This window comes from Corapipo altera, unplaced genomic scaffold, assembly GCF_003945725.1.
Source record: "Corapipo altera isolate COAL_440 unplaced genomic scaffold, ASM394572v1 268, whole genome shotgun sequence".
Lineage (NCBI taxonomy): Eukaryota > Metazoa > Chordata > Aves > Passeriformes > Pipridae > Corapipo > Corapipo altera.
Window position 1 is genome coordinate 7197427 of NW_020884901.1, and position 144179 is coordinate 7341605.

The following is a 144179-nucleotide window of genomic DNA, read 5'->3' on the forward strand; positions in this document are numbered from 1 at the left end:
CTTACAGGCATTAACCAGGTGTCCTTCTCCTCTAAGGCCTGGGGGTTGCATTTCCATTTGCTCTGCTGCTTCTGGCAGAGCTCTCTCCCAGCCACTGTCAGGTCCTTACATTGTTTTTTTCCACATTCCTCTCCAATATTTTATATTTACTTTCCACATTTTTGGTAATTGGTAACATTGCCTAAGCTTCAATATTTGTAGGCTTTGACTTTTAATTCCAAGTTTGTTCCCACACTTCTTTGTTAAGCCCTTTCTTTTTGGATTGTGTTCAATAGATAAGACTTTCACAGACAACACACCACTAATGTTGTGGTCATTGCTATTTGCCTTCAAATATTTACAGTATTTCTTCCATTTTTTTTCCCATTCCTCTTCAATGTTACTTGGTAATGATTTTGCATTTACCTTCATAAATAAAGTTCTTTTTTTTTTTAAGCATACCACTTAATTTTCCTTTTTTTTTTTTTTTTTTTTGTGCACAGGTAGAATTAGATTTGGATGAGAGTCAGAATTTCTATTTCTAAGAGAGCTCTTGTAATTTTGTTTCAAAGAAAATCTGGTTCCTGAAGATATGCCAGATTTCTGAAACTCTTCACAAAACGGCTTCACTAGAGCAAGTTTTTAAACTACCCAAGTGAATTGTTTGGAAAACATTGAAGATAAATTGACCTTGGAGGTGGACTGAAACATAAAAATTGTTGCTGTCATGAAAGTTGATCCACTTGGTCGTTAAAAATAATACCAAGAGTGATAGAGCTCTAAATTTTAAAATTTAGCATTAAAAAATGCTATTAAGAATGAAGGCTGTGGAGAAGGGGTAAATGTGACAGGACCCAGCCAGCCAGTCCTGCAGAAAGGTGAGATGCACTCAATATGGGCAAACAGAGCATTGTAACTAGTAATAAATATGTTTGCTCTCTCAAAAGCAATAATTTGCAACAGCTGAGAAAAATTACAAGCAAAAATTATTAGATGAGAAACCACAGGCAGAGAAAATGCTAATTGCAAATTAGTGATTCTGTAAGAGGAGTTTATTAGGTGGCCAAAACCCCAAACACCACAACTTCATATGAAATAAGAAGACAAAGTTGGCTGGAATCCAAGCCCTGCTCTGCTACAAAGGAAAAGAACAATGGGAAAAATATATCCACACATAAGAGTCACATATGGGAAATGGGAAACTTGCACCTTTGAAGAATTAGCTGAACTTGCTTTTGCTCTGCTGACTTCAGTTTCTGATATCTGTTCTTTCCTTACACAGGTGCAGCACTGCTGGCAGTCACCTCCACTGTCTGAAGGCATCCTGTCTACAGAGATGTCCCTGCTTTTCAGCTGAATGACTCTGAAGCTCTCCTAGTCTGAAGGGGTCAGGTACTAGGGAGCAGGGAAAAGCAATTAACCCCTGGAAAAGGAGATGTAAATGTGTTTTTTCCTGGTGAGAACAAGGTGGCCTCCCTTGAAAGCCCCTCTGAGTGCCATGGCCTTCCTTTGGGGTCCTGCAATGTTACCTTTGTAATGACTTGCTGAAAAGAAGTCTCCTTGGCTGACCTGGATCAGCTGAGACACTGGGGACCTTTTCCTACAAACAAACCCCAAAGCATAGCAGTTGTAGAACTGGGAGCTGTCTTTCACACAGCAGATGTGGGAAAAGCTCTCTGTGGCAAGCAACCAAAAATGACTGAAAGGAGGAGTTAAGGACCATTCATTCAGCTGCTCTGTGTGATGGACCATAGACCTATACCCCAGCTTTCAGGAAACAAGGGACTGTGTATTCAATACACTGCCATGCTCATTTGTGTCTCAGCATGGTCCTCTTGACTTCAAAACCATCAACCTGAGTGTGTAGAGCAGCTTGTTATCCTGGTGATCCTTCCACTCCCTGCCCAGCCAGCAGAGATCTGACTTTACAAGGTCTGGCTTTCAGGAGGGAACAGCAGCAGCACCTGGTCAGCAGCTCTGTGATGAGGCTCAGGACACACCACAGACCCTCAGCTCTGCCAAGGGAAGGCTGAGCCAGCTTTGGCAGCTGCTCCCAGCTCCATGTCTCAGTTTCCCTACCTGCAGTATGGAAAATACCACTGACCTCCAATGTAAAATGCTTGGAAAATGCTGCTTCCCAGGCCTGTGTCGCAGCACTTTCTAAGGCCATGCACAATTTAGGATTTTGTCTTCTCCCTACTGTTCCTTAGAGCTGGCAGCAGCATTTTGTGTTGTTTCTCATCACTCAGAGCTATTATTAACATCCTTCTGGAGACACGAATTATATCTACACATACCTCTGATAATTAGGCTAAAAATCCTACTAGTGCTGATGCAGCTCTTGAAGAATATATTAAGAGTAAATCCAGTGCCAAAAAGTTTTTTGAGACTCAATAATCACACCTGAGATCAGAATTAGAAAAGGCCAGACAGGCAAGTTTTGCTGCACAGAAGGTGAGCAGGGAAAGGTGGGAGTGAGAACTGTGTGGGGACTCAGCCTGGTTCCTTGTGTGGCTCTTGCCACACACGGATGCCCAAGCCCAGCCAGCCTGGCCCTGGCACAGGGGAGCTCCTCAGCAGGGCACTGGCTTTTCACTGCTGTGATCAGCCTGCTGGCACGGGCAGGACTGACCTGCTCACATCCAGATCTGCCTCTGTTGGGAAATAAAATCTGAGAGGAGTCACATCCCCTCCACAGCTCCCAAAGTCTGAGAGGAGTCACATCCCCTCCACACCATGACTTTTGGCCATCCTGAAACGTTTAGCTTTGCTTTGCTGACCTCCCAAATTCAGGGGCAGATGGTCAAGCCTTGTATGTTTGAGGGGGTGAGACTCAGGGTGTGAGTATATTGTATATTTGGGGGGGTGCAGCTGACTCTGCACCTCTCTTTTGCAGCATATCCCTCTGGCCTCTCCTCAAGTGTCTCAAAATATCTGTTCTTAGATCTGTTGAAAGAGCACCTGTGGGGTCAGAGTGGGATTGAGACAGTGGGACTGGGCTGCTGGAAAAGAGACATCCTCACCTAAGGACCCTCTGTCCCTTGCTCACAGGTCTGCATCCCTTTTCTTGCATCCTACCCACATGCACTGTGTCCATGCAGGTCCAAGCATTGGAGGAGAGGAACAGATCTGTGAGGAAAAATAGTTAGGGAGGAGAAATAATTAGGGAGAGAAGCACGGAAAGTGACTGTGGTGATTCCCCTTTGCTTGGCCACCCACCAAAGCCTCGTGGGGGGCTCATGAACTTCTCTGGTGAGTGATGCTGTGCTGGCTGAGTGCTCCCCTCTCCCTCCACAGCCCGGCTCTCCGGGACCTCACAGGCCAGAATCCTTGGAAGGGAGGTTATGTGGGGGAAAATGACATTTCCGAGTGAAGAGCAGCACTTCACTGCTTTTCAGCCCTTCTGCTGACGCCAGCTCACAGCCTGCAGCGGGCTCCAGAACACACCTAAAAATAAAGCAACACCTGGGCCCTCTGCTGCTGGAGGGAACAGCCAGGGTTTGCAGTCAGTGGCGTTTGTGGACACTCTGAGCACAGGGGGGGCAGGCAGAGGGTCAGCCCCAGGCCCTCTGCTTTGGCACTGATTGCAAACATGGGCAGGATCTCCTAGGGAGCACGTTTCCCTGCTGCTCCAGTGACACATTGTCATTCCAGTGAGGATCTTTGCCTTGATCATAATCATGCACAGACACAGGAGAGGAAAGTCATGTTAATGCACTGAGCCCTCTGCATGAAGAGCATGCCTGGGAGAAAAATGTCTTTTCTCAATGGCAGGGCATTTTTGGTGTCTTCTGGATGTGGCTTCTGTTGAAATAGTGTAACATGAACAGCAAAATAAAGTCAGACTACCCTTGTATGCAGGATGGGATCCACTTCTAATCCCCAGGTAGAGGGGAATGGCTGGGACATGTGCTCTATATTTGATTGATGCCTTAGACAAATGACACCTAAACTTGGTGTCCTGACTCTCAGGAGGGTTCCTGTGCTGTCATGATCTGTTTGGATGTCAGGACTCAGAGCAGGAAGCAGGTTGAAAACCACCTTTAGTGAGAACAACAACATTAGCAAGGATTTAGTGTTTGTGGGGATGAGTGACAGAGAAAGGGAGATCAGGGAGACTTCTCTGCACTAGAAAACTTCTGCATGGCAATAAAGGTGAGCATAATCTTGGGAGGAAGAAAGGGGAAAGAAAGGGAGAAGAGAAAGGGAGAAGAAAAGAAAAAGGGAGAAGAAAAATGGAGATCTATCTAGAGTCAATAGGATTTTTTTTCCCACCTACAGTGGAGCTCTGTGTACACCAAAGCAAACAAATGGTGCCCACAAAATTTAGACTGAGGAAATGAATTTCTTGGAATGCAAGATTCAACCAAGAAATGATATAGCAGGTTGTTCAGCTACATAGATACTTCTAGACAGAGAGCCTGTTTGAGGCTGTATTTTCACAAGTACGTGTGAAATCAGATTTCTGAGACCTCTGAGATATCATTTTGCCAAAACATCCAAGCAAAAGGGAATAAAATATTTTGTCTCAAAAGATCACAGGATAATGGGAAAAAGAGAAGCACAAAGGTTGTCTGATCTGCTACTGCAATTCTGATGAAAAATTCAGTACTGGGTGATTCAGAAGTAGGTTTAACATACCTGCTCATCAGCTCAGATCTAACACATCTAATTGTGCAGTTCTTCCCATGGGAGGTCATTTTTGCCTAACCCTGTCTGATAATTAGATTATGTTGTAGAGATTTAGTCATTATAAATTTCAACCTGTATAATGTTTTGTCTGGACACAGCTCTCCATGAGGTTGCAAACTCTTTGATTCCTCCTAAATTATTCATTTCAGTAATATCCTGTGACAATAAATTCCACAGGTTTGGTTCATCACGTACATGGAAGGTTTTCCCATGCTGCCTACACTATCCATATTTTGTCACCCTCATTTCCTTCTGCTGTGTGAGAGCCTGCCAGGGCTTTGGGGATGGATTTCTCAAAAAGGGAGTATTTTTATGGGCTGAGTTGATCACCTTCTTCATAGCACCACCCATCATTATGGGCTTCTCTTTCAGAGGAAGCATCCCAGGGAGAAGACTGCAGGGAGCTTTTTCTCTCTATATACCAGGTAGTAAATTTGTTTTTCATCATAGCTGGGAAATGGATGGAAAAGAAAAGGTGGAGAAGTGAAGAAGTTCAGCTACAAGGGGAATATGACTGGCACTGTGGAGGGCAGGGTGAAGGGATGGAGCTCATGTGCTCAGGTACATTGAGAAATCTGTCAGTCACACCGTGGTTTACAGGACAATATTTCACTTCATTTCAGCCAATATGCGGAATTGCTTCTAATAACAAGCTGTCAGAGGAGCAGGGGAACATGCAGGAAAACAGGCAAGAGGGAGAAACAAGAGGAGGAGAGAGGAAGGAAGCAGGAGAAGAGGGACAGGTTGGTGGTGAACCTTGGGCCAAACCAACCTCCCTGAGCAACGTGCACAGCAGTGGGCACGGAATCGCACAGGCACACCCCACCTCTGTCTGCCTGTTGGCAGGGAATTCCTGCCCATGGAGATCCTGCAGGGCTGGCACCCTGACACCTCAGAGCAAAGGTGGAAGAGCAGATGGTGCAGCCCTGTGGTGGCTCTGGGAAGGAATGACAGACACAAAGCACGGAAAAGCTTGGGGAGTTCTAGAGAACACAGCAAGGGCATTGTCATGGGTCCACCAGCAGCTGCCTCTGATAAGAGTTACTCCTTCAGATCTACTCAAGTTGGTTCCCCCTCCTGCCCACCCCCGACCTGACCCCCTTCCAGGGGCTCTGCACCCCTGTAGCAGCTTTTACTCTGCCTCTTTCCCAGTCTCCTTCCAGCCCAGTGCTTCAGGCTCAAACACTTCATCTGTGCTCCAGCTTTCCCCTCACCTTCCCTGGGGAAGTACCTCTGGATCTCAGCTGTGCCACACCATCCTCCATTCTCTCTGCTTCCCAGAGACCTCTCCCAGCTCCAGCACTGCAGATCCAGCCAGCATCCCTAGTGCCTCTGGACTTTCAAAGTAAATCCAGGCTCTACTCCCTGACTTGCCCCTATCAAATCCCCACTCTGGAACACACAGTGACTGCTTTCACCATTAGCTACCTCCCTGCTCCACACTTTCTTCTTCTCTTCATTTCCTCCTCCCCTCAGGATATTGATGCTGGATGAAGTTTCCCATTAAACCAGCCACTCTTGTAGAAAGGGAAGCTGACATGATTAATGCCATTCAGTGGGGAAGGCAGTGAGTGCAGCCAGGGAACAAGGAGAAAGGCACATTCCCATCAGCCAGTCATTAGCATTTGCCCCAAAGAGGCAGCAGGAACAGGATGGACACTATTTTTCCAACTCTGCCTTGTGCTGGATGCAAACTCTTCAGGGCCAGGAGGGAAGAGAAGCTTCCTTCTCTCTGTTTCGTTTTTCATTTAATCTGTACCCAAACAGTGCTGCCTTGGGCCCAGGCACAAGTGATCCTCCCAAGCCCGTCCTGGTGGCAGCTTGGAATACACAATCCAGGCTTCAGCTTGGGCTCAAGGGAGGTCAGATTTATTTCTGGTCTTTTTTCGTTTTAGCAGCTTTATGTTTTCTCTCTCTCCATCCTCTTACCTCTTTCTCTGCCATTTGCAGCAGGTCCTCTGTGAGTAGCTCTATTGACAAGCCCATTCCCTGTGATTTTCTTCACTAACCTGGAAAACCCCACGAGAAGGAATCACCTTCTGCTGACACCAAACTTCAATCCTCTGTGAGGCTCAGGAGAGAGGGGGTTGGAGAGCAGCCCCCAGAGACCACTCAGCTGAGTGAAGCTCCCCTTGTACACAATGGAGAAGAAAAAAAATCTCTCCATATGATTATTAAAAGCAGCATTTGGCTTATGTGGGCTGGAGGAGTCTGTTTCCCTCCAGAGTAGCCATCAGAGGAGGTGATGGTGATTAACTCTGGACCTTTGCAAAGTTCCCTCACCACCAGCACGCCGTGATCAAGATCCTACATCTTCCCATAATAGTTTGCTCTAATCTCCCTGACTATTTAAATAAGCAAATCAATGAATAAGTAACTAAGAAAAGGAAATCTACTTTTTTAAATTGGATTTGTTGCCTTCAGCTTCCAGCCATTGATTGTCCTTATACCTTTTCCAGATTAAAGAGTATTTCAGTACCCAGGATCTCCTCCCCATACAGGTCCCTGTAAATAACTCCATGAGTTTCCAAGTCACCCTTCCTTCCCCAGTTGGTGTTCTAAAAGTACTTTACAAATCACTAATGAAAAATATATAAAAAGAGCAGTTCTGGTACTGATGTCTGTATAAACCCTTAGAAATATTCTTGTTGGGGTTGGTTTGTTCTTCCAGGTTACTCAGTGTCTGTAAGACCTGCAGTTATCCAGTTTCAGATGTGTAAATGCTCTTAATCTCAAATAAAATTAACACCATAAAGTGCCAGGGGGCTGGGAATTACTTCAACAAAAGTTCAATCCATTATGTTCATCCACACTTTTATCAATCAAACCCGCAGTCTCAAAGAATAAAACTAATTCTGTTGGAAAAGATCTTTTTTTCTACAAAATCATGTTTGATTCTTTATCAATTGGCATCAGATTATGTGGTCCCATTATGTGGTCTAAGACAGGTTACCTATTGCAGAGCTACAACCTTCTGGCTTTTTTAAAAATAATATTATTATATAATGCTCACACAATTACCTCCCATGCTGGGAGGGTTATTAGAAACTGAAGTCAGCAGACCAAAAGGAAGTTCAGCTAATTCTTCAAAGGGTCTTGGTGTGACTTTTCCATTTCCCACCTTGATTTTTCCTGTGTAATTCTTATGTGTGGATATAGATTTTCCATTGCTCTTTTCCTTTGTAACAGAGCAGGGCTTGGATTTCAGCCAATGTTGTCCTCTAATTTCACATGAAATTGTGGTGTTTGGGGTTTTGGCCATCTAATAAACTCCTCTTACAGAATCATCAATTTGCAATCAGCATTTTCTCTGCCTGCAGTTTCTCTCCTAATCAATTTTGCTTGTAATTTTTCCCAACTTTTGCAAATTATTGCTTTTGAGACAGCAAATGTACTTATTACTAGTTACAATGCTCTGTTTGCCCATATTGAGTGTTTCTCAACTGTGCAAACATCTGATGAGTGAAGAATAGAGAAAATTGTCTAGAAAGTTCTTATAACACTTTTTTAAGGAAAAAGAAAGAAAAGAGAAAAAAACAAAGAAAAAAAAGAAGAGAAGCAAAGAAGCAATTGTTTAGTAAATGGATTTTGGGATTGGAAGGGAAAAGAATTTGAAGCAGTAATTTTATGCCTTTGTAAGAAAGTAAGAAAATAAACACTGACACCAAGCTGGCATAACTCACTTCCATGATGAATTCCATGACACTTCCACTAATACTCATGCTTTGGCTTCAATGGTGTGTGAGTTTGGGCTGTCACCCTACAAAAGCTGTAGTCACAGAACCATCCAGGTCAAAAGGAACCTCAGGATCTCACTGAATTCACCCTCTTCCTCAGAGCCAAGTGAACACTGAGTTCAGACCAGGTTGCTGAATTCAGAGCTGCTGTTTTGCCCAGTCAGGTGTTGTAAAAATCCCAGAACAGACATTCATGGATGGAAGGATGGGTGTGACTGGATAACCACAGAGCACAGGGCAGATGTCCTGCCTTGGCAATGATAGCAGAGCAGGTCCTGCCTTGGGGCACAGCCCAGGCAGCCTCTCCAGGTCCCTGAAAATTCCTTTTCCTACAATGACACAATGAACTCTGCTTAAGCAACGATCAGCTTCAATTCTAGAGAGTAATTTATCTTTATTCCACACGATGTTTCCTCTTACAGAAGAGTTACAAGAAGTGTCACAGATGACAGAAGCTCTTGGAAAAGTGCATTTTCAAAAGTTATTCCAACATTTTCACAGAGGTTTTGGAAGGCAGGCTTCACACAGGAGGAACTGTCACACCTTTCCCACTGCATGTTAACACAGTTTAGGTTGCATGTGAGCAGTGCCTGTGGAGAAACCCCTTCTGCTCCCTTGACCATAACTGAGCTTTGCTGAGGATCATTCCCAGCTTCACCTGGGCTCAGTTACTGTCTGAGGGGGTGGTGATCTTCCTCCACCAAAATGTTTGCCCTAATTTTGCTCCCTTAGTTAAAAGCTGTCTGTCCTGACTCTCTTTGTAGGCAATGGAGAGAAACGTGGACTTGCCACTGCCTATGCATCATTCCAGAGGAGACTAATTGTTTTAATTAGACTTTTTAATAAAATCAGAAGTGAGGCAGCTTGAATGTTTCTCCCTTGATCTAAGTGCATGCCAGAAGCCTGGTTTCTGTCTTAGCAATCACACTGAGCCTGTATTTTTCAGTTCCACTTGCCCCACTCCCTCCTATAGCGTTTCTCTCCATTGTGTGATTCAGCCACTGGGTTTCAGGCCTGCCAATTAAAAACATTATTTTCTCCCTGAACTTCTTGCTTGTTGACCTAGATCACTGATGAATTAATTTTTGATAGTTCCTGAAACACCTGCCCAGTCCATATGAGCACTTCCCATATGAGCTCAGTTGGTTGCTGCCAATAACCCTAGGGTCACAGGTTTGATGCCTGTATGGGCCATTCACTTAAGGGTAGGACTCGATGAGCCTTGTGGTTCCCTTCCAACTCAGAATATTCTGTGAAAGGAAAACCTCTCTGAAAGTAATTTGAGTTGGAGTCCAAGCTCTGGTCTCTGCTTTCATTCCTTTTCAGCTCCTCCACTTTCTTCTTCCTCTAAGCAGCGCTCCAAGTTGATATTCAGCCTACTTTGGTAAGAAGCTGAAGTTCCCTGCTGTGGAGACTGAAACTCAGTGACCATCCAGTGTGTTCCTCCTTTCTTATGCAAATTACCTTTGTCTGGAGCAGGAAGTGGCCTGACAGATACAGGAGTCAGACATGGAGATGAAAAGAGATCGTTATCAGATCTGTGCTCCTGACTTAGATAAATAAGCATTGGGCATAATTCGCCACTCATTAAAGTGTCTTCCTCAGGAGATGGCTGACAGTTCATTAAGTAAGATGAAATATTATTATTTAAACTCAGGACTGATCAGACTGGGTGGAAACTTAGTCTACTGTATTCATAATTTCATGCATTGACAAGCAAGTTCTTGAAAATATTCCTCTGAAGTGGCTGACCCACAGACAAATTAAGATCCTGCTGTAAATTAACTAACAGGGTAACTCATGTTTTTTAAGTGGCAGAGCTCTGTGCTTGGGTATTGCATTCCAAATATTCATGCCCACTCTCCAAGAGAGTTGGTACTGCAGCTCCCAGCTCAGCTTGTGCAGAGACCTCCACACCCAGTGTGTGTTCACCAAGCTAAGCTAGAGAAAGCCCCAAGCTCAGACATGTGGTTTTCCATTCCCTCCATCCCAGTCCTCATATCTTCCAGGCACTCCTCCCTTTCCTCCATCCCTCATTCTGCTTGTCTGGTCAGTGTGAGCTGCCCCACAGTTTGTCCTCCAAGGAGGACCCAACAGTTACTGGCAATGGCCACAGACTGCCAACTAAAACTTGCCATCCTTATTTATCTCACTTCATTTCACACCTCAAATTCAGCTTTTTAAGTTCCTCTCCACAGAGGTGCTGTGTCTGACACAGGGTCATTCATCTTCAGGACAAGTGTCTATTGATCATCTGTTATCCAATTTACAATAGGCATGTAATACAATCTGAACTCAGTGGGCTCCAGAGGGAATTCAGAGTGAGGCCAAGGAAAGCACCTTCTCCAAACCCTTCAGTGCAAACAGAACAAACACGGGCAGATGTTGCAGCTTTGCAGCAGAACTCTGAGCCTCAAGCACAGGAATGGTGTGAAAGAACAGGACCATTGCCAGAAAAAGACCCCTCAGTCCCATCCCTACCTGAGGGAGGTGTGAGCATCCCTGGCCATGCTTTAACAGTGAAAAAAAAGAGGAATTCATGCCCAAGAAACTTTCCAGTGAGAGTCCATTAATACCTCCGAAACCCTCCGTAATATGCAAGGGTTATGCTTTTTTTTTTGTCCACTCTGAACACAAAGAGCAAACATGTCCTTCCATGAGGAGTGACCTTTACATTGCACCGGGAGAATGAAAGGACAAGGCAAGAACAGAGGCAGGTCTGTGTGAAAGGGGAGCCACACAGAGCATGCATTGACTCTCCAGGTTGGTGCTGGGCTGGCCCAGAGCGGGTCCTTGTCTCCACAGACAGCAGAGCCCTCCAGGAAAGGTGCAGTGCCTTGAAAACAGAGGTGCACAGACAGCTCAGTGACAGCAGAAGAGCTGCCTGGGTACTTTTCTATAAGCCTATTATTCCTTGGAAAAGTCCATTTCTTTGAAATCTGAACTGTTTGCAGGAAAGGGTCAGTTTTAATAAATCCTTTTCTCTCTCTTTTTTTTAATTTTTTTCTTTTTTAAGATAAGTTGCATCCATTTTTAACTTCTCTCTTTTTTTTCTTCGCCCAGATTGAAACAAATTTTCTTACAGCATTTCCAATAATTAAAACTCAGCTAAAATACCAACGTGGCCAGAAAGGACAAAAGAAAACTCCACAGAAATGTTTTTACTGCCCTAACCCGAGAGTAGTTTTGCAAAAATTTAAGACTTTCAAGTTTTTGTCTGGATATTTTCCCTGGGACAAGAAGACCTGGTTTGTGCAGCTCGATGTCATGCTGCTTCTTGTAGTAATTTTGCAGGACATGTACACTGATGTTATGGGTAAAGTAACTCTATTTTGCACCTTCCTCTGATTTTCTTTTTTCTCTTTGATGTTCACTCCTACTAGAACGTTTTCCCTGGTGCCGTTCTCAGGTTGAATGAAGCCTGATTCACATCTCATGCCAATTACTCTGACATTGTCAGGACTAAGCCAGTTTACCCCACCTGAGCAATACGATTATTTAGCAGTAGTTTCACTCCTCTGCCTCCTCCTTCAAGATTTCTGCCATGGGTGAAGCCTTTGAATGAAAACTATCCCCTTTCTTCCCCCTCAGAAAAAAAAAAAAAGCAACTGCATTAACTCCTGTATTGGTTAAAAGGTGAAAAATATTAAACCATAGCTGAAAAAAAGTGGATTTCTTGTATTTTATTCATGATCATGAAGAAGTGAACCTGTATCCCTTCCAGGTCACATCCTGCTTTATATTTGAAATGCAGAATAGAGAAGATGATGCAGAACTTGTCAAACCACCTTCCTTGTAGCGAGGCCCCAAAAGTGGCAAAGACAATTAATTGACTCCATTGATAACACCCTCTCTCCAATCTGCTTATGGCCAGAAACGATCAGAGCTGAGAAAAAAAACCACAAAAAATGATGGAAATGATGGAAAAAACCCACAAAACAAAGGAGGGAGGCTCGGAGTGCCACTGGCTGGGTGTTTTACCTGCACCATCACTTGCCTTCAGCCACAGAGCCTCAGCTGCCCCTCTGTGCTCACAGGGACACCCCCTCTCCTTTCACATCTCCATCTCCTGATAGAAAAGGGGTGAGTTGGCCCCAAGATCCAGCAGCAGGAGGGTGGAACAGACTCCATCCAGAAAGGACCCGCACCCTAAACCCAGTTCTGTGCTCACCTGTCTGCACTGAGCACCCCCAGGGTCCTTCTTAAAGCTGCCCCTTTCCTTCTCAAATCACCCTCAGAGCATTCCCACTCCATCTCCCACCCTTCCAGCAATGCCTTTATCTCACAGCACACACCAACCCCGTTATCCCACCCACCTCTGCAGCAGCTGAAGCCCCTCCTGTCACAGTCCCCCGTGCTGTGGCCAGGCTGAGTGCAGACAAACCCAGCACACCCCAGCACATCATCAGTTCTCGGGGCAAACCCCCTTTAGCACAGTTTCCCACCCTGGCTGTGCTTTCCTGCATTGCCACTCAATTTATTGCTCCTGATACATGGAGGTAACTGCCCTGAGGACACTGAGAATAAATCTTTTTAAACTGATGCACTTGAGCCCCTGCACAGAGTTGCAGTGATGTGTCTGCAGGAGGAGCAGCCTGGAAAAGGGAACAACTGGCTGGAGGAGGGAGGGATCCTCTTAAGCTGCCTTTGCTTACAGAGAAATTGTGATGCAGGGCCACCCTTTCCTTCTGTCTTTATCTGTCTTGTTTACCTTTGGGCAACCACTGTGTTCATAAAAACATAAATAATTGGCATATGTTAGATACACATCCAACAAAAAATGACAATTAGGGGGAATGAGAGGGTGGATTAGAATTTTGTACCTATATCTGCTCTCATTCTGAATTCAGCAGCAGACTCAGGGGTCTGGCTTCAGTTGTGTTTGTGCGTTTGTTTGTTCACCTTTTCATGTGTTTTGTTTCATTTCAGCTAATAAATACAGACACAGATACGGATGATGTGAACCTTCCCGAATTTCAGGATATAACTTTGGCCTTTTGATCCAGAACTCACCTGAACTCAAACCCAAGTAAATGGATTTTTTTCCCTTGTAATAAGTATGCTAAAAAAGTAAAAAACCTCACCTCCTAACTCATGGTGCTGCTCTTCTATGTTTTTAAAATACAGGCTGTAAATACATCTGATTTGAGGCCTAATGTGTGACAAGATTCACACACAGTGATAATATCTTCTATTAAAGCAACGGATATTGTTAGAAAGAACTTCAGCACACCTCATTTTCTTTGAGACTCTCACCATTCCATGCACCATGTTTGGCATATCCACAACCTCAGGGGCTCTCAACCCCCAGTGGGTCCTACAGGCACAAATCCATTATCACAATATCCCAAACACGGGGAAAAAAATGTCAGGGGTAGCAGGGAAGGAGGTTTTTTTATTTGTCTTTCTGTTACAGACTTCAGATTGAATCTGACAGGCAATATCCAGATTAGCTGCTCAGCATGAAAACAAAGAAAGATTTTTTTTTCATTTTGATGAAAGCTGAGGTGTGTACTAATGTCTCAAGGGCTGAGAGTGTTTCAAACATCCATTACCATAAATTAGCCCTAAAATACTGGAAGCTGGCAGCCATCAGCTCTCTGATGTCCCTTCCCCAGTTTGCAAACCAAACACAGATGTGGACACTTCATGCTCCCCCCTGGCCTGTGTCATTTTGTACCAGGGGATGTCTTGGTGTGGTGTCTCGAGAGGAGGCTTTGTTTGTTTGTTTGCACATTGATCTGTGAGTGAGCAAGAGAAAACTCAAACACAGCCTTCTTATCAAGTGAGAAATTTGAAGTTTGGTGTTCTGAAACAACTATTTCTAGTGGGAGCCTCAGTGGTGTGGAGGAGAGGAAGATGTATCCACACCTGAAGATTAAACCCTGCAGTGGAAGGCATCCACTTTTCCTTGAGAATTTCCTTGAGAAATTCATGAGTCATTTGAGAAGCTTCAGACAAAAAATTTTCACCAGACACATCTGAGAAGCCTGCAAAGCTTTTTGGCCATCAGTGAGACTTGTCTGAGTCTCCTCTCTCCATCAGAGGCACGGTCACAGCCCAGCTTGTTGTGCAGGAGTAGAAACTGCTTCATGACAGGGAAATGCAGGCTCATTCCCACAAAAACTCTGAGTGCAGGTGGCATCAAAGAAGATCCAATACATCTCCTGGAATCCTTCATCCCAAACATATTTTGCTTTCTTTCAGAAGGTGGTTTGATAGCAATGATATGGTTTAGTTTCCATGATGGTATTTGATCAAAGGTTGATCTTTATGATCTTGAAAGTCTTTTCCAGCCTTAGTGGTCTGATGATCCTATGAGTCATCACCTGTGTGGAGGCAGTGGAGAACTCACAGTGTGGTGTTACACTCACCCACACAGAGGCACATGCACCAGCCAAACCTGGGATCCTTCTCCACTCACAGGTGTGAAGGTTGGATACAGAATCATAGAATGGTTTGGATGGGAAGGAACCTTAGAGATCATCCTGTTCCAACCCCCTGCCATGGGCAGGGGCACTTTACACCAGACCAGGCTGCTCCAAGCCCCATCCAACCTGGCCTTGGACACTTCCAGGGATGGGGCAGCCACAGCTTATTGGGCAACCTGTGCCAGGGCCTCCCCACCCTCACAGGGAAGGGTGTTCAATTTAAATACACATTGAGAGATGTGGCAGCACTTTCCACCCACATTATAGTCACTTTTTTCTGGTTTAAATGCTTTCTGAGAGGAGAGGGCAAACTCCAGCCTGTGGTGTCTAATGGTCCTGAGCAAAGGCTCTAACTCTGGGTGTGTTTGTGTGTTTACAGCCAGGCTGGAGAATCCTCCACACCATTAGGATCCATGCATTAAAATCCATGCCATCTTCTCCTCTAGCTGGGTACTCTCAGAGCTCTGCAATCCCTGTCACCCACCAGGATGTATTATATCTGTACTAACTAATTTCACAGCCCGTAAATTACAGGCATACCCTGCGTATCTCCATCTCATTAGAGAAGGTTAATTTAAGCAGACAATCAACAAAAATACAGAAAACTAGTTTGGAAAGAGGATTTTGCCGTGTCTCTGACAGACAATGAATTCACAACCCCAACATCTGCCACCACTAGAGAGAAAATGCTGGAGAAAAAAAAAAGAAAGAAAAAAAAAGAAACTCATTGCTATTTCCTCTGATGAATGGTGAATTTACAATTAGCATTTTAATTACTCAAGCCAGACTTTCAGCTGGTGTGATCATCACAAGAAATTCCATAAGCAACAAGTCATCTTGGTTTGACAACATGTGCTGGGGTAATGCATAACACACTTAACAGGGGTCGATCTAGGGAGACTGTTTCTCTTCTGGAAAAATCCTACAACATTAATTGCCCTCTAGTATTCATTTATAGTTTTACCTAGTTTTTATATAGTTTATATAATTTTACACTCTTGTCCCACCTTAGAAAAACCTGCAGCAAGACTGTTGTACCTGAGGCCTTTGGTAGAAGTGGTATGGATTTACCTTCAGGCAGATCCTACAGCAAATCCATCAACAGCACCCCACACGTATGAACGTGGATCACTTGCCTGAGGAAATCCTTAGGCAAATCCATCCCATATCATTACAGACACCTTTCTGTGTCCTTCACCTGGGCTAATCCTACAGCAAACCTGTCCTGGGGACTGATGGATGGGCTCCTCCCTGCAGAGGTCTGGTGATGATTGCTCAGCCACCTTGCTTGTTTGTCTAACAACAACAACAACAAAAGAGGAGCAGGGCATTGTTTTAAATTCCTGTGCAGTGTTGGGAAATGCTGTGTCCTCTGGGGAAGGAGGATGAGTTGGGATGTGGTTTGTCTTGCAGGTGGAGTTTGCAGCTTTGACTGTCCTCAACTTTGCCCTCTGTTTCTGCACCAGAGGAACATGTGTGGGGTTTGCACGGGACAGGCTCCTAAAGTAAGCTGGGATTTCAGGAAGCTGAGAGTGTCCTTGCTAATAGAGACAATGGCACAGACTGCTCCTCTAATTCCAGGCACTGGCTGGAAAAAAAATCACTTGTACACCTTGTGGTTTGCCTTGAGGAGAAAAGCCAGCAGGTGAAGACTTTGAACCCACAACTCGGTGGTGAGGATGCACAAACATATCAATGAATGGAGAACTGACAGAAACAAAGATCAATAAAATCTTTTAAGAACTCAGAAAGGTCTGAGATTTGGCTTTAAGACTCAAAATGGTTGATATGGAGATTTGGATTATTCTAATCCTTTGTTTTGAACAGATTTGGAAATGATCAAGATGAGGACTGGGCCCTTGTAACCATCACTCTTCATTTTGATTTTCTGCCCACTTTAATAATTTTTTCCTCCTATTTTATTTTGTTGCTCTTGTTTGTTTTTGTTTTTGTTTTTTTCCCTGGGAAGGCTTCCTTTTCTCTCATTTTTTTAAGTGATTTCTCAGCCTTATGAAGACGTTGGATGTCCACCATACAGCACCTTCTGTGGTGCAAATCATGGATGTGTATCCATCATCTGTGAAAACACAACCCTCTCTCCCCTGTAGTTGTACTAAAATATCAGAACCAAATCTTTTTACTTGGAGAAAAATTACATATGGGGCAACCATTTGTTCAGAGCAAAGAAAACCAAACCAACCAACCCAGCAGTGCTCATTTCATTAACTGGACAAATGAGAGGTTTGTAAGTTCTTGGCAGTCTGATGGATAAAGGTACCTTGTCAGAAGGTCCCTCCAGATTGAGTTGCAAACAAAAGAGAGGAAAAGCTTGGGAGGAAAAGCAGATTTGTGGTTTCAGAATGAGCAGATCTGACTGGGAGCTCTGGTTTCTGTGTTGCACTTACACAAGGAGCACATAGTGCTGCCCAGACAGTGATACTGGATAGACACTGGTCCTCTTTTCTTTTTCAAAGTGCTCTTGTCAAATAAATCCTTCACTGCAACTTAATCCTTCTTGCTTTCCACATCCTACTCCTGTATTCCCATCCGGAGTGAGGATGACTGGACTCACTTCCTTCTTGCATTATGTTATTTATGAATTTATGTTATTTTTCCCTCAAAGGTCTAAATATGGACTTGGAGAAGCTTCATCAGCACCAGGAGCAGAGCTTTGTAAATCCCACAGGGGTGTCCAGTGAAATGAGAAAAAAGAATGATAGAAATTACCTCTCCTTTTCTCTTTCTACCCCAGCAGCCTCACATCCCCCACATCCCCTTTTTCCCTTTCCTCCTTCCAATTCCTCCTCTTGCCCCATCCCTTCCAACCCACAACAGTCTGGTAGAGTTTCACCAGTGCAGGCAAGTGGAACACTTCACTTCCAATCCCTGAAAGAGGCCAGGGCACAGAGGAGTTTATTATATCATAAATTAGAACACCAAAAGCTAATACATTTTATACATTTGTCAGAGAGAGAGAGAGAGAGAGAGGAGAAAAAACCTTTGCTGCCAGGTTCCTCATAGCAAATCTGTCATGTTGGAGAGAGGCTGCTGGAATGGAAGTATTTAGAGACAGATAGAGCCCTGGTGCAGAATAGCAAAGCTTCCTGCTGGCTATCAGGAAGCTCCAGGGCTGTCACAGGAGCCAGGATAGAGTTCTCAAGCCAAACCTCACACAGCCCCACCATAAACACCTCATCCCTTCTTGTGGGGGGATAAAATAATGCCCAGCAGAGCTGGGACAGAGCTGTCTGTGGCTGCTCTGGGCTTTTAGAGTGCGTGTCTGAGGACTCAGGGGATGCTGCTGGTGTTTGTTTTGTAGATCTGAATTTACTGGTGCTGCATAATAGAAGAAAGGGGGAAAAGCACGTCCAGAGAAGGGAACAGAGATGGGGAAAGGTCTGGAGCACAAGACTGGTGAGGAGCAGCTGAGGGAGCTGGGAGGGCTCATCCTGGAGAAAAGGAGGCTCAGCAGGGACCTTGTTGCTCTCTACAGCTCCCTGAGAGGAGGTGGTAGCCGGGTGGGGGACGGTTTCTTCTCCCAAGTAACAAGTGACAGGACCAGAGGAAACAGCCTCAGGTTGAGCCAGGGGAAGTTTAGATTGGATATTAGGAAAAAATTCTCTCACTGAAAGGGTGATCAGGCATTGGAACAGGCTGCCCAGGGCAGTGGTGGAATCACCATCCCTGGAAGTGTTCAAAAGGAGTGTGGATGTGCATTTTGGGATATGGTGAACATGATGGTGTTAGCAGTTGGACTTCATGATCTTAGAGGTCTTTTCCAACCTTAATGATTGCATGATTTTGAGTCAAATCCCAGATAGGATAATACAGAGGAATTTTCTGAGAAATCTGTTCTACCTACCAGCTACCCAGCTCTTGGCTTTCTTGTTCTGTACTCATTCCAGGTGCATTGTCCCCTTTTAGCTGAGCTTTTCCCCAGTCCCACTGCACCTCCCATTCCCATCATGCTGCATTTCTGCTGCCTGAAGGGCAGATCCAGTGATGAGGGCCATCATATCTTTTCCTTCAAAACTCAAGGCAGGAAGGCATTTCCCAAGCATAATCTCCCTTGAAATAGTCAGCAAGTCAGACTTAATTAAGACAAAGAACAGCAAAACCCAATCATAATTAAAACTTAGAGTCGCCTGCACAGATGAGGAAGTAAAAGGAGCCAGTGCTGGAAGGAGCACCATGTCTGGAGCTGCCATTCCCCCACAGCCAGGCTCTCTAGCCATGAGGATGTAGCATGGAAGGTGGCAGTGGTGCTGCCTGACAACAGTTTAGCTGTGGGGAATTATCCACAAATGAGCTTCTCCAGGCTCCCCAGTCCCTCGTGCAGCTGCTGAACTGGTGAGTGAGAGGCAATAGCTGCTGCTTTGGTTATCTCAGCTTTCACCACCCCCAGCCCTCAGGACACAGATAGAGCAGAGCTGGGAGACTGCTGCTTTTGGGAACATTTCTGCAGGGGTAGAGATGCACTGGGACACAGCACTGATAGAAGGTTGGGTGGTAACAAAAACAGCTATGGAAATCCATCCCACCCACAATCCTGTCCTGACATCAGCTAGTAGCCAAGAGCACTATAGGAAGAAGGGATGTACACAACAATTCTTCCTCTAGATGCACTTCTAGCCCTTGGAAAACTATCTGGCAGCAGCTCCCTCAGTTGCTGGCACTTGTCAGTCATTCACAGATCCTTTTTCTTCGACTCCTGCCCCAGCTCCTTGTGCAGGAGTCACTGCATGCACATTCCCAGCTCCATGCTACTGCCAGCCAGATCCCTCAATCCCTTTCTCACAGAAGGATTTTGCTCTCTCCACCCTTCAAACTCCTTCCTTTGCTCCTCTCCCCCAGCCCCTTTGCTCCACTTAGGAGAAAGAATATTGGTAGTCCAAGAGTTTGGGGCAGACACCACAACACAGCTGAGGAGAGAAGCAGGACCAGTCTGTTGAGCTGTGCCTCAGCACGGCTCAAATCCATCTATCTCCAGAGATTTTCCTGGCTCCCAGGATTCTGCCCTGGCCTCCTAGCCAGGGTAGCTTATTCAGGCACTCACAGAAGCTGCCAGACAAAACACTCCAGATTAATTTCACTCTTTTCCTCTCTCTTTTTAGAAACTTTTAATTAGTCCCCAACTCGGCACCATTATTAGTATTTGTTATTAAGTATTAAAATCGCTCACCCCCAGCTCCTTCTCCCCCTGCTTCCCTCTTCCAGCCCTTTGTTTTAATTGTTATATTTTTTCATCAGTGATCAGCCAAGCTTCCCTAATGATCTAGACTCATTTAAAGGGTTTATAACTCTGGCACAAAACTCCAATAAAAAAGCGGCAGCCTCGCTGGGAACCTCCTGGGGCTCCTCAGCAGCCAGGAACACAAACTCATTTACCACTCGCCTGTTCCCCCCTTTTCTTAGTCGCCATCACCCCTTCTGTCAAAATATCTTCCTCTGTGTGCACAGAAAGCCTTCACTTTTCCTTTTCCACGTCTTTTCCCTCTTAATTCTTTTTCCCTAAGGATCAAGGCGGGAGAACTGGAAAAAGCCTTGATGAGGCACGTGGTGAAGTTAACAGCACATAGAGTAAACCCACTGTTCCTCCCAGTCATTTCCCTGCCTGTGCTGCATTCCTGTCCCCTCTCAAGAGGAAAAACATAAAGAGTCCTGGTGAGACTGAGGAAAGAAATGATCTGGCTGTATTTCTCCTTGAGTATATTTAGCAGTTACCCCTCTGGAGATCTTAAAAGCCTTTTCTTACAAATCTGCAAGTCAGCACTGCCTTTCCCTCATTGCTTTTCTCCCTTTGCAATAGGTGTAGATTTACACACCAGACAAAGGGTTGCTTGGCAAACTCTGCCTTGGCCCTGCTTCCCATCCAGTTCAGATGTTGCTTCCCAACCCGTCTTTAGCCAGCAGGAAATTCCTGGGGGTCCAAACAGGAACAAGCTGTTCTCCATGAATACAGATTATGACCTAGACTCGTGCTTAGGGTCTAATCTGACCTACTGGGCTTCCTGCCCATGGCCTTGGGCACTGGGCAATTAGCCAGTGTTAGGGGCAAGCCAGGAGGACACAACTTTCCTCTGCTGATCCCCCATACCAGGGTTTTTGGGGGAAACCTCACAGAAGTTATTCCCTCTCTGTATACACCCAAACCCCTTCTGAAATGTAGAGGAAGGAAGGGAACATGAATGGTACAAAGGAAATGAGTGGAGTGAGGCACATGGGGTGGATTTCTGTCACCTGCCTTTAGCCATCTGCCATGTGGGTGCTGGAATCTGAGCTGGTCACTCTGGGCTTCTCATTGCAAATGCCAAAGAAAATAAACACTTCTAACACCCTGGTTACCCCGCCCTTGTAACCCAGCAGGATTTTGACCCTTTTACACTGCAAACCCCAGTTCTTCCAGCTGATGTGTTTGCCAAAGCCATCCATTTCAAAATTATGGAGCAAACGGGGCCATTAAATGGCGTTGCTTTGAAGTCACTATTACTCCCAGAAATGTGCCTGACAACATCTCACCCCGCAATGCCCATCTGAGCCACAATTGTATTGATACAATCTACAAGCAGCCTTTTGTTCTCACTTGAAAGGAGCTCAGCTGAAAGGCCCATCAATGTGCTCAGTCATCTTCAAAAAGCCGGAATCATTTGGTGGGAATAAACAATTGCAGCTCTTCAGTTAGTCATTTTGAAAAGGACAGTTTCCCAAGGAACTTCAGCGCTGTTCTCCCTCCTGTGGCTGCTGGACTCCTGTGAGAGATGATTTCTGGAGCTGGCCAGGCTGCTTTGACACAGATTTCTCATCAGCAGTTTGATTTTTTGGGGACAGAGATAAATAGCAAAATAAAACAAAACCCCCCACATCACCATATTTCATGAAAGGTGGAAAAAGTCATGATATTTTGGGGTATTTAAGCAACAGTATTGGGTTTTCAGCTTGGGCTGAAAGTGCAGCACATTAAGTCGGGTCTGTGGAGGATGCCTGCAATCAGAGACCTGGTTGGGGATACAAAGCTGTCTTCTCCTTGTTTCCAGCTGCTACATTTAATTAAAAGAAAGCTAAACAATCCATTACATTAAATTACTTTCTGCACATTACTTTTCCACATAGACAACTGAAATGGTTGCCACAGGGATGTTATCTGACCACAGATCGGAAAGGAGATAACCATTCTCAAAATTATTCCAGTCTTGCTTGAAATATCACCCAGACAACCTGGTCAGGAGTCATTCCCAACTGTGGGAGGGAGTAGAGGAGCTGGTGGGGATTTATCAGGAATGTGAGGGGCAATAATGAACTGCAATCCCAGCCTCATCTTGTTTATTCCTGCATCATATCACATGATGATGAAGATGCCAAATCACTATAATACAGCATACAAAAGGACTTCTTTCGTGTTTCCTCTCCCCACTCTCTATGGCCTTTACCACTCAATGTGCAATTCATAAAATCATGCCACGAGACAGTCCCCACATCAGTTGCTTTCTGAGAGTTTCTACTCAATACCAAGCAGTCCATATATCTTGTTTCAGCTTCTAACTTAAATACTCCTTTGATATTAGAAGTCAAATATGCCAGGGGTATCTGGAAATATCACATGGAAGCAGAATTTGTAGGAGAACTTGTTCCTGTGGGCATTTTGTTTTCCTTCCAACTCTTGTTTGAAGAAGGATGAAAGAGATTGGGAGTCTTCCTCACTAACTCACTAACAGATTTTGCCTCCTGGAGAGGAGCTGCTGTTCTTCCCTAGGAACACAGCCCAAGTCCAGACTAGCAGGGAAGGGGTGGTGGGTGAAGCCCTGCTCTGACAGCTGCTGGGCACTGCTGCCAAGCCCCTGCCTCGCCACTCTGCCATTTTCACAAAATTCAGGTCTCAAAGCAGCTTCCAAAGCATGACCAGCTTGTGGCACAACCAGCCTGGACTGACTTCAGGAGGAGAAATGAACAAAACCAACATCCTGGCTCAACTCTGCTGCCTCTGCTAGAGCTCTGCCCCTATTTTCTGCACTCCACACCACTTTCCCTCTGAGAAAATTGTTGCCAAGTGGCTATTTTGAACATGGTTGAGTGCAGATTGTTAAAGGAGAGACAGGCTTCTGCTTCTGTCTTGCAGACTATTTTTGCTTTATTCCCCATCCCTGACAAAAAACATGCAGAGGGTAAGTATCTGTTTACTGTTTGTGTATAATGCATTATGGGATGAAATTGTCTCTTCTTCCCTCATTTACAGCGTTTGCACCTCATCCTGTGCTGACCTCCCAGCAGCAACACAGACCTTTATGACCACAGAGCTCCAGCACTATCATTCTCTCCCTTTGCTGGCCTTCCAGAAGTGCAGTGCCATTGGCTTTGGGTTTCAGTTCACAGCAGGAAATGTATTCACTGGTTGGAACCAGAGTGACAGGCTCACTCTGTCTCACATTTGCCCTATTTGAATCAACCTGTGAACTGCAGGACTGGATTTTCAGTTATCAACATCCTCTTAACCCAAGCAGCATCAGCCAAGTCCTTCAGTGTTCTCATCCAGACAAGCATCCTACTCAAATACCTTGTGAATTATCCCATCCACTCTCTGAGTTTGAGGTCACAGGGAGCACAAAACAGGAATCACAGATTATGCTGATGGTCGTGAGAGAGGAGGAGGGAGAGGAAATCTCAGGTTGTGTCTACACTTTGTCATGGTTGTAGTAAACACAAAGCTTTTGGTTTTACAAGAAAAAAACCACATTACCAATTAATCACCCACTGAGCAGCATCCTGCTTCCCTTCCCATCCTGCTTCCCTTTGCTCATGTCTTCAGACAAAGAAGTTATTCCTACAGTTTTATGGAAATGAGAGAAGCTTACACTGAGGACCTAAAGAACCAAGAACCAACCCAAAAGGCAGTGGGTCAACCCCATTAACAACTGACTGGTATTATATTTATTATATTTTCTCTCTGACTGTTTTTAATTCCCCCCTAGCAGCATAAGCTCTTCCATCTCAAAGCTTTCAACCTCTTCTTACATTTCCATGGACATTGTACTGGACTGTATTTGTATCTGCAGTTCCCCCTCAGCACTGGGCAAAGATGGAGTGAAAAGAATGATGTTTTTCGAGCCCTGCAGTCAGGTCCTCAGTGTTCTCAGCATCTGACTCTAGCCTGCAGAGGTGTGAATCAAAGTCTGGTTTCCCATGTGGTCATGCCAGATGGTTGGCTCAAAACCCATCATTTCTTTACAGCAAAACTCACTAGACACAGACAGTAACCATAAGATATATTGGAAACTCAAATCTTGTATAATTTAGACTGCCAACACCCATGCAAAAGATCCTTCACCCTACTACTTATGTCAGCTCTTCAAGAATGGTTTCTTTGCTGAATATGTCCTGAAAACCCTTCAAGGCGATGACAAAAATAAATCCTTACAGTTAGCCTGCATCTTCTCATTCTTAAAGATCTTACTGATACCTCTGAACTTTGATTGTCAAGTTGCATTCAAGGAATCATTTCACATGCCCCAAAAGGCAGCACCACTTCCAAGGAATGCTTGAAAGCAGCTGTGCAGGACAACAGATCACATGCTGTTATTATTTCATTGTCTGTGGCCCTGTTGCAGTGGGGTCTGGGATTTGTTGGGGGTAGAAGTCTCCAACTACATCACATTGTGCCTTCTACAAAAGAATTGGGAATTCTGCCCTGGTGGAACTATGAAGAGAGTTCTGGAGATAATATTATTCAGTAAAGCAAATAAAAATTTCGGAAGGAGACTGTGTTGAAAACAATCATATGCTTGGGAAGTCTGGCACTGTGTGTTTAGTGACCACAAGAGGTCAGGGCATCAGTTTTCCATTGCATCTTAAAAGCAACATCTCTAAGAGCCTGGAGCTAGGATACTATTTTAGGTAGGGCTGTTCAGTTAGGAAATTCCATCCTTAAACATTCCTTAACAGGGGTTACCGCAGGAGCAACAGTCTTTCTTTTTGTTGCTCTTGCTTCTATCAGAGTAATAGCCAGGTTTGTCTTTCTTCCTGTTCCTCAGATATACAGAAATATTATATTTTATACTAAAAGCCACAATCAACACCTGCACTTCCCTGGCACGAGACTCCCTCCCTTAGGAATAAACAATGCTGGTGACAAAGCTGTCTCAGGTGTGCAGAGTTTCCTCCTACAGAAGCTGTTAAGCATCATAAACCTCCGTTTTCTCCCTTCCAAATCCTGTTCTCCAGCATGAGTAAAGGTCAGTATATGAATATATGACATTTATATATATATATGACAAAATATATGAGTATATGACAGAAAATACGCTACACATTTCAACCACAAATTAAGACTATTTGTGCAAATGCAGTTCTCCGTCTATGAGGGGTCTGTGTCAGGGAGATAGAGGAAAAAGGAGCTATATAAAATAGCAATATATTCTTTATATATATATATTTATACAGCTATAGGAACTGCGTGCACACTTGCCCTCTGAGAACCACTTTCTGTAGCACCTCTTTTTATTAATGGACTTTTTCTAGAGAGTGCCCTGCCCAGGTAAAAACTGGACTTGACCCAGTTTGGTGTGTGAAAACAGACCCAGAGATTGCTGCCTGTGATCTTAGACGATGAATTTTTCATACACAGCCTGGTTTCATTGGAAAGTCCAGCCTTGGTCCTCATCTCTGGCTGCAGAACGTCCCCTTTAGCAGGTTCTGCTTTGTGAAATTGCATTTCTTTGTTTACTCTGCATGGTGCCAAGAAATGCCTTTTTTTCCCCCTTCTTTTTTCCTTTTCTTTATTTTTGAAGTGAAAGTTATTAAGCTACTTCCAGCATAATACCTCTAAATGCCGAGTCCGTGAGAGGGAATTTTAACTTGGTTAATCTGACACAAATGAAAAACTATTCAAGGCTTGAGATGACTGTAAAGTTTAGTGTCACGGCTTTTTTTCAGTAGGAAAAAAAAGGGTTTCCAGCAACATTTCATTTGAACAGTCGGAGTTATTTATTTCTTTTAAAGTAAAGTGTTGGGCATGTTTTAAAGACACAGTAACAACTGAACTAATGGTCCTGCTCAGTGCTGGGGGGCACCTGGGGCAGAGGGAAGAGCAGGAGGGATGTGGGGCACTGAGTAACTGCTCCCACTGTGTGAGCTGGAGGATTGCTCATGGCTGAAATGGAAATGTCACTCTCTTAAAAGTTAAATTTCAACTGCCATCATTTCTGTGACTGTTATCAGCAGAGGAAAATGGGAAGGAGAAGCTCACTGTGATACAGAGACCTCAACTGTCTGAGCCCATTCCTTTCCCTGCTCAAAACCATTACAACTAAAGTAAAGACATCTTGGGGATGTTCCTCGTCCTAAAACTTTTTCATTTTTTATTTGCATGTCTGGAGGCAAAAAGAACCAAGATCTGCCAGAGTTAAGCTCCACCAGTGCTCAGAGGGATGGTCCCAGGACAGTGGATAAGCTCCAGTGTCCGGGGAGAGAACAGATCAGATGTGAGGACCATTTTCAGAACCACGCTGTGATCTGGTGGAGTCTCAGCATCTTTTGCTCCTTGAAGGAGCGAGTGGGGTGTGTGTCTGTGTGTTGTTTTCACCTCTGAGCAGCAGCTGGGATAAATGGGCTGAGGCCTCCCTCTCCTTTTTGCTCCCGGAGTCATGTATCAGGTTTTCCACAGCTGAACTGAAACCCATGATTCATAATCAGCTTCGTTTGCGAAATGTTCTTCTAATTGATCAGATGGAGACCAATTTCAGTGGGGGAAACTGAACCCGGAGAAAATTAATTACCCATCAGGCTAAACCCATTTCCTTTGGCCCAAGTACAGCTTATTGTATGTTACTGAGAGATGACTGGCTGTCGAGAGAAAGGCAATGCTATAATTCTTTCTAGGACACGCTACATTGGAAGCAGATAAAGTGCTGCTGGCTGAGGGCACTGGCTATGCAGAGTGGGGAGGTGGCACAAGGAAAGGGGTAAAGGGACAGTAAATACATGGCAAAAGGCTCAGAGGGAGTAGAGATAACAGAAAGTAGAAAATATACCGATTTTAAAATCCCAGAGGCTCCCAGGGATTAGTCACTACAGAGTTTGCCTTTGGGGACAAGAGGCTTTAACATTCACTGTGCCTATTTGGTGCTCATTTTACACCTGTGAGATATGGAGGGATGTCACAGACCCTGGGCAGAAGGCACAGGCCGAGGGAAATTGTTTTGCTGTGATGCTCAGGTAATGAGGGTAGTGAACTTAGCAAGGCTCCACAGCCTCGGGGCAGGAAGGCTCAGACTAAATGCTGTAACTGAGCAGAAAGCACCGGGGAGTAAAAGGAGGCTCCTTTTCCTCCTTTAGGCTGAAGAGGTGCAAAAGATCCAGGGGCTCACAGGTGGCTCCCCAGGAAGGTGAAGGAGTGTTGCTCACTGGTGCAATGTAGCCCCTCCCTGCATGGAAACTGCTGCTCTCACGGCTGACTGACATCCCCTTCCCTTCCAAGGGCTCCTGACATCATGATACCAAACTCAAAGCCCTCCAAGACAGGAGGTGTTACAGATTTTTTAATTAAAGTCAATTGGGCAATGAAAGTGGCAGGAGTATGTTCCCACTCTACGAATGGATAAATTAAAGCTCACAGCAAAGACGGCAGCCACGGAGCCTGTGAGGAGAGCAGATTTTAGATGGAAATCCTAATGACTGCCATCTTTAAGCTAATGACATCCTACCCACACAGCCCTGCCAGCTTCTGGGGTAGCAAAATAACCGCAGAGGGAACATGGATCTCCTTCCTTTTAGATTGGGGATTCAACAGTGAAAAACATTAGTGTTACAGGATACTCAGACTGCAATCCCCTGACAGTAAGAGCCAGCTACTCTCCAGCTGCTCCAGGTTAATAGAAATACTTCCTTGGCCAGACCCCAGCACAAAACAAAATAGGATTTACAGCCAGAGTAAAGCTAATCAAAGAAAAAGGACAAAGGTTTATCAGCAGCCAGAACTTTTCAGAAGCAAAGAAGTTAGTGATGTCTGGGTCAACAATGTTCTCCTGCTTCAGAGAGCTCTCAATGCAGATTGCTTGGGGAATTCCTTACCTTGATGGAAAGTTTTAACCCTTTGACTTTTGAAAGGACAGGATTTAGATTCAGGTGTATTTATTGGAAAACCTCAAATTCAAACCAAATAATCTCTCTGTTGTTGCCAGCCTTTTATCAGGGTCTGTGTGGTCTGTGCTCAGTGTAAATGCAGTGCACTTAAGAAACAAGGGTTGAGTAGAATGACCTCTTCAAATGCAGATGTCAGGCTTCTTTAAAGCCCTGGGGTTCAAGGATCACAAAGCTGGGTTAAGGCTCCTAGCCTGCTTTCCTCCTCTATCCACCTTTTCTTGGTCCAAGAAAGAGGATGGCATAACTGAGACTCACGCTCAGTGTGTTTCTCAGAGGAAAATACAGTTCTACAGTAATTCCTAATTACTATGGAATTCTCTTCTTAAGACAGGATGTTCCTTCTCACATACACGGCATCAGAGACCTCTGTTCCCAAAATCTGGAGTGCTCCAGGGCTCCATTTCCCTGGCAGGTCAGCTGGGAGCAGGCAATCAGCTGCTGTGGAAGAGGGAGGGAAGCCTCTTTGGGAGCAGTGAGGAGCTGTGGAAATCATCACGTAGCAGAGAAAATTGAAAAAAAGTGCCCACAGAATTAATAATATTGAGATAACAGCTATTCTATTTAGGACCTGTGACACAGCCAAGGTGTAATAAAACTGGGAATCAGAATGGATGGAAGCTGATCCATTCAGGTTTATGGCTACTGTTAGTTTCTGATAGATCCTGATAGTTTACTAAGTGAACACCACACCACCTGTCTCTTAAACCAGATTTCAAATCTCTTGCAGCAAGAATACTTTTATTAACCCTCTTAGTGTGTTTGACTTGATTCTTCTCCTCCTGGGGGTACAACAGGAAGAGTCAGAGCTCTCTGAAATGAACCATCAGTTTTGAAGGGACAAATTCTGTTCACATCATGGCTGTAAGCCCATATTTTTACAGGGAATTTTGTGTGTCTAAGCAAATACAAAAACACTCAAGAGAATTTTAGGGATTTATGTCAGTTTATCATGGTACCACCCATCAGCTGAGCTACTCTAGCAGAGGTTGTGTCCACATTTATCCCTAAGCTCTTGGTCAAATTGTAAAACCATATTACTTGGCTCCAGCTTGCTTTTTCTCTTTTTCTCTGCCCCTCCCTGCTTCTATTTTTCAATAGGAAAAGAAAAATACGAAAAAAAATTAAAACATTTTAAAGGACGAAAGCTGTTTTCTAAGTACTCGTTAATTTTAACATCCAGAAAAGACTGATGAAAGATCAACATGCACTTATTGAACAGAAATTCGGGAGAGCAGTGTGAGGTGAACAGTGACTCTCCTGGAGAACGGTGCTGGTCCAAGTGCAGCTCACCTGACCATTCATTCAGTGCCCACTGAGGGGGAAAGGAGATGAGAGATTACTCCATTATAGTCTGGAATGTATAATTCATGCAATGCCAATGAAATAATGATAAATGATTGAATTGCTCACAAAGACCATTCTTCACACTTTAGCCCATTTTAAAAAATCCTTTTTTCCTCTCCTCTAAACTTTTTCCTAATGACTCTCCTCCTTGCCTTTGCTTACCTTGCAGACACTTGGCAGAGATGCTCTAAAGAAGCAGAAAAAGAGTTGTGTGAGAAGCCTGGAGATGTGGAGAAGTTGAGGATATTAGGAGGAGTTTATTTTCTGTGAGGATGGGGAGGCCCTGGCACAGGTTGCCCAGAGAAGCTGTGGCTGCCCCATCCCTGGAAGTGTCCAAGGCCAGGTTGGATAGGGCTTGGAGCAACCTGGGACAGTGGAAGGACTCCCTTCCCATGGCAGGGGTGGAATGAGATGGTCTTTAGGGTCCCTTCCAACCCAAACCAGTCTGTGGTTCTGTGATTGTAAATATCCCTCATTCTTTTTGTCCATTATGAATGTACATGTGCAAATAAGTATGCATGAACCAGCTGACTTTATAACATCCCTTTACCATCTGATCTAAGACAACTTTTGGTCATGGTCTTGTCAAGAGATTTGTCTGCACTTTAATTTCCTCCTCTCTCCAGTGGACAAGATGAGTAGGATTAAGGAAGGATAGCACTATATTTTAGATCACTGCTTGGTTTCTCTGGTCAGTTGTTTGGCCTCTGTGAGATGACAGGAGAAACATAAGGCTCTTGCATATGCACTGCAAGAAAAACAAACCACGGCACTGTGAATCCTCAGACTGGATGGGAAAGATTCCCATCTTGCTCCTGGAAATTCACCTGCTGCTGATTCACCGGGTCCTGCGTGGGCAACAGGTGTTGTCTATCCTTGGGAAAGGCCAGCAGCAGATGAGCAACTGCTGGAAGCAGGATTTGGTTAAGAAACTGCACCTTGAAGAGCCCCAACTCTGCTGCAGATTGATGGGGAGTGGTGGGAGTATCCGTCATCCCTCGCCCCGAGCTGCTGCAGCGAGGTAATCGAAAACCTGAGGAGAAACTTGTAAAGATCACAGCACACAGATGGATGGACGGACAGCCAGATACATCATCAGCAAAACTAACAGCTTCAAATTACGTTTCTGTTTGTGACCTCGTTTTCCAAAGTCCTGAGTGCTCAGTTGGGAGGCACACGCTGTGGGAGCAGCTCCCACGGGAGTCAGTCTAGAGGCAGGTGGCTGCACTTAGAGGCCTATTCTTGCAATTTTTTCTTGTGTATGTTTGAAAAGGTGAGAATGCACCAACCAAGGATGTTCTCTAAAGGTCGAACCTTTCTTTTTGCAGGAGCTTTCCCCCTCTGCTTGCTTTTCTTTCCAGGTACTCCCTAAGGACAAATTGAAACTCCATAGCTCTGAGCGCATCCTTTGTCCTTCTTAATCATTGTTAGCAGCCCAAAAGATGAGATAATGGCGACTCATCTTGGGGACTTCAAGATCTTGATTGTTCAGAAAGGTCAAAGAAAAGCCACATTTCCAATCTTTGCAAAAGAAGAGATTAGCAGGCAGCCTTGCCGAGGTGTTGAGAGGGGGAAAAAAAGGGAAAAAGAGAAGAAAGGTGATATGAGGCTCTTTGGGTTTGACTTGGATCCAAGGAGCCAGGAACCCTGAAACAAAGCCATGACACTGAAAAGAAAGCAGGGGGAAAATTCCTCTGCAGAATACACAGGCAGCATGAGGAGCAACTGGGAAAAAGTATGAAAAGACATGAGCTATGGGGAAAGAATATTCAGCAATAAAACTAGTGAGAGTGCTCTTTATTTCTCCAGCAGAGGTTGCTGGCCTTCACCTCTGATTCCTGTGGGAGACTGGTATTGTAGCTGTTGTGGCTGAAAATAGGAATAGGACAGATGGAAAGACTGGATGGCATTTCTCCCCCATTAGTCTATACAAATTAAAGTTGATAGACAAGACTCAAGTAGTTGTCTGAGTGTCCTGTGGTCCACAGAGGGATCATCACCTGTGAAAGGCAATTCCACCCATCATAAAAGAAGTGACTACTGCAAAGGGAAGAGATGAATCAAGAGGAATCATCCTCAAGATGAATCTGGAGGAGCTCATCTGTCTTCTCTGGTTAAAGGACAAAACCAAAGGGGGTGAGAGTTCAGGATGGAGGGTTAATCCCATCTTTCCTGAGGAAAAAAAATCCCACCCAGGAGCCTCTGAGGAGTCCCTACAGGCTGGAGCAGATGCTGGAAGCACAGAGGATCCTGTCCCATGCTCTCATCTCATGTGATCAGTTATGGAAGGACTAGAAAATGCACGAGCAGAGATAAACACGACAGGCTGTGTCAGACACATCACAGGATCACCTTGTTCAGCTCCATTTTGTCTCCGTTTCGCCCAAATGATTAAGGAATATGTTAGGGCTTGTGATTCCTGTTCCAGTTTTGAGGACATTCTGGCAGCAGATGAGAGAAGCATTTGGGGCCAAAGACTTAAAAAATTCAGGCCCAGATTTCAAGCATTTTAAGTTATTTTATGCTGGAGGTTTGGCTTGGGCACATCTTTAGTAGCTACTAGAATGAGACAGAATCTCCAGAGCTTTGGAAGTATTCCTAGTGCAAGAAACTACCAATTTCCATATTTTTGTTGCTCTTGATGTTTTTGACACTCAGGAACAAACTGTCTTCATTTAAATGAGATGAGAAAAGTATCTCCTGCAAATTATGCCATTTCTTTTCTCCATTATGTTTTTTTTGCATCTTCTGGCAGCGCTGCTACAAAACCAACAGCAAACGGTCGAGTGGAACAGCAAAGACAATAACTTTAATGGAAAGAAATTGGGAACTGGGAGATGACACAGATTGCATTAGGGAAAAAAAGTGAAATAATATTTAATTTCCCTGGTCATAAATAATATGTCCGCCCACATTACCAGCACATCAAGGATGACAGGAAAAATAGTCAGTGACATGGGAAAATATCATTATTTCTTCATTAAATGTTTTATATATTTATAAGTGGGGGGAAAATTAAAAAAAGCACCCTGACAAGCAAAAATGTAACAGCTGAAGGGCCATTGAAGAAATGAATTAGAAGTGTGCAGGTGCAGAAATCAAAAGGAAAGACAAAATATGCCACAGGGAAAACTTTGATTGTTGTTAGAACCCAGTTCCTTTCCAGAAAGGAAGTGGAACTGCTGCTGGGAGGGCTCTGGACACCCTTCAACCATCAACAGGCACCGTTATCCCATCAGGGCTGTCTCTTGAGGTAAAGAAAGGGGATCTCCTCTGCTGAGTATTTTTGTGTAGTATTTTGTAGGCTGGGCAAGGAGGATTTGTACACAACACATTTCAGAGTGCACCAAGCTCAACACAAGAATCAGAGGTGTTGGATTTTTGGTGTTGATTTTGCAGGAATCCACTGGATATTTGAGAAGGTGGTGAAGGTTGTGGTTGTGAATGTAAAAGTAGGGTTAGGACTAAGCAGGTGAATCTCGGGGTGTTGCAGGTTCTATTTGCAAAGGGATTTACATTCTGTGAGTGTCACTTAATCATCTTAATGGATTTCAGTCTCCTGTGCACATTATGGCTCACCCTTTGTGGACCCCAAAAGTATCAACAGCAAGTCAGTAAGGGCAGAAAAGGCTCCATATGGAAGACAACCTTTAGGAGAAAGGGACTATACACTCCTGAATGTTCTTTCTTGTGTTTGTTTGCTTCACTCGTGGTCAGTACCAGTGTAAGAACTCAACACTGAGACACTAATTGTTTCTGTCTCTCTAATGATCCATCCCCTTCATCCCTCTGCAGCCCTGGTGACCAGAACACATCCATCCAGAGGAACATTATCGCCCTCATTTCTGCTCCAGGACACACAGCATCGCTCATCAGCCGGGAGCCAAGGTCACGACACCCCCCCAGACGCACAAGGCACAGCCTCATCTCCTCTGCTCTCTGTGCTGCTGAGAACCTCCCTCCTCAGCCCTCACTAATGGCACCATTTACTGCTCCCCTCCAGATTGTTTAACAGATGCTGCTGATAAATACCCGAGCAGCTGAGATTCTGCAGGAAATGAAGCGCGGCTGCCTGGCTGCCAGTGAGGGATAGGAGACACTCGCAAGGTCTTTGGGATGGGTTTCACACCAGCAGAGGTATTTGGCCCTTTCACCAGCACAGAAAAGCCTGTGGGCCTGAACAGTACAATTTTTTTAAAGTATGATGAGCTCCCAGTTTACTGGGAAGGGTGGATTCTGCAGGGGGAAATATCCCAGGCTGTGCCAGGTTAGGGGGCTCCCAGCTGCATCTGTGCAAGTAATGGATTCACTGGAAGCTGACAAACACAGAATTTACAGTCTGAATAAATATACACAGTGTGTGTGTGTGTGTATATATATATTTACATGTGTTTACATGTGATTGTTTATATTTGGATTCCACTGTTCTCAAATAGCCATCTAATGTATTTGTGAAGACAGAGTGTAAACAGTTTATTCATGGGACAAGTTTGTTTCAGTCCTTTTTAGCTACACAGCCGGAGAAGTTTTCCAGGTGTTCTCTCCACTGACATTTAACAGTCCTAAGGAATGGATAGACTGAAGTATTAAGACTTTTCCCCTTTTGACTTGTAAAAGATAACCTTGCAAAATGCAATGTCCCTGTGAAATCTGTATCTTATCAAGAGAAAAGGTTCTGTTTAAAAACAAACATCCTCTCACAAAGCTTCTGCTGTCCCCAGAAACAGGGGTTATGCAAAGGCTGGAGTGACTGCAAAGACATTCCTTGGATGAGATGAAGGACCATTCCTTCCTCTGCCAGTCCTTCTCTCTCTTTTTCTTTCCTTTGCCTCTTTCCCACATTGTTTCACTTCTAGGCTTACCTAACCTAGCCTAGTCTTCATAGATTTTCATCAGCTTTGTATTTAATCTTCTTTCTACATACTTAACATGTCTAATGTCTCTCATGTGCAGTTTCTCCCCCAACACACTTACACTTCTCCTCCTCACCCCATTCCTTGTTTCCCTGGGCTTATCTGATCTCTTTGTTGGCAAACATGAGCCATCCTCTTGGAGACCAGTGAGGGAAAGGCTGCTGGAGCCATCAGCTCTCCAGGGGACAGAGGATCAGGTATGTGAGGGTGCCTGTGCCCCCCAAGCGTGGCTGGTGGCCAGGGAGGAGATGACACCGTTGGGAGGGTGGAGAGGGGTCTGGCAGAGATGGAGAGGCAGTGTGTGATGGGATAGAAACAGGAGAGGTGAGAGAAATGAGATGGAAACGCTGAGAGGTACAACACAGAGGAATTTAGCTGGAATGACACTCATCAAGTTTGCCAGAGAGGGGTTAGGAGGGAAAAAGCAAACCTGCCACCGAAATTCCTTTGTCACCACCAGCAGTGTCTCTTACAGAGTGTTCATCCCTGCTCCCCCATTATGCACACACATCTCCTCCACTTCTCTCAGCTCTTCACACGAGATTCTGCCTCTTGTCCTTTCACCTTCTGATTTCACTTCCTCTGCTCTCTTTTCCTTGTTACTCCAATGCTCCACTTCCACTCATTTTCTGTTGTGGCTCACAGAGCTAAATAGTGGCGTTATAACAAGGATACAGAACCACAGAATGGTTTGAATTGGAAGGGACCTTAAAGATCATCTGGCTCCAAGCCCCTGCCTTGGGCAGGGACACCTTCCACTAGCCCAGGTTGCTCCAAGCCCCATCCAACCTGGCCTTGGACACTTCCAGGGATCCAGGGGCAGCCACAGCTTCTCTGGGCAACCTGTGCCAGGGCCTATTGCAGACACGAGTGGATGTTTTTATAGAAATATATATATTTGTGTGTGCATATGTATGGACTACAGGGATGAAAATTCATTGCACTGGAACAAAACCTAACCCAGCTGTGCCCATACCCCTATTTTGTCCCTACTGCACTGAGGTTTATACATAGACCTTCATTATTTCTTTAGATTACAGAAGATTTTTGCTGAGTGTAAGGATAGAAATGGAAAAAAAATAAAAATGAGGAAGGAATGTTAAAGGCAGGCAGAGGGAAGAAGGATGGTGGGTATTTTGAGAAGAGAAAGGAAAGGATGAGTTGCTCGGGTCGTAGCTGTAGTTAGTAAAGTGAACTTCTATTTTTACAGGAAATTCCTCTTCTGAATTGGAAGTAGTTGCCTAGGTTCTCAAATATTGCCACAGAAGAGAAATTGTGTTAAAAAAATCACACAGAGACATCAAAATGCCATAATGTGCTGCAATCTACGCTATTACAAGCTATTTAAAATTAATGCCTTGGTGTAATATAAAATCCATACAAATTAGATTGGAGAAAAATGTGAAAATCAAGTGGTTTTCTGTTCTCAAACAAAATATTTTGTCATTACCAAAATGAAATCAAAACAATTAATTTTAACTATCCTTCATCAAACATTTCATTGTAATTGACCTGCTCCTGTGAAACCTTGTAAAAAACACTTTTAGCTTTCAACAGCAAACTGCTCAAGTTAATACCAGTCAAACAATGGGGGAAAAAGAGTTTAAAAAAAACACCTTTGGCTATTCAAACATGAGTAAAAGGCAACAGACACTGCAGTTCCTTTGGTCTGGATTGGATCATTGATAATTGCCTTTGTATTAGAGATTCTAAAAGCCACAGACTGCACCAAACCCACATCAGAATATCTTTGAATAAGATCCCTGCCTGTAAGTTACTCCTGCTAATCCTCTCCAGCTCAGCCCTGCTCCTCCTGCCTCTGTGAAACCCCACAGAAGGATTAACAAACAGCGACTAAATGCGGCTCTGGGATGGCAGCAAGTGCTGCCAAGTTACACACAAGAGCAGAGCACCTCTCCTGTCACTGGGGATGTGTTTCTGTGAGGACCTGGAGAGCAACCCGTGCTGCCTCTCACTGCCAGGAGGATGTGGAATGAGTTGGCTCCAGCTTCACTTCATGCTCACCAACAGCTGGATCCGCTGGATACAGTGCTCAGCTGACTTCAATGAGCTCACAGATCCACATCCACCTCCTGCCTAAATTAAATCAGCAAAGCCACTGGGAAACTCTGTTGGGTTTGGCTGGGGTAGAGTTAATTTTTTCCATAGTAGCTGCTGTGGGGCTGTGTTTTGTGTTTGTGCTGGAAATAGTGTTGATAACAGGGGGGTGTTTTAGCTGTCGCTGAGCAGTGGTTGCACTGAGTCAAGGCCTTTTCTGCTCCTCACCCCACCAGCACAGAGGCTGGAGGTGCACAAGGAGTTGGGAAGGGACACAGCCAGGACAAGTGACCTCAACCGACCCCAGGAATATCCCACACCTTATAGCATCATGCTCAGCTTATAAATCTGGGGAAGAAGGAGGAAGAGGGGGACATTCAGAGTGCTGGTGTTTGCCTTCCCCAGTCACCCTTATCTGTGATGGAGCCCTGCTGTCCTGGGCATGGCTGAGCACCTGCCTTCCCATGGGAAGGGAGGAACGAATTCCTTGTTTTCCTTTGCTTGTATTTGTGACTTTTGCTTTACCTATTAACCTGTCTTTATCCCAACACAGGAGTTATCTCAGTTTTACCCTCCCAAATCTCTCCCTCATCCTGCCGAGGGGCAACGAGCGAGTTGCTGCGTGGGGCTGATTTGCCAGCTGGGTTTAAACCTTGACAGTAACTCATCCTAAAGTACTTCATCTTAAAACACACAAAAATACACTGAAGGCCACAGTCACGTGCCAGAGTAAGCCTTTTGGTTCCAAGGACTGCCCTCTTCTGGGAATTGGGCCATTAAGTATGGATTTAAGTGCTTTGCTTTAGGCAATCAGCTTTAATTTGCTTTTGTTGTACGATTTACCAGCACTTACGGTGCTGCCCAGGAGAAGGCAATGTGCCCCAGCCCCCGGTGGCTGCACTCCACTCTCAGCAGCCCCTCTGCACAAACCCTGCTCTCATTTTTACAGTCACCAGAGCTCCGGATGAGAAGGCATCGTCTGACACAGGCAGCGCTGCCCGCATCCCAAGAATCCCAGCCCCGGGCACTGTGGAAAGGCAAGGGAGCACGCTGAGGGCTGGGCAGGCAGTGCTGCTACCAGCTGAGGAGGTGCAGGCATCCCCACCTCTTCTGAGCTATGATGCAGGTTGTCTGCACCGAATTGAACCTGGTTCACTTCATCTGCTGCACTGGACAGCTCACACTGCAGGCAGGAGCGGGAAATCCTGCAGAGCTCAGCTGGGAGGGACATGGAGAGGGGAGATGTGCTCTCCTCCCAAGTTTCCTTGGCAGCCCTAAGACTCGGGTTGGTGCCTTGCAGATGACCCTGGGAACTGGTTAGTCCCTGTGATAATTTGTGTTTCCCTCAAAGTGGGTTTCACAGAGCTGCAGGGCAGGGCCGGAGCTCTGTGCTCAGCACTGGGGATCCTGCATCCCTGGAAAAATACCTCCCTGTTGCACTGCTGAGTCAGCATTTCTCGATGGCTGCTGTTGAACTGTTTCCCTTTGCTCTGGAACCACAGCACAGCTTTGTGATAGGCTTTTGGTGTGCCATTAATGAGGCACTAAACCCTCAGATACCATCATGTTTGGCATCCACATCTGCATCTTGCAGTCAGCTCTCAGAGGCTTTCATTTCTTTCCCAAAACTTGGACTAGTCCAGGGTTTAAATAAAAAAAAAAAAATCTCACTGAAAGATTTTAGTCAGTTAGCAAATATGAAGACATCTACTGATCCCACTGTTGTTTGATACTGAAAGATCCTTAAAAATCAATAAGAATCTTACTGCAAGACAAATTCTGTAAAGTGTTTCTGTTCTTCAAGACAGAAAAAGGGATCCTCCTGACAGGACAAGCCTGTCAGGCATTGAGTTTCTTGGAACAAAGACCATCTTTGCAGGCAACTGATTTTCCCCTGATAAAGTGGAATCACTAAGAACAGAAGCCCCTGAGATGGCAAAGCTGGGGTGGGGGTGGGGGGGGGAAGCAAAACCAAACTTTCCGGAATTTTAAAAGCTTCGTGAGAGAACCAGAGAGGTCTGCTCTTAACACACACACTTGCTTTTGTGTCCAGAGTTAATTCCACAAGCTCCTGGATGGAAAGCCTCAGCTGGCTCAGCCAGGCTGTGGCACAGCCCAGAGAAGCAGAGTGACAATGAGGAGACAGAGACTGAAGTGAGCCTCAGAACAAAGAGCTGTGCTCTAGGTAGAGGTGATGCCGTGTGCTCTTTATGGGACAGAAATTGGATTATGGAGACAAATCCTCCGCTGCCATAAATCAAAAACTGCCTTTGGAAGTTCACAGGTTGCATTCCTGAGTGGTGTGAACAGCCTGGCTCTGCTCATGGCCACCAACTGTCCCTCTATTGACTCTGGACAGGGCCATAATCATTTACTCCACAGCCAGCTGGGCTCTCTGCCTCTGTGTTTCTCCCTTCATTTTTGCCTTTTCTCATTCCTTTCCCACATTCACCCTTCTATTTGCACCATCTCCCAGTCTCCATCTCCCTCCTGGCTTTCCACCCTTCCCCCTACAATACTCAGTTCTCCATTTGCCCATCTCCTCTTCCCTGGAATGACATCTCTTTCACACACTTCTCAGCTTGCTCACAGTTTCTCCTGTATTTTTCCTTCTCCTCCTTTCTTTTACACCTTCTCCAGGTCCCTACTCACCCCTCTTTCCTCCTCTCCACCCTAAGGAGGAGGGTGGATACCCCACTGTCGATAGCTGCGATTTCACAAACCGCTTGGCCAGGGTCAAGGAGCTTTTTTTTTGCCTTTTTTTTTTTTTTTCATTATCCTTTTATTGCAAACAGCCTGTGCATACAAGAAGCTCCATTAGTAAATATCAATGCACAGCAGGCTGGGTGCACATAGATTACCATGACACATCAAACAGCAGAAATGACAAATAGGCAGCTGAGCACAGGCAGCGAGAGGAGCCGTGTTAACGTGAGCGAGAAAACAGAGCAAATGCAACAGGGGAAATAATTACCAACACATACAGCAGCAGCTTCCCACCACTGGAGAGGCAGAAGGGAGATGGGGCTTCTGAGTCAGGAGTGGAATCTCCCACTGAGAGGCTGCTGAAATCCCGAGGACGCCTTCCCAATTTCTGCAGCTGCTGCCTGTGCTTTGCAGAGCCTCCCAGAGAAAGCAGCAAACTGATTTCCAGGCAGAAATTGTCCCTGAGCACGACACTGTCACAGGGACTTTGGTGCTCTCAGCTCAGGGGTTGAATGGGGCTGTGTTCACCCTGAAATCTAATGGCTTTCACCATAGTCCTGGGTGGGTTTTATGTCCAGGGCATCATCTCCACTCAGCAGGACCACATCCATATTTTGGTTGAAAATACCATTAGCACGCTGGTGTGAAGGGAGGAAAAGAGAAAAGAGCTAAAAGAAAAATGTATGTCAAATAAAATAGAAAGGACGATTTTAGGAGGAGAGAGAAAAAAGCACTGCAGGCAACAGAAGGAGAGTGAAGGAGAAAACTGAGGAAGTGGGAGGACGGAATGAAGCTCTGGGAGAGATTCAGAAATCAACAAATGTATGAATACAAAGTAAAAAAGCAAGATCCAGGTTTCCCATTTGTATATTTGTACAGCTCCACCAAACCCTGATGAGAGTCCAGTCCACTGACTTAAAATCATAGAAACACAGTCTCCACCACTGCCCTGGGCAGCCTGTGCCAGTGCTTGGCCACTCTCTCTGGGAAAAAAATTTTTCCCTAAACTCATTTTTTATGGAGCTTTATGGATTTCATGAAGCTTTATGGATTGGCACCACCTCAGCATGTGGCTCAGGCACTGTGGGCTGCAGGCCAAACAGGGACACATGATACAGCACCATTCCTTTCTAGGGCACAACCTCTTAGTGCTCCCAATTCCCCAGACTCCTGGCTAAATATAACTGGCAGGAACTTCTGTTGTTGTCAGCAGGTTTCCCATTCCCATCACCTTTCCAGACCATGCCCTGTGTCAAGTACCACAGCCAGTATTCAGTGCCTGTCCATCTCCACTCAATTCTTTGGTAGACCAACCTGAAGTTATATTCTAACCTGTTTTGCACATCCCACTTCTATTAAGTCTCCCTTATCCCTTTTATCTATGGCTGAGTCTTTAAAAACTCACTTCACAACAAGTCCTATTGATTCTCACAGAGAGAATATTTATTTTCCCGAGAAAAAGGTGAATAAAACTGTAGTAGAACTGTTTCTAAAGATAAAAGTGAGTCAGACCCTCCTTGATTTTGCTTAGACCTTAATCCAGGCCTTCATTTGATCTATGCAATTAATAATTTCTTGGGTTTAGCACTATCAGGCAACTGTTTTTCCATGTATATTAATCTCAAGAAGTATCTTAGAAATGAGTAGAAACTGAAAGGAGATGGAGCAGGGCATGCAATGAATGTTATTAAGGAAGGGAAGCTGCTCTTTGAGGAATCATTCCTGCACTATATTTGTTTCTGAGGCCTCATGAATAGCATCCCTCTTCCCTGTGTGTAGTTCCTGAACTTCTGAGTTCTGCATGACTCACTGCCCCAAGCAGCAATGAATTGTCTGCCACGTTGCTACTTCTGGGGTATTAACAGAATATTGAGAATCTCATTTTTGATCTCCCTTAAAACCGCTTGGTAAATGGATGTGGCTCAGAGAGAGGATGAAAATAATGTGTGCAATAAAAAGGCCCCCAAAAAAGGAGCAGGGAAAAAAAAAAAAAAAGAGAGAGAAAGAGAAATGAAAGAAAAAGATGGGATTTTCAGAGAGTTCTGACTGATCTCCACTCCATTATTGAAAGATTGGACTATTAAAGGGACACAGTAGGCCTGAAGGAATTGTGGGATCATTTGTGCAAATGGTAATTTTAGTATTCAGTCCATCATATCCATAAACATAATGTGGCTGGGACTGACATGAGTTATAGCAAATCCCTTTCCCAGGAGGGTCCATGCCACTTTGATGCAATGCCTGAGAACACAGAGAGCTGCAAAGGAAGAGATGCTTCCTCCCTCCCGCGCTCGCTCTCGGCTGAGCTGATGGGTGAAGCCACTCTGATTACAGCAGATTTGGGGAATTAAATAGAGGAATCACAGCACTGACAAAGAAACTGTTCCAATTCTGGAAAAGCTCATCTGAGTCTTGTACTTACTCGCTCACACAGCCCAACATGCAAAATCTGCTCAGTAAATAAAGATGTGTTACTCTGGCTCAACACACCACTCTGCTCAAGTGCTAATCCCAAGGGAAATGCATTCCAAACACTTCCCCCGCTCTACAGATGTGCTGCTGGTGCCCTCACACACTCGTAGGTGGGGGAATACGGGTTCTAACATGGAGACATCACTCTTGTGCTCTTTGTGAACTCAGAAGCAAACAGCACAAACTGGGATTTGTAGCTGTGCCCAGCAAGGATGAACACCCTAATCCCATTGACCTCAGTCTATTTGTGAGCACTGAGCATCCTTTCTCTGCTCTGTGTTCTTACAATCCAGGGTGTGATCTGGCACATGAAGTTATGATGTATAAATTGAGGTTAACCACTCTGGGATCACTATGGACAGAACTACATCCCCTGTCAGGGTCAAGTGATGCATCTTCCCTCTGTTATCTCCACCTTGCCCTTGCATGTGGCTCAAAAGGGTAACACTAAGTTTTGGACCCCATCCACATGGGCAGGGACCTGCCCTCAGGCCACCAAGACATGGATTGTTTCCCTGTGTGTCTCCAGTTCAGGACTAAGACACAGCAAAGATCAAATCTATGCTGGACACAGAGAGAGCATCGAAACAACTCTTCCTCAACTGCAAATATGTTTTGTGGAGCTGAGTGAAATTGCTGATGGGATTTGCATTTTCAGAGTCCAAATGCTGCACTGGTGCACATTCAGCAGAGTACCAGGATTAACAAGCCTGAAGAAAGGCAAAATAGAGTGCTGTGACATCCAGATACGAGAACTGATTGCACACAGACTGCTGAGACCCCATCAGCAGTGCTGTGAATTCACCTTAATGCACTAAAACATCAGTTACTAAAATCCAGTCCTAGATGGGAATAGCCTTGAACTTAGAAAACAATCTTGTTCTGTTTCTGACCCATACAAATGAGGCTTTCACACAATTTCTGCATTGAGATAAATAAACACACATTCTTCCAGCTTTCTAAAGGCAAAGGGCAGAAATTTGTGCTTTATATTCATTGGCTGTGGAAAAAAAAAAACCCAAAATTTTTTAAATGTCACAACACTATGTAGTTATTCATATGGAATCCAATTTCTTGGATTTTTATTTGTGCAGATTTTTTGAATAACTTCTTCTGGAAGGAGAGGGGGAACATTGCATCAAATCCTGTGGCATGTTCTGTGTTTGGGGCACTGGTTTATTTGATGAGCCTCAGTGAGTTGCACAAAAAAAGTGAGGGGATTTGGGCTTTGTTGGGGAGTTTCTTTGAATAGTGGACTCAAATTATGTTCTTTGCTCACCGATTCATCACAGACCTACTCTTCTACCGGCTTCACATTTCACCTTAATCTCATATTAACATCAAAAAAGTACCAAAGATATCATCCATTGCTCTGCAATGGGTGAACTTCATTATTCCATTTGATCAGGCAACATTACTCTTGATTTTTCTATTGGTTCAGTTTGAAAACTTGTCTCACTTACTTGTTTTCTTCCTTTTTTTTTTTTGCTTTGCTTTGCATGTTCTCTTTCATAAGTTAAGAAACAAGAACCAAACGAAAGAAAACATTTCTTTGTTCGAGGGAATTTGGCTGCAGCAGCTGAGGGAGAGATCTGTGAAGAGGCAAACATATCTCCCATGTCCCAAGCTCCCATAGCATCCCTGGGTTTGAAGACCTTGTTCCTCACTATCTCTTTGGAAGGTTTATGATTGCAGAGCTAAATCTGTGTCCTGCAACGTGGTTCAAAATATAAACCCATCAAAAAGTAACAAATGGGATTCACACCTCAGCCCTTCCTGCACTTGGTGTTTCTAATGAGTCTGGGTTTTCCAGAGCAGCCAGACAAAAATTCCTGCCTCAGATCATGAAGGGTATTCAGTGATGGGCAAAGACATCAACCCCATGTCTAAGCTGATCCAGAGATGATCCCAACTGGTTGTTTGCTGTAAAGAACAGCTGGTGGCTTCACCAGAGAGCAGTTGCTACAGGTAAGTTGCAGTGGGATTTGGATAGATGGCTGGTGTAAGGAAAGTTCAGAGGATAAACATTTATTTCCATAAAAAGATGAATAGAAAAAAAGCAACAGTTCTTTTCCACTCCCCTCCTTCCTTGCCTCTTCCATCCCCCTCTTCCTTCCTCAGCTTGCCTGGAAATTGCTGTAAGACCGAAATCCACAGGCAGCTTCAGCTCCTTCCCCTCTCTCTTGACCTTTTCACAGTTCTAAGGGTTATTTAATGAGCTTAGAAAAATAATGCATCAGTTAATGGCAGAATCCCTGGAAGGGCAGCATTATCAAGATTCCTTTTCCTCCTCCTCACCCTCGCTGGAGGCCCCATCACCCCCAAACCTCCACTTGCAGTTTTCTTTCCTGCATAGTTTAAAATGCCTTCAAATTAGCACCACTTTATAAAATGGAGATGGAGATCAGTGAGAGGCCTGGGAAGGGGCATTTAAATGTTGCACTTTGAAAAACATAGTCACAGAGGTTTGGTCTGCTCACGCTAGAGAGAATGAAACATAATTTCTTTAAAATCAGGATATAACAACTGCTGTACATCAGGAGACAGACTAATGTAGCCACACTGTTGTATCTCATAAAAGAGGCCACTACACGTTGTGAAATAGAGGAATCACCTATGCCCAAAAGATTGGTACTGCTTCATCCCTGCTCCAAACAGCTTGGCAATCCAGGCAAAATTAATAAGATTTGTTGTAATAAATCCAGACTCAATTTCAAAGAGCTAGAAGTCAATAATTCTGCTCCTTCTCCCACAGAGACAAAACCTACTGCCCACGGGCACTGTGAACAACCCATCTTTCTTCCCAAAATTAAACTTCCCATGATTTCCTGCGACACCTGAGACCATGTTATAATTCAATGCAGAATGCAGACACTGCACACAACTGAGACAAAGTAACTGTGACAGCCTAACCCTCCTTTTGAAATATTTTTGGGCCTTAAATGCTAGAAGACGTGCAAGAAAAAGTTATCTGAAATGACATCAGCACGTAGGAACTTTGCAGTATCAGACTGATCTAAAACAATTTAGTCTTCAGATTTGTGCATTTGCTCTTGCAGGTAATATATAATATGATGCAGGCACTCCATGTAATATCTTCAAATAATCATCCTTCATCTAAGAATTAATTGGCCCTCCCCATTTGCAGAGTCACCACCCATCACACTTTAAGGATCTGAGGAACCAGGAGGAGAAATGAGTTACCTCAGACCCCAGTTCAGGGTAGGGAAAGACACCTCTGAGCTGATTCAACCCACCCAAGGTCTGAGTCACCCTCTGGAGGAGGCTCTTCACATTAATTATGAGGGAATCTGATGTGACTAAATCCCAAGGGTAAGTACCTTCATTTAGTGTCTCTAGTCGTTTGGGAAGGATCTCAGGTTTTCTCTCCCCTCAAAAGACTTTGCCATAAAGCTCAGTCACTTCTGACTTTGAGACTCCTGCTTATATTTTTCAGCTCAAATTTAATCATGGCTTGTTGACGTTCATTTCTTCTCATGTCAACATTACCCTTGAGCTGAACAAATCATCTCCTTCTCTGGCATTTTGAATCCTTCTGTTCATCTTTTCCACATACCCCTCAAGACTCTCTGTTTAGTAACAACAGTTGTTTACTTGTCTTAAAAAATTCAAGTCTTTGCCTCTCCCTCCACTTGATTTTCCCATCAGTCCTTCTCTGAACCCACCCTTATCTGAATTAGTCTACATTAGACACCGATATCTAGAGCTGTACCTGGCATTACAGATGAATTTGTGCCAGGCTCTGATACAAAAATATTGCCATTTCTCTTGCTTTATTAGACAGACGTTGCCTGAGGCACCTTAGAATTTGCCTTTTCCACAGTTCCATCATATCCTGATACTTCAGCAGACTCTTCTGAGCTTGTCTAACATCTCCAGGTATTTCTCAGGCTCATAAACTTTGTTTTTCTCACAAAGATTTCTCAGTTCACTTGTCCAGTGCTCATCAGTACTTTAGCACAAGCAAATTCCACTCGGTTTATACCATCTTTTTTTAACATCATTCATCACTAATAATTTCCACTATTAATGAATACATGAATTTGGATCAGACAAGGCTGATTCTTGAAGAATTTCACTACTAACCACCCTCACAGAAATACTTCTTTTTTGTAGAAGTTCTCTCTTATTGTAACACTCTTCTGATCAGATTTAACTTCACTTGACCTACCTCTGCCTTAATGAGAATTTATCATATTGCATGTCTCAAATCCTTCTTGCTTATTTGGATACAGATCTAAATTACATCAAACAGACAGAAATTAGTTAACTTCTCAAGCAAGGTACCACACTATTCTCTCCTGATCTTTTCCCAGAGAGGATGTTGTGATCCATCTTACACTATTTTATTTAAACTACCATTCAAAGTTGGTTCTGCAAACTAGAGGTCACACTAATGGACTTGCAAGAGCCTTGATCATTTTTTTCTGAAATTCTTGTGCTTACTATTCTTGTATCAAATAATATCAACCTGCTGCTGAACCAACATTCTGTAAAAGGGCTCTTTCAGAAATCAGGAACCAAAGCAATTTGTTCCTCTCATTATCATCACATCAAGAAGTTTGAATTTTACTTCTGCCTCAGCCAGAGTAATTTAAATGTCCATAAACTCCTTCCCATCCATGCCCTGCCTTTATGCTGTGATCATTATCAACATCCCTATGGAAAATAAAGGAAAATTATTCATTTTATTTTGAGGACAAACACAGATTATTTTCAAACTTGGTCCCATTCTTCCTGCATGGCATCAGTGCTTCTTCTCTCATTATATACTCCTTATTACTATGGGTAAGGAATTTCTACTGTTTGTTTTAATTTCCTCTACAAAGAATCTCCTTTGCGAGGAAATTAAAACCTTGACATTTTGCAAGTCTCACTTTATCTCCCCAGCTCATCTGAAATGTTGTTCTCATTGCTGATCAGTCCCTTTCTTTATAGGTTTACTCATCACCCCAGAGAGTATCTGGAAAACTTTGATTTTTCTATTGTCACAAGGCATTTCTCCTTTTGACTTTCACTTAGTTGTCTGGTGGTTTTAATCTAGAGAATTGCACAACAGATTCTGTTTTATCCTAAAATCTCCAGCCAGTTCCCTTGTGTCAGTGTAACCAGTTACATTCAAAAATATTAATAGAGTTATTTCTAGAGTTAAGAGAATTATCTCATTCCTCAGAAAATCTTGGGAGAGGAAAAAAAAAAAGAGACACTCTGATCAGAAGTCCATGTGCTTCCCAGGTTGTTGAATAATGCTGGAGTGATTTCTTCTGTATCCCCAAAGGATGGACACTGTAACACAGGTCAAATTGATCTGAAAAACATGTTTTTGAATATTGAGGTCAGATTCACTCCCATAAGGTGAAGCAAGTAGGAATACATTCATCCATGAATTACATGTGTTTACCCAAACTAAATCTGTAGCATTCAGAGCAAAGGATTTTTTTCCCTGGTGTTCTGCACAGAGATGAGTCGCACTTTAGTAGATAAAGCTATTCCTTACCTCTTGGTCTTAAACTGAAATGCATGTCTGAAAACTAGATTTAATTATGACTATTAGTTGGGAGAACCCTGAGATCTACAGTAGGCTTTAATTCAGACCTTATGGATCTGAATTTGCCTTTGTTTTTATACTTTAAATATGGTTTACAGTCAGCCCACTCAGTGGTCAGCCAGTCCACTGCCCCATAAGCCATTTTACTTTGCCCTCCAGTACCTCCCATCTGACCCAGGAATTTGGAATCCAGTATTTTAGGACTCAAATTGAACAGAGCAGCAACACCACCACTCAGCCTCTCTCATTTCTGTATTTTCTGTGTTTCCCTGTTGAATGCTTGCACTGGATATTTCAAATATGCCTTGTCATTCATTCTGAACAATTCCCTTTCTATTATAGGTGGTAACACACAGCACCTGCCAGCACACACAGAGCTGTGCCACACAGACCACGGACTTTAAGGACTGCCAGATGACTGCAGCTGAATTACCTGGGGGTTCCTTCTCCTTGAATTATTCTGCTATGAAATTCTCATCTGCAGGCTGCAAAGGGGAAACGACAGAGAGAAAAGAAACAGCTTTTCCCTGTCTAAACTTTCTGAGTAGTCTGTCGTGCTAAGTACTGGCCTGTCTCCTCTCGTTTGTGTTAACAGTGTCTAAATCACTCTTTCAACTCACTGCCTTCCACGGAAGGAGCTGAGGCAGCAGCACAAATGGATCCTTAAGTACAAGGAGCTGGAGTGAGCTATTTCCACCTCTACTTAGAGGTAAACACAACAAACCCCCAAACAAACAAACAAAAAGGAACAAAAAAGTACTTTGAGCTTCAAGTTTCCATCAGTGCGAGCCTAGAAACCATTTCCCCCACACCCCAGCCCTTTATTCTTGTGTTAAATACATCTCAAAAGAGCTTTGAAATTGGTCTCAATCTTAATATCAAAAAATAACAACCTGGGAGGACTCTTTTCTTCCATCCACTGGTGACCAGTTGATGTGGTGGTGCTTTAGCTGTAACTCTTGTGGGTTCCTTACTCTGGTCTTAGAACGAACAGCATGAAATTTGAAACACAACTGAGAAGACCAAGGTCTGAGCATATCTAGAGGCCACCTGGGCCTTAAGATATTTGCCTTATAAACCAGAGCTCAGATACACCCATGAGGAGCTGCCATTGCCCCTCCCTTTAATCCAACTGGTAGATGAATAAAGAGGAAAAGCTGTGTCCTCCAGGGCTGTCAGCCCTAATATCCTTCACCTATTTCCCATTCACAAGGGAATGAATGGGTCTGCAGCAGAACTTTGGGGCTTTAACCTGGCCACTAAGTCGATCCAGCTGGACTCAGACAATAGGAAGGAAAAGAAAAGCCAGTTCTTGCCTCTTGCAGCCTCAGGTGCTGTGTGACACTGCTCCCTCCGTGTGCCTGTGGCTGCTGGAAGCTCTCACTTGGGAGTGTTAGAGTCACCAAAAAGGAGACCAAGGCTGCCTACAGGAGTTCTTGCTAAAATTGCTTTCATTTAGAGCTATTTATCAGCATTTTCACACCATTTTTCGGCCACTCTCCTCAGCAGTTCTGTGCAATGTAAATGCCTCCAAGTCATCACCTGATAAAATATAATGCAGGAGGCAGGGAAATTCAATTACAACAGGCTGGCTGTGCCAGTCTTAGCTTTCTGCTGGGCTTCAAAGCAGGAGGGATAACAGGTAGGCAGATTTTGTAGACACATGTGTGCAATAATTGGGCAAATGATTGGTAAGTTTGCCCGAGACATGGAGAATTGAGTTCCTGTGATATGACCCATTGCAAAAGCTGAAACTTCATTTCGGTCCCACCTGAGCTCGGTTTTGAGGATTTCCATTAGGCAAATTTCACCCTTAAACTCAGCTCAAAGTGTTCAGAGATTAAATTTAAAACAGTTCTTTGATTTGAGGTTGGAAGGGTTTAAAATATTTTCAGTCACAGCACCAGGGCAGGTGGGGAAATGGGCACATCTGCCTTATCTGTCATTACACCCAGGGAAGTAAAAGTTGTGGAAGTCACAAGTTCTCTCTGCATATGTGAAATTAATCCCAGAAAGTTGAAGACCACATAGAAGAAATATTCAGTATTATATCAGCAATATGCATTAGCTGGATCTGATCAGTCCTCCAGCCATAAATTTAACCATAACCCTTACAAATTGGCAGGGCTCCTCCTTCCTTACCATAGCATGCCAGAATATATAAGGGACTGTAATGAAATTCCAGAACAGAGCTGTGATCCTGGCATAGTTTTCAAAACCTGCAAACTCTCTCTTGTGGTATTTTCCTAATTCAGGACCTTCAGTGTGCAGCAAGAACAAAGCTGTCTCCCTTATGACATTCCTTTAAAACACAGTGCAGTCCTGTGGCACATTTCAAACTGGTTTTTTTTTCAGAATACACCATACACATGTACACATACGTACATTTTTTTTTCCCTGTCCTTTGAGTAATTATTTTTGTTCCAGCAAAATCAGAACAAGCAGAGCAGCTACAAATATCTCAGAAGCTTTTAGAGAGCAGGCAGCAGCCCACACACCCAAGCTGCTTGAGGAGAAAAACCTGACATGATGAGATTCAGATGCATCTTCCCCACAGAGAGCTGGAGCCTGGGCAGGCACAGAGCCAAGGTGATCCCAGAGCAATGAGACACTTTGTCCTGTGTCACTGATTCCAGAGCTCCCAGACCTGCAGACACAGCACAGGGCACGGGTGGCTGAGTCCATCCCCACCTCACTGCATTGGAATGGTTCTGTGGGGGAATGCAGGGAAGGGGACTGGAGGGAAAATAGCATTTGGCTTCCAGAGGGAGAAAAGAAGGAGCTGACAGTGTTTGCTGCAGAAGGCTCAGGACAACACTGACAGCATCCATTACTTCTGCTGCTGTGGGACACAGGAGCCTCTGGAGTGGAGATCCATGTCCGAAGTCTCTGGGATGTTCCAGCAGCGTGTCCAAGACGTTGTTGCACATCCCAGCAAGGGACCCTCCAGCACGAATACGTGTGGGAGGAAGGACATAAGACCTGTTGGAGCAGGTCCAGAGGAGGGCTGTGAAGATGTTTAGAGGGATGGAGCAGCTCTGCTGTGAAGAAAGGCTGAGAGGGTTGTGATTGTTTAGCCTGGGGATGAGAAGGCACTGGAGACACCTCACAGCACCTTCCAGTAGCTAAAGGGGCTACAAGAGAGCTGGAGAGGGCTTCTGACACGGACATGTGGAGATAGGACATGGGTTCCCACATTGCCAGAGAGTTAGATTGGATATTAGAAAGAAATTCTTCCCTGTGAGGTGGTGCAGCCCTGGCACAGGTTGCCCAGAGAAGCTGTGGCTGCTCCATCCCTGGAAGTGTCCAAGGCCAGGTTGGAGCAACCTGGGCTGGTAGAAGGTGTCCCTGCCCATGGCAGGGGGTGGAATGAGATGAGCTTTAAGGTCCCTTACTATACAAACTGGTTTAGGATTCTGTGTCTATAATAACCCAGCTGCATTCCAGGGAGGAGCCTCCTTTGCTGAACCACAACAGCAGCCCAGACCCTCGACTTTGAAACATTTGTGGATAATCTGATATCTGCTGCCAGGAGCTCCCCCAGCCAAGCTGCACATGCAGTTTGTTAATTCCAACTTCTCCTTCCCAAAATGTAAAGTCTTTTTACTACTATCCATTACCTTGGGTAAATATTGGAAGAACAGCATGCAGAACACAATGCTCTGGGATGCAAATACAGTCAGCCTCGTGCCCTGAGGATCCTACTGAATTCTTAGGCAGGAAAACTGCTCTTTGAGTCCATGGCCATACAAGAATTAACTTGGCCTCACTACAGAGGGTTCAAGGACGCTGAGATGTGGCTGCATTGCCAGCTTGTGACAAGGCTTAAGCACCTGCTTAATTTTAGGCTGGTTTTTAAAGCTCTCAGAGTTTGCACAAAAACACTTTTATAAGGGGTGTTCTCCTGGCCTGAATGTCAATGCTCACACAGATACATAAAACCAGTGTCAGTGAGAGAAGAGAATCCCCTATGGAGAGAAAAGTTTTGGAAAAGCAGATGTAAAGGATCCTCTGCCTGGTGCTAATATTCCACTTTGGAAAGCCAATTTATTATCCCTAAGGAACTGAATATTCTGTTATGGGAAAGCAGTTGGCTGAATAAATGTGTGTGAGGGAAGACACACACACACACACACACACACAAACTCTCATGCACAAGATATTGATTCAAACCGTATTTATGATTTCTCAGACCTTTAGGAAATTGATTTTAGACTATTCTCCCTCTTTCTATCTCACTCCAGCTGAAAATCAAAGTGTAAGATCCCTGAAAGAATTTTTTCTGATCTAAAAAAAAAAAAAGGAAAATATTTTTTTTCCTAAAGTTTGTGTGGAAAGAAAAAAAAACCAACCCAAGAATCCTGTGGATTTGGTGTTCAATATCCTGTCAACTGTTTTTTCAAAGAAATAGAAAACTTAGAAATGGCATTTAAAAATAAACAAGGAAACAAACACAGCTCCACTTCTTTCTTTCCTTTTCAAGTAAAGTACCATATTTATTTTCAGTAAGTTCAGACAACTACTTGATTTTGCAATTCTCTTTCTCTCTCGCCAAAGTCTTCCCTGGAATTCAGTGTTCTCATTAGGACTTTTTTTTTAAGAGACTTACACAAACTCGAAGTTACAGAACAGCCCCTGTGCCAGCCATCTGCACTGGCACATATCTGCCAAACTGAATTCAGCCTGAATTTCAGACCTTGGACCTAAATAAACAATCTGTCTTTATTAAGCAAAGCACTTGAGAGTTTGCTCAACTTTAAGCGCGGATTTAAACAGAAAGACTGCACTTTTGCTGAGTTTTAAATGTTCTGATCGTAACTCTTGTGCTTTGAAGGAGTTTGTCCTGTCAGCTGGTGTCAGGACTCTGAAGGGATCCAGCAAGACCCGATTTAGTAACAAGTCACCATAAACTCAACCTCCGGTGTCTGACCACACGAAAGTCTTAATTGGGCAAAAAAACACATATCACGTGAGAATACTTTTTCAGGTATGAACCACTGACTTTCCCTAAATCCTACCATCCCTTTCATTTTCATTAGCCCCTCTGCCTTCTACCCGAGTCCAGTGTCTTACCCATCGAGGGGATCCACTTCATTTCATTCTAAGCTCCAAGCACTAGCTAATTATAAACCAAACACAAATTAAACCCATCTTCCCATCCTCCTCTCTGAAACCCCTAATTGCCCATTACCCTGCATTGTGCTCTGGCACAAAAGTAATTCTACTAAGTGGGGAGTTTTGTTGTTGTTTTTTCTTTCATAAAAACTGTTAATTTGCTATTAAATCTCTTGTTGAAAGACTAATAGCTTAATGAATGCATTAAACGTGCAAATTAGGGATTTTTTTACCGCATTCCTTCGTTGAAGATTGAAAGGGTGTGATGCATCATCGTTGGCTCAGTAGGATTTAATGAGGCATTAGACCATCTTCTGTCTTGGAGGCCAGACTATGAATGATCCCCAGAATTGTGCAGGCTACACTTGTCCCAGGTCCCTCTCCTGCTCCAGACATATATTTTCCCTTTCCCTGTTTCTTCTCCCGTCACCACTGATGTACGTGAAATAAAAATGTAGTTTCCAGATCAGTTTTATAATGAAAAGTAGCCCATTGCTGATGACAAATGTTGTTTACAGTCACTAGAAAAGAGGGTGGAATGGTGAGTGAATATATTAGAGGAGGAGAGGATAGCTTTTATATTCATTATACTGCCATTTTGGGCCTGTGAAGACACATAACCTTTCCCTTTCTCCCTCCATCATACAGTCACTTTCAGATGTCTACATTAAAATAAAAAGCTGCAGGCAGTGTGCTTTGCATTAGCTACTATCAATGAAGAAGACATTTTCCACCAGTCAGACAGAGCTCCTTGTGGGAATACTTTCCCTCTAAACACACTTACTGAGGTTTTCTGGATGCTTTCCCTATTATGCCCCTCTCCAGGCATCTTTTCTGCTTGGAATAAAAGAAAACCTGCATAAGACAACTAAAAAAGCCAGTGCAAAATCCTGATCCTTATCAGTTAGAAAGGAGAGGGGTATGGCTTGGAACAGACTCCCCAGGGCAGTGGTGGAGTCACCATCACTGGAACTGTTCAAAAAATGAGTAGATGAGGCACTTTGTGATATGGTTTAGTTGACAGGGTGGTATTCAGCCCAAGGTTAGACTTGAGAGGTCATTTCCAGAAACTCTCAGTGCCTACATGGGGAGAGGGCAACCTCTCAGGAGAGAGTTATTTGGGAAGATTTTTAGACCTCTGGGGCCTGAAGTGGAAGTCACAAGCCCCATCTGCTGAGGAGAGAAATTAAGTACCCTGAGCTCCACCAAAAATTGCATTTGAGCTGGGGGAAGCCTGGTGGATGCCTTGGATGGTCAAGGTTTGGAGAAGCTTGCAGGCTTCCAGCATGGGACCAAGAGACACTGTTCTAGAGAGGATGATTTTGAACGTGCAGAGTGCAGACACAAACAGACTTGGAGCAAAATCTCTCCTCTGAGACCCAGTAGACTTTTACTGCTCAGGGGGGAAGTGGAGACAAAACTAGGAGGATGGAGTTTGTGAGAGAATGAGATTTATCTTGGCAACGGCAAAAGAGAAATTGCTTATTTTGAGAAAAGTTAGATAAATTAAATTCCAGGAGAGGGATGCGTAGTTTGAATACTTCTGGGGCAGTGTCTGTTAATTAACAGAGGAAGAGGTCTGTGGAGAGGAGGCTGCAGGACAGCTATGAGCTGAGATGAGCTGGAACAAACCCAGAGTCAGACAGGCTGGCACCTCTCCCACCCTCATGTCTTTACTTGTAACTACTATAGACCATGATCAAAAGGCTGTCAGATACTAATAAAGTCTTAATGCATCATCTCTCATTCACACTGACTCATGTGAGACATCCTGGGCATCCAAGTTTAGTGGGTCATATTCCTAGACTCCTTCTGAAGCCAGCAAAGAGGGATTAGCTCTTCCAGATTTGGAACAGATAAATTAGGATCCTGGCATGAATTACCATTTTTTTCAAGTCTTTCTCTGCTGGTTTTACAAGGAGCTTTAGGGGTTCCAGCCAGTTATCTCTGACACCCAAGTCAGATATCTGAACTTAGACAACAAACAGCTTCCTAGGACTTTGATTTTATTCATATCTACAAATCCAAGTATTTGAAAAGCAGCAGTGCTCTACTGCTGCAATTAATGGCTTGTGATTAGACATTATCTAAGGACCAAGAAGAGCCTCAGGGCATGGAATTACCATTATATCTGTATGTTTTCACCTGAGCTGCTACACTCCACTGCCCTGAAAGGAATCTCATGGAAGGGGCACGTGGGGGAACATCAGAATGAAAACAAAGCTCTGATTGTATGAAAATCTGCATTATTGTGGCCACAGTATCATCCCTGGTGCTTTCCAACTGTGTTTATATTGGGTAGAACCTCCTCTGGTTTGCTTTCAAGGCAAAGCAGAAAGAGGGAACCTGTGAAGCAGTTCTTTTCTCAGGGATCTGGCTTTCAGGGGAATGAACTGGTGTGTGTTCAGGAAGCACTTACGTTCTACTGAATACTAAGGATATGCCTCATTTAGTTCCAGTCCAGTGAATTTGTCAATTAATTGGAGGATAGTTTCTGAGCTACATGTAGCCAACTAAAATTTAGGGGTTTACTCTGACCATGACCTGAAGGTGAATCCAGAGCATGACCGACACCTGCAGAAGATTATTGGTCTCATCTATCTGGATACCAGAACTGGTATGAGAATAATTATTGTGAGATGTGTAGCACTGTGCACAGACTTTATAAAGATCCTGAACAACCAGCCTAGACAAGATATCTGACTCTCAGGTGGATAATGAAATGCAATGGATCCCATCCCACTGACATTGGAGAACAGTTCCATTAGTGCTCTCTATTAATTCACTGACAGTGTAGAATAATACCATCATAAGTTCAGCTAATCTTTTTGCACCTCAGAAGACATGAAAATGTTTTACAGGTTATCAACAGAACTTACTGCACCCATAATTAGGAAACATTGCATTTAAAAGCCTGCATGAATGCTGATTGTTACTCTTTAGAAATACAACTGTTTCTGGAGGGAGAGAAGGCAGCCCAGTCGCTTACAACAGAGTTGTTGAAAGCACGTACACAAAGAGCAGTGGAAGCTTGCAGATTTTAAATTTTAAGATCTATGCATGGGGATTTACAACTATTTTTTTTTCAGGACAGTTAGAAATCAGAGGTATTCATTCAAACCTTAAAGAACTGTGAATAATTGTATTTTATATGCCAATACCAATGTGTGCACTGTGGAAGAGGATGGGTCATGCTGTTCAAAGCCAACATCTGCAGTGGCCCAGGCTCTCATTGTTACCTGCACACAGCACAGCAGCCACGCACAAGGTCAGTGGTAGACTGTGCTCCTATTGTTAGTGCTTGGAGAGGGAACATTTTATCCTTCACAACAAATCTACATACAGGCTATTGAGTGAAATACAATAGCCTTGCTAAATTACTTCATCCATTAGCTGGATGCCTGTAAGAAAAATAAAACTGTATTTTTGTACCGTCCATAATGGATTGTGTGGTAAACAACGTGTTTGCTCAGGGAAAACAAAATGGTATCTGATCCCAAAAGCAGACACATTTTGGCATTTCAAAGGGGGGTGGGAAATGTCTTTTAGTATTACTTAGTAATATTTTAGGAAGCCAAGATGATCTAAAACTTGAGGAAGGGAGTCTCTGTTCCAAGGGGCCTGTGATTAGAGTTGATTGATCGAACATCACTCCTCATCTTGAAAGAGAGTGTCAGGGTGCAAATAGAGCTGGGGGCTCCCTGTGGGCTGCAGGGATCCCCCTGGGACCTGCAGGGCTGAGTGGCAGAGCCTGGGACCTATCCCAGCACCCCAGCAAGGAGCAAGGTAGCACTGGGGGCAGGCAGGGCAGCCCAGCATCCCACAGGATCTCTGGGACAGGGACTGATGGCCATGGGCTGGGCTGGAATGGGGCTCTGGCTCCATGGGGCAGCACTTCATGTGTGGGATGGAGTCCCTACATTCAGGAATACCAATCTCATACCTGAAAGATTTCCCAGATCTGCTGTGAGTAAGAGTGATGAGGGGAACAGGAACAAGTGAGCAGTGAGCATCACCTCTAGAGTCAGCCCAAGCAGCAATCACTGTGTTGCTGATAGCATAATACCAGGTCCTGAGGGTCACATTGCAGCTCCTCCACCTCATTTCATCCCAGGACAGGCAGTGATAGTGCTCCTTGATTTTCATGCTGACCCAGTGGCTCCCAAGCACTTCTCACAACACTGGCAGCTGTGCTCCATTAGGTAATAAGGCAAGAGCCTTACTGTTGAAGGGAAGAGGTTGGGACAGATATTTTTCCTTTCTTTTTCTATTTTTTTCCTCCCTCTCAGTCTCTGCTGATGAAGCTTCTCCTTTCCTCCTCAGTATTCCCAGTCTCCCTCCGAACTCGGGACTCAGCTGCCATTCTCATAAACCCAATGTGCAGGTGACACTTCAAGGATGCAATCAGAAAATGTCGTGGGGGGTGGAGGAGCAGGAGATGCTGACACAGGAAAAACATTCTATTTTAAGCCATCCAAGTGCATCCCTACTCCCGGTGCTCAAATCAGCAGGGCTGCCTGCTCTGGTGCCATGAATCATCCCAGTCTGGCTGGAGGAGTCAGACCTCTTCCCTCAGCCTGCTGGAAAGGGTGCAATGATTTCCCTGTGGGGATTTAGGGCAGCTGGGTGAGTTGGGAGGGTCTGTCTGGAGCAGAGAGTGGACTCTCAGCATCATCAGGAGCTGTGGCACAGCAAAAGGGATGTATCTGGCAAATCTGGGGCAATTTGTGAACCTCTTGAAGACGTCACTGAAGTGACAGTAACTGGATGAGAGCTCCCACATCCTCCAATGTTTTCCTGTTAATAACTTGGGAATTCTCTGTCATTGAGGCTTTGACCTGTGAGAAAGGCTTCCTCCAAAGGGAAGTGATGGAATTATCCTGGAAGTGTTCAAGAAACAGGTAGATGTGGTTCTCAGAGACATGGTTTAGGAGTGGGCCTGGCACTGTTAGATTTGTGGTTGGACTCAGTGATCTCAGAGGTCTTTTCCAACCTTAATGTCTGTGATTCCAAAGCACCACTGTATGGGCTTAGGAGAGCTGGGACTGGGCTGGAATCGTGGCTGCTCCATCCCTGTTCCTGCCATGGCTGAACTGGAGCACGGTGCCCATACGTGCAAACAGCGAGTACAACTCCATTTAAAGGAGGGAAGACAGATCTTTGCATTATAATCTGTAGGTGGGCAAAGATTCCACTGTTTCATACACCCAGAGATTACATCAAAACAAGGGCCAAGACTGGAAGAGAAGCTGCCTGTCACCTGTCAGTGCACACGGTCTTTTGTCTTCAGAGCACCTAATCCTGTAGAGCCACCACTTTTTTGTCTGCTTTATGCAGGATTCAGAAAACATAACAGTGAGAAGGTGCTTGAACTCCCAAACAAGGCACTCAAGAAAGGTAAACCAGACCTGGCCCCATTAGTGCTAGAACTGGTGCACACTGGAGGGCAAATTGTTTGCTTCACAGCACTCACACATTGTGTCACCTTCTAGTGTGTGTCCCTGCAGGCCTTTGAAAACCACTTCTAATTCCTAGAAAGAAAAATAAGGGATGTTCTTGGAGGCAGAATGGGATAGGTGGCACCCTGGGTTACCTGTTGGCCTTGTGATTATTTGCATCCTCTGGACAAGGAGACTGAGTAAACAAAGCCTGAAGGGAGACAAAACAGAGTTCTCACAATAGAGCTTGTTTCAAGGCCCTCAGAATACACGATTGCTTTTCTTAGGGGTAGGAGATCAATGTGAACCAAATGTCAGCCAGTCTGAGGCAGAAAACATTTGAATGACGTGCCCCAACCCGAGACCCAAACTCCTGTGAGGCAGCCACGTCACACAGTGCTGAGACAGCTCAGGCTTTGCTGAGCCTGACTCAGTCGAAACACAAAGGAGGTAAAACCAGGAGGAAAACTTCACGGTTTGCTTATCAGACGTGAAGAACTTGTAGAGTGTTTGGATCACAGCTTGGTACTGCCAGGGCTTCTGCTGCCCAGGCCCTGCTGGAACAGCAGCCTGCTCCAAGAACACACTGGCAGGGAACAGCACCATGGAGGGAGGGGCAAAGACACATCCAGGTCACAAGGCAGGAGGCAGGGATCCCACAGGCTGAGCTTGGCTTTGAAGTCAATTAACAGGAGTGGAGAGTCACTGGAGCATGGAATGCACACCATCCAGCTGCAGCTGGATTAACTCTCCTCCAACTGCCTGGGAGTCAAGCAAAGCCCGACTGATGGCAGCTGGATTGACTAAACTCCCGCTGACCGTGGGACTCCCGCCTCCCTTCCCTGAGTGCCAGGAGCCCAAGTAAAGATGAACCTCTCTGCCAACAAAACTGTTGTCACTGCAGTCATGCTGACTAACCTTTTAACCAAAACTTATACACAGTCACGCTATTCACCCTCTGGAGCATCCAGTTTTGGATTTGTTAACCATTTTCCCTCCAAAATGCTTCCATGTGTCTGTTATCCCCCTATAAAAACCTGATGACTCTGATTCAAGTCTTCGTTCAACCTCCTCTCTAAATTAACTCAAAGTTATCTGCATGACCTTAGAGTCATGTTCATGCCTACAGCTTGTTTCACCAACTCTCTCGAGTTCCCATGAATCAAAGCAATTTCTGTGGCATCACCTTCTCCAGAGGCAACTTGTCTCCTGCAGCTTTTTCCACTGCCCCAGCATCATCTCCCTCTCTGTCTCTTCAGATCTATATCTTCTGCTGCAAATTCAATTAAAGCCTCTCTGGGAGCCTCATGATCAAGTCAATACAGTGACCAGTGGTAGGATGGGTTAAAGTGAGGTTTAAGGTGAGTAGATACATGAAGAACTGAGGGGAAGACAGGCTTTGATATCAGGAAACTGGAGAGGCAGGACCCATCACTCCTCACTTAGGGATGCACTGTGTAGGTTCCTACAGTCATTACAGATCCAGCCAACACACTCTCACCTTCAAATTGCTGACTGCACTAGTAGATCTCCATCAGGGATAGCAGGAATTGATCAGGGAAACAGGGGGACAATATATCAAACCCCATCCAGTTGGCATGTGATTCTGGCCACATGAAATAAGCTCATCTGCACAGTCTGTACAGTCTTCTCTCTCAATTACCCTGCAGCTGTATCTGCTCCAAAAATAACAGCTAGCTCCTTTGCATTTTGTGATTGTGCCTTCCTAATTAAACCAAATCCCAATCTCCAAACAGCAGTGGTAGGAGCCCTTCAATTTTATGGGGGAGGATGGGACAAATCCTCTTTCCAAATTATTTTTGCTCCAGCCTACCTGGTTTGAAATCGGTCCTTGATTCAATTTGGTTGCTGTGGAAACAGCCATGACGTCAGACTCGGGAGTTTTGACATCGCTGAGCGAATAATTCCAGGCTGGAAAGGGAAGCAGGAAAAATGAAGTAAACAAACATGTTTATCCACAAACGCTCCCACCATGGGGAACTGGAATCTCCAATGGTAATTTACCACACGTTGCTAATGTGTTTGTTCTAATATATTTCTTAACTCTTTTTTCTTTGGTTTTGGCTGAATCCAAAGGTTCATCAGGGCTGGAACAAGCAGGGGAAGCATATTGAAATGAGCATTACAGATCTGTCGTGCTCTAGTTTATGGGTTTTTCTCAGCGATACACAGTAAGTAAAACAAGCACTGATTGAGTCAGCTGCCTCCTGGGTGTTCATTTGCTGTAGTGTGAGGAATATTAATGCTAAGTACATCCTCGTGCATCAGGAGAGGCAGGAGGAGGCAAGCAGATTACCCCGGCTTAGGGGTATTATACACGCGTCTGCAACTTCCAAAGACACAGAGAGGAAACATTTCTCTGGGTTTTTGTCTCTTATCTTCTTACAGTCTTATAGATTTTGGAGATGCATTGCCCTGGAGTTTTAATACTCGGAGTTTTCAGGGGAGATTGTGATGATTTTTTTTTTTTTTTAATCCGCCCTTTTTTACAGGGGGGAAAAAAAAAAGGAAAAAAAAAAAAAAGCAAGTGCTGAGTTTCCTCAGGATAAAGAAAAAGCAGATTCCAAGAGAAGAAAGAACAGATGAAAAAGAAAAGTTTGATTAAAATCCCCTCTTGTTCCATGTGTTTGATGTAAATATCTTCACACCTTTCTCTTTTCCTTTGCAACCTCAGCAGAGGGTTCAGCCCATCACCAGGGGATTGAGTTCCAAGCTTAGGGCTTTGTAGTTGCTGCTGCTCTTGCTGCTGTTGTCTAAAGGGATTATAAGCCTTTGTAAAGCTTGTGTTAATACCCTGGAGGGGGAAAATGAGTTTCCAAATAACCTTTGTTGTACACCTCCTGTCTGAAGTACCCTAGGAAAGGAAAAAATTAGGAAGTGTTTTGGTTTCACTAGTAGGTCATTTAAAGTTCACAAACAAGGTCTCCAGCCTTTCCAACCTGGCCTCTCCCAGGGCAGAGATGGTCCCTGTCCTGACACCAGGATCTGTTAGGAACAGCAGTGCCCTTCTCTGTTCACCAGGGAACATTTTTAGTTTTAAACTGGATTTTTAAAACCTCCCAAAAGAAACTGAATTAGGTGTTTATCCCCCACCACAACCTTCGGTAATGTTTGGTCACTTTATATTCCATACCATCTTTGGAAAATCCCAGCTCAGGATCCAACTCCACAGCTTCAGACTGACTCTGTATCTTTTCAAACCTTTTTTTTTCCTCTCCTTTGCTGCAGGAGGATTGAGCCACATCACCACGTTTCCCTTCAGAGGCAGCTGCTGCTGCAAAGGTGCAGAGCTGTTTGGTATTCAGGGAGTGCCAGTGGCTGAGGGTCATTCAGTATTCCAGTGTGAGGAGTGAATTGCTCAGTATTCCAGGTGTGTGCCATCTCCCAGTATCAGTCAGGCCCCAGGACTGTACAGCTGTGGATTGCTCAGTATTCCTAAGGAGTGCTCCAGGTGCTTAAGGGCTGTCATGGAGCACTCACCAGGACGAGGAGCTGTCGGTTTTCCCAGCTGTCTCCCTGGGAAGGGCTGGGATACACAGGCATTCATTCCATTCCCTGCCCCACCAGGCACTGAGAAATAAAAGCGATGGTCAAAGAGAAAATTATAATGGAGAGGAGAGGGAAAGAGAAGAGGGGAAGACGAGAAGGGAGAGAGATGAAAGGGTAGCACTTTAGGAAATGAGCCCTGTGAGTCCCTCACGTGGGTGCTCTGCAGTAGCCATACTTTGGGTTTAAATTAAATGGGTGAGGGCAATGCACTCCATCTTCCTAAGACTGACTGAAGAGCCCAGAGCAGAGCTGTCCAGGTACACTCACCATCACACTGTGTTACGTTCTGTGATCCAAGGCTCAGCCCCACAAACACCCAGGATCACAACAGGAGGTGCAAGAAACACAAGGACCTAAGCAGAGAAATGCAGCCCCCTAACTGAGCTCCTCACAGCCACCAGCCCCATCCCTTGAGGGCAAAACCACCAGGGTGAGTCCATGGGAGAGGCTGGTCAGCACCTCCCTCACAATAATAAGGTTTGCTGCCAACAGGGGTATGGGACTCACTGCTGGAAATGGGGAAGAGCCTTTTGGGGTTGTACAAAACTTTTCAAAAATCTGTTCCTAAAATTTTCTTAAAGACATTTGTAGAAATTCTGACATGTTTTGTTTGAGAAAAGCACAACTCCCCCATTAGGGTTTTTTTTTTTTGCAGTTATGACAATTTCATAACAATTTCCCAATAATATTGAAACACAGTAATGACAATTAGCAGAAAACTTTTGGATTCACTCAGGTTTTTTTTCTTACAAACCATCCAATAACAATTTTGTCTTTTCAGAATAACATGCAGATTAGGGAGAGAGAAAAAAGAATCTGAGTTTTTGGATAGGAGAAATTGTTTCCAGCACAGTTCTTTTCATAAGACCATCTGCTCCTTCATTACCAGGTATGAGTTTGGGGATATATCTGCCAGCTACTGCAGATGACAAGCCAGAACTGTGTGCAGGTACTTCTGAGGATGCCTAGCACAGGTTCTGAACAAATGGGCTGGCCATGGAAGTGGGAGAGAAAGTTGTGTTTTGGAAAACCAAAAAATGAGAGTGGAATCTGGAGCTAGAAGGGGCACCAGTTAAAACTCACCCTGTCATCAAGAACATACCGAGTTGCAAGGGGCCCACAGGAATTATCAAGTCCAACTCCTGGCCCTGCAAAGGACCATCCCCAAGAGTGTTGATCTTTCCCCCATGTGTGTTGATCTCTCTGCAGTAACAGTGGATCAGGGGTGAAACCATATCTTTTCATTGCCAATATTCTGCATGTTTACACATTAGTGTAAATGGTTAATTAATGGTTCTCTAAATCTTTCTTCTGAACTTTCCTTCCAGTAGCTAAAGGGGGCTACAAGAGAGCTGGAGAGGGACTGTTTGCAAGGGCATGTAGAGACAGGACAAGGGGAAATGGCTTTAAACTGAAAGAAGGTAAATTCAGGTTAGATATTAGAAAGAAAATGTTCTCTGTGAGGGTGGGGAGGCCCTGGCATGGGTTGCTCAGAGAAGCTGTGGCTGCTCCATCCCTGGAAGAGTCCAAGGATAGGTTGGATGGGGCTTGGAGCAACCTGGGCTAGTGGAAGGTGTCCCTGCCCATGGCAGGGAGTGGAATAAGATGATCTTTAAGGTCCCTTCCCACCCAAACCATTCTATGATTCTATGAATGTCACAGTCTCTTCCTTCTCTTTTCTCCTCTTTGATACACCCACTGATCTGGAAGCCTTCACATGTATCTTTTCTTTCTCAATCAAGCCTTGGCCTTAAAGCATGAAATCAGATCTCTGGATCTGCTACACCATGAAAATATTTAGTGACTATAATGTTTATTTGAGATTCTTGATTCACTCAACCCACTCTCTAAAGGAATCTCTCCCAACATGCCCCCCAGTACTTAACTATGAAAATTACATTTCCTTCCCCATGACTTTGTCAGTGCAGGGAACATCACAGGCTGCTTCCAAATGCTGCACGGCACTTAATGGTATTTTATGACACATTTTTCAAATCAAATTTAAAAGCATAACTGAGTGGAATTAAATTAATGCCGTCTGGTAATGTCAGCAGCACCGGAGCCGTGCATGGCTGGCTTAGCTCCTAAACCTCTGGCAGCTTCCTGGGACTTATTTCTGACTTCAGGGAAAGAGTGAATTTTTTTTTTTTTTTAAATTGTGTCTGTGGAAGGGATTGTGGGGGAGTAAATAGAGTTTTGGGTAAAGTTTCCTAATTTAGATGTAGGTATGTTCCTGGGTACAACTGGGGGAATGAGGGTACATGGATTTAGAATATGTATCCATGAGTTTTAGTGTGGTGGATGCACATCCAAAAGATCTGAGAATATCCTTATATTACCCAGGCAGATCTTACTGGGTCTGATTTTGGGGTGGTTTCATTTCCCCCTCACACAACTTGATGAAATACATCCCAGCAATGAGGAAATCATGACTCTGATAAGGATGATGATTTAAAATGGCAAAATGTTGCATCACTGAGCAGAATGCAGTTTGTGCCTGTGTTTATTTTTGTCTGTGTGGAGCCAGAAGAGCCTGCTAGTAGCTTTTGATCTGGAAAACTGTTAATATAACAGTATTCACATATATATATATTAATACAGGCTGAGAAGTGTGTGTGCCTGTGCTGGTGTGTGCAGGGCCATGGGTGTATAATGCTTATTCTAATAACACAAAGCCAGCACAGATCTGTCAGATATGGTATCTGTCTCACTTGTGTACATCCAACTTTTTCCTTTTTTTCCCTTTCTGATTTAAATGCATTAAGTCCAGCTTTTTTTTTTTTTTTTTCCCCCTGCATTGTGGAAACATCTCATAACAATTTTAGCCAAAGTAGATCACAATTGCTCCAAGACTACACAGCACTGAGGATGTACTTCATCAGTACCCAGAAAGACTTTTCTTATTCCTCAATGACTTTACATTTCCTCATCCCATTCAAAGACATGCACTTGAACACATCGATTGTCTGGGCCTCTTTACCTTCCACACAGGCAACACTTGAAATGTTTCTTCCACAGAAGAGGAATGACAGTGCTACAGCAGAATTGCACAGCCCCAAGTGGCATCCAAATGAGCTCTGCTGAAGTGTTCCAGGCTCCTCTTGTCCCCACTGAACATACAAGTTGCCACTGAATTTGGGTTCACATTGTGGAGGGAAGAAGGACTTTGTTTCTCTTGGCTAAATTAATGCAGGTTCTGACTGCCACTGAGCCCACAGGACTGGGCTGAAGTCACACCCCATGAAACATATAAATTAAATGTTGCCCAGAGAAGCTGTGGCTGCCCCATCCCTGGAAGTGTCCAAGGCCAGGTTGGACGGGGCTTGGAGCAACCTGGGCTACTGGAAGATGTCCCTGCCCATGGCAGTGGGTGGAAGCAATTTGTCTTTACAGTCCCTTCTAACCCAAAAATGACTCCTCTTTGTTAGCTTTTCACCTTTAAGGCTATAAAATGTACAGTCCTCCCTTTAGAGAAGATCACAGAATCACAGGATGGTTGGGGTTGAAAGGGACCTTAAAGATCATCCAGTTCCAATCCCACTGCCATGGGCAGGGACACAGCAAGCAAATAGAATAACTCTTTCCCACAAAACACAGCACATTTATAGTGGTGACCTCATCACTCCAATGCCACGGTGATGTTCCCATTCCAACACTTGTACTACAGGCTTTGGTATCTTCTGGATAGTTATGTGATGAGAACCCTTTGAGGTCAGGTAATGTACTGGTATATAAAGCATCAGAAGTATTTATGCTTCTCTATAAATAACAAAGCTGTCTTGGATTTACTTGGAGATGCAGGAGTACAGGAAGAAGGGAGTGTAATAAGTCAGGGGGAAAAAACAGAAACAAAACAAAAAGGTCAATGAAAACTCATACTAAGCCCACCTAGGCACAACAGATAATGATGAAGCTAGAAGAATTCGGAATGTGAATGAGATCTCTGAAATACAAAGATAAAAAAATAGACTTTTTAAAGTTGCACTGCTTATTCCCTGTGCCCTATGCAACAGTATTTCTGAAAGATTTTTTTTTTTTTTTCTGGCTGCAATGTCCAGCTCTGGTTTGAGCATGGAATTATTTTAGATTTCCAAAGGACCTTGTGGGAGCTGGGAGTACCCCAGAATTCCCTAGTTTTTTAAAAGGTTGAAGCAAAATATCTGCAGAATTCTATTTTCCCCTTTTTGTTTCTCAAACCTTGAACTCAAGCAGTGCAACGCAAGGTTGAAGTAAAATTTCATAAGCTGTTCTTAATGCACAGGGATTTACATCAGCTAAACTGCTGAAATTTTGTATGCCAGGCAGAGTAAGACTCATTTCCTTAATTTAAGCATCTAGGTGTTCAGCATCTGAGGCTGATGTAGTCACACCAGGCTGCCTCTCCAGCCAGCAGAAATGGGCCCCCCTGGAAGATGCTTCATTTCCCTCTCAAAAACAGGGTCTAATCTGGGTCAGATGAGTTACCTCTGGAGGTGCCCAGAGCCCCAGCCTGCAGAGAGATTGGGGTGATTATCTCAGACCTCTCACTGTTCTACTTCTAAGGAGACAGGAGATGAATCCCGACCTTGGCAGCTCTTGGTTCCTCTGGGTTAGGGTGCTTAAAAATGTCTCTCCTCTTTGCTGGCTTGAAAGACTCCATCTCTCTCACCAAGAGACAATTTCATGCTCTTAAAGTACTAAGGCATGAAAGCATGATTCCAGCCTGTTCTTTCCGTGGGGCTGGTTAAAGAAAAGGGCCAGATGATGTGCTTTGGATTTGACATTGGTATCTGGGAAATGTTCCAGTAGGCTGAGCAAGAGGGTTGTGCTCAGTGCCAGCATAAAAAGATACAATTTTCATGGAGATGCATCCATTTACACCTGGCCTGCATTTGGCATGGGGAGAAGAGAGATTGCCCCTTGATCAGGGCATATTTGACATATTGAGTTATCTCTCTCATGACTAATGGAGTAAAGATGAGCACACGTTTGATATGTTATAGTGGCTTCCTATAAATATTAAAGTGAAAGGAAACTTCACAGACTTATAGGATGGAAGCACCTGCAATTCATCTACACAGGCTGTGCTGGGTTTGAGGTGGCTGCCAGCAACAGGCTTCCCAGAGGGGTCATTATTAGCTCTCTCTGGGCTTTTCCTGCTTGCTTTTCTGCTTTTCCAAGGCTTTCATGGCTGGAAGGAAAATTTTGCCTTGCTCAGCCTCCATTTTCAATGCAGCTGAGCTCTCAGAGATCTTTCTACTGTGCCTGGGGAGAATGTGAAATCACCATCGCTGGAGGCTTTTAAAAGCAGACTAGACAAGTCTGTGTCTTGAAAAGCATTGCTCTTCCTGATCCTACTGGAAAGCAGAAGGGTTGGCTAGAGGTCATGCAGTAACTTTCCCACTTCTGTTTCCCACATATGCTCTCACATGGCACGATCACTAAAGAACAATTTCTCAGTCTGTGGTCTGCACAACACCTGGACACGTTGCATGGAACGATGGCAAAAAGCAATTGAACTGAGAAATGAAAATGCACTTCCATGTGCCACAGACAAGCAAAATGGTGAGGAAACAAATTAATGAGGCTCAGAGGTTTAGCCTCATTTCTGTGTGGCTGTACATGAAAATTGTGACAGAGATTTCATATTTTTGTTTTGTCTTCAAAAAAAACTCAAGCAATTCCCCATTTGAAAACAGAATCAGTGTCCTAAAGGCTCCTTAAATGGATGATACCCTGAAGTCTGAGAGGTGACCAGTCCCTCAAGAAGCTCAGTGAGCTCCCTGTTATCAATCACCAGTTCACTGGTAGAACACCACAAGAGCCTGACACCCCCCCAGCCTCTTCTTGCCATGTTTTCCTTTTGTCTTTCTGCTGTAGTTTGCAGGGTGATGCATCAAATAATCCCAAAGGAGGAAGACTGACCTCAGCAAGGTTTGCTGGTATGATCTGAAGTAATTTCCCTCCTCTTCCCAAGCCACTCTCTCGCTGATTTTTTTGCTAGGCTGTTTGCACACCAAAGATTTCTACTGCACCCCTTAAGAAAGGAGTTGTGAATGCCAATCCAGCTGTCAGATGTTCCCTCAGTACAATCTGGAGGTCAGTAAATGCCATCAGATGTTTATCATCGTGATGCAGAGGAACCAAGTGGTGCTGCCCAGCTCCTCCCTGGAACAGAAAGAGGGAACTTTGCACACCAACGTGCTCCATTCTCTGCTGGCTCAGCATTTGCTTCCAAGTGCATTTCAAAGTCAGAGTCTGGGATTTTTCAAAGGTCTTTGCTGAAAAGAGTGACTTTGACATCCATAGGGTTGTTAGATGAAAGGCTGTTGTTATAAAACAGGAAAAATGTTTCCTTCTGCTAGGAACAATCCTTGTCTCTTGATTTTCCTGGATGGTATTGCAAAGCTACCTGTCCTGAGGCACAGAGTTAACTGAAAGAGGCAAAGAAGTCACTAAAGAGCTGAACAAGAACAGTAAAATGAGAAGTACAGCTTCACCTTATTGGAGTTTGCTTCAAAACAGTTGGATCAGCAGTGGCTCTTATCTACTCCTTTTGTTTCTTTATTTATTGTGTTGCTGTGAAGAGTAGTTTGAAGAAAGGAGAGTTAACTCAGACATGTGTCAGGGAGGCTTCTGTCAGGTTGGAAGGTATCATCTCACAGAGACAGTGTGAAAGCCATAAAAGGCTTCCCCCTACACAGAGATGGGCAATTCCTCACAACTTCCAACAGGCATTTAGCAAAGAAATATGTCTGAGTCTCCTTCCTTTCTTCTTCAGCCTATGTGCATTTTGTCCATCCTGTCTGCCAGCATAAAGGATAAGAGCTAAAAGTTCATTTGTGAGCCAAAGATTCTTGAAAGAAAACACCTGAGGGGCTCAACATCTGACTGCCCTGGGAACAGAGGAGGAGGACTGCAGAACTACAGCACAGCAGCTGGAGAAGCTGAAGAAGCTGTCTGAAACAAAGCCAAAAGGCCCCTGATAAGAAAGGTGAGCATGGTAACCTGGTAATACTTGGATTCAAATAATTATGGGGTGCAATACCTAAATATTTCTCCCTGCAGCTTCTTAGGATGAACTGCGTTTCAAGAATATGAAAAGGAGACACATCTCTACAGTGACCCTTTGACTTTATTGCTGCCAGTTTTCACTGTGCTGATGTCAACCAGGAGCTGATAAGAACAAAACAACCTGACTGGTCCTTTCCACTGTTCTGACCACAGTGAACCCAAGGGTACTGCCCTTCCTTCAGAAACAACAGAGGGAGGTAACGTCCATAATTCATCTGACAGCAGCTTTCCAAGATCCACATCACCTCTCCAAAGTGTTCACAGCTCACCACAAGCACATATTCTGTGGCTGAGCTGCAGTCAGGGGTCACCACAATTCAGAGCCCAGCCAGGCAGCTCTGTGTGCTCACAATCCCAGGAGCCAAGGCTCATGTGCAGACACCTTTTCCAGCCATAACTCCCTGAGTTGTGCATTCTTTGCAGCAGGAATGCTTGTCCTGCCCTTCCCCCAGTCTGGTATCAATCTTTAGTCTTGTCTGCACCTCAATAAAATTATAAATATTCTTCTATTAGTGCCCTGTGTATTGTCAGACACAAACCTCCATCAGCCATGGAGAGAATGTGAGCTTGGCTCTTGCAGGCTTGGCAAAAAACCCTGAAGGTTCCCCTCTGTTTAGACCAGGCATGAGGCTTGAGAACCCCCATTTATTTCATTGAATCACACAATGGTTTGGGTTGGAAAGGACCTTAAAGCTCATCTCATTCCACCCCCTGCCATGGGCAGGGACACCTTCCACTAGCCCAGGTTGCTCCAAGCCCTGTCCAACCTGGCCTTGGACACTTGCAGGGATGGGGCAGCCACAGCTTCTCTGGGCAACCTGTGCCAGTGCAGTTCCAGTTTCCTCACTCTTTTTCCAGATTTTCACTGAGTTTCTTCACCAGGGAGGTGATTTTAGTTTTAGTGCAAGACCTGGATGCACTGGGCGGGTTCTTGACTACTCTCAGTCACTGTCTCAGTTCACATCCAGCTCAGGTACCAGTGTTTTGTTAAATCAAAATAATTCCTTATGAAATTAAAACTAGGTTTTAACATCTGTAGCAAACACAGTGTGTGCTTACATGTCACATCTGCACCTGTGCAAATGCCAATTAACCCAGTATAATTAGCCACAATTTTTCTCATTACCACTAAGGTGAGAATCAAAAGCAGGATTCACTTCTTCATTTTTCCTACTTCTTTCTCTCTCAGATCATGACATTTCTATCACTACAGTGGATTGGGGGTTTATGTAATTGGCCACGTGAAGCCGATCTTAAAGAAAAATAATACACTAAAACTAAACCCTCAGAACCAAACTCCCAAGAACTCAGCACCTGATATGCTGATGTGGTTTTCAGAAGTTTGTTTCTTATTTAACCACCCAAAAGGGGTAAAATAAAAGGGGTAAATCTTTGCTCATTCTCTGCCTCTAGCAGCTTTACTGTGGTGAAGATCATGAAAAGAAATCAATGCATAGAAAATGGAGCATTTTTGAGAAAATTTGGCTCTTACTGTGAGCCTTGAACCCTTCAGAAAATGCTGACAGTGTGGCTATTTCATCACTGCACGAGGCTTTCCTGCCCTATTTCATGGTTTGTAACAAATAGATATTATCTGACAAGCAACAATTCTCCCCCCCATTATTTATCATTATTCATTAATCACCCTGCAGCAATCATCTATATTATTTATTATTATTCATTACTTTTTGAATAAATAATAACCATGGCAGGGATTACCACTGTGAGGAGCATGGGGGAAGACAGGATGTTCACATGTGAAGTGCCAGACTCCCTCAGACTTTATTTATGAAAAAGTCTGCTGTGGGTATGAAGAGTAGGAAGAATGTTGTAGCTACTATGGTTTAAGTGAGGAAAGGCTTGTGAGAAGTATTGCTTCTTATCATCCCAAGTGATATAATTGAAGGGGGGGAAAGTCAGAAAAGCTTTCAGACACCGAACTCTTTTCCAAAATTGAAGTAGGAGCAGCAAAAATTTGCTTTTGGGTGCTATTATTTTATCATTGGATTGAAAGGAATGGATTAGCATCTATTGTTAACATCCTTGTATGTACTTACAACTCTCCTGAGCACATTTTTTTTTTTAAATCTATTTCAGTATTGTCTGGAGCTGCATTGATTTTGATGGAGCTTCTGACAGAGAGATTTATCTCAAGGATGGCTTTCTGATCACTTCCAAAGATAGGGATTGTGATCCCAATTGAAATGGAAGTCACTCCTGAGCTTAAAGAAATGTAACATCCCTGATCTAGGTGTCCATGAACAGAAAGCTTATTAAAGTGTTCCTAAAAACACCCAGTAAAGGATAATTCATGGTTGTCCTTTCTGGTTGATTTAAGAGCTAAAATTTCATAATCTAACACAGATCTTCTCTTTGCTGGAAATTAATCTTAGTACTCATTGTCTTACACCCTCAGAGAACCCCTGAGCCTCTGCTGAAATGTCCTTTACTGTGTTACCAGGGTACATTGTGGCCTCTTTCAGTCTTTTCTTATTAAGGTTTAACTGCTTCAACTTTCCTCATAGGTCCTGTTTCCCGAAACTTCTCTCTTTCTTTCTGGTATCTGCTTAAATCTCTCCACTTTGTCCATAAAATGAGCTGCCCAAAGCCCTCTCACTCCAGCTGAAGCCTCCTCGCTCCCAGCTAAGCAGGATCTACGGTGTTGCCTCCCAGGGTGAGACCTTCCCGTCCTCACTGCTCATTCATATTCATCCTGTGCAGTGTTATAACCCCCCAGCCTTTGCCACAGTTCTCCCCTCAAGGCAGTTCCTCTCCCTGTCGTGGGCACAGCTGTGGTTTCTCCTTCCTGAGGAGTCATTTGCACCATTGTCCTATTGAATTTCATCTTCTTCATTTCCTGCTGCTCCTCCAACGTAGCAGGATCATTTTAAATTCCAATCCTGTCTCCCAAACTGCCTGCAGTCCCTTCCAGCAAAGTGTCATTTTTGAATTTTATAGATGTGCACCTTAGTCCATCATCCACCTGGATAATGAAAATATTGAAGTGGTGTGGGACTCCAGTCCTAATGTCCTTCCAGTTTATGGGAGAACTATTCATGTGTGACTTCTCAGCCAGTTGAGGACTCATCCTCATCTAGGACTTTCTCTAAATCACATCTTCCTGGTTTGCTTCTACGAAAATGAAGTGGTATCATATTAAAATCAAGATCCATCACTGCATCCTCCTAAACCTCTATGGCAGGTGGCCCCAATAAGGAAGAAAATTAGACTGATATAATAAGATTGTTCTTTGCCATTCCATCTTGGCTGCACCTTTTATTTTTATTATCCTCCAGATGCTTATAAATTAATTAATAATTTAGCCTATTATTTTTCTGGGTTAAAATGACTGGCCTATAATTCCCTGGGGCCACCTTTCCCCTTTCCAAATGTAGGAACTGTGTTTGTCCTTCTCTGGTCCTCACACAATTCCCACCAACCATTATTCCCTATCAGACATCCAGGAACCAATTTTAATTGGATATGTCATCAAAATTAGGACTTGTATAATTAGTTTCTTCAAGTCTGACAGGTACATAATTTGACTTTTCCATGTTTTCATCCATCTGGATCTGCTGCAGGTTGTACTGTAGGTTGCCATTCCTTTATGCAAGTTTCTTAAGAATCACATAAATCACATTAAGAAAAAAACTCAACCTTTGTAAAAAACACCTCATGGTCACTTGGCTGCCCACTCTTGAAACCTTTTGCTGTTATACCACAATTAATAAGAAAAAGGAATAACAGGAAAATAATAGTAATGATAAATGAGAAAAAGAGGAGAATTTTAAGCTCCATAGAAAGACCCTGCTGGAGTCAGACCTGAGCACCAGCCCCTGCACTTACAGGGGGTTTGACTGGGGGATGTTGTTTCCTACACACCCGCTGCAGGTTTGGGAGCACAGAGAACACCCTTTGACACTCTGCATCCAAAATCCAAGACCCCTTGGAGCCACCTCTCCTGGAACTGGCAGAAAAACCTTTTCCCACCCCATCAGCACATGTTGATCCACACGCCTATTTTGCCTGGAAGGCAAATTACACTCAAGTAAAACACTTTGACGCTTCCTTACCCCACCTTCGGTGCTAATGAGCTGATGAGTGAAGTTTGCAGCCAAAAATCTCAGTTTGCCAAGAGAGCCCAATTTCTTATTGCTGCCTGTGAGTTGGTCTCTTCCCCAAACAGCCAAGCTGCAAGACAGGAAGGGCATCCTCTCTTTAAACCATAAATCATCCCTTTAATTGGTGATCAGATGCTGTGTGAGAGGCCTGGCAGGTGTCAGTTCAGAGCTGGGTAATTGAAGGCAGCTTGTTCTGCTGCATCCCTGCCCCTCATCCCTGCAAGATGTTGGGAATCAATGCAAGCCTGAAGTGTGACTTACAAATGGCAAAGGGGAGAGAAACAGGAGAAGGTAGAAGTTTATCTTCCTCCAGAGCAGTGTCTGGGTGACAGCTGAGGCAGCCCGAGCTGAAAGGCATCTCAGACGTGCATCAAGATGGTTATCAGACATCAGAGACACTCCAGCACTGGCTGTCCCAGCTCATCCACATCAGTGGCTGGAAGGAAACAGGACTATGGAGGATTTTCACTTGAAAAATGAATGAAAGAAACTTGTGGGACGTGCACTCTTATGTCCCTCTGCTGAGTTGGTGTCTCCTTTGGTTCATTTGTCTGATATTGTCTTCTTTCTGTTCTCTTTTCCCCCCTCTCCCTCACAAGGGTGTGGGTACACCATTATGCACGTCCTAAACAACACAGTTTGGTGTATTCACTCTCTAATACTGCTGAGAATTAGTGTTTTTCTTCAGGATAGATATTTAGGCCTCAGATATTTTGGGTTCCTCGTGATATCCGCCACCTAACCCCTATTTAGGTGACTAACTCCTATTTTAATCAGTAAAAGCTCAGTCCTTAAATATCTCTGAAGAGCTGGTCCCCAGTGCCTTCAGCTCCAGATCCAATCACTGCTTCATCAGTCCCTGGGTCCAATCAGCAGTGATTGATTTAATGATGTCAATATTCCTTTCCACTCCTCCATAATTTCCTGTCCCTGCCCTTTATGACTTACTATAGGAAGCAACCCATTATGATAATTCAGTGTTCCTACTGCAGACAACTCTGCTGAAAATGAAAAGCCAAATTCTCCACAGCCCCAAGAAGCATCAGGAGCTGCAGCAGCCCTGTTCAGGCTGCTATTTATTGAATTGTTTTTCTATAAAGCAATGCCACAGTCTAAAAAATTAAATTAGTCTAATTATCCTATTTAAGGAGATAACTCTCCTGTTGCTACCACTCCCACAATTTTCTGCATTTCCAGCTCCTAAATTATCCACTTCTAGGCTTTTTTTCCTAGCCTGTATATATCTGAAAAAAATATCCTTCGAGGTATAATTAACTTTTTCATTCAGAATCCTAATTTCCTCTCTCAGACATTTTCTGCAGTGTTTAAACTATTTATTATGCAAACTTAGAGAAGTCAAAATATGAATTATGTACAAATCTATGCACTGGAGTTCTCAGCTAATCACTGCATCTCTGTGTCTTGTGGTTCAGGGGAACCAAAGTGTTCAGGGTGGAAAATATCACAGTCCAGCACTCAGCATATAATTTTTTTTCTTCACATAAAAGACATCCTTTCCCACAATTTAAATAATTTAATACCATCTTTTTAATGATTTTATATTTTATTCTGTGTTCAGGTAATTCCTTATCAGCCACCACTCTGTTTGCCTCCCTTCACATCATCCTTCCTTCATCTCTTCCCAGCTCTCTCCCTGAACTGCAATGGGACATGTGAAGACTTGCAATGACTTCCTCAGCCTGGGGAAGATCTAACACAGTTGGTGTCTGATTTTCCTCCTTTTCCTGATCTCATTCATTTGCTTATTCTCTCCCTTGGCATTTCTTGGCTTTTGCATTGGGATTTTACACTTTAATTTTGAGGATGTGGACTCCCTTGTGCACATCTGATACTTATAAAAGACATTTGTCTCTACACATCATTTAGGCTTTGGTGCCATCATAAAGGGTGATGTTATTGTTGTGATGAAAACTACTTGGGGCTCCAAGCCTTAAAGACATCAAAGAAAAAGATATTATGGTCCCAAGGATTTTTCAATCTGTGATTATTCTTTCTGCTAATTAATAGCACATCAGTGGCTATCTATCTGTCCTGTCAGCAGGAAGATGTTCAAAACCCCCTCTAGCTTTTCAGTGGCATATTTTCCTGTGTATCTATTTTAACTAACGTGGAATCATATTGCTTGGAGAAAACTTTTTGTCCCCAATGCGCGAAGCTTGAAGAAAATGAAAGGAAAAAAAAATATGCTTCTGTTTATTTTTGCATATGGGATTGTTATGATTCATTAGCACAGAAAGTGGACAGGCTCTGTGGGGTTATGTCCAAGGACATGAAATAAGGGGATTGGTAGCACTGGATCTTCTGCTTGTATAAGGCTGTGAAGCTTCACTGAAAACTGTTCTGTTGGGTTGGGAGCTGGATTTTCTGAAATACAAAGAGTTCTCAAAGGGATTTGTCTAAGAAAATAAAGCTTCCCCTAAATTTAGCAGTCAAAAGGTCAGGCACTCTGTCTAACCTTCCAACCCAAATTCAGTCATCCTTGACTAAATAGTTATTAAAATAGGTGAGATAAAATGTTCTCTTGGAATTTTTCTGTGTGTTGAATATATATAAAAGTAGACTAGACACCTCTGACAATCTTGGTTGTTGGAGAGGGAGGGAAATACAGTCCTGAATCAGGGGGAAAAATCTCTTCTCTAGGAAAATTCTTTCACTAAATTTTAATTTATCAGCCCCTCAGAGTCCATGGCTTTTAAGCACAATAAATAAATGTGTTGGTGAAGCTGTGTTCACATTCCAGCCCAAAGATAAGGATGTTTGTGCTTCTGGAATGAAACTTGACCAACAGACAAACACTATTAAACATGTGCAGCTGAAGAAGGAAAGCTCCAGGTTTTTTTCTGGGAAGACTCTTTCAACCATGAGTTTGAACCCTGCTGAATGCACATTTTATTCCATGCCTTTGGCCACCAGCCCAGTGGACATATGGAAAAAGCTGGAAGGTGCAGTTCATTAGGAAACACAGGATGGAACTTGTGAACGTGGAAACCAAAATACTGAGGTTCTGCCTGGGAGGTGGGAGGAGATTTTTAGGGACTTTGGGATTTTTTACTGGGTAGGGCCACAGACCTTTCACCAGACAGATTCCCCCAGAAACTGGAAAAAAGACCAAGCCTTTCTGCTTCAGGTGTATGGCTTTGGGAAGATGGGTCTTGCAGTCACCCAAAAGGAGAGGGAGATATATTGTTAAATACTTTTGTATTTATAATTAAAATTAGCTAAATATTTTTATAGGAGCCTCTCCATTTCTTTGTATTAACTTTATCTCATTACCAAAGGACCCTGCCTGATCTTTTCACTCAGACACTTGGGTGTGTGTACGAGGTAGAGGAACTTGTTTGGAATTTTGTTTCGTTTTCCACCCTTTTGGAGATCAGCAGCTTCAGAAGGATGTTTGCAGCAACCTGGTTGTAACCTCGGTGTAACCTGAATTTAATCCTAATTCAGGCCAGCTGGGACTCAAACCTGCAATTTCAGAAAATCTGGTGGGAATAACAAATCTTGTGATTTGGTCCCTTAAACCACCCCTTCAGTCTTAAAAGTTCACACAAGCCTGCACCAGGGGGAGAAGTAATTGCAGGAGAAATCCTGAGCTGGAACATCAGGTGGAGATGGGGAAAAAAATCACAACAAGTTAAAAATATCTTCTGCAAAGACAACCACAGGCCGGTGGTTCTGATAAGCTGAGTTCCTTCCTCATCAGGGATTCTCACTACCATTTTTATTTCTTGCCTTTGACACCTGGCCTATCATATCAAGGATTCTTCCAGCTCCTCAGCCTCCTGCCAGAGGCAGCAAATGCCTTCCCAACGCACCTGCCTCTGTCCTGGCAACAGGCTCAGGATGCAACCAAATCCCACTGTGAGCAGGGCTGGACAAGCTGAAGGATGGATAAGATGGATGCAGTGATGGCTGCTGGGAGGATGAGGCTGAAACCTGTGTCTGGGAGACGTAAAAACCTGGCTGAAGCAAATAAAATACGCACAGCAAGCGGAACAGATAATGTCAGTTCAAATCTTATTTATCTCATCAGTAGGAGCTCTGAGAGTTTGGTGCTTTCACTTTTTTTGTTATTTTATTGTTCGGGACGTCTCTCATTAACCTGCTTTTCTCTGGGTTTGTTTGTGCCTGGCTTTGGCAGCCAGCCAGCAGAAAACAGGGCTTTAATTCCACAAACTCTAGATTGCGTCCCAGTTATTAAACCATATTTGTTTCTCTCTTTCCAGAGTTTTGTTTTAGGCTTGTTTTTTTGGTTTTGTTTTTGGGGTTTTTTTTCCCCCTCTCTTAGCTCTAATTTATTTTTTTTTTTAATCCATGTTGTTTTGCTTCTCTCATTTCCACCAAGGGAAAAAAAAAAAACCACAGAGATTTAACTCTTGGGGTGCTTAAAACCAAAGTGACATTTCATGTGGCAAGTGGGGTAGCCCCAGGCCCCTGATTCAAGGGCCAGGTGCTGCTCTGGAAAGGGTCCTGGGCACTGTGGTCCCTGCCAGTGCCAGGGGCTGAGCACTGGCACTGGCACAGATGCTGCCTTGGGCTGAAGGTGGCACTGGAGGACTGTGCTGGTGAGCTGTGGCCTGATGGGACACACTGGTCCATGGGGGGAGTGGTACTTTGATAATGTAATGCCCTCTTGGATATTCAGCCAAGGACTGAGGTTTTAAGACACAGGAAGGACATTTATACTGCTAAACTTCATCTCTCTAACATGCAGTGGATAAGTTGGTTGCTCAGCCTTTACATTTCATATGGTCAGTGGAGAAAAAACCTTTCCCAGGAGACATTTTGAGAGGAGACCTGAAACCCCCCTTGCACAAACCTCTCTTTTCCTGAGCTCTCAAGGAATACCTCAAAGACAAGTTATCTCAACTTCAGTGCTGTAAATCTTCCCCTCTCCTAAGCAGAACCCAGTTTTGCAAACACAGACTCACAGTTCTGCATCTTGGAGTTTGAAAGAGGGTTTTAGGCATCTGTGTCCTTATTTTAAATAGCTCTTGTGACTGCTGGAGCATAGACCTGCAGATAGGAGCAGCAGAGCTGAATAATCCACATTCAAAGTTGGGCTCAGTCCAAGCTACCACTGTGAAAATTCTGGTTGCACAACTCAGGCAGAACATTCAAACAGTTTTGGGAAGGGGGCTTTCATTTCATAAGCTTCACCAGCTCCTAGTGATGCCCTTCCTCACCTAGAGCTTGGTATAGGTCAGGTCTGAAACTAAAAGGGATATCAGTGAGGGCAAATAATTCTGTCTTGCTCAAAACAAGGCTCTCATGGAAATATAGAGATGTGTTTTAGCAGAGGATACGGTCAGAAAAATCTTTTTTAAATCACCCATTTCTTCACTGAATGTCACCCAAATTCTGTAATTATGCAATATCTGAAAATTCTCAAGAACATCTCACTTCTGCTACTGGCAAAAAAAAAAAGTACCAATCCAGTGTGTTTCACCCAGTGATGTCTCTTTTCTCCAAGGAGGTGCAAAGATGGCTCACTCAGTCAAGACATATTACACAGAGGTTCCCAATCCATCAACCTGGCATGGAGAAGATGGATGGCAGATTCTTTTTGAGGACGTGTTAGTTTACACAAGTGCCCCGAGAACTGTATTTCAGATCAACCCACTTAAAAAAAAAAAAAAAAGAGAGACAGGAATTGTAAGAAACAAAAGTACCCCTCTGATTTTCCCTCTCACAAAGTCTAGCTAACATTTCTAGCACAGCTGCTATCCTAATTAAAGCCTAGGGTGTTTTAAAGCACAGGCAGAAAAATACCATTATATGCTATTTCTGGTCTCAGCTATACAGTCTCCACTGAAAACTTGCCAATCCTATGAGAAAAAAGAGGCACTGAGAGATTTGGGCCCAGACATTGGAGATGTTTATGCTCTTAAGTCCCCACTGAAATGAGGTCACTGAGGATCGAGGATGGAGGAAATCAGAAGCTACAGAAATGTCATTTATGACCACAAAAAAGGGTTTTGCTTTAAGTTCTGTTTCCCCCTCTCCTGAACCCCTCCTGTGTTTCAGGGTGTGTTTGTGTTGGGTGGCCTTTCACTCCCCGTTCATTCCCAAGTTCACTCCCGCAGTGGCACAGGCCAAGGTGAGGAATTGTTGGTGTCCCTTCAGCAGAGGGACTGTGGGCACCAGATGGAGCTTTGCTCCTGGGCTGGCAGGGCAGGCAAAGAGCCATTTCAATGTCACTGAGCAGCCAAAGGACTGAGGGCTCGTCCACAAACACACTTTATTCACTGGTCTGAAGACATGGAGACCGAACTGCCACAGACACCGAGTGCAGAACTCCTGCTCCCTCCAGAGAGCTGCACATTCTGCATCACACCTTGAGCAAACCTGCCCTGGTACCTGCACTTGTTTTCTAGGTCACATTTTACATAGAAAATTCATAATTGTCCTCTAAGCATCAGACTGAACTTTTGTCTTTTGTTTGATTTGGCTTTTAAACAATCTTTTTCCCTTGCTGGAGCTAACAGTCTTTCTGAAGTATGTGAAATGCTGTCATAGATTTCCCAGTTATTTACTTTTTTTCCCCTTTAAATCCTTTTACCCAAACGATTGGGCTCATAATAACTTTCATCTTTGGGAAATCAGCCCTGTGCGTTGCTGTATCTGTGTGGTTTAGATGTTCCATTTGCATGTAGCAAGTGTAATCAAGTCTATGCCACTTGCATCCAAACAACCCTCTCACTTTTTAATTCTGTGACTAAATTCTCTTTATCTGTCAAGATGATGAGGTCTAGCACCATTTTCCCCCCTGTTGGATAAAACACTTTTAAAACTGTGAAATTGTCATCTTCATTTTTGAAAAAAAAAAAAACCAAACCAGCATATTTTAGTTCTAACAGCATGAGATCTCCTTTATAGGCCATCCAGATGAAAGTCTTTTCCTTCCTACCTATAATAGAGAGACGTGTAAAGAGCCAGACAAGAAATCAAGTCACTCTCTGGTCTCCAATAGGTAGCAGAAAGGACCTGAGTTGGTCCTTATTTGTGAGAACCTTAGTTTAGATCCCTTGTTCTGAGTTCTCAGAGATTCACAAAGAGGCAATGTCATTTTTTGCATAATAATATAGTCCTCCCACCTTTATTTGCCCAGTTTTACTTCCTAAACAGATTGTAACCAGTGCTTTTAACATTCCAGTCATGCAAATCTTCCCATCAGGTTTCAGTAGCACCAAAGTAGGTCGAATTTATGCTCATATGTGAGCAATTCCTATTCCTCCTTTACTACCCAGAATCTTCACATTGGTGTAGAGGCAATTAAAGATTTTCTATTCCTTCAACTCTCTTGGTACCTCAATTAATCGGGTTCTCAACATCTTGATTTTGTGCTAAATTGGTGCTCCCTGTCCCTTCCCTTCACCCTCCCCTTTGCTATTATCATCCTGCTCTCCTGCTCTGCACAGCCCCTCCTCTCCCACTGCCTTCTCCTCCTCTGGAACGGGTTCCCTCCAAACAGCACAGCCTCATGCTCACAGAGGATGACCAATCCTCCACAAAAATAACAGCTATTTTATGCAATTCCACTGTAATTTCACTTCTAGAACTCTCTGCCTCCTGTCTTGCTTTAAAGGGGAGCTGCCTGAGAAGGTTACCTGGGCTCACCTGTTCTCCAGCTGCCTCTGCTGACCCAGGAGTGTGTCCAGACTTGCCTGTGACAAGTGAGGTTCTGTATAAAGCTGAGTTACTCACACTGAGACATTGCATTTCCCAAAAACCTGCCTGATGGGTTCAGCAATCCCAGGAACTCTTGCTGTTTTTTGTTTTGTTCAGCAATGGCCAAATCAGCACATCAGGGCTTGGATGGTCTTTCTTTCAGGCATATGGTGGGATTGCTGGGGTGTCCTGTGCAGGGTCAGGAGTTGGATTAAATGACCCTTGGGGGTCCCTGCCAACTCAGGACACTGTGATTCTATGAATCACAGAATCTGAGAAAGGATCTCTCTTTTCTTTGGCTTTTTTTTCCAATTCCCCCCCTCCTATTTCTTTTTTTTTTTTTTAATAGATATACACAATTTTCTTTTAATCTATGCTCTGAGTACATTCTCAGTCCCATGTAGATCCCAATTCCATTCTACTAATTGGATCATCAGAGATAATTTCCTACATAACAGCCTAAGAGACTCAAAACAACTGAACATTTCCAGTTAAGTGAAAATTATTCTGTTTTCCTTCTGTTTGGAGCTCTCATTCTCATGACACAAGTTATGGGGGAGGTCAGCACATCCTTTTGGTCCTGGTGGTTTCTGAGTGTCCAGTAGGGCAATACTGGTCTCAGCTCTTCTGCAAAGCTTAAGGGAGTTTGGGCAATGCTAACATCATGGAATCAGAGGATAGTTTGGGTTGGAAGGGACCTGAAAAATAATCTTGTTCCACCCCCTGCCATGGGCAGGGGCACTTTCCACTAGCCCAGGTTGCTCTGAGCTCCATCCAACCTGACCTTGAACATTTCCAGGGATGGGGCAGCTACAGCTTCTCTGGGCAACCTGTGCCAGGGCCTCCCCACCCTCACAGGAAAGAATTTCTTTCTAATCTCAAATCTAAAACTACTCTCTTTCAGTTTAAAGCCATTTCCCCTTGTCCTGCCACTACATGTTCTTCAAAGTAGTCCCTCTCCATCTTTCTTGTAGCCCCTTCAAGTACAGGAAGGCTGCAATCAGTTCACCCTGGAGCCTTCTCTTCTCCAGGCTGAACAACCCCAGTTCTCTCAGCCTTTCCTCATAGGACAGGTGCTTTATCCCTCTAATCAACTTGGTGCCTCCTCTGGATTTGCTGCAACAGCTCCATGCCCTTCCTGTGCTGGGGACCCCAGAGCTGGGGCATTACTGCAGGTGGGGTCTCACCAGAATACGATTTCCATCAGTGTTCCATCAGAGGAGCAGCTGCCTTCCCACAGCACCCCAAGGACCATATTTGTGCTGCAGAGACAGGAAGCCATTCCTGACTTGGCCAGGCCCTGGGTCACTGTGTTCTCAGGACATTCATTTAACCACCTCCAAAATCCAGAGTGGTCCCTGGTCACTCTGTCCCCTTGGAGGATGAGCACATCCATCCCCCCAGGGGTGAGGCATCAATGCTGAATCCCTGCAGAAGGCAAGGTCCAGTGCCATGGTGAGGTGCTGACTCACCCAAGGGCTGCCAGTGACAGAGGCTTCCCTTAAAAACTGAGCACTTTTAAAAGCAGATGAATAATGAACTTGAAGCCACATTTCTGCAGCTCAATGGTGACATCCAGTGACTGGCTCCCTTATTCCCAGGTGTGTGTTCTGCAGGGCCAGCCTGTCCCTGCTCCTTGGCTATGGGAACAGCTCACCTGTCTCCTGCAATCACATCATGTTCACAGTGGAAAACACTTAAAACCAAAATCCCTGTTCAGATTTGCATAATCACTGAATTGCAGTGCCTCACATCTCTTTTGTTCCCATTGAGCAGCAAGGAATGTGTCCTCACTCTCCACTCGCAGTCCTAATGTACCTGGGAAAGGGTTTAGCTCTGTTCATGAAGAAATTCCAGCCTTTTAGCCCGAATTCCATGAAGAACAGCTGGCAGGTAACTTCCCTGTGAACTGATCTGAAATATTTTATAAGCTGAGTCTGGAAGTTATTCTTCTGCAGTCACACCTGAGGATATGGGATTTGGAGGTGCCCTCCTGAGCTGTTTGGGGCAGAGACACAGAGGGTAAGGACAGTGGAAAGGGGTGATGCATTGGAAAGGAGCAGAAAAAACAGACACAAACGGAAAATGGACAGAAAATGAAAGGGAATAGGAAAGAAAAAAAGGAGAGGAAAAAAAAAGGAAATAAAAACTTATGTCAGGAAAGTTAGCAAAAAGAAGTTGAAGGGAGAAGCAGAGATGAGGAGCTGTCCCGGTCTGAGCGAGAAATCATGGCATTAAGGGAGCTCAGTACAGTGGGAATGGCGTGTTCTGAACATACTGTCAGTGCAGCAGCATCCTGCTTTCCACAGTGATAAATGTCACATGTCTTTGCTGACACTTGATAAAGGTTCTGTCTATCAGCAGTGCCAGCCAGCAGGGCCAGCTGGCTCCAGCTTAACCTTCAGCACTGCTCCTTCAAAGAGAAATCCCAGAATTTTCCTCTGTTTCACCACTCCCTCTTCCCAGCCCATTCACCCTGCTCACCTCAGTGCTTTCTGGCACTCAGCTTTAAAAAAAGACCACAAGCAGCAGAAATAAAACTGTCTGACTTACACAGCCATGCAAGGAGAGACAGTCTGGGGCTGGACTCATCCAAGCACGGCTCTCAAGTAGGATGGAAAACATGGAAAAATCATGGAAATGTTAAAATGATAGAGAAAAAAAAAAAGAAAACAAAATAATCTCACCCTTTAAACTAGGCTTGCAGCTTCTGAGCCACTGAGCCAGTTTCTCAGCCAGTGTTAAAAGTAGTGTGCTGATTTACACCAAAAGGATTTACACCAAAGGCCCTTGTTGTGGTTTAACCCCAGGTGGCAACTAAGTACCATGGAGCTGCTCACTCCATCCCCTCCTAATCCAGTGGGATGGGGAGGGGAACTGGAAAAAAGTAAAAACCTTGTGGGTTAAGATAAGAAGAGTTTAATAATTGAAACAGAGAGAAAGATTATACTATTAATGATAATAATAAATGAAAAAGAGAAAGAGAGGAATAAACCCCAAGAAAAACAAGTGATGCTCCCAACTGCTCACCACCTGACTGATGCCCAGACCATCCCTGAGTGATCAGCCCCTTCCAGCCAACTCCCCCCAGTTTATACACTGGGCATGATGTTCTGTGCTGGGGAATATCCCTTTGGATACTTTGGGTCACCTGTCCCAGCTGTGCTCCCTCCCAGCTTCTTTTGCACCTCCTTGCTGGCAGAGCACGAGACACTGAAAAATCCTTGATTTATGGAATCAACAGCAACTAAACCATCAATTTGTTATCATTATTCTTCTCATATTAAATCCCAAACACAGTGCTGTATCAGCTGCTAAGAAGAAAATTAACTATATCCCAGCCAAAACTGGGACAGCCCCATGTCACATGTACCCACCAGGGGAGAGGCACATGGTGACAAAGGCACTGAACGACCAGATCAATTAAACTGCCATTATATACTTAAATATACTTTGGATTTGTTCTGAGAGCTCTGGGAAGTAACTAGAGATATAATACTTCCCATGGGAAGGCAAAAACATCCTTTAAAAATGCAAACATTCTAAGGCTTGTAGCCATAATTGGAAAGTGCAGCCTGGCCACTTTATTAACTTCATTTTAGAGGTTAAACCAAAAAGGGAAGGTTATTTGTCTAAGGTAAAAAAAAAAAAAAAAAAAATCAGCAGAAAGCCCAAGTGCAAAAATAGTAAAGCAGCTGGTCAGCCTGGAATCAAAAGAGGCAAAAACCATCTCAGCTGCACAACAAAATGAACCAACACAAACCACCTGAATTGCAGCTATTCAGGAAGTGAATTATTCAGAGGGGATAAGAATAAATCACACATTAGCACATCAGGTTAATATGGCAGCAAATAACAGGAGAACAGGGTTATTTAGGATATATATAAATTCTTGTCAGGAGAGGTCATTTTTTTTCCTCCCTCTGGGCTCAATGAGACAAACATGCAGTCAGTTCTGAGGATCTCAGCATCAACAATGTATTGACAACTTGGAGGGAACTCAAAGAACATCTTCAGAGATGATTTAGGGACTGGAGGGATTGATTTACAAGGGAAGATTTTACTCTCTAAGTGGAATAGATTAATCTCTACTATGATTCCATTGATGTCCAAGGGCCAAGTTTTGCCCTCAATTACAACAGTGTAGATGTGGCAAAACTTCACTGGAGTGAAAATGTAAGGTTATAATTTGAGAAAAAAAAAGGGAAAGGAATATTATTAAACTCTGGACATATCCCTGTGGAGAAAGTAGAAAATCCAGTGCTTGTGACATTTAAAATTAACCAAGATAATAGCATTGAATAATATTATAGAGACCTGCAGTGACAAGGGAAATAAAAATACCTAAGTGCTATTTCCCCATATTTTTATTATGATGATGATTACTGTTATATGAAAGGAGGAATCCACATCTGAAATTAACTGCTTATTGGCCCTTTTAAACATAATATGCTTTAATATAGAGCAGAAACATCAGGGGGAAATCCATCTTTGGCAGAGCCAAAGAAAATAAAGAGGTTTTTTAGGAGTAAGTGAGGGATAAAGTGAAGAGACCTAACAATAGTATGAACCTATTACAATATACTCTGGCTGGTGATGGTAAAGCAGAGAGGACAAACTGTTCATAATGATGGAAAAAAGGCAATTCTGTCCAATATCAGTTTGTGTGCTGAGGTGTAAAGAGGTGGCTCTGAGGAAAGATTTCCAAGGATGTCTGAAGTAACCTTCAGGTTGATCTGAAATTTGAAGTATAAAGATCCCAGAATCACAGGATCATTAAGGTTGGAAAAGACCTCCAAGATCATCCAGTCCAACCTTTGACACATCACCACCTTGTCACCCAGCCCAGGGCACTGAGTGACACGTCCAGTCATTTCTTAAACACCTCCAGGGGGGTGGGGACAACTTCCAATGCCTGACAGCCCCTTCCATGAAGAAATTCTTCCTGATGTCCAACCTGACCCTCCCCTGGCACAGCTTGGGGCCATCCCCTCTCCTCCTGTCCCTTGTTCCCTGGAAGCAGAGCCCGACCCTCCCCGGCTCCCCCCTCCTGTCAGGGGGTTGCAGGGAGCAAGAAGGTCCCCCCTGAGCCTCCTTTTCTCCAGGATGAGCCCCCCCAGCTCCCTCAGCAGCTCCTCATATGACTTACAAATGATGTAGTCCCCACTCCTGGAATCCCAGAATTTGCCAGAAGGTTGAATGCTGTAGGAGGGAAGAGCTGTTACCCCTTCCCTTTGAACTCAGAGACAAAAATAGCATCTGTAGCAGAAACAAAAGCTGGTGATTTTGGGAAAGGACCTGAATGGGTTTCAGAGGGGGTTTTTTTGTGTCTAGGTTTAGAAATAAATCAAGGCAGCTGAAGTGCCCAGAGTTTGTGGAGGAAGGGAGGCACAAGAAGAGTCATGTCCATCCCAACAGAAATTTGGAAGAAAAGAGGCATCAAAATTCAAGTAAAAAGCTGCTCTAAAACAGCTCTATAAGAATCACATCTCACTGCAGAGGTGGAACCTCTTCCAAGGAGAAGAGTCCAGAAGTGCTAAATGGAAAGTCCTGTAGATACATGAGCTGTTGTTCCTCCACATCCCATTCAATTTTCCAGGAATGTAAAATAAAGTTATGAAGGATTAGAGGGACCCCCTGCCCTGACCAGGGGTTGATAAGCAGGGTTGATAAAGAGAAGATTTAAAAACCATGTAATAACAGAAGAAGAAAATCCTTTAGGGATGAAGAAAGGAGGGAAGGATGAGCAGACCAGGCTTACAAGGCATGGAAATCTCAACAGAGTAAGGATAAATCAGCTGCAAGACTTGCATAAACAACCAGCCAAGGAGCTGATTTTACTGTGACCCAACCTTTGAACTGGAAACTGCTGATGGCAAGAAAGGTGAGGAAGTCATTTAAGTTCACCAACAACTGAATAACAACTATTGTAGACCACTCTGGATCCTTTAAATAAAAATCAAGAGCCAGTTTGGAAGATATCTAACCCACAAATGCTAATAAAAGTCATAAATAATATAAGGGCTACAGGTAACAGGATGTTCTGATAACAATGTGATACTAAAAATAAAAACCACTATATGGGATTGCTGGTTACTGTGGATTGCTAATTTCTCCTGACATAAATGCAGTGAAAATAATGGAAGAGCTAATAGAGGAACCAATTAATAAAGAATTAAGGGATAGGAAAAGAATTAATGACTGTCAACATGATTTTATGGAAAATAGGTTTTATCAAATAAGCCTGATTTAATTATTTGGGGAGATTCCAAGTTGGACTGATAATCACATTGATGGGCTTGGCTTCAGTAAAGCCCATGACTCAGTATCATAAAATGTTTTGATTTTAAAAGTTATAGCTACACTAACAGAAAATACACTAAACACATTAAAAACTTACTAAACTTGGTGAGTTCAGCAAGAACTAATTAATGGAGCTTTGTCATAAGCATTTTGTCCTTGGGAAATTTCAATGTGTAAACATGTTTATAGTTGGTACCAGGCAATACTTTTAGCAAAGCACCCCAAATGAATATACAATATATATTCACTCTTGCCAAAATGTGTCAGTGCAACAAAGTTTGATGAAGTGGTACATGAAGGCACTTTTAGGTACTTCCAGACTGTGCTCAGATTTGTCTGACGGGTCCATTCAATAAAATATCCAGCCCTGGTGGGGGCTGTGCACTGGAGTATATGATGCTGTTCTGGTGTTCATGGGCAGAGCAGACCTTGGATGACCTGTGAGAAGATCTGAAAGAGTCTGGGACATCATCCAGATGCTCCAGATCCCCTTTTCTTCTCTTTCATGGATCCCACTGCAGTGTCCCATGCACTGCTGGAGGCAGCTGCCTGAATCCTAAATTGTCTGATGCCTGCTCTTATTTTTCCAGTGCCACCTTCTTCTGCCTGCCTTAGATCTTACTGCCCTGGTTAAACCCCTGTTAGCTGCAGACAGCCAGGTCTTTGCAGCCAGCAAATGTGTTAACTCATTACCTTATAGCTTTGGTGTAGGCTATTAAAACTTGAAGCTTTCTCCTTATGTTCTTCAGCTGCACAGCTAGTTTCAAATCACATCCCAAATAACTCTACACACTCAAACAATGAAAACAGGCCACTATTTTTCAGAACTCACACAATCAGAGACCTTTGTGAGGGTGTTTTGCTACTCCTCCCTTTTGCCATCCTGGTAGATTTCTGTCAGATTCTGTAACAAACAAAAATCCCGAAATAAAACAACCACTTGCATTTCTCCCCCTGTTCTCTGCTTCCCCACCCACAAATAAGTGGAATGCTTTTAGTGCACTTAGTGTTCTCAGATTATGTTAAAATATACCAAACATACACTGTTCTAGTCTTTCATGAAAACTTTAAATTGCTATTTCTGGGCTCAATTCAGCCCTTGCCTCATTCTGTGATAAAAGGACTTAAAAGCACTGTTCTGGAATAGAATAGGCTTTGGGCTTTTTATAGTGTCTTTCACATTCCCAGTATCCCAAAGGGCTTTACAAAGCACTGATGTAGAGACTGGAAGTACAGGAAGGGGAGGCACGTGCAGCATCCATTATGTGCTCAGGGATGGCTCCTGCACCCAGCACCCAGCCTTATGTAACAGGAATGGGTTTGAAAAGGGAGTGGAGCATCACCTGGACATCAGCAGCCCTTTAATGGGCCACAGGGGTGGCTGGGAGTGGGAAAGAGCAGGTGGAGTGAAGCAGGAGAGAAAGGGAAGTGTGGCTGGGGGTTGCAGGTGCTGTGCTTGGTGCTGAGCAGTGGCACTGATGTGCTCGGGGGGGCTGCACCTTCCCACTGCTTGTGGGGGAAACCTGGAGAAGGGGGGGTTTCTGGGATGGCAATCATCACCTGGGGGTGTGAACATGCTCACCAGATAAAGAGTGAGCAGCCAAAGGGTGTGCAGGACAGGGGGAGGAGGGGGCTGAACAGCTCAGGGCTGGGAGAGGCCATAAGGGGATGGAAATCCTGCGTGTCCTGTGAGATGGAAATGCTCCGTGTGCTGTGGGGCTGTGGAAGGAGCCCAGGTGTAAAACCAACAGGAGGGAGGTGATGCACCTTCACAGCTGAATTGTGTGCAAGTTACTTGTGCTTTTGAGCAAGAGATGGGGTGAGAAATTGCTCACACTGCATGCAAGGTAAAGGGCTGCTGTGCACAGATACTCACTGTCATGAGTTACATGGAGATAATTTCATGCAGATAAACTCAGACAAAGTAATTGACAATCAAACCAATGGCCAAAACCAATAAACAGGGGTGTAACCACGATGATACCCCAAAGTCATGTAAGAGGCTTCAGGTTTGGTGTACAAATTGGGGGTATTTTTAACACATGGACAAAAAAGATGTCCTAAAGCTGCACCCACCTACACAGGGGAGGCCTCTTGGGGCACCCACAAGGTCATGTTGCTTCACCTAAAGATTCAAAGCACCACTGAGGGATTCCCAGTACAAAACCAGTCCCTCACTCGAGGGTGTGAGGGCTTCCAGTCCTGGGAAGTCTTTGTGGGATCTGGCCCAGTCCTCAGGAGAGGCTTCCTCTCACAGACCTGCTGCTTTGAGGAAAACCATAGAGGAAAAAAAATGGGGGTTCCAACAGGGCCTGTGTGCCACTGGGTCAGGCCAGGGCTCCTGGCCACCCATGCTCACAGCCCAGAAAATATAGGGAAATATAAGCCAAGTGGAACTGCTTCCAGAGAGCGCATGGTGTGGAATGGAACAGGTCTCTTTGGAACTGGCTGTGGGATTTCTTGATGTTCGCATCAGACTGATTCAGAAAGAACACATATCATTTTTACTTCCACTCAGTCCTAAGTTCCTTTTAAAGTCTGGCTTTTTAGGGACTTGACATTAAAAATAAATGAGAATTTCCTGCTAAAGACTCGGGGTTTTTTCAGTCATAAGGCTTTCCTTTAAATGTAGAATGTTTTTAAAGATGTAAACATCTAATGGACTTTACTTACTCCAGACCTCAGTTTTTTCACTAGAAAAGGAATTTAAATCAAGTTGGGAAAAAACAAAACAGACCCCAAACTACTCTGTAACCTCTCCTTAAACACAAACAAAAGAAAAGAATAAATTTAAAATACTCCTTATTCTGTCTCTTTTCTGAAGAGCTACGGTCCAAGCCATGGTTTGAGGTGATGAGGACTGAGAAGTCTTGAGTCAGAGGTAATAAATGATAACTCACTGCAGTGACATGGAAGTCTGTGCATAAGTCAGGAGAAACTGGTCCAGGAGGTAGAGAGATCATTGTGGATTTTCATGAGTGGATAAAATCCTGTTTCTGATGGAAAGTTAGGGAGGTTCTTATATTTAACTCACTATAATTGAAATAACCAGTAAAATTTTCCATGTGGATACACAGATATCAGCAATCCCTGTTACACAAATGCTTTAGGAAATATTACACCAGAATTCCATGATACATCTTGGTGTTGCTCCCTCTCTAACTCCCCAACCCTTGGTTTTGAGCAGAACTCTGCGATAGCAATTTGGGTTTGTGAGCCCTGTAAAACCTGGGCTTCTTCTCACATGTAAACCCATCCAGATGTTCAGTTTGCAGCTCCTCCATGGGGCTACACGTGGCATTTGTTTTATTCCTGGTTATCACACGAATTATAGAGAATTGCTTGCTGCAGGTCAGAGAGGACAAGTGACTGGAATGCTGCTGGAGCCCTGGACCATGGTGCTCCCATGGCTGCCTGGGAGAGGAGCAACTCTCAGTCCCTTGTGAGACAGAGGAGGACAGACAGGGAGGATGGTACAGGTCACAGAGGGCACCTTGTGTCAGGCAGCCTTGTAAAGCCAGGATACAACAACACCTAATTCAAGGAGATCTCAGCAAGTCAATCCAGTGACACTTTATCCCTTCACCAGCAGGAAGAGTTCATCAGCTCATCCTACTGCTCTGGGCTACCAACATCATAAAACCATAGAATGGTTTGATTGGAAGAGACCTTAAACCCCATCTTGTTCCACCCCCTGCCATGGGCAGGGACACCTTCCACTAGCCCAGGTTGCTCCAAGCCCTGTCCAACCTGGCCTTGGACACTTCCAGGGATCCAGGGGCAGCCACAGCTTCTCTGGGCAACCTGTGCCAGGGCCTCCCCACCCCCACAGGGAAGAATTTCTTCTTAAAATCTAATCCAAGCCTCCTCTCTGTCAGTTTGAAGCCTTCAGTGAAGGGAGCCTTGCCCAGCCTGCCTTTCCCAGCACTGTTTTCCTTCCCTCCCAGCTGTACATCCCAGCCTTTGCTCCAGCCACCAGCTCCAGAGCAGGTGAGCTGCTCGTGCTTTGCATGGGATGGATGGCAGCAAATGAAACTGCTAAGCAAGAGGAAAAGATTAAACACTAGGAAAACAGCAACATTCCTATCTAAAAGAACTGGTGGACAGAAAGCAGATAAGCCATAAAAGCGCAGAAATGTCTCCAGACTAAAGTAAATAGTAAGCTCTAAAAATCCACCTCTAAGAGATTATGTAGGTGGAACTTTACAAAAGAAATCTCTGGGGTTTACCCCAGTGTGAGCCATTGCTTTAAATCATTTGCCAGGCACTTGTGAGTTTAATATCAGCTTTTGATACAGTATTTTTCTGAAGTGATTTTGAAGATTATATAGAGGGAAAAGGTAAAAATAAACCTGAATGGGAGGGTTTTTGTTGCAAAACCAGTTTTAAAGCCTGACAGAAAAGTCATGAATGCCTTGTTTAAGAATGAAGCCCTGGCAGGGTAGGATATCGTTTCTTAGCTTGCAAAGTTTCCAGTGAACTGTCTAAAATACCAATGTGCTGCTCCCAAGACAGGCAGATGGAAAGGAGCTGATAAGCCATAGACAAAGGAAATATCTTTAAATAACCTTTCAAAGAGACATCATTTAATGAACAAAGCACAGAGATGGGCTTGGATCAAAGTACTGAACAAAATACCTGTTGGAAAATGCAAAGGGGCTGTTTCAGGAGCAGTTTGGAGACGTAGGTATTTGTTCAAATTTCCTTAAAAATTATACATGACAGATTGGACAGGGTATGGAAAGGCAGGAAAAAAGCATGATAAAATTAAGTTCCAAGGGTGTCAGTAGCTGATGGAGATCTAATAACCTGGCTTTTCTGGGTGAGTGGTTAGAAAGGAGCTCATCTTTTCTTCACTTCAAGAAGCAAAAAGAACACTTTATACCTGACAGTTGTCTCCCCACATGTTTAATGAGCCACTCTTCCCACAAAAAAAAAAAAAAAAAAAAAAAAAGGAAGTGAACAAAACCTCCAAAACATATTCTTGAAAATTTATGGACCTTCTTTAAACAGAGATCTCATTATGGAACTAATTTTTTTTGAGTGGTTGAAATCAGTTCCCTCTCATATTTATGTAAACCCAAGCCCTGAAGATTATTTGTGCAGCAAGAGGGAACTGACACAACTCCATTCAAATTATTTTAATGCCACTGATTTATGCTGTTAAAGAATCTCAGTTTATTTCTACACTGTCCAAAGTTTACAGATTTTCACTATGTGCCTTAGATTTTTCCTACAGTAACAACAGCTCTAAGATGAAACTTATATAAGCAGACTTGGACTGAGAGCTGGGTAAAGTATAAAATTTGTGGGATTTGCAAAGCACATAAGAACCCATTTCTCCCTCAGGTGATGCCTTTGAAACGGGCTGCAGTCTCAGGAAAGAGATATTCTTCTTGGAAATACTCTAGTTTAACTGCTCAAGCTGAGAAATACACTTAAATCTGAAGCAAACTGTGGTGGAAGAAGCTATAGCAGAACCTGCAACGTTCACACAGAGATCTCCATCCCCAGGACCAGCAGCGTTCCCCTCCTGTGCCCTCCCTGCCTCTCCTGTGCTCCACCAGCTGCCCCTCAAAATCAAGTAATAAAAATTCAAATGAGTTTTCAGAAAAATATACCTGCGAAGGGGAGACATCTCCTGTCACTTTAATAACACACCAGGTTAATAATATTAAATCACCGGAGGCCAAGGAAATGTCACTGGAAATATTTAAGGCTCCTCACTCAGGAGTGATGAGATTTTAAAGCAGTTGGGAGAGAAGCAGGATGGGGTAGCAGGGACTGCTGAGGCCAATCCTGGCCCAAAGGGAAGAGTAATTTTGCAGGGTTTGGCTTCTCATTTAAGGAATATATAATATGTTAAGAAAATAAAAGCTTATATAGTACTGCAGGTGAAATATGTGCTGGTGAAAAGGAGCAGGACAACTCTGCAGGCAGCAGCCCCCAATTTATCCTCCAAACCAGTAGAAAATAGACAGAGACTGGGGCCAGTTTTCAACCTTTTGCTCTGCCAAGAGACTTGTTCCTCATTTAATGTCAGAAGTGAGAATTTTACTGACATGAACATCACTGTGCCCGTTTGAACTGGCCATACTTTTCCTTGGGTTTCGACCATACCTTGATCCACCTGGGCATTATTGAGCCTTCTTTAACTTATTCAGCCTTAAAACAAACCTACTAATCAAAAACACACAAACCTCTCCTAAAGACAGATGGACAGCACAAATTTAAGGCCGTCTGGGGTTGCAGGAGTGATACAAAGCTTTTTGACAGAGCTGTGGGATTTGCGCCACTTAAAAAAAAAAATACAATTTCAACTTTTTTTATTGATCCACAGATATAACTGGACTGTGTCAAAGTGGCCAGATCCTCAGCTCAGAAGAAAAAAAAAAAAAAAAAAAAGAAAATCTTCCCTGGAGTTGTTCTGATTTATACCAGCTAAAGGTAAAATCCTCTTCAACTGGAGGATAATCCACATGTGTTTGGTTCTTGAGTTTGCTGGACAAACGATGCAGGAAGCAGAGGGAGTGAAGCAGGTCTGATCTGAAGGACCCTTATAGCTCCTGCTGCTCACAGCTCTGCTTCCCTTGCCAGCAGAAGGAGGCCTCGAGCACAAGTGTTGCTTGTTCAGACTCCAAGTTGTCAGGCAAAACCTTATCCTTAAAATTCCTCTTGATCTCAGTGTGTTCTGACTCTGTAAATACGATTTTTGCCTGGCTCAGTGACAAACCCCCGTGTACGGACTGAAGAGGTTGTCCCCAAAACCCTAGAAATGAGGACAAAGGGGAAGCAGACTGTGACAAATGGAAGATTTCAAAGCCTGAAATAAAGAGCTGCCAGTCCATGTTGATCCTTCCTTGCTTGGCATCATGCAGAGTTGTGCTGGACACCCCCTGACCTTGGCAGAAAGCCACACTAGAAGGAAAACTGGCAAATATAGCTCCAGCCTCAGAAAACACCACTTTTTGGAGCTGGTGGCACAGCCCTGATCACCAGGTCTGATTTCTGCACCAGACCAAATGATTAGAAACTAAACCAAAAGAATTAATGACCACATGGACACCTCACTCTTTGGGAAGAGTCAATACAGTGCCTGTAGAGGGAAATCGTCTCTCATAAATCATTCTGTGTTCTAAGTAATTAAGAAATATACCAATAAGGATGATTTAGTCAATGTAGTACTCAGGATTTAAAAAACAAAACAAACCTCTCATGGTAACACCCCAAAGCTCTTAAAGCACCTCTAAGCTAATGGGAGGAGAGGAGAAGTTTTCTTGTTAAGTGCTTAAAAGGACAGGAACAAACTAATTCAACATAATCATAAATGAGCTGGAAAAGAGGATTCATAACAAGAAGATGAAGTTAGTGAAAGACACAAAACACCTGAGCATAGTCAAATTTGAACCTGACTATAGAGAATGACAGAACACTCCTGAGATAACGATTCAGTGATGAAGTGACTGATGAAATTCATGCTGATAAGTGCTAAGTAATGTAACATGGGGAAAATAAAGCTAAATCTGTATTTCCAGTCAAGAATGAGATCTTGGACTCACTGTGATCACAGAATATGCTGAGTTGGAAGAGACCCACAAGGGTCATCGAGTCCAACCCTCAGCCCTGCACAGGAACATCCCCAAGAGTCACACCCTGTGCCTGAGAGTATCATCCAAACACTTCCTGAGCTCTGGCAGCCTTGGTGCTGTACCCACTGCCCTGGGGAGCTTTTTCCAGCACCCAACCACCCTCTGGGTGAAGAACCTTTTTCTAATATCCAACCTAAACCTGCCCTGACTCAACTTCAGGCTGTTCCCTCGAGTCCTGTCCCTGGTCACTACAAGGAAGAGATTAATTCTGTAAAAATGCTAGTTTAGTGCTCAGAAGTGCTCAAAAGGGCAAATAAAATTCAGGCACTGCTGGAATATCAGAGAAAAAGACACGAAGCACAGTGATTCCATGTCCCTCTCTCTGTCACGTGGCACAGCACACGCAGTACCAGGCAAACAGGAGACAGAGAGACCACAGTGCACCACACTCTGCTTCCTGGGAAATATTGCACCTTGCCATGATCCCAGCAATAAATCAACATTTGGTTATGCAACCTGAACATCTAAAACAGGTTTTTGTACCAACTTCTCCTTTCTCTGTGCTGTTTCCTGTCACAGCAGCAGCCTGCTTTTATGAGCCACGAGGTGCCACCAGCACCAGTTCATCATCACGGGCCAGATTCTCTACAGGCAAAATCAATCTCATTCCCTCTGGATCAATAGTGATGGAACAGTTTACACCAGATCAGGAGGTCATTAAACAACAGTGATGCTGGAGATTGCTTGAAGTGAGAAAGAGTTTTCCATTGCATCTGGGGACAGAAAATCGGGATCGGGTGGGTTTCATGTTCATCCAAACAGGACAAATAAGGTTTTGTTCAGTGCAATATAGGCAGTTCTTTCAGTGGAAGGAAAAAAACAACCCTCTGCTTTCTTTTGTTTATTTGATGTTTCCCCTCCCTACACAGCCCCAGAAGAGAAAATAAGCTGATAAATTCTATAATAGCACTAACACATGTATCAACAATACTGACATGTTTTCAGTTGAATTTTCAGTTCATTCTATTTTCCATCTCACAATGAAGTTCAGTTCAATTGCAAGATTCAATAGTAATTGGAAATAAGCTCTGGAAATTGCATAATCTAGTTCTCAAAGACCCAGAAATTAACAAACAAACAAACAGAACACACACAAACCTAAAGTAACCACATTCTGTAAAGATGCAATAAGTCAATTAAATTCATGCACAGTGTGATTCTTGGCTGATGGGAGAATACAAAGAGAGAGGTCAGATCCTGTTTTCAAAAAGGAGCCTCATGAAAAGGGAAGCAAATGGAAATGTCATTATTGAACATTATGATGAGAGATGAAAGGAGTCTCGTCCAAAAAAAAAGCTCCAAGGGGGTGAAATGTAAATTGTTCAGATAGGAAGCAAATGAAAGGGGATGTGATAAGGTCAGTGATGAGAAAACATGGGGAAGAGCTGCAACTCGGGTTCAGATGATAACAGTAATAAATACTAAAGGGCCTGAGTCCAAAGTAGGTAGAAATCAGCAGTTTCATCCTCTTCAGTGGGGCTGTACAGGTTCACACCCGCTGAGTTCTGCCTCACAATAACACCCAGTGTTTAGGCAGCTCTTTCATCTATTGATATTGTGCACAAACTATTATCTTCACCCATGTACGGAGAAAGGGATGGGGTACAAAGGCCTTGTGGATTTGCATTTGTTCTCCTAATTGCAGACGTGTGTTTTGGTTGTTACAGGAGTTGAGGGTAGTGCTGAAAGCCAGAGCCAAGCCATCTCCAAGCAAAACCGAGTACCTGAAGCTTCTGAAGATGAGATTCACCCCAAAACAGATGTTTCCCAAGTGCCTAAGGCAGTCAGAGGGCTTGTCCACACAGCACAACTCAAGGCTACATAACACCAGTTAAGATCCCTCACTGAAATGGCTTAAACATGGATTAAAAAAATTACAGCATTAGCTCAGTCATCCATTGGGACTGCCTAACAGGTTTCAAGGACAGACACTGAAAGGACATTCTTGCATAAGAAAACACCCATGGTTGGAAATGTTTATGCCTAAGAAAGGGTTAGATTAGACCAAAACAGTGAATTTTGAGTCATCATTACCTAAATCTAAGTTGACACACATACCTGTGGTACCTGCAGGAATTCTATACGTGGGCAATGTTGGAAGGGGATCCCTTGCCCATATTTCATACCTGCTCTGTTACAGGGTTCCTGGTGGCAGCTGCATGTGAAATGAAAGCCCTGCAGAGACATCATTTTCCTAGACAAGTTAATCATTCCATGAAGGCCCTTCCTCACCCTGCCTGAACGGGGGTGTAGCTCCAGTGCCTGTTGTTAAACTGCCGAGTGATTCCACTCCAAACTGGTCACCACTCACTTGTGAGGGGATAATCCCCGTGCTTGGTATACGCAGGTTAGTTTAATATGTGAAGCTCCATGAGATCCACTGGGATGGGAGGCTCTCAGTGGATGCTCGTCATCATCAAGTGCAGGATGATGGTTAATTAGCTCCATGTCTCCTGGTGCCCCTGGGAATGGCCATTCAAGCCTGACAGAGATAACTGAGCAGAGGAACGAGTAATCCTGAGAAATGTAACTCCAGAAAAGGACAGTGGAAGTTAGAGAGGCAGAAGCAGTATCTCTCCATGTGAGATTATGGATGCTGATCCCACTTCCACCGCTGTGTGAGTTAAAACTGACACCCAGGCTGGGCTGAAGAGATATCTGGTGCTCACACCCTCACCAACTGTGCTCATTAACCCTTGATATCCACAGCCAACCCTGTTGGAACAAGGGACAGCAAGAAATGCTTCTGTCCACTATGTTCCAATATATACATATATAAGAAATAAAACATTTTGAAAAATCTGGTTTCAAATAAAAGTTAGCTATAAATGCTCAGCATCTGCAAAGGAAGGACATTGACCTGCTGGGGCGAGATCAGAGCAGGCCACCAAGTTCATTAGAGGGATGAAGCACCTCTCCTAGGGCTAAAGGCTGGGAGAACTGGGATTGTTCAGCCTGGAGAAGAGAAGGCTTAGGGGTGACCTAGTTGTGGCCTTCCAGGACCTGAAGGGAACATAAAGAAAGATGGAGAGAGACTATTTACAAGGGCCTGGAGTGACAGGACAAGGAGGAATGGCTTCACGCTGACAGAGAGGAGGTTTAGATTGAATATTTGGAAGAAATTCTTTACAGTGAAGGTGGTGAGGCCCTGGCACAGGTTATTCCATGGATACCTCATCCCTGGAAGTGTTCAAGGTGAGGTTGGATGGGACTTGAGCAACCTGGTCTACTGGAAGGTGTCCCTGCCTATGGTAGCGGGGTGGAAGGAGATGATCTTTAAGGTCCATTCCAACCCAAACCATTCCATGACTTCCTTAGACGTCTCAGAGAATGCAAATACCTCACTGTAGGCACCCACAATTGAAAATTCTGTCCCCATGGCAAACCCCAGCCTCATAGCTGTGTTCCTAATGCAACCTACAGACACCCTATAGGCACTTGTTTACCACTGATGATGAAAACCCACAAAAAACTCCTTAAAAAGTGACGTGTGCATCCAAGTCCAGCCATGCATAAAGACATTTTCCAAATCTGGGCCATGGTTTGTGAAACCTGCTGAGCAGAAAGGTGTTCTGTAAGATATTATTATTAGGAATTTTATAAAACTTTGAAGGTTATTATTGCTCCAGATTAGGCTGAAATGTTTAATTATGAACAGAGAGAAGGTTTTTGGCCTTTTCAAAGCATAGGAGCCTTTATTGATTTTATTAGTCAAAGAAGGTGATAATTTTTACATTAATAACCAGAGAGCAATTTCCCTGTTAAACAGTGATTATAAAATACTAACGGAAATACCACTGGAAAAGTCCGAGGAAGGTCACTCTTTTTTCTTATTCCTTGTAATCAATCTTATTCTATCAAAGGCTGCAGAAATACAGCAATAATCTAAGTGGAATTGTGGACACTTCTGAACTTGTGGGCAGATGTGGCAATGCCTTCCCTGTTAATTGAAGCTGGATCAAATGAAATCCTTTGATTGAACGAACTATAATTGCTTGCTCAATAGCTGCAAACATGGTCAGCTACCTGAGGTGTTTGCTAAATGGCTGCATGACTTATGCAAACATGGCTGTGGAAGGCCCTGGATAAACAGACCCAGGTGGAGACGGGACAGGAATGGCTTTAAATTGACTGAGTAACCAAGTGCAATTCACCTTTTTGGCTTTGTGTTGTTTGGGTTTTTTTCCTGGGGTTACACACGGGGAAGATGGGACAGGTTTCAGCCCACCATGCCAAGGTGCCCTGGACATCCCACCTGCATCCCCCTGCACTAGGAGCTTGTGGTGCCCCTGAGACCTCCCTGCACAGCTGGAAAGGCAGAAACAGTTGGAAGCAATGCCAAGAATCACAATTACACTGCACTCCGGGCTACCAGACCACTATGGCTCAGCCACAGGTGGTTCTGGGTTTGTTTCAGTTGTTACCTTTAGATAGGAGATGCCTTGCTGGAAGAGGACAGAAACTTAGCAGCCCAAAAAACCCTTCATCACTCCAGCTTTGCTGTGCTGCTCAAAACATCTCATAACAAACCATCCTGGGCTGTCCTGCCCACAGGGGCACATCCCTTTCCTTGCCCTCATCAATTAGCAGCTGCTTTATACCCTTATACATTTTTTTTATTTTCTCTAATAGAACTTCTCATTATTCATATGAATCTCTAATCCTTTTGTGCATCCTCCAAAGCTCTTGGCTTCAATAACATCTGTGGCATTGAGTGCCACCTATTAATTATGTGCTATGTAAGAAAAGTATTTCTTACTATCAGCTTTAAATCATTTGCTTTAAAAATGTATTTTAATGCTTATACTAGGCATAATGGAATATAACATTGCATAGATAGGACACATTGTGCCTTAAAAATAATTATGATTTTTGAACACTGGGAAACTGAGGCATGAAAGGACATGACTTACAATTGGTTGTTCACTGCTAAATATAAAGATAGAACCTACGAGTTCTGTTTCTTATACTCTTTCTATAAAAAAATAAAAAAATATGTTTTCCAATAAAATGAAAACTGCTTTAGACATCTCAGGTTTTCATGTCCATTTTAAGGAATAATCTCATTGCCTTGTAGTCATAAGAGTTAAAAAAATATATGAGATTCCCATCTGATAGAGAGCCTGTGTTAGAAGAAATGTCAGGGATCAGATTCTGCCAAATCAAGTTTGCTATGATCCACTGGGAACCAAAGGTAAACTCCTGGAAAACAAAAGACTAACATGTTGAAGCTACCGGGAATTCTCTGTACTGGACAAGATTAAAGTAATTCTGGTTCCTCTATTACCAATAATCTCTGAGAGATTTGATTCTCCCTCACCATAAACAACTTTATATATTTCACTTTCTAATATTATAGGGGTGTTGTGGTGAACAAACTCATGCAAAACACACCCTACTTACTAATATGTAGAGAAAATCTCTGTGATAAAATAACCACCCAAATATACACCTCATAAAAAAAAATAGCTGAGGACAGGGAATTACTGTCCTGCTGGTTCTGGCTTATGTGTTGTATATAATGGTCTCTGGAAACATTTTTATCATGCAGGGATAAAGGAGATGGAGAATAATCATCCTTACTTATCTAAGTATGGTATTTAGATGACCCTCATTACCCCTGCATCTGGGTGCCTTCACACTTTTAGAGTATCTGTACTCCGAAAGTCTCACAAAGCAAGAAAGTGTTGACAGACCCAAGTAACAGGAAAAAACGAGGTAGAGAGAAGAAGTGACTTCTTCAGGATTACAGGGATCTGTAGTTGTGCAGAAACTTGAATCCAGGTCACCAAAATTTTAACTTATTGCTCTATGTACTGCTGTAACCCCCTTTATTGACCCAGCCTTGCAACCCATCCTGTCTATCCACAAAGCAGGGATCTATTAGCACAGGGAATGTCTCACAAAATGCCACACACTACCCAACAAACCTTTCCTGCTGGAAGTGATACAGATAACGTTGTGAAAATAGTCAGTTGTAATTTTTTTCCCCAGCCAAAATGGACTGATTTTAATCCCAGCAAGAATTACATGGTGGAGAAGTGCCATCACATGCCAGATCAGATGGTCAAATGTCCCCACGAGACAAAGTGACAAGAGATGGCTGATGGATTAGACTGTTGACAGAGGTTTCTGAAGGCTCAGTGACCACTGAATATCTTCTCCTCTTACTGCAGAGGAAAGATTCAAGAAGAGCTAGAAAATAGGGCCTGAAATGGTTTTGATTCTCCTCATTTTAAATACACACATCCCATGCAGATATAGCTATAACATGTCTCCAGTCAGATGTTCTGCAGGGCCTTCTCAATCCCTACTTGTACAACAGCCCTTGTTTACAGTTTAATTTAAATTAATGTTTTAATTTTTCAAACAAACAGTGACATTGTTTATGAATGCATTACCATTGAATAATCGCTCTTGAATATCAATTAACTTCAGCAAGTTTAAACTACAAAGCCCTTGTAGTCAAAAGAGTGTGCTCACAGAAACAGGTTTACTTAAAGCCTGCAAATTCCATCAAGTTTTCAGCTGTCAGCAGCAATCAGGATTTGCAAGGAGCACTCCCTGTATCAGAGAGAGGGGAACTGATGGGCTGTGTATGGTCTGCAGAGCAGTAATCTGTCTCACACCCACTCAAAATATGACCCTGATGACAGTAAGATGCCATCGAGGCCTGTGGTGAGCTGGGACTGGCTGTGGGGGCAGTTAAAAGGTGCTCTGTTGGAGGGTGAGATGCTGCAGAAATCAGAATTAGTCAGCAGTACAGGAAACCAGCAAGAAATAGGGTCTGACTCCTGCTCCACACAGGATCTGCCTGCTGGAAAAGAGAGCAGATTGAGCATATCACCTTCCATTTCCTTGTCCCTGTGCAAGGAGGAGTGATGGCTCAGGGTAGAGAGCTCAAAAATCACGAGTCCCAGCCTTGGGAGGCAACTAAACCAGCAATGAGCTAAAATTCAGTTTATCCTGGGAAAAGTGAGTCAGTAGTTCAACAAAGTTCACAGGTCAAGGATTTGTTAGGCCTGACCCAGCCACAGGGAAGAAGCACGACCTCTGATGAAGCTCTCTGAGTGGTTTGATGTTTTGGGGATGTTTTTTTGGTTGTTGTTGACTTGGCTTCCCCCTCTCTCCCAAGATGAAAGAAAGACTTGTTTTCCACAGAGTTCCTATTGGATGGATCATGCTCCATATGGAGCTGAGCAGGGACACAGCTGGGGTGGCCACACAGTTCCTGTCCTTAAGGTTCCTTCTTGCTCAGCTTCACCTGCAGCTCTGGCAGCAGGAGCTGAGCCTGGAACAGTGATCAGCCCTTGGAGAGTGTCTTTCCTCTGGTCTGAGGAGATTCTGAGAGGGTCTTCCCTTCCTAATTCTCAGCATGCAAACACCTCAGCAGAATTTCAGCTGCCAGGTGACTCCCCAGAGCCCCAAAAACTCAGACCTCAGCCACAAAAGAGCATAAGCCAAGGAGATCACGAGTTGCATTCTGTGGCCAACACCTCCACAATCCCAAATGAGTTCAGTTCCTCACATCCTGCTCATGGGGAAGATGTGTTCTGTGAGTGAGTGCCTCAGCCTGCCTCGCAGGGGCCCAGTTGACAAATGGAGGCCGCAATATTTCAATCAATAGGGGAAAAAAAAAAGGGAAGAAACGAAGCAGTCAGAGAAGACAGAGACATTATTGATGCTTCTATTACTGCCTGAAATTGGTCACTGTGGAGAAAAACAAGTAGCCACAAAGTGGACTTGGCCTGACCTTTTGCTCCCCAGCAGGCAGCAGATTGGTCATTCCAGTCACTGCCAGTGAAAAATGAGGCTGAAATCTTCTTTTAGTGGATGAGGGACTGGTGCTCAGTCCCCACAGCAGGACAGAATGCACAGGTCAAGGGGGAAGCTGTAGCCCTCACTGTGGGCTCCGGAGAGATTCCCATATGACACATCAGGACGGGGAACGCAGGATTGATTTGCTGCTTAACGTGAGTGGTGTGTGCTCAAATGCGAGCAGACAGACTCTTCAGACAGGGAGAGGAGTTCCAGAGTGACGGGCGAAGCTGAGCAGGAAAAGTGTGTGCCCAGCAGTGCAGTGAGGCAGGGAAGGTTCAAGCCAGGCAGGAAAATGGTGAAGAACAGGGTGGAAGAAAGCACAGAATGGAAATTTTGACTACATGGTACGGAAATGTGACAAAGTGAACTGATGTAACTCAAACCGAGCAAGGAACTTGTAAAAATTCCAAAGGAAGGACAGCTTTGGGACTAAATCCCAGGACAGAGGGCCTGGAGTACCAGGCTCTTCTACAAACTTCCATGTGGCCTTGGATGAGGACATTCTCAGTGCCATAGTTGCACAATAGCTATAAAGGTGCTTTCCTTGCCTTTTGGACACTACAGCGTCTGATGTATTTACCTAGAGGGAGTTCTTGATACCTTCTTAACACAAGTCAGAAATAAAAGAAAGAAGATTTTCCAGAAACGGAACAAAACCTGTGTGTGTATGGCCAGCTGAAACTGGTCTAATAACTGCAGGAGGCCCCACCTTGGCATGGAGGAGAGCAGAGGACAGCTGTGGGGAATAAATCAACATGGAGTAGGAGAAGCTTTGCCCTGCTGATGGCCTGGAGAAAGGGATACCCTGTTCTGTGAGACCAGAGTGGCTCAAGGAGAAAGAGGATGATTTGTGTATCCAAAGGGATGCACTGACATATAGAATCATAGAATGGCCTGGGTTGAAAGGGACCTGAAAGACCATCTCACTCCAATCCCCTGCCATGGGCAGAGACACCTTCCACTAGCCCAGGTTACTCCAAGCCACATCCAACGTGGCCTTGGACACTTCCAGGGATGGGGCAGCCACAGCTCCTCTGGGCAACCTGTGCCAGGGCCTCACCAACCTCACAGAGAAGAAGTTTTTCCCAATATCTAACCCAAACCAACTCTCTTTCAATTTGAAGCCATTCCCCCTTCTCCTGTCACTACCTGCTCTGGTAAATACAACAGACTCACAGAGAATAAACAAACAAACAAATAAATAATGTAAATAAGAATACTATCTAGAAGTAGACAAAAGCACATGAGGCAGCATCTCAATTGCCTGTTAGAGGGACAGAAATTCAACATGGAGAACTCAGAATATTTTCTTCCCAAAAGTTTTGTTTTCATTATACCTGCACATTCTGCAGTGCCAATGAACAGAGACCCCTATATCAGCCCACCTTAATGGCTTGGCTCCCATGACAAACATCAAGAACCAGCACTTACCTTCCAATTACCACTGTGAACTGCCTTGGGTGGTGAACTCCAGTGAAGAACAGACGTCAGAGAAGTGCTTTAGAGGAACAGGTCGCAAACGCTCATAATAAATCTGTTCAGATGCACTTTGGGGAATGTAAATCACTTAAATTATTAAAGTGTCGAGCTGTTGGGACTCAGGCAGGTTGAGAGCTGTTGCAGCAAAAGCCACCACAGCCCAGAGTGAGCAGGGCAAGAAAGGAAACAAACACATTTGAAATTCAAGCTGCTCCACTTGTGCTGTAGCTTGTAACCATCGAGTGCAGCTGTTTGTCTTTCCCTAATGAATGACAGGGCTGAAAAGGTTTGGGCTGCAAGGTGAAGGAAGGGGAGGAAACAAGGATTGGACAGGAGGAGCAGAGAAGTGAGGGAAGGCAGCAAAACCTGTGGAGCAAAGAGTGGAATAGAAGAAGGATATGTATGACCCAGTGGTAGCCAACTCCTGAATTTAAAATCCAGCCATGATACACGTAAAGAAGCACTTTGAAGAAAGAAGATTACCCTGTAATTTTCCTGGAAATATAGTAAACTGTGAAATGTTAAAATCAATTTCTCGAGCATGAGAAAAGAATGGAGTTAGATTCAGGTCCACTCCTCTGCCCACGTGAGAGTGGCTCCAGTTTAAATCTTACCTATGCCTGTTCCTGGCTATAATCCAGCTCTTATGATATTTAAACATACTCTTCTAATTAACAGCCTGAATTTATTAATGGCCTGTTTATACCCATTTGTTCTTTCAGCATTGTCCCCTTTGATTTAATAGCTCTTTTCCCTCCCTGCTGCTACACCCTGATCTACTTATATGCAACAATCTCCTCCTCTTTTTCACCCTTCAGTTTTGCTGGCTGAAAAGCTAAGCTCCTTAGTCATCTTTTCTAAGAAAGGATCTTCATTCCCAGACCATAAGTTAGTTTTCTATTGTTTGAAAAACACCCAGCAGAAGTTCATCATTTACACCTCCTATTTCCTTGGCAAAAATTCAGAATTTTGAGCAAAACCCATCTTTTTTTCTGTCTGCTGCTACCACCAGCAGCACCAGACTGACTCGGGTTACTGTAAGGAACAGCACAGGCAAACTGTGCAAGCAATTCAGTCATCAGGGGAGTTTAATTCCTCCAGCCTACCTGAAACCCTTTTAATTTGCTTTTTCAAACACGTTTTTAAGCAGCAAATCCTGCCTTGTGACAAAAAACACACAGGTATTATTTGCAAGAAACAGTGTTTATTCATCAAAGTTGATGGGAATTTTTCTAGTTTATACAGATCAGGTTCTATTCCTTCACAGATGGTGCAGTTCAGGGAATATCCAGCCACAGATAAATGCTGGACTTTGTTGATATGATATCTTGTGTCTCTCTGTACTTAAGGGCTTTAGGAATTGATTAACTGAAACCCTTATCAGGGAGGTAACTATTATAATACTCATTTTACTGGCAAGGAAAACAGAGCACAAAAAAGCTTAGCGACAGCACAAGGTTACACAGTGAATTAGTGGCAGGAATACTGATTCCATCTCCCTGGTCTGACCATTAGATACACTCCCTTAATCAGAATCTTCCCCCAAGCCTTCTGCCTAATTTTACATGCCTTTTTTTTTTTTTTTTTAAATACATTTTGCCCTGCCTTTCAACATTTTCTAGTCTGGCTGGAAGCTGTGGGAGAAACACTGCCTACGAGCAAAAAAAGTTGGGCTCAGCAATATTTTTAAGTATGACAAGGGGAAAAAAAAAACCTCCCTGAGAGACTGGATCCTCAGAAGATTTGCAGCCTGAATTTGCAGCTTCAGAGAATTGAGCTAAGCCACCGAATAGCTGGGTGCTTTATGTGAAGGAAACCTCTTAAGGCTTTGCATTCATGCATTATTAGTAGCTTCATTCTATATCTAAGTTACTTATATGGCTCCTAATTACCAGAGTATCTTAATGCCTCACCTTAATGTGTTTATCCTCTCTGCAGCCCAGTGGTGCAGAGTGTTGAGTCTCCTGCTCCACAGGCTAATTTGGTGTAGCAGAAGACTCCAGAAAATGCAGTTTTTGGAGTGATTATAGGCTGAGTCTTCGTCCTCTGCTTCCCATGCTGAAAGCACACTTCAGGCTCTGCTTGGGAATGTGTCCATGAGCTTGGCCTCTTGGGATCTGGGCATGCTGTGGGCACATGGGGATCAACCAGGCTGGTGTGGAGAGGTCCCTGCAGCTTCAGAGGTCCCTGCAGCTTGAAATTGGATATTTCAAGGTGTCTATATATATAATTATTTTTGAGATACTTAACCCAGTTGCCTGGTTTCTCTCAAGAAGTGTGTGGCAGAGAGAATTTCACAGAATCACAGAATCATTGAGGTTGGAAAAGACCTCCAAGACCATCGAGTCCAAACTTTGACTGATCCCCACCTTGTCCCCCAGCCCAGAGCACTGAGTGCCACATCCAGTCATTCCTTGGGCACCCCCAGGGATGAGGACTCCCCCACCTCCCTGGACAACCCCTGCCAATGTTTAATAACCCTTTCTGTGGAGACATTTTACCACAGTCCTATGAGTGTTTTCCTAGTTTAACAACAGCAACAAATTCTGACTGAAATTAGAATTAAGTATGCAGGAAGAGGTAAAAACACCAGCACCAGGACTCCTTTTCAGGGCTGAAATGCAGAAAAACATAAAAGTTTTAAGACAACAACCTGTGCTTTTTCATGAGCCTGAGGAAAGTTTCTTCTTACCTTCATCTTCTAACTCCAGTTTAATCATTAAAATGGGTTTATGAGCAATTGGTGTTCTGGATTGATCACCTGTACAAGGAGCCCATTTCATTGTAGGTTTAGAGATTGCAGATCTGTGCCAAGGAGCGTCCTGCAGGGCTTGTGGATACCTAAAATGTTGCTAAAATCTCAATCTAGCCCTTTTGCCCAGGAGTAAATTCTACCTGTAATTATTAGGACCAGGAATGCTCACCTAGTCCAGGAGTCTTGACTACTTGAACATTTATCTCCATAAGCTTTACACTTTAATAAATAATTTACCCCCAAAATGCACTTAAATTAGATCTATAATTCTACCATGAGGCTCTGGTGGTGTGAGGAGACCTCCTGACTTTGCTCTGATCATTTATAATGCCACCATAAGCCATCAGTGGAATTGCAGCATGATTATTTATAGCACCGCTTATATTGTTCCTTATATCGTTTATTATGTTCATTTGGAGTGGCCCCAGCTGCACAGTCACCAGCTCAGGCTATTTCTTAGCACAGGAATGGCACCTTCCTGAGGAAGCAGGGATGTTGTCAGTGCAGGATGGATATAAATTGCCTGGACATCCTGTCCTCACTCCTGCTGCTCCTTCCATTCAGTTCAGGTGGGATTAAGGGGGTGGCACAGAGCCTGAGGCTTTTGGTGGTTGCTTCCATTCCCACATCTCGAGGAGGGCACTCTGCACCCCTGAGAAACCCCTCTGAGAAACATGGACAGGAAAGGGGGACAAAAAATGCTCTCAAAGAACCACACACCTTTCCCTCACCTCCTCTCCCACAACTATTCAGGTTAGAGCCAGACCTGTGCAAATACAAATCACGTCCTCATTCCTGCTAGAAGCAGGTTAAAATTAATAAATCAGGGATTTAAAAAAGCAAAAAAAAAAAAAATGTCAGATATAAGATCACCTAGGTATCCCCAATGGTTTTTCTTTCCAGATGCATTATGATAATTTTTTATGACATCATCTCACACTATTTTTACCACAAGTTTTTTTCTTTTAATGGATGGAACAGGAGCATGATCTCCAAGGTGGTGGGGGGGGGAGCAGTACCCTGCTTCACTTTATCTAAAACTGCTCTTGCAAAACCTGATTTGCACCAGCTGTTCAGCACGACACTCCAGAGCCCAGAGAATTACCAGCAGTTAAAAGCAGAGTATTTTGATGGGAAAAGTTGCAAGCACAACCCATAACAAGACACTGCACTGCCATTGCCTTGCCCAGGGCAGTCCTAAATACCCCTGATCATTGTGGGGGTAGGACTAAATGACCTTTAAAGGTCTCTTCCAACCCAAACCATTCTATGATTCTAAATGCACAGGAGAAACCCTCTTAAACCCTTGGGAGAACTCTGCCTCTCTGGTTATTTCCCACTCCTTATCTTGCCTGAATTTATTCCTGTGACCCTGAATTTATTCTCTCTCCCTGCTGGCAGGTTTCAAACTCCCCAGTTTAGCCATTAGCTGGAGGGTTTGGCCTGGACAATTTATTCCCATAAAACAGGGGATTGAGGGTGATGAGAGTGCGGAGCTGCCTCTGCAGTCACTCCTCTCTGGAGTCAGTGCCAGCCATGTGGATCCCGTGCTCTGCTCCCAGGGTGATTTTTGGACACATGCCCTGCTCCCAGGGTGTTTTTTGGAGGCTGCCCTGGTTGCTGTGTGCTGCAGCCCCCAGGGACACGCTGCCAGAGGGAACAACCACACTGCCCTGGGGTTCCAAAGGGACCTGTCCTACCCCCCTGTGCTCTCTGGCTCCATGTGACCAGCACACACTGCTCTCCCATCCTTGCAATCCCATACAAACCAGAAAGGAGCAAAAGGAGAGAAGCTGGTGAAGGATCAGAGCAACTAAAAACGGGAATAAAGAAAATAAGGAACAAGATTTCATATTCCTGCCGTTTACACTCCTGCACAGTCGAGCAAGGCAATGATAACACCACACACAGTGAATATGTCATGAACATTAGCCTGGATTTCAGGGCACAGCTGAATCCCACCAGGAGAGAGGGTTTAAATCTTGCAGCAGGAACACAGAAAATAAGTCCTTTTGTAACCCAGTCCCTTAAGAAAATGTATCAACACGTTGGAATCAGAGGGCCTTTCCAGGTTAATTTAATTATGCTTTTCCTCTGGAGTTTGAGAACATCAGAGTTGAACTAAGCAGAGCAACCACCCAGCTCCTTGAAACTATCAGCAGGCAGGCAGACTGGGGATTTCGTTTTTCTTGTAGAAAAGGAAAAAAAAAGAAAAACAGGAAGCAGGGGGATATGCCTGTGCTGCCACATGGAATCATTCATTTTACACTGATCCCCATCAGCCATCTGAAGTTTTGCTTAAATAAACATAGAGATTGAGGCTTTCAGAAGCAATTCCCCTGTGGGCAGACCCCACAGCAGGACACAGGGAGTGTAGGATGGGCTTGGAACAGGGGATGGAGAATAAACCCCCTTGTTTCTCAGGTTCACTTGTTAATTGGCTCTTTTGATTTTCTTCCCCATATTGTTGGAAAATTAAAAGTCAAACAGGGAGGTTTGGTAATGAGCCAGGCTCAGGGGAAAGATCAGCCATCCAAAGCTCTAAAATTCTTTCTGTGCCCCTCACAACCACCTGCACCACTCCAAGCTGGCTGAGATGTGTGTGCTGCTCAAAAAAGAGGGATGGGGAGGCTTAAAAGGCAAAATATGCTCTTCTGCACTGTGAAAGACTCATAGAAAAAAATTATAGTGCTGGTGTCTCCATTTTATAGATGGAAAAACTAAAATGTGGAAAGATGGTTGTACCCAAGGTCATAGTGAAAGGTCAGTGTCAGGGTCAACTAAACAACTGAGGGGTCTCGGTGCTGTCACACTGGCTAAGGAGAAGGTTTTGCATCTCTCCTTTCTCCAGCTACCCCTGGGGAGGTCTGCCCTCAGTGTACAGCAGAATGGACCCCAGGCCCCAGTGCTGGGTGAACTGGGCACTGCCTCCATCCTGGGCTCACCCTCCTCTGACCAACAAAACGATTTCCCAGACCCAGAATATTGAGTGGTGAATTATCAGAAGCGTCACTGCAGTCACGCTGTGGTACCTCAGATGGAGTTCAGGGCACTTTTCTTACACAGGGAAATGTATGAGGGGGAAAAGAGGAGCTGTGGAGACACCAGGGTCTGAATAGCTGAAAAAATCAGTCCAGAGAGAGCTTCAAATGATGAGAGTTTAAGGGGAAGGCTTTTTTCCCCTCTGTTATCTTGCTGAATGTTGCAAATGTGGTGAACTGAGCAAGTGACCATCTGGGATTTGCATGCAAAGACATATGTCATTAAAGAGTTATTTAAATCAGCCCTAAAGCCAGTTTTGTGTCATACTTTTGATGTATTTTCTTCTATCACTAAAAAGTACTTATATTGAGAATAAAATATCTTGAAAGTTTTGTTGTTTTTTTTTTCTTTTTTTTTTTAAATTAAATAGTAAATAATGATCCCTTTCAACCTCCTCTGTATCAAAGGGTTTGTTTTGACCACTTACCTTGGCTTTGTGTCACTGTCATTAGCTATGTCTGGTTGGGAGTATGGCAGACAGGGAGGGACGTGTGAGTTCCACTAGAAGCCATTAAAGCCTGTGAAATTGGACAATTGGCTATGCAGACAGCCCTTAGAAGTATTTCTAGCACTTCTGCTTCCTGGCTGGGTACTGAAAATGGGGATGGAAGAAAGAAAATATCTCTATATTAAAGTATCAGAGCTCTGGGAAGCAAATAAAAATAAAAAAAAAGCTTTGAATGTTGGACATGGAAACATGAAACTTCCAAACTCTGCTGAGTCTTTATCCCTTCAGAAACTCAAGTAATTTTCCAGGCATGGCTCATACCACACCTCACAACACCCCACTTAACTAAGCTCCTGATGAGGTTTCACATTAGGTTGGCATCAAGTATCAGAACTTTCTCTAAAAACAGTGTTTCCTACACCCACCTTTCCTCCAAACCGAGAAAGCTCATTCCTTTTTATGAATGATCCCTGTTTGGAAAGACAAGAAAGGAAAAGCAGTTATTACTTTGCTCCTTTGCTGTCACTGAGCCTCCCATGGATTTCAGTCTCTCCCTCCTGTGATGCATCACTCCTCTCCTGCTTTCAGCCCAGCCTGGGAAGGGACTGCTTGTGCCATCTGTATCCTCAATATATTAAAGGAATGGACTGGATTCATCAGCACTTTAGTGCTTTTACTCCACAGCCCTGCTCCCTTCAGTGTTTTTTGGATTATGCTGTAGGTGTTTAGACTCTGCCCTTGCTTTGCAGGTGAACTTTGCTGTCAGGGAGATAGAAATGATTGAAAAGCTCTGGTTTTTCTCCAGAATTGCAGGCTCTTTTTGTCTATTCATCTGTCAATAGGTACATTTTCCCTCTTGCTAACACGGTATATTCAGGCAGGATGACATTTTTTTTTTTTTCTCTGAAACATTACCCAGCTAAATCCTGCAATAAATAGCTATATCTTTGGAAGATTTTGAGATACTGATTGTAGGACTCTTGAAAAATCTCTCTGTAAGGAGCAAAGGGTTCGAAATCACGCCTGTGATTAAGCAACTGACATCCTGCTCTCTGGTTTAGGGCACAGAAGTGCATGAAAAAAAGTGCCATACCTTGTTATAAGAGCTGTTCAGTGATCAGACTTCTGCAATCTTTTTTTAAAGGATCCACATTTATATTTAAAACCATTAAACTTCCCTCACAAGATCAGACAGTAAAGGGGGACGTGCAGTACAGGGAGGCCATACCACGGGTATGGATGCAAATACAGCTGCAGGATATGCCCATCAGGCCACTATTGATGAATTTGGGGCAGAAGGCTACGGACCAGAGCATGTGGTTCTGGTGGGATGAAGATTAAGGAGCTTGGAAGGTTTCCCTGTGAATGCTGAACCATCTCAGAAATCCTGCCCAGCAACAGAAGCCTGACAGCAAACTTTTCTGCCCATGGGAAACGTACTTCCATCCTCCCTTTCTCATTCTGTAAACCTTCAAAATAGCATTCACCACCTCCTCTCTCCCCAGGTTTTCAGGTTTTTCTCTCACAAATCCCTCTGGGTTCAAGTGGGGTCTGATTTCACTCAAACTCTTGCCTATTCTGGAGTGACATTTGAGGTGACAAGAGGGTACATTTTCCCCAGAACGTCTGTATTACCCTCTAGTCAGTGGGAATGAAATTGTCTGACTATGCCCTCCCCTTGGGGACCTCTCTGAAAATGAGATGTATCTCTCAAGAGGACCTCTCAGCAAGCACAACTGAAATATCTTTGTGGCTGCAGTAGCTCTGTAATGAATGAATTAATTGATTTCACCCTCAGCTGCTTCTTCATTGACCCCACTGGCCCCACAGTGGGGAAGGAGCTTTGTTCCAGTTCCAGTTTCCTTCAAAGCCCTGTTCTATTTAAAGGCAGATAAAATGGCTTCAGGGCTCAGGGTGGGAATCCCAAGACCTCAGTTTTGGATGGCAGCCAGATGGGTCATCAAGCTCCACATTGAGTTTGGACAGAAGGATGAGAACTTCACCTTCCAGCCACCCTCAGGGGCTCCCTTACAGGTGGAAAGTGGGTCTGAGAAGTTTGATCTCCTAACAGTGCCTGTACCTCCATCTGTGAATGTCTGCATGGCTGTTTAAAGGAGCCTGTGTGGATATCTCTAGGTCTCCAGGCAGGCTCAGTTCTTCCCTCACTTCTTAACCCAATTTATCTCCAAGGAAAACAGTCAAGGACTCACATATCTACCAGACTCCTTTCCTTCTTTAAAAGCTTGGTGTGTCCAGCTCTTCCAGCCTCTGTGGCCAGAGGAACCACATGGATGGGGCAGATTTCAACGTCTAACCTGGCAAATGGCAGGACTGTGCATAGAAATACAGAAAAAACAGATTAAATGATTCACCAGTGCCTGAAAAAGAGAGAGGGTCCTGTTCTCATTTCCAGGCAAACAGCTCCCCCTCGAGTCAATGCCTGAGGGTCTCATCTCAGGGTGCTTGGCACAGGCTGCTTGGGCTGGGGGAGCTGAGCAGTTAATTAAACCCTGACAGGAAAAGCCTGTGGGACTCGGGTCAGCGCAGAGCTGCTAAAAACCTGAGGTTATTCTCACACCCTGGAACACGAGTCACGCACTGCTGAAGGTCTTTCAGAGGGCATCTGGTGCGACAGCTCCTTCTTGGCATGTCCCAGTCAACAGAAGAGCTCTGGAAATCACACCCTCATGAATTTTCACTGTGGCTCTGAAGCAACTCTGTGTCTTTGACAAGTCCTGTGGCTTCTGCTGCGCCTCAGTTTCCCTGTTTTGTTCTCCAGTCCTGTTCAGATTCTCCCTCCTTTGCAAAGGAAATGCTCTCAAGTATTGCTGCCCTTCTGGAAAATGCTGCTTCTATCGTATCTCTGTTTTAAATTTAAAAGCTGAGTATTTTTAATCAGTTTTTCAAGGGAATGTTTGAATGTTCAAAATGCTGTTGTTCCACCTTAAGCAAAAGTTAAAGACTTGAAAGTTTTAGAGTTAAATACTGTAACAAAAGTATTGAGATTCTCGATTTTGTTAAGTGGGTGTAGGTGTTTTGAAGAGTTTCATATTTTGTAGAAGTTAAAATATTTCTTCTCAATTCTGGACAGAGAAGAGGAATCAAGTCCCAGACTCATTTGCCAAAGGAGGAAAGGATGAATCTTAGGGAGAACATTGTGAAGAAGCTTCAAATAGCTTTGGACAGCTGCTTTCTGTGTCTCAGGTCTGTCTTTATTAATGTTTTCCCTTGTCCTGTTTAAACTCTAAGCCACCTGGACAGGCTGCATTGGAAGGCCTGTCACTGGAGCTGCTCTAGAGGACAGAGGCTTTGCCCCAGTTTCACATGGGAACTGTGAAAACACTCAATGGGATGTCCTTGTGAAGGAGGGAGAGGGGATGCCAGAACCACCACCAGCCTACTCACATCCCTTCTGAACTCCAGTTCCTGACCCATTTCCATCTGTGCCATCCCAGGTTATGTTCAGAGTCAGCATCCAGAGCTGAGCACCCAGGGCCAGCTCAGCCCCCAGAGCTGCCCCGAGTAGACATCTCCCTCAAAACAGCAAAGAGCTGCTCCTCAGCATCACTGAAATACTGCCCAGTCTCCTCTCACTCCTTCTCCTCACTTCTTTTTCTGCTGCGTTTCACTTTGGAGGAAGAGAATTATTTTGACTGTATCTTCCTCGTAGATATTAAATACCTTTCAAAGCAAGGTCATAGTCCCTGGAGCCATGACAGCACACATGAAGATAACAGTTCAGGCTGGGTTTGCTGCCCTCAATGCAGGCAGGTAGCTGCTACTCCATGTCATGGGGATTTGTCTCCAGAGAGCACCACAGCTCAGCAACCTCAGTTTCCATGAGAGGAACAGATCTTGGGAGCCCTCTTTTCCCTTCATGTGCCCACCTGTGGTTCAGATCTCCCGGGTAATCCAGAAGCTGGGAGCTCAGAAGTTCTTCAGGGATTTTAAAAGGCACCCACAGATTGTTTCCAAGGAAAAATAAGGCACCCACAGCGCTGAGACAGCACAGAAACAGGAACAGTTAATGACCTGTGGCAGACAGGCAGGGCCTGGACAAACCACTGCACAGCTTCCTACATGCCAGGTGGGTTCCTGGCAGCTGCTTCATCTTCCCATGTCACATCAGATGTTTGAATGGAGTAAAAACACACGAGTTTATTTCCAGCACCTCTCCTTGTTAGACAGGTGACCTTTTCCCAGCTCAGGAGCGCAGCGAGGAGGCAGCCCAGGAGGTGTTCAGGTGGTGCTTGACAAATGAAGATATGTAAACGAGGGGAGGGATGGCAGCTCGGGGGAGCCAGGAATCCTCAGGAGCTGGGAAACCTGTCTTGTTAGTGGAGGAAATGTTTGCTTTGGCTCCCACGTTGAGGAGTGGCAGTGGGGGCTGGTAGCTGGGACTGGCCAGTGTGTGGGTTCAGATGGAGCCCTGGGAATGGTTCATCCCATCTGGGAAAGGAAGCCAGCCTGGCAACTCTCCTTCTCACTGTACACAGCTCTTCTTACAAAGCCCTCAGGATTGCTCAGAGGGTCTCATGTTACTTCATGCCAACCTCTGCCAAGCAAGAAGCAATTCTGCCCCTACCACACCATCCTGCACACTCCAAGTTCCCACCTCTCATTTCCCATGAGCACAGACACTCATGAGCACTGGATCCCAGGGCTTACTTCACACTGACATCTGGTGTGCAGCTCGTACAGAGCCTGTGGTGGTCCAGCTGCCTGGTTTAAAGTCTTCTGGTCACTTCGATTGTCACTTTAGAAAAGACCATTAAACCTGAAAGGGCAGAACAGTTCTCCTTTATGCCAGTAAACCCCAATTTTGTCCAGTGTACACAACCCACATGAGCACCTTAATCCCTGCTCTGGATTGCCTGCCCCATCTCCACCTCCCTTTGCAGCTCCTGTGCCCAGGGTAAGCAGAAGAACCCAGCTGGCCCCTTTCAGACTGTTGGCTTCTCACAGGTACCAGCCTCCTCAGCCAGCTTCTGCACTGTTCCCACTGCGCCTTGCTGCTGCTGATACGGGAATCTGGGCTAGGAAAGGGCTTTCTGGAGCCAACAATAACTGTGTAACCCTTGCCTAACTCCAAGCTCTGGAGTCCATCTCACCTGATCCATCAGAGAGCAGAAGGGGTTTGTAATCTGACTGATCCTGACTCTCCCCCCCCCGCCTCCAGCAAGGCTTGAATGTGGTTGATGCAAACATGACTTTCCACTGGGTGAACTAAAAGAGCTGGAAGCAATGCCTGCTTGGATTACACCACACAACAGCTTTGTGATTTGTACACAACGAGAAAATTGAACTGGGTTTGGATTTGCAGCTATAGGTAGCTCAGATTCCTCTGCATCACTCCATTCTGGGAATGGTCAAACAAGATGAGTTTTGGTTGAGTAGCTTACGTTTTCTAAAAGTTTTCTTGATAGAAAATGTGATTCATTGGCTGTGGATTTTCTGACTAGATAAAAAGTTTGCAAACAGATCTGTTTGCTGAGAAATCTCTTCCTGGATTTAGTTGTACGAAAATAAAATAAATCAATACAATGTTCAGCTCAAGCTTCAAGGCACATTTTCATCCTGCCCCCTTCCCTCAAGTGCTTTTGATGACAGACCTGGGAATTATTTTTTTTTTCCTTGAAACTAAAAAAAGCCACAACCATTTTCTACGTTGGTTTTCCATGGAGGATGGGAAACCAACAAGTTTTTCTCACTGGCTCTAAATAAAATCCCCCTTGGTTTCCACAGGTGAGGAAGGTGGGTAGGTATCACCCCTTACCCACACAGCCCATACTGGATCTCAAATTGAGGACCCACAGGTTCTTTCCTCAGCAGTGAAAAGATGCAGCTGATTTCTTCCTCCTATCCCTTTCTTTGTCTCTGCCTTTTGGGGTGTAGCCAGCACCAGAAGGGGAATGAAATAGAGTGAAAAAAGCTATTTTGTCTCTTGCCAGCTCAGTTGGAAAAAGGAAGCACTGGAAGCCTCCCAGCTAAGTCCAGCTTTGGAAGACCTCCAGTCCACTTTGTCAAGGCCTGAGGCTCCAGGGGTTCTGCAGAGTGGCTGAACTTTTGGGAAATGTCACATGGAACCCAAAGACTTCAACTGTGTGAGTAAAGCAGTGCTGATGGGAACTGGAAGAGAGTACAGCTCACTGGAAAAAAATTTAGTCTGGAAGATCGGAATTTATATATTCTCCTAAATTCATTCTCAAGCTCATTACTGTGAATGCTGATAAACTTGATTACATAAACTTGATTATGAATGATTTTAGGAAAGTCATGGCTGTCTCTCTCCTCTGAATTTGCTGGTAGGGATGAAGAGGAACAGAAGGCAGGAGGATTGACAGAACTGACCTATACACCAATACAGTGTATTGGACATTTATGAATCCCCAATCTGGGTATCCACAAATCTTCAGACACAGAACTACAATTAGCTGAAGACATTAGACCATGAAGGCTTTTATGGATTCCAGGCTCCAAGCTCTAACCCTGCTGTCATTCCAAATAACAAACCACTCTCTGACCCAAAGCTCTCAGCAGCCACAGACATTGTGCTGGTGCCAGGTACAGAGACAGAGCACACACAGGCCCTTGGGAGGGACTGAAGGGCTGCAGACAGTTTTTATTGCCTGGCACTCTTAGCTACATCAGGACTTAACAGAATTTGGGGGGTTTGGTGGTTTTTGCTGCTGGCAGCTCCTGCTGTCTCTCTAATCATGGTCTGAATCCTTGCCCAGCCAAGAAGGCTCTGAAGTTGCCTCCACTGTGCAGGCAAGTCAGACAGGACTTGAGGACACAGTCACTGCTGGGATTCAGAGCCTGGAGGTGACAAGGAATGGACAGCACATGCACCTGATGGGAGTTTTCCATCCTGCTGCCACCAGGAAGCCAAGTCACACTCCCACCCCCAGCCCTGGAAGCTGAGCTGTCCTTTAATGCCAGGATAACTCATGAAAGCAATGATTGCACCCGGCATTATCTCCACATGGCAGAGGCAGCCCATGTGTGCAAGTCAATGCTTTGATGCCACCAGCACAACCCTGTGCCAAGGTTGGCTCAGCACAAACATGTGGCTCCAAGTTCCTGCCCTCTGCTCCCGTGGAAGACTCACTCCCAGTCTCCACCTGTGGCCATGGTAACAAAAAGAGTCCTGCTCACCAGGCACTCTCCATCTTATTGATTCCTTGGGAGATTTATGGCAGAGACCTGATCTCAGTGAAGGAGCTAAATCCAATTCACTAAGGAATTACAAGACTGTCCGATCAATAATCTATTTATCTCCTTCACTTTGCCATCTTTAAACACTCCAGCCCTGTCAAAAGAAATTGAAAGCTTTTTAAAAATAAAATTACTGGACTCTGGAATGGCTCTTCTAAGGCTTCTGGAAAGGATCTTAAATCCAGGATGGATCCAGTTCAGATCCAGTGCTTAGGAGAGATTTGTCATAGCTCCAGTAACTCGACAGCAATCCAGCAAGCACGGGGGATGGTGGGGGATGCAGGCACTCAACACAGAGAGAACTCAGCCCAGGAGATCCCACTGTGGACACACAGCCTGCACTGGATCCCACTGTGACATTAGTGCCAAGAAGGAACATCCATGTGGGGGGGAACACAGCAGGGTGAGTTCCACTTCATCCCCTCTGGCCAAGCTCAAGAGTGGGGATGATTTTCCAGAATACAGACAGATTTACAAGGGCCTGGAGGGGCAGGACAAGGGGGAATGGCTTCACAAGGACAGAGGGCAGGGTTAGATCAGATATTAGGAAGAAGTTCTTTATGATGAAGGTGCTAATGCACTGGGACAGGCTGCCCAGAGAAGTTGTGGCTGCCCCTGGAAGTCCCTGGAAGTGTCCAAGGCCAGGTTGGATGGGGCTTGGAGCAATCTGGTCCGGTGGAAGGTGTCCCTGCTCATGGTGGGGGGTGGAACACAATGAGCTTTAAGGTCCCTTCCAACCCAAATCATTCTGTGATTCTCTGACCCTCTGCTACACTGACAGTCCAGGAGAGGCTCAAATACCTCAAATACCTCATATACCTCTATACAGGTACAAGGAGCTAAGAGGAAACCAAGTGTGAAGAGTCAGCCCCACCTGAAAATACATTACTGAGCTCCCTGGAACTGCAGGCTGTGTTTGTTCATGGCTTGAGCAGACCATGAAGTTTAATTTAACCAGCACATGACTTCAGAAGCAGTCATTGTGTCTCCCAAGGGCAGAGGTGGGCTCCATCCCAGAAATAATGTTGGTTTTCAGCTCTCATGCAGCACTTCTCATTAAGAGATCATAAAGCAGTTTGCATGGAAGCAAACCCAGGCACAGACAGGAGGTAGGACGAGCTGAGAGCCAGCCAGTGTCAGAACCACGGGCAGCACCAGAGCCTCTCTGAAGAGGAGGAGTTTCCATCCTTTTCCAAGCTTCATAGCTAGATTATCAACAGATACAGCCCCTTACAAACACAGGGGGAACTGCAAGATCAGCTCACACACATGAACTGCCCCCACAGCATAAGTTCCTTGCCAAAGGAATATTTGTGCATATACTTAAGACTTTCTGCAGACTAACTCTTAAACAGCATATTATTTGAAAGCCCAGTGGGACTGAACTACATATTCTGTTGGCCAAAACACAGGATTTTTTTCTTGTTCTTGTAGAATTGGGGAATCACTCATGCTGGAGAGCAAGCCTGGTGTTCAGACCTGGACTCAGAGATGTCTGGGTAAGTCAGAAGTTCTGCTGACATTAGTGGTGTTGCATCGGTGCCTGCATGAGATTCCAGCCTTGGGCATGATCCAGCCTGTGAGATATTTGCTCCCCAGATAGCCCCATTTTTAACAGGTTCATGTACCTATTTTTCTGCCATGGAACTCCAGTGCTGAAGCTGGAAGGGGCTAAATTTCTCTGGAGATGGAGAGGGACCAGTTCCTCTCACTTCAGAGGTTAATGAATGGAGTCATTAGGATAATTAATGTTTTACTGATGAATTACTCACTCTCTCAAGCAGTTTCTGCCTTTTGCTGTGCAGAGAGGCAGGGCCCTCTGGAGATCTAACACATCCCTTGCTCAGGGAGCTGCCTTGTCCTGACAGCCGCCTGCTCTCGGAACAGGTTCCTGTGCATCTGCCTTTGCAGCAGGGGACTTGCTTTCCTGCGGGAGGGAAACCTCTAAGCCAAGAGCTGTGCTGGAGTTTGAGACACTCCAGGCTGCCAGCTGCTGGGATTAAGCTCTTTTTCCAAACTGTGTTAACACTTCCAGTTCTGACTTGAGGCCACCTTGGTTGTCCCCGTCGTGAACCCGGTTCACTCTCTATCCACGCAGCCCACACAGCTCTGCCAATAAACCTCACTTTTCCTCTGAAGAACCATCTATCCTTGTCCTTCAATTCCTTCTCCTTGAGACTTTTTCTGCCTTCTCCATCCCCCCAGTTTTACTCCAGCCCTGACCCCAAGCCTGTGTATTGATCCTAAGCCTGACTTGAATCACACCCTCTTTTCAGATCCCCTTTCTAAAGAGCACGACTGCAGCACTTCACTAAAAAGCAAATGCCCTTGTTGTTCTCTTGTTATTGGAAGTGTGAGAAAGTGCGTGGTGACCATGCCAAAAAAAAATAAAAAATAATTCACTAACCTTTCTGTGGCAGTTTGTACAGTGCAGGGAAACATTGAAAAGAGCTGCTGTCACACAAGAACTTTCTCCCTTGGCTGCAAGCACATTTGAGCTGTGATTTCCAGGGGGTGGAGAGCAGAGAGTGATTTCACAACATTGTTCCTGAAATAATCCTGGTAAAGTCAACAGAGCTCCTTGAACAGAGCCCTCAGAGTCCTTCAGTGCCCAGAGTCACAGCAACATCTCCAGACAGTCCCATGGACAGGCTGAGGTGAGGAAAAGGCACCTGTCTTCTTTAGGGTGAATCCAGCACCCCTAAAGATCACAGACTGTCATTCTGGTTTGGCACAAAGTAAGGAACTTCATCACAGAGTTTTTGGCAAAGAGTGTTTCAGGGAAAGGATTTTGTATGGACACCTCAAACAGGATAAGATATCCTGCAAAGGTATGTAATGTCTTGGGTTTTCTGGTCAGTTCTTGACAGAATGAAAAAGCATAATCCAAAACTTGACCTTTTTAGTGAAAAATGAATGCTACAACATTTTGCTGTTTCACAAGGGGAAAAACTTAAAAGTAATTTAGCAACCTTGAAGTGTGGCAAAACAGGATTGCCATCCCACTTCTCCAAACCCACGGCTTTTCAGGTCAGCTTGTCCCCTGACTTCCCCTGCCAGCATTCACCCCTGCCCTCAGCTCTCAGCCTTCAATCCTCAGATCCCCTTTCCCCCTCCCTCCCACCCCAGTGCCTCGTCTCCTGACGTGTTTACGGCCGCCCCTTGGACAGTCCCCTCCTCGGACATCCATCCATCTCCACGTGGCCTTTCCTCCTGTCAGTTTAAATGCCTCCCGTGATTTATGGCCCAGCAGCTCCCAAACACATATCCTCTATGTTATATGGCACTGGTGTAATGCGAGCTCCCTTCAACCACGGAGGGAGCAAACGCTGCTAATTTATGCTTGGCTTTTTTTCTTCTTTTTTTTTTTTTTTATTCCCCAGCATAATTCTGATTTTAATGCTCCATCTACGCCACATCAATATCCTTCCACCGCCAGCGAGTAAAAACAAAAAGTAAATATTTCATTTCCCATTCTTTCCCCTCTTAAGAGGTTTTTCCGAAGCCGGTTCACCCGGCATGGCCTGAGGTGAGACAAATAGGAAGCGACTGTGGGCTGCCACAGGGGTGCTTTATGGGGAGGGCACTGCCCACAAGTGTCAGCTTCCTGGGGTAGTTGCTATCTATTGGTGCATGAACATAACAAATGCAAACATCTCCTGCATCAGGTTAAATTGCTGGCCTGAGCTAATCCAAGGCTCTAACACAACGCTAATTTATCAGTCTGGTGTTGCCATTTACTGCGTGGAGCTATATTCAGAAAGCACAAAGTGCTCCAGGAAAGGAGAATTTAAAAAAAAGGAGACAGACAGAGAGGGGAAGAGAAGAAGAAGAGTAACAAAACGTTATGCAAAAAGTATTAAAAGGTTAAGATAAATCTCTGGCCAGGGGCACTGCCAAAATCACTTGGCAGCTGGAGGGATTCATATCCTGCTGGATCCAGGACATCTGCCATGAGTCATTGCCCAGCTGAGGAGGATCTAGATTCTCACTGGTGTTCCCACAACCTCACAGGGCTCTCCATGCCCAGATACAAGCCCTGTAGTCCCGAGTGCTCTTCATATCTCCCTAAAATTCTCAGTCAGGGAAAACCCACTTCCCTATCCCTGTATTTTCTGAAGGGAGGATAGAAAGACAGCGATGTTGTTAAAATCCCAGTTGAATGCAGGTCTCCAGAGCTCTCTGGCTCCTCACCTGGAAACACAAAAGAAGGTGTCACTGCTCCAGCCAACCCAGAGTATGCACCTTTTCTTCATCTGGGAAGAGATTTGAGGTCACCAGGCAGACCCTCTACAGATGAGACCTTTATGCACACACAGCCTGTGGATTATAAAACTTCAGTGGCTCAAAAATGTCACTGCACTGGGATTATATCCTGGCCAGAGACTTCCTGCATCCCAGTGTGTGTCACTGTGGTGCTGAGCGATGGTGGAGGGCGGTCACAGCCCCCCATGGCAGGATAAGCCTTGATTTCTCCTTTCCCTGCTGAACACAGAGCAACAGCCAGAGTCTCCACTGGAAATCAGGCTCCTACTCTGGAGCTACTTGAGATCATAGTTTGTTTTCCTCCAAAAAGAACTGTTGCAAGACAAATACCTCTCTGCAGACGACTGAAGTAGGTCACATTAGACAGTGCTCTGAAGAGCCTGTCTGACACTTTGCCATCTGCAGCAAGCACTGCACTGCTCATTTCTTTTCCTTTTCTCCCTCTCTCCCCTAGTCCCCTTCTCCTTCCATTGCTATAACTCCGTGAAAAGGGAACTCTGTGAAGGGGAAACATCTCAAGCAAAATCTGTGCTCTGCCTTGGCAGCTGGAAGAATCAATGGTAACACAGCCCACGACTGCAGACAGCGACTTGCACTGGCAAAGAAGCATCAGACAGGCAAAATCCTGATGGATTGAACAGGGCAAGTCAGAGCTGGGCAGGGATGGAGCCCTGTGGGCCCACAGGGAGCAGGACTGTGGTATAGGGACTAGAGTATAAGGTCAAACATCATTTAAATGACAGGCATCAGGCACTGGAGTATCCTGAGGGATTTTATCTGCTGTTCTCCAGAGCAGCTGGACAGACACAAAGGCTGCTCCTGCCGAGGGGAGTGCCCAGGGACATCCCAGCTGGGCTGCTGCCTTTCCTCATGCTGGAAGGGTGGTCCCATCTCCTCTCTGAGTGCACCCTGCAGACCCCCCAGCTCCAGCATCACCTCCCTGCTGCTGCCCCTTCTCCTTTCCAGCGAGACCAGTGCCAGCCAGCAGAATGTGAACCCAGGACTCCCAGATTCCCTGTTTCTTTTCCAGCTGGAACTGATTAGCACAGTGACACCTTCAGGCTGTAACACTGCAGGGATGTTGCACCTCCCCAGGTAGCCCAGAGAGCCAGAATGACTTCAGTTAAATTAGTTCCTTGTTTCAGTCAATAAATTAGCAGCAGGTACCTCTCAGCCCACAGGACGGGCACAGACAGCAAAGTTTGTGTGATCAGATAAGAAAACCTCATCAAGTAGTAAACTGGTCCAGACATTGAATTTGGGGAAAGACAACAGGTTTTTTTTCTCCAATGTATTTAAGGGCTTAAACAGAGCAAGAGGAGAGAGAGATCCCAGAGCCAGCAGCTCCCAGTAGATGCCCTCCCCTGTGCATCCAGCCTCTCCAGTGGGACAATGACACAAAGATCTCAGGACCTCTTGCCTGCAAGAGGGGTCACAGCCATGGTGTGTCCTGCTCCCAACAATCAGCCAAAATCCACTTTGAGTCTGTCTGGTCACAAACAGGGCGCTCTGCAGCTCCAACACTTGAGGAAATGCAACCAGGATTATACTGAGAAAGAGCAAAATGAATTTGGTGGTTTAATGCTGTCTGAATTTTGGAAGAATTTCATGCTGGATGTTTAGAGAGCTTCTGTCTCTTGCAGCTGAGCTGTGTGGGTTGCCAAATGTATGTCCTCTCAGAGGAAAAAATGAGGTTTATTTCTGTTACAAACCTACAGTACATGTTTCAGTTTTACATATTTCCTTTCTAAACGGGAGCATTTTAGAGGGAAAGAAATTGCTTTAAAAATCCTTGCTGAAAAAAACCCCTCTGAAAATGTTTTGATCTGATTGATCCATCAAGTAGTGGCTGAGGGTAAGGAAAAGATGACAGCTGCTCCTTTTGTTGCTTGCTGTTCTGATTAGCTTCAAATAAGATACTCCCTGTCACCCGTGGCCCTCCACGAAGTGAATGCACAGAGCTCTGTAGACTCTGCTGAGGACACCCCATGTGGGAGCAGATCTCCCATAAGAAGGAACAGATGATTTTTTTTTTTTTAACCTAGGACTGTTTGAGAAACCATGACTGGACTTAAATTCAGAATAACAATAAATTTAGAGAAGGTTTAAAACATTTTTCAAGTGTTCAAAGTTAGCTTTGGGTGTGACTAACCCTAATAGGTTTGGGGTTTTTTCTGGGTGTGGAATCAGGAGCATCCACAAAAGCAGGAACTGTGAGGTTTCATTGGATCACCAAATGGTTTGGGTTGAAAGGGACCTTAAAGCTCATCTCATTCCACCCCCCTTCCATGGGCAGGGACACCTTCCACTAGACCAGATTGCTTCAAGCCCTGTCCAATCTGGTCTTGGACATTTCCAGGGATGGGGCAGCCACAGCTTCTCTGGGCAACCTGTGCCAGGGCCTCCCCACCCTCACAGGGAAGAATTTCTTCCCTATATCTAACCTAGATTTCCCCTCTTTCAGTTTGAAGTCATTTTCCCTTTGTCCTGTCACTCCATGCTCTTGTAAACCATTTCTCTCCATATTTCTTGCAGGATCCCTTCCCACCATCCATCCACCCTTGCCCCAGTGTCTGCTTTGGAATCACTGACTACCCTGCCACTGTTTCCAAGGACATTATTTATGCCCTTCTCATACAAAAAAAGCTGTGCCACAGCAGAGAGCCACAAGCACCAAATCCAGCAGTGTCCTCACCTGAATCAATGATGCAGGGCAGACTGTGAGAGAGAAGAAGAATTTTTCTAAGACTATGGCTAAGAATAAGCTTGCACACACCTTTGAAGTTCTTATATGATGTGAGCTGTAGATTCACCTGCATCTCTGGCATTCTTTCAAGACATTTGGAAGAATTTTTCTGTCACTGGGGGAACATAAAACCCTCTCCTAGCTGTTTCCAGGCAGTGAAGACTTCTTTTCTGAGCTCCTTTTTCTAGGCAGATGAGGCCAACTGATGGGAATTACAGATTGTTTTTTGGTGCCAGAGATCTGAACAGAGGCCAGAATGGAAGAACACAGCCACATCCCCAAATGAGAAATGTAAGTTTGGCTCCAGCTCAAAGTTCTGCTGCTCAGGTCCATCCATGTCACCGAGGATAATCAGACAAGTAGCTCGTTGGAATCTTAATCCAGAAAAAAAAAACACCTGAGAGCCAAAGCTAATGGCTAAATAATCCCCATATTAAAGCCTTCACAAAGCTGAACGAGAGAACTGAGTTTTCAGTTAAATGAAACATTCAGGTCAGCACCTGGGGTGGAGGCAGAGAGGGAGGAGAGGGCTGGGGGTCTCTGAGGGCAGCTGGGACGAGCAGCACTTCCAAGGCAGCATTTCTGCCTCTTCTCTGCTGTGTCAAGCACTGCCCCAGCGCTAATGAAATGTGTCTTTATTGGTTCACCTTCATCTTTGTGCACCTGTTTTCATGAGGACAGGGGTAGCTATTCAATATCAACCCTGGATGGACGGAAAGGATTTTTCTTCGTGCACCTCCTGTACCCCCAGCCCCTCCTCTCCCACGCAAGAGCAGAGGGTAATTTGTGCACCAGGTGGAGTGAAACCCACTTAAGGATGAAGTCCATGGCCAAAGCCTGTGGACATCAGTGCTGCCCTGATGAAATTTCTGTGCCTGAAACACATTGGTAGGCAAGAGCTGAGACTGGAAAAAAGATTAGGCTGCTGAATAGCTGGTAGAGCTGGAGCTTTCAGAGTGAAAGTCTGCAGAGAGAGCAAGGGAGAAAAAAGGAGCCAGACACACAAGGGGCTGCTCTGGCTGGGCTGACCCCTTGCCTGCCTGAGCCACAAACCTTCCCCCATGCTCATTCCTGGCCTCTTCCCAAATCCCTTCCACTCTCCAGCCCTCCCTGAGGGCCTGCAGAGCCCTTACATGCTCCCAGGAAGCTCCCCATCCTCACTGGCCTGCACCAGAGCGTGCAGAGAGGATGAGTTCCTGTGATGATAAAGGCAATAACCTGCTGGTTATTTTGTCAGGCACACGAGCCAAGGCTCTCTGAGCTCTGTAGGGATTTAGACTCACTTGAAGGGGAGGCTTGCACGCTTTTGCTTAATTTTCATTCCAATTCTATTCTGGATTTCAGTTCATTTTACTCTTAGGCAGCAGAGAGATGCCCAAAGGCCATGTTTATGTGCAGAGAGAAGGGAGGTCAGACACAGGGAAACCCTCAGGCTGTGTTAATGTCTCCCTGAAGACAGGTCAGCTAAGCAGATGGCACCTCAGAGCCCACAAACGTGCTCACATCAGCAGGTTTTATGACTGTTCAGTTGATGGCATCATTGAAGTCACCCCTCAGTTTTACACAAGGCAACATGGGGACAGGGGGACACGGCTGGGAGGACCCTGCAGTGCAAACACAACTCCACTGTTTCCAGACCCCAGCTGGCAGCTTTTCTCATTACTCAAAGTTCAAAGCCACGGCTGTGCACACCAAAAGCAGGGAGCCAGCTGGGGGTGGGAATGGTGCCCTTCCCTTCCTGGAGACCTCTGCCCAGGTGGCTCCAGAAATGCTTGGTGCCTACAGACATGGAGCTGGGAGGAGATTTGCTGGGGCTTGGAGTAGGTTTCTCCATCTGGTGCCACACGTGGGGATGTGCCCCCCACATTCAGCCAGTCCTGCTGGTGCAGCTCTGCCCAAATCACAGAGGGATATGGGCATCCCTGGGCTTTGGCACAGCCACAAGCTGCACTCTGGCAGCAATGTTCACTTATCCTGTATCCTGAGCAAGTAGTGAAAGACAAGGGGGAATGGCTTCAAAGTGAGAGTAGGTTTAGGTTGGATATTAGGAGGGAATTCTTCCCTGTGAGGGTGGTGAGGCCCTGGCACAGGTTGCCCAGAGAAGCTGTGGCTGCCCCATCCCTGGAAGTGTCCAAGACTGGGTTGGACAGGGCTTGGAGCAACCTGGGCTAGTGGAAGGTGTCCCTGTCCATGGCAGAGGGGTGGAATGAGATGAGCTTTAAGGTCCCTTCCAACCCAAACCCTTCTGTGATTTACACAATTTCTTTGTGCCTCGAAATGGTCACGGTCGTCACTCAGAAGAAAACACCAGACCAAAATCCCTTTAAGATCTATTGCCTTTCTTATAAAAACAATGAATAATTATCAAACCATTGCAGGATTGGTCCTTCATTTGCTATATTTTTCTTTAATTCCAGCATAATTTTGCTCTGACTGTCTCCCAGAAGACGAACGTTTGACTTTTCTGCTGTGCCCTTTCAGATGTGTTACAGACTGTGATCTTGTCTGAGCTCTTAATGGCTTTGTCAAGAGATCATTTCTGCTCAAACCTTGTTAGTCTTAATAAAGATTAAATAAAGCCATAAATACTTTTGTGGTTTTCTTTCTGCTGGGTTGTGATTTGACTAACAAATTAAATTAATTTGGAAACTAATAATTATTTGGTTAGAAGTCAATGGAAGGAAGTTTAGTTGAAAATGGGCTTTTCATGGGGAAAAATACCAGTTCTTGGAAATACAAACTGAATATAGGAAACTAGATGAGTGACATTTTGAAAATCCTTTCTCATTAACTGGCTTTAGCTTTCAGTACATGTCATTTTTATCCCCATTTGTAAAGCTAATATTTCTTTCTGTCACATCTGTTGGGCAGACAAATCCACCAAGCCAGAAAATGTTGATGATGGAGCTACAAAAGCAGAGAAATCTCATCATAAAGATAACAGTCCATTTTCAAAGCTTGAATCCCAGAATGTGTTACTTTCTCCTGTGATCTCCAAATTCACATCCAAGAAAACAATGTTCATTTTGTGCTGCTACAGGGTGTTTGTGATCTAAATGGAGAGAGTGTTTTGGCACTCTGTTTTCATTTGTTAATTGACTCCTCTCTTACTTAAGATAGGAATTGCAGTTGTTTGTGATAAATGGATTACACAGGGCTCTTTGTCTCAGTGCAGTGCCTGTGAAATAATTGCAAATTCCTCCCCACACCACCAGGTAAAGGGGTGGGATCTGGGAGTCCTTTCCTCTCTGTCAGTGGAAGGACATGGTGTTTAACTCAATATTTACCTAAAATAAAACGAATAAATTACTCGTGAGGCACAGCCCAGAACCCACCTGTCCTTTTTCTGCATGACTTAAATAATTCAGTCCTTCTTGTGAGGGGTCATTAAAGCCCCTCACTCACATATATTTTGCACAGCAGGAAGGATGGAGAGTCTCCCTCCCAGCTTCTGCAGTGACCAGGATCCTACCTGGAAGGGAGAAGGTACTGGTGGGACACCCCTCCACCTGATCTGGTGAGTGGGACTGAAGGTCTTCCTTTTCCCAGGGGAACATTTCCACCAGGGAGAAGGTCTCATGCACACTACAGCAATAGCTCTTTCACACAAAAAGAGGAAGCCTTGCACAAAGCTGTGACAAACACTCTCAAGTGTGATTGCCAAAGAGGCCTTTGGACTCTCTAAACTTCACAGAAATCCATGTTCTTTAGTATTGCTCACAGGTTTCCTGTTTTAGCACTGATATTTTAGATCTAAATTCTAAAACATTTTTAAGCACTTCAGGTGCTTAAAAAGAAATATAACTGTGCCTAACCATGTCCTTTATATTAGTTCTGGCCCTCAGAAACCAGAAGGTGTTGGCAAATTGCTGTAACTCCATATGGTTGCTCCGTGGCTCCCTCTGCTCTCTAAATGGAAAGGAAGGCATGTTCTTGCTTTCATCCAGACAAGGTTCCATTGCCAGGCTCTGACCTTCCAAATTATCACCCCCACAAAGAGACCTTTAACAAGGGTTGGCTTGTCCCCTCTGCTGGCTCCCCAGCCAGCATTTCTTCAGTGTCAGAGCTGGAAATCTGCATCTCTCAACCTCTTAATGCACGATCTTTCTGCTTCTTACTCAGTCTCAACTCACCTCCCATCCCTCTCCAGCTTTCAACTTACTCCATCACCAACACATTTTCAACAAGAAGAAACTCTCCTGTGCTTTTTACAACCAGCCCATGTTGTCCTGACATAAAAAGGTATTTAAAAAGGGAGACAACCTCTTCAGTGGGGATTGAAGACTGCAGCCACACTCTCAGCTCTGCGTGGGATCAGAAATCACCAGAATAACAGAAACTGTAGGAATTGGAGCTGACTTGGAGCAGGCAGAGCTTACAATTCCTGGTACAACAGCAACAAATTTGAATTTGGATTGTACTGAATGAGAGCCCTTCTCACTGATCCCTTTAGACTCTAATCACACTGGGCAGTAAGAACCATTCTTGGAGAAGGACTGACAGACTTGAGTGGCAAGGGCTGAGGCTGGGCCTCATTTCACATTACAGCCTATTTACTTCTCAGAGAAGCTGTTACCTGGAGCTCAGCCACGTGTGCAAACACTGTGGACACACATCTATGCACACACACAATCCATATACATTTTTCCATGTAACAGTCCCCTTGCTGGGCTGAGTAGCTGCTCCCCACTCAGCTGGCTGGGCAGGGGGAAGCAGCAATGCACAGGCACACTGCTCCATCCTCTCTCTGAGCTGCAGCCCCAGGGCCCATGGCATGGGCATATTATTCCATTCCTTCCTCACCATTCCAGACCTTATGCATCCTAAAGGTTCAGACATATCCTGCTTTTTCTATTATTACTCAGTGTCTTAATTCTACCGAAGGCTGAGTACCTGGGAAATGAATTTTCCCCCTTGCTGCACACATTTCCAACTCTAACGTATTTTCTTCGATAAGTCCTTGTGAAAAATCAACAACACCAAATCCATCTCCAAATAAACTTTGCAGAACAAATAAACAAGGAAAACCCTTGTTGCTTCCACCAACAATGGCATAGGACTGATGGAGAGATGAGACAGTGCCTTAACTCCCTAAGGGATGTCTGATGTGACAGCACAAGCAAAGCAGAAGGAAGCATAAGTGCTGTTGAGAAAAAAGAGGTTTCTGCATTTAGGAGGGAGCCTCGTGTCAATGTTGCCCTTGCCAACAGAAAAGGAGATGTGAGAGCCCTGGAGCTCTCAGCTCATTCCAGCACAAAACTGCAGGCAGGGCTGTGAAACCACCAAGGAAAGAAAGAAGAGACACTTGCCTGCAAACAGCTTCATTGCACCTCTTGAAGCCTGGTTGAAGGTGGAAGAACTTCAGAAGCTGCCATCTGGCTGGCAAGTGCTCTGGCACTTGGGTTGGCATTTAAATTCAGAGGAAACTTGGGCAAAGTCTCAGGCACCACCTTCTCCCTCCTCCCACGTTACAGGACACACCCCAGCTGAGCCTGGTGAACAACCCCTGGGCACTGCTGACCCCAGCCCCTCCTGGCAGCTGCTCCCAGGAAAGCCAGGGAATGCTTTGGGCCCAGAATGAATTCTGCTCCTGACACCCAAAGTCTTGAGAAGCTGTAATTTTTCATTCACCACAGCTGCTGCTGCAGACACAAAGCCTGGCCCACAGGCTCAGCTGGGCTTTGGAGCCTTCTCTCCTTCTCCTGGGATCTCACCATCGCTTTCCTCTCTCCAGTACTTGAAGTTAAAATAAAAATGGTAGGAGCAAACACTGGGGAAAAAATACCTCTAGTCAGATCAATGGGTTTTATTTTTACAGTAGTCTTAAAAGTTTCCTTTCTCTTTAACACCATTTGTTTTGATTTTCTTTTGGTTTTCATCATAATAAAGTTACAACCTGAAACAAGGGGATAAAAAAAAAAACCTACAAAAAACCCCAACTTTCAAACAGGGCTTTTCTTGGTTTCTTTTTTCACTTAGAGCTGCCGCAATATTTAGAGTCGCTAAAATGAGGAAAAATTGCCCTTTTATTCTCACAGAAAGCCTGTTTCAAAGAATCAGCATTTTCCAATGAAAAATGGTTTGTTGAAATTTCCCAACAAGTGCTTTCACTGAGAGCATAGTCCTACTAATACTTCCTTTCCCTGTGGAGGGTGCAGAACCCCCTCAGCCTTCCTGGGAGCTGTGTTGTTGTGGATATCAGCTGAGCTAAAGGGCTACACAGGATTTGGAGCAGGTTGATGAGAGCAGACACTCATCTTAGGCTTCCCATTTTACAGAGACTTCTACAGATATAAACCTATTATTATCATTTTTCCCACTTTTCTGTGTACCCCAAACACTATTTTTTATCTACATGTCACAACTAGCTCCACTTGGGGAGGCAGTCCTGCGTCCCAAACCCTGGCAGTGATAATGTTCCTCCAACAGTGCTTTTTGCGTGCAGACACCAGTTATTCTTGTGGTTGTAGGACAGAACAGGCATCACCCTTTTTTCTTCCAGCTCTGACAAGAGTTTGGACATGATTAGGCTTCTCTACAACCTGTCCTTGAGGCCACGAGGGTCACTCCACGTGCCATGGGAGCTTCTACCTCAAGCTAAAACTCTCTTTTGGGATCTCAGCTAGCCACGTGATTAGGACACGTCCTTCTGCAGGAGAATCAGCACCAGTGTCCATTTTAAAGTGCTGTGGTGTTGAAAAGAGCAGCGCTGAATCCTTGAAACAGCCTCTCTCCCCTGCCCAGCCCCTGCCTCCACACGATGCAGCTGCTGGCAGAAGATGGAGCCAATCTGCAAAATGAGCATCTCCATGGAGATAAGCCGAGAGCGCGAGAAGGTCAGAGCCAAAGCGACGGGAGCAGCAAAGGAGTTCTTCAAACTCCATTTCCTTCCAGAGAAATCACTTGATGGAGATTTGTTGAACGTGACACCTGGCTGCCTCGCCTTGCTGGCTCAAACGAGGAGACAAAAGAGGGAGCTAATTGTTTCCAATGCTTTCAGGTTTAATATGGTGCATTTTTAATTAGGGCTCGAAAGGGGAAGGGAATCAATTACCTCTTGCGGAGCAGACACCACTGGCAGGTGACGCCATGCAGAGAAAAGGAATTGTGGCAGGATGCTGAGGCTCCCTGATGGGGGAGAGGCCACTGTGCTCCTTGGGGAGCCCTGTGTGTCACATACTCTTGGTGGCTCCAAGGAAGCTTGCCACGAAGTGGCACTGTGACACTGTGACAAGATCGGGGGAAAACACTGCTGAGCCACCTTGCTCTGGGGGTGCCCTTCTGCCTGGGGAGACTTTATAACCCCTAGGGAGCATCTTCTCTCCAGGACCTGAGCAGGAGGTAAAGACATCTGACAGAGAGCCCTGTGAACATCCTTTCCCACAACTGTGGTGAGATCTAGTCCCCTTCAAGACACCCTATTCCTTATTTGAGCAGGACTGGGATAGACCAGAAACTATTCATAGGTGCTTGGTGACCTGTCCTAGGGGAGAGGGCACTTTTGTGGTTGGGGTACAGATCTCCAGAGAATTCTGTGCTTGAAGATCCATCCCAGTGAGCTGGTGTTGAAGGGACACCAGTGAACAAACACAACAAGCCCAAGGACTGTCTCTGAGAAGCAAATCCCCATGGCACGGTGCTGAGACACAAACACACACGGTGAGAAGCTGGTATTGCTGAAAACTTATGTTCGGATTGTTCAGCAGACCGAAGCTTAGGTCTCCAAGGAGCTCAATTTCATGCCTCTAATGAGAATTATATTTCCTAAGGAAGCAGCCAAAGTCCTTCAATTCTGTGTAATACATTGCCACAGCAGCTGGGTCTCAGGATCCTGCGTTCTCAGAACCCTCATGCTCAGCCTTTGCCAGGCAAAAATCACAGCCTTTCTTGTGTCTTTCTGCAGGACACTCTGGGAAGTGTTGAATTTATTCTCTTTGGTTATGAGTCACTTCAGTGCCTTTTGCTGACGTCTGTACCACAGAGACTCCTCTGCAAGGCCTAAAGGGACCAATTCAGTTGGCTGAAAAGAGGATTAGTAGCATCATCTGAGGGATCCTACAAAATCCTAAGCACCCTCATGGGACTGGCAGAAACAGCACAGGACCAAGAGCAGACCGGATCCCCACACCTATCTGGGGCACTTGATGGTTTCTCAAAGTGTCCTGGACACCTCTTCTGAGCCAGCTGAAAGCAGCCAGTGCTTGGCCAGTTTGGTGGGTGTTTGATGCAAAAAACTCATTCGGTTGTCACACAGGACAAGGGTTTTGAGCTGTGTGATGCTGCAGCCTGAGGACAGAAATCAGCTCCTAAAAATAATTTGGGACATTTTGATTGTGAAGTCGGATCTAACATAGTATATGGCACCGTAAAACTGAAAAGAATAAAACAAGAACAGTGTCCATTAAAATAAAATGGTGAGCGCAGACTGAGTGCTAAAGGAATAGATTCAATGGTGAATTCACCTTACAAGTGTAAGATTGAGCTCAGGACTCTATTGCCAAGAAAAATGTGGGGTTTTTTCCACTTTGTGTCTTTCTATTTCTTCATATTTTCTCAATGAATCTCTGGAAGATGCTGTTTATGAACAAAATGCAGCATGCTTCATGGGAGATTTATTAATCAGAACTGCCAAGTTCATAATTACTTTCTGGGCACTGAAATTGTTTGGCCTTATCAAATAAATGAGAATAACCACTGATTATTGTTTTTGGAGAAGGGAGTAGCTGGTAATAAGGCAAAAAACATGCCCATATGAGAAAGAGAGAAATAATATAAATGGACAGAGATATGTTCATGTAGAAGTTTGAGTGGTCAAATGACTCATCTGTCTGAAAAAAGAAACATAATTTTCCTACTGTGAGGCACTCAAGCAGTCAGTAGTGCTTTCACTCCAGCACGATGGATAGACTTCATTTGTTTCCCTGATCCTCTTCTGCCACTGCATTTTTATAGTGCAGAGGCAGCTGGACTTTCCCTCTGTTGCTTTCAGTTCAAAAATAGGAAACTCTGTTCAACAGAAATTTAATGCCAGCAAGAAACTCGTCAAGACCTCGAGTTTTTAAGCTTTTTCCACTTGCAGGGCAGAACAGCCACACCTGAGCCACAGGTGTAACCCTACAGCAGGTTTTTTAGAAGCGTTTAGGGGCTTTTTTACGCTGGCCCTGAGGTTTCTGAAAGGTATAAAACATGTCAGCTTGTGATTAGAAACTGTCACCATACCCAGATGCTTTGGGAAATCCAGCCAGCTGCTGCAGGAAGCCTCATCCACAGGTATGGCAGTGAAAAAAACTTTCACAGCCTTCAAAAAAAGAAGGTGCCTGTGCCCATTTGCTTTTTCAACGTGGAAATGGACGTCTGCCTTTACTGATGTGACTTCAGATGCCCTTGAAAAGTTTTTTGGATGTGCCCAAAGCTGCACTGTGGGTCAGACCCAAGTGCTGTCCCAGCTGCTGCAGCCCCCAACCCTCAGCTCTTCCTGCTCCTCCAGGACCCTGCAGTGCTCCAGAGTGGGAACAGTGTTAAACTCCTTTCAGGCTGCTGACTTGGGGATTCCTCTTTTTCCCACTTCCCCACTTTTGCAGATTTTTCCCCTCCTCTCCTCCTGCAATGATTTATGGGGGGAAAGTATAATTCTAAAATGAATAATTGATATTCTTTCAAAGCTATCTCCTTTACTCTACTTGTTCTCTTAATTTACTCGGTTTATAGCAACTGATGACAGAAGCCTATTGTTTTGCTGAAACATTAACTTCACAAAGTCATTCCACTCCCATCTGCAGCACTAAAATTAATGATTCCCTCTGCAACATCTGTTTAATTAACTATCGGCACCATAGAAGAGGCATCCAAATACCCCAGCGACTAAATCAGCCTCAAATTAGGGAAATACGATGTTAAATTGTATCAGAGAGAAGCAGAGATTATCCTTTTGAGTGCTGACACTCATTAGCTACCAGCCACCCCATGTATCTTCACCGTGAAGAAGTGTCAGCAGCTCGTTGCCGTAAAGTTTTCATTTAAGGGCTGCTGCTCTTTTAGCCGTGGTGATTGGGAAGAGGAGGGGGTGGAGGGATGTGGATGAGCTTAAGGCAGTGCTCCATCATCCCTGCTGACGGATCTGTTGCTGGGGTGAAAGATAAAGGTAAAACAGTGCTGCCACTGAGCAGTGCCTGCGTTGTCATCGTGCTGTTGGAGGCTGGCGCCAGCTTCCCGACTGCCTTGGCCATTCCCTGCAAAGCAGGGCTCTGAAGGAGCTGCCACTGAGATCAGGGATGGCTGGGGATACAGCTGGAGGTACCAGTGTCCTGGCTACCCAGTTGGAGAGAGATGGAGAAGGCAGCTCTGACTGGGGCAGAGGGGAGGGAGAGCAATTTGCACTCCCAGTGAGGTCTCTGCAGTCCCCGGGGGTACCAAAGGTTCCTGACAGACCCCGCTGCTGATGGAGCTGCGTGGCCAACTTTGCACGGGCAAGGCACAGAACAAGGGGGCTGGTTCGAGAGTTTTTGGGGGTTTCTTTTTTGATCTTTTCCCTACTTTGAACTACCCTTTATGTTGCCGTGGCAACAAATGCGGTGTGAAATTGCAAGTTTGCAAAACGCACGAAGTCAGCAACAGCGGGGAAACGGCGCCGGTACAGGGAAGGGAGAGGGAGCAGGGTGGGAGATGGGCAGGGAGGGAGCCCGGCTCCCACCAGTGACTGAGAGGGAGAGAGAGGAGAAGGAGAAGGAGAGAGGAAGGGAGAGGGAGAGGGAGAGGGAGAAGGCAAGGGAGAGGGAGAGAGGGTGACTGTGGTGGGGTGAGGAGGGGCGAGGTGGGCAGCAGTAAAAGGAAGGTGCTGTAGCTTGGATTCCCGCTACTGTAGTTATTAAAACACACAGCTACACCCACACAGGCTGCTGTCTATCAAGACAGACGTGCTGCCTGATGTGAACTCCCTCCGAGAAGGGAACCCTCCGGGGATTTTCAGCACTCCTTGGCGAACTCGGGAAGCGTGAGGTTGTTCACTTTAAAGAATGAGCCTGAACTCCTGGAAGCACTGAAATAACTCTGAGGTTCTTGTCTAATGCATGAGCTCAGGTCAGGAAAGTGCATCCACTGGGTCCTCTGGGGTGAGATTTTTCAAAAGCATACCGAGCCTGAGGCTCAGTGCCCACAAGGGCCAGACTTTTATCAGAGCTCAGCTCCCATTTAGGCAGCTAATTAATCTTTGCAAACACCTCAAAGTATCCAAACGGCATCTGCAGCTGCGATGTTGCCCTGAAGAATGGCTGTGGCTAAACTAAAACTTCTCAGTTTAAAAATCCATTTACTCTTGCTTCAGAGCAGTATCTGCTGCCTTTCTTGGCAAACTGTTTCTGATTGTTGATTCTTGGCTTAAAGGACCAATGCATGTCTGAAAGACTGCTCTGAAATCTGGCCTTCACCTTGTCCTCAAATGAAATATATACTTAAGTACTGGGGGGAGTTGCATTTGGCTCATTTATACCTATGTGACCAACTTAAAAACAGTGTGTTGGCACATTGGGTGCCTATAAATGGGGAATAAGTTTCAGAGGGAGTAGGGAAATACAAAATTATTGAGGTTGCTGTGAGACAACAAGCAGAAGTACCACCCTTTATTCAAGAGGGGCTAAAGTCACTAAACATTATTAATCTTACACAAGATCTGTATCAGCCTCAGCTTTTGCTGAGAATAAGCACTTTTTAGCTCTTTTCTTCCCACCTTTTCTCAAAGATCCCAGTTGTCTCTGTGTCTTGCCATTGATCTCAGTGGACAACTCCAACCCCACCCACTCAGGGCTTTCAAAGGTTGCTTTCCCCAGTCATCCATTCTCTTGTTTCCCAGCAAAGTTGAGGAAGATTTGGCTCAGTTAAGGACAGCCAAGGGTTTCGTGTCTCCATGGAAGACACTCCTGAACATTCCTTTGAATGAACTCTCAAAGTGACTTTGTCAAACCTTCTTCAAGTTTAAGATAAGTTTATATAATTAATGGTGAGAATGTTTGAGGCCATTACAAGAAGTTTTGACTTGTTTGCTTTAAAAGTTAATTCAAGCTAACATACTTAAACATCCCTTTGTAAACACGTTCTACAGTTACTTCTTGCTCAGGACACAACTGCAGATGAGTGGCCCAGTTAATAAAATCCTGCCCTGTTGAAAGTGGCTCCTTGTGTGGCTCCAGTTTCTTCCCATGTGACACGTACCTACGTCTGTGACATCCCCACACTTCAGCACACAAGGAAGCAGAGCCTGTAGCTGCTTTCCCAGCGCTCATGTGCTGAGGTTATTGGCAGAACTCTACTGACAGAGCATGTAGAGAATGTACCAAACCACATTTAAAAGTGTGACATGAAATTCAAAAGCAGCCAGGGGAATTACAACACTCTGTAGCAGGATAAGATGCTAAAGGAGCATGAAACACATGCTATGCTTAATGTGATTTTTTTTTTTTTTATAAGGCTGCTTCCTTTCCAAGCTTGCCAAGGAGTACATCGTGCTGTCAGAGTACAACCTCAGACACGAGCAGCCGTGGCAAGAGTGGTGAGATGGATACAGAGCCAGAGCCAGCACAGTTTATGCCTCTGCCCAGATAAGGGAGTCAGGTGAGGACTAGCTACAGCAAAACACACAGAATCTCTCAACACACAGAGAGATGAAGAACAGAAGTGTTATTCCAGGTGCAGAGGATCTCCAACCCTGGATGTTGCTGATAATGTAAGGAGAAGGAAGATAAGGAGGTTGAAGGCTTCAGGTGAGAGAGTGTCCCTGGGATAACCAGAGCTGGAAAACGAGGTATCAATATTTACTTGGCAAAATGGCACATGGCTCGGAAAGCCAGTAGATGGGGACTGAGAGATTGCTTGGATGGTGCACAGAGAAGCCAGCAGGGACTGGACCAACAGTATAATAGGGTCTGCATATACACAAGGGACAGGAGAGTCACTGTCATGTTGGATTTATAATTTTAAACAGATATGATGAAATAAAAGTGGGAGAAGATATAAGGGGAAAAGGTGGCCCAGGACTACGTAACAGATCAGTGCAGGAGCTGGGAATTGATTCCTGAGACTCACAGTCCTTAGCCCATTATAACAAAAACCACTGAACACGAGGGGTCTCTCTCTTTGCTGTTATCCTCAAGGTTTGGGGTTATGTATGTGTTTATTTATTTACTAAACAGGGAGGAATGACAAACAGAATGAGAAACGCAGAGTGCACAAGAAAGCTCATAAAATCCTTTTCATATCTTTAATCAATCACGACTGGTGTGTCTCCCATACATTTTTCTCAGTTTAAAATAGAATAAAGATGTCCCCTCACATCATAATCTGTCTCCAGGCAGCTGTGCTCCTTACATCAGCACAATGACCCAAACTGCATGGCTGTATTAACAGATACGATCTAGGCTTTAATGGAGTTCAGCAACTGGGATTAGCTCCCTGTAATGTAGTTTGGGCTTTCAGGCACTATATGGAACTGCTAACACATTACAAGTTATAGGCATCAATTCTTTCTAAGTGAGAAGCCATTTCAAATTCAAAACACTTCAGATCTAATAACAGGAAATTATCTTGATGGATCCCCTTCAACGTGGAAAAAAAGAGATGAGGAGAGAGGGTCAGGAGTCCAATCAAAACAGAATCGTATCAAGGCTTTTTTTTTTTTTTCTCCCTCCAGAGCAAAGCAGAAGTGTGGATTTAGATGTCAGGGAGGGAACAAATTGTGGAAATGTGAGGCAGAATGAGAAAGAACGTTTGAAACCTACATTATAACAGGAGAAAGGGAAAGTTTACCTGGCTACTTGGTCAGTGTGTGCCAGAAGCATCAGTCTGACCCAGCAGGGATTTCTCCTCTAAGAAAAGTTTGAAAAGTCCCTTGAAGTTCCTTAGGGTATTTTTCCAAATGGACCTGAGGTAGAAGTTAGTTAGTGTTCATAAAACTATAGAATAGTTTGGGTTGGAAGGGATCTGAAAAATTTTCTTGTTCTTCCATGGGCAGGGACACCTTCCATTAGTCCAGGTTGCTCCAGCCCTGTCCAACCTTGCCTTGGAGGCTTCCAGGGATGGGGCAGGCAGAGTTTCTCTGGGCAACCTGTGCCAGGGCCTCACCACTATTTTTTTTTCCTTAACTTTCATATTTTGAAGATACCCAAAGTGAACATCCTCAATGAGACCTGATTTTTCAGCTCAGAGGACACTCGGTGCTTCATGAAAGGCAGGTCCTTCTCAAAATCCCCTTTTTTTGAGTACACATTTGGAGTACACTCTCCAGAAGTGTGCAAAGTGTCTGAAAATATTGTCCATTTCCTCCTTCAACACCTAGCAATGGTCCAGGGCTAGAAAATCCAGGAGAAGAGGAAGGGTCAGAGTCCCAGTGGTGAACACTGACAAGCTGAGCCATTGATGAGCTGTGTGCTATAAGTCATCATTTTTGAACCTAACTTGCCTAAAAGCTTTCTGTGGTGTCAAGCTGAGTCATTTCTGCCCCTGAAAGAGCAGACTAGGGAGAAGAACTTTATTTCATCTCTCAGCACTGTGGCCATGCACCAATCCTGCCACTATCCCATTTTCTCCACACCTGTCTGTCCCCTCATCCCAGGCACGTGCATTGGCCAAGCCACCATCTGACATCCCAGAGAGAACAAAGCTTCCCTGAGCTGGCAAAAGAGTCCTCCAAGGAAAAGAAAAAGGACTGTAAACAAATTGAAAGCAAGACAGACAAACCAAAAGGCAGATTTTCCTTTTAACACTTTTTTTTTTTTTTTTTTGGAAGAGGAAGGGAGGGAAGTCCCTTATGGCCAGAAACTCACACTGCTGTGGATTTGGAGCTCAAGAGAGAAGGCCAGGGAAAAGACAGCTCTTCACCAGTGGTCAGGAGGGACTGCAAACACAACAAAGCATCTTGTAGAAAAAACAGCACAGGGTAGTCAGTAGGGACTGGCTCATTAGTCACAGAGCATCCACACATGCTGATGGCCAAAGGCAAAATATGACCTTAAGCTCCATTATCACACCAAACACAGTGTCTGTCGTTGCAGGGGGAGAACAAGAGAGAGGGAATGTACTCCATGGCAGGTGAGGGATGAGGCTTTGATGGCAGTAAGATGTCACAGCAGCCATAAGGGTGCATGTTCTTGGTTTATCATCCCTGTAGGGGTGTGAGCTCAGACCTGGGACTGTGCCAGGTGCTGGGTAAGGGCACTCTGGAATAAATGTGCTCTGCTCCAAAGGGCTTTCTCCCTAAATATCTAAACTCTCCCAGGGGATGAATATCAACAGAAAAGACAGTCCAAGGCAGCAGTGTGATGACATTAAAGATGCTGGATGTCCAACTCTTCCTGAAAAAGCCAAAGCAGAAGCCAGCCCTGGCTATGGAGGGAGGAGAGTGTTTCACAAAGAGCAAAGCATCCAGTCCACTGAGAACTGAGAGTGCTCTCAAAGTCCCTGAAAACACTGTCTCCACACCCATGGAAGGTCATATTTGTCTTCATGCACAGGGTGAGCCCTGAATGCTGGTGTATTCAAAAAAAGAGAGTGTGGCTGAAGTGATGGGAAAGGCTGTGTGCTGGAAACCTTCATAAAGATCAACTTCATATGCAACTGTGTTGTCTTTTCCCTGGGTTCACATCTCACCTGAATGAGTCTGACTTTCTTCCAGCACCCAGAAAGAAATTAAAGTGCTAACCATCCTATGGCTTTCCATGAGATGACCCCAAACTTGTTTTCTTTTTGCCTGAGGAAAACAAGGACATTTTTTCTATTTGAAATCATATCTAGAGTAAGATTTCTCAAAGCTCTTTGGGACCAAGGTTGCTAGATCAGATCAGCTTTTGGTCTGTTGACCAGATGAGCAGAGCTCTGTTCAAGTGCTCCCAGGGCTGCAGATGTCAAGTTCTCTAACATACATTCAACCCCTCCATTTTCTTACTTAGAGACTAAATGCATCAATATAATAAAAGTGTAATAATGAATGAAGTTATAAATACTGGTTTAACCTAACACAGTGAATCCCAAAGTGCCAAGGAGGGATTTGGAAAGACTTCTCTCAAGTTTTCTCATGAGTAACATGTGAATGTCTCTTTTCTGGTCTTGGCATGTTTTACATCTATTTTAAGGGCTTGTAATATAGGAAGAGCAGGTTTTAATGGGAACCACTGGCCTCCTGCCTCCAGGAATATACTGTTAGGGTTGGCTCAAATGAAGAAGGATCATCAACATGTTCTTAGAGCTTCTTGCTTTGGCACTGAGGAAGATTTAGCACGTTCCTATATCCATTTCCTCCACAGCTCTAATCTTAACACCCACCCACTGCATGCAAAATGAACATCCCAGCGCTTCATAATGGGGACAGGAAATTAATTCCTCATAAAGGGCCTTTTTTTTTTTCTACCCCTCTTATTAAGACTCCTCAGCCCTGTCAACAGCCAACTGAGCTTCCACAAGTCATAAAGGTGCACTTCTGCAGTCTCATTTCCTCAAGTCTCTCTCTTGATGGATGATGCCCATTAATAACCTTCAGGTGGGGCTGCTGGGGATCCGAGGGACCTCGTGGGACAGGGGAACCCTGACCCTTTAGGGTGGCACTCAGGAAAGTGGTGGCACAAAGCAGGGGGCTGATGACAGGAATCTGCTTTGCTCAGTCCCTATCAGAGGCAGCAAGTATAGAAAAAGACCCTCCCTGGCCTTCCTGAGCAAGGATTCCCATGGGAACCCTCAGAGGTGGACCACCACCCCGAGGAGAACAACATCTGAAACAAAGTCCTTGATTCCGGAGTCTGATGTAACTTTTACATTTCCACATCTTTAGCACCCACTAAGTGAATGCATCCATGATTGCAGGAAACAGAATGTCCAGGACAAGATTTTAAGAGGAAAAAGTCCATGGAGGTGTCTAAAAATAATCTCCTTTCTTGACACATAAATTAACCAAAAGGCTTAAAGTCCCTACATTTTTTATAATAATTTTTCTCTCCAACTCATAATCTGTTGGGAAATACATTTTTTTTTGTAGATGTGACTAATCTTTAATTATAAAGAATACCATTTTAATGGGAACATTAAAATGGACCAAGTTACATCAAAATGAGAGGTCTGGTTTAAAACTGTGCTGTTTCACTCAGGCTTGAGCTCAGCAGCATCATACAAGCAGATATGATGTTTAGAGAGATGGATCCTAAAACAGCAGGCGAAATTCTTGTGAAATGAAAATGGATCATCTCCATGAGATGTGGATTTGGAAGCAGCAGAGTGAGAATTTGGAGCTGATATCAGAAGCTGGAGGGCAGTGTAAAATAAACACACAGATTGCATCCCCAATTTTGGTAGAAACCTTTTTGATGTAGCTATCAAAAATAAAAGCACAAGACCAATTCAATGATCTCGAAACTAGGGAAAATATCCCGAGAACATGATATTTGGAACTTTCCTCAGTTCCCTTTTCAAAATGTTATGTAACATTTAACTTTGAATTTTCACAGACCTACACCATGTAAACTATGGAACAGCAGCATAATGTGGCTCTTCACAGGATTTTAGAGCTTTTCAAGCAGGCCTAGATGAAATGTTCCGTAGAAAAGTACAGTTATGCCGTGGTTGCCTAGCAAATGTCTGTGAGAAAGTGTTTCTCTTTAAGGAGAAAAACAAATTAAATATAAACCTTCTGCAAGGCCATGCTCCCCGGGGACAGTAGATTTCTGTAAGACTCAGAGGGCAAAATTGTCAAAATCTCTTGTTCAAGTAGAGGCAGCACATCACAGCCACAGAGAGCAGAGATATTAAAGTGAAAAACCCTGGTAGTTCTGGCTCAAAGTCAGAACTAGCTGAGTGCTTCTACACCTCTTGGCCCCAAGGAGTTATTAGTAACATTTTTAAAGTCATCTTTAACATTATGTGTCTTTTGTTTTTAATATATTAAGAAATTACACCCCAAAGGGGAATGGACTCCTGAGTTCTGTGTCAGCCCCTGAAAGAGTAAGTTGGCATCTCTAACTCCACAGCCAAGTCTGTGTGTCCATGAAGGGAAATACACCCTGGGTCTGCCTCCTAATGGGTATTAAACTGTGTTTGGGAAGGGATTAATGAACCCTTTTGGCTTTTCAAGCTCTTTCTTCTTTTGCTGAAATATTTTTTTTTTTAAATCATTCGAATTCCCTCCAGAATCTTTTTCTACATATAAATAAACAGAGCAATTGGCAAGAGGGAGTCTCTGATGACTTGGCTTCTGCCTTTCACTCAGGGGGATCAGATGAGAGCCACAGGAAACCACTAAGGACTGTATTTAAAGAGGGAAACATGGAAGAACTTGTAGGTGGATGTCCAAAACCATAATCCTCAATGCCACGGAGTGGAAGCTGGGAAAAGCACAGGACTCCTGTTAATCTGGCTTCATTCTGCTCTGGCCTATTCCTCTCCAGCTTTTTTGTGCTTCCATAAGGATTAGGTGTGGAGTCTCTAATTAAGCAGGGGTTAAACCCCATTGCCACCTAACAACAATATGTTCCTTTAACAGTTCCACCCACCAGAAAACCAAAAAGAGATTTCTTGAGTTCTCAGTGAGAGGCTTTGACCTGTTAACTACAAACAAGCCCCTTCTATAGATTCAATCCAGGGTCTATTTATCCTTTGGCAGGGGACTGATTTATCTACCTGGGGACTCAGTTCTGAGCTCAAGCCATGAAGGTGCTGTCTGTCAAGGGCTATTGCTCACATTCCTTCCATTCTTTCAGAAGCTGGGAATAATTTTTTGACCCGGCTTTTCGAGATGTTGGGACAGGAGTGAAAATAAATATTCTCATTCCTGATCATTCCAGGAGAGTTTAATTTATACATTTTCCCTCTGGGAGTCTTTCCAATCCATATTAAGTTTGCTGAAAGGAAAGATTATCATTTAAGCCAAAGGATCCAGGATGGAACAGCTCTAAAAAAAGACTCGACGTGTCTCTTCCCCTACGAGCTGTGAGCTGCATTATTAACAAAAGTTCTGGAATATCTCTTGGGAGAAAAGTCTGGAATATGTGAAAGTGAGAAAACGGTATGGACATCCCACAGGGATGTTTATGATCCGAGTGGTTTCCTAAACAAACACAAAGTAGAAGATAGAGCAGGAGACTCTGCCCCTCCGCTGCAGTGACCTGTCACACCTGCAGTGTCTGAAGGACCCTGCTGTGGCCTCAGGGTCTCAAGATGGGCTGGAGGAAGCACCAAGTCAGGAGGAGGCACCAGGGAAGCTGCAGGAATGGGGCAGACCCCTCAGCACACTTTTTTAGGCTGTGTATCCCCCTTCAGATCCATCTCTTTCCCTGACAGCCAGTATCTCCTGCAGGAAAGACTCATGTCTGAGATGAGAACTGCTGTGACTGCTGGGACTGTGGAAAAGGCTCTCCATACATCTTTCTGAACAAATACAGGGCTGTGCTGTCTGCAGCCCCATGATTGAGGCACTTAGTACTCCTAAACCCCAAGGAGGCAATTCCCAAAAGGATCATTACTGCAGAATGGCCTCACGGGTTGGGTGGATGCTCCTTGCATAAACAACACAGCAGCAAACAAATTAATTACCTCGTTGTAAATACCTGTTTCCAGCCTGGAAAATTGCTCATCAGTCTTGTCTGAAGCTTCTGATCTCAATTCTCAAGCTCTCCTGGCTTCCAGTGGTGCCAAGATGGAGCATGAAGCTCGTAGTAAAAGTGACTCCATGTTTGTCTCCTCCTCAGCTATTTACAGAAATGTTTAGATGTTGGGGGAGTTCGATTTATGTGCCTTATCTGCCTCAAGCCAGATAGAACACTTCCCTTCCCTTACAAACACTGCTTAATGGATCTCTAACAACCCTGCTTTCACGACATCAAATACACGAGAAAATAAAGGGGAGAAGGAGGAACCAAACAAACAACTCTTTATTGTTTCCAGGTGTCCCTGATTAGGGGTGGAGGAAAAAGTGGAGAAGAAAGAGGGGAGAGAGATAAGCAAATTGCAATTGGGTCCTTGGCACAAGCTCATCATACATAAACAGAGCAGACAAAAAAGCCCTGGATGTTAAAAGGAAAAGTTCTTAACTCCTAAAAGATCCCAAGTGTTCAAAGGATGTCTGAAAACAGATTTGCAGTTCCTTGTCGGGCCTGTTTGCCTTCTCAAAGCTCTGCAGACAAGAAGCAAAAAGCCAAGGTGGTGTTACCCCCACCATGGAAGGCTGTGCTCCATCACAGCAACCCAGTTTGGAGATGGGATATACTGGTATAAACCAGCTGGGGAAACCCCCTTCACCCTCAGTACAAGGAACAAAACTCATCCAATATCCTCTCCTTTGGGGTGACACAGTTCTTCCTCTGGCTCAGGCACTGGAGGTTGCTCATTACACACATTTTTATTGATCTTGAGCACATTCCTGCACAAAGTTATGCTTGAAAACAGGTATAAAGAGTATGATTTCCTT